At 39.2% G+C, this 139,737-nt stretch overlaps 12 protein-coding genes and 2 long non-coding RNA genes across 34 annotated transcripts; 6 read left to right on the top strand and 8 right to left on the bottom strand.

The window, feature by feature from the left end:
• Positions 1-3,431: 3,431 nt before the first annotated feature.
• LOC116180501 (phospholipid hydroperoxide glutathione peroxidase-like) lies at positions 3,432-4,444 on the bottom strand. Of its 3 annotated transcripts, XM_031500511.1 has the most exons (3): positions 4,308-4,322; positions 4,200-4,206; positions 3,432-4,150 (listed from the first exon to the last, which is right to left on the bottom strand). In XM_031500511.1, the coding sequence occupies exon 3, from the start codon at positions 4,141-4,143 to the stop codon at positions 3,634-3,636; it is 510 nt and encodes a 169-aa protein (XP_031356371.1). In that variant the 5' UTR covers positions 4,144-4,150; positions 4,200-4,206; positions 4,308-4,322; the 3' UTR covers positions 3,432-3,633. The 3 variants fall into 3 exon arrangements, with proteins under 3 accessions (XP_031356371.1, XP_031356370.1, XP_031356369.1); XM_031500510.1 differs by lacking the exon at positions 4,200-4,206 and having other exon boundaries at positions 4,308-4,444; XM_031500509.1 differs by having other exon boundaries at positions 4,200-4,393.
• A 91-nt stretch (positions 4,445-4,535) lies between these two features.
• LOC116180502 (phospholipid hydroperoxide glutathione peroxidase-like) lies at positions 4,536-5,487 on the top strand. Of its 3 annotated transcripts, none has more exons than XM_031500514.1 (2): positions 4,536-4,674; positions 4,836-5,487. In XM_031500514.1, exon 2 carries the CDS (start codon positions 4,843-4,845, stop codon positions 5,350-5,352), a length of 510 nt encoding a protein of 169 aa, XP_031356374.1. In that variant the 5' UTR covers positions 4,536-4,674; positions 4,836-4,842; the 3' UTR covers positions 5,353-5,487. The 3 variants fall into 3 exon arrangements, with proteins under 3 accessions (XP_031356374.1, XP_031356372.1, XP_031356373.1); XM_031500512.1 differs by having other exon boundaries at positions 4,627-4,786; XM_031500513.1 differs by having other exon boundaries at positions 4,656-4,779.
• A 16,129-nt stretch (positions 5,488-21,616) lies between these two features.
• LOC116181185 (sensory neuron membrane protein 2-like) lies at positions 21,617-28,730 on the bottom strand. 2 transcript variants are annotated; one of them, XM_031501467.1, is made up of 7 exons: positions 27,665-28,730; positions 27,444-27,615; positions 26,927-27,391; positions 26,714-26,874; positions 22,189-22,330; positions 21,885-22,142; positions 21,617-21,832 (listed from the first exon to the last, which is right to left on the bottom strand). In XM_031501467.1, exons 3-7 carry the CDS (start codon positions 27,047-27,049, stop codon positions 21,617-21,619), a joined length of 900 nt encoding a protein of 299 aa, XP_031357327.1. In that variant the 5' UTR covers positions 27,050-27,391; positions 27,444-27,615; positions 27,665-28,730. The 2 variants fall into 2 exon arrangements, with proteins under 2 accessions (XP_031357327.1, XP_031357328.1); XM_031501468.1 differs by having other exon boundaries at positions 26,927-27,153; positions 27,209-27,391; positions 27,444-28,730.
• Positions 28,731-33,298: 4,568 nt separating this feature from the next.
• On the bottom strand, positions 33,299-39,284 carry LOC116181296 (multidrug resistance-associated protein 4-like). Of its 5 annotated transcripts, none has more exons than XM_031501610.1 (10): positions 39,253-39,284; positions 37,711-37,794; positions 37,417-37,662; positions 36,946-37,373; positions 36,746-36,902; positions 35,461-36,696; positions 34,965-35,413; positions 34,686-34,913; positions 33,695-34,641; positions 33,299-33,641 (listed from the first exon to the last, which is right to left on the bottom strand). In XM_031501610.1, the coding sequence occupies exons 2-10, from the start codon at positions 37,785-37,787 to the stop codon at positions 33,603-33,605; spliced, it is 3,807 nt and encodes a 1,268-aa protein (XP_031357470.1). In that variant the 5' UTR covers positions 37,788-37,794; positions 39,253-39,284; the 3' UTR covers positions 33,299-33,602. The 5 variants fall into 5 exon arrangements, with proteins under 5 accessions (XP_031357470.1, XP_031357471.1, XP_031357469.1 ...); XM_031501611.1 differs by having other exon boundaries at positions 39,249-39,270; XM_031501609.1 differs by lacking the exon at positions 39,253-39,284 and adding an exon at positions 38,784-38,826.
• Positions 39,285-50,994: 11,710 nt separating this feature from the next.
• Positions 50,995-51,802, top strand: LOC116181299. Its single transcript, XR_004147231.1, has 2 exons — positions 50,995-51,458; positions 51,508-51,802. It is a non-coding gene; the product is annotated as an uncharacterized LOC116181299 (long non-coding RNA).
• A 775-nt stretch (positions 51,803-52,577) lies between these two features.
• LOC116181297 (multidrug resistance-associated protein 4-like) lies at positions 52,578-56,933 on the bottom strand. 4 transcript variants are annotated; one of them, XM_031501617.1, is made up of 9 exons: positions 56,698-56,933; positions 56,404-56,649; positions 55,933-56,360; positions 55,733-55,889; positions 54,449-55,684; positions 53,955-54,403; positions 53,680-53,907; positions 53,085-53,635; positions 52,829-53,025 (listed from the first exon to the last, which is right to left on the bottom strand). In XM_031501617.1, the coding sequence occupies exons 1-9, from the start codon at positions 56,772-56,774 to the stop codon at positions 52,981-52,983; spliced, it is 3,417 nt and encodes a 1,138-aa protein (XP_031357477.1). In that variant the 5' UTR covers positions 56,775-56,933; the 3' UTR covers positions 52,829-52,980. The 4 variants fall into 4 exon arrangements, with proteins under 4 accessions (XP_031357475.1, XP_031357478.1, XP_031357476.1 ...); XM_031501615.1 differs by having other exon boundaries at positions 52,578-53,635; XM_031501618.1 differs by having other exon boundaries at positions 52,578-53,635; positions 56,415-56,623; positions 56,698-56,782.
• Positions 56,934-64,315: 7,382 nt separating this feature from the next.
• Positions 64,316-68,758, bottom strand: LOC116181294 (probable multidrug resistance-associated protein lethal(2)03659). 6 transcript variants are annotated; one of them, XM_031501605.1, is made up of 9 exons: positions 68,405-68,758; positions 68,109-68,328; positions 67,637-68,064; positions 67,442-67,598; positions 66,168-67,394; positions 65,674-66,122; positions 65,403-65,630; positions 64,412-65,358; positions 64,316-64,359 (listed from the first exon to the last, which is right to left on the bottom strand). In XM_031501605.1, the coding sequence occupies exons 2-9, from the start codon at positions 68,129-68,131 to the stop codon at positions 64,327-64,329; spliced, it is 3,492 nt and encodes a 1,163-aa protein (XP_031357465.1). In that variant the 5' UTR covers positions 68,132-68,328; positions 68,405-68,758; the 3' UTR covers positions 64,316-64,326. The 6 variants fall into 6 exon arrangements, with proteins under 6 accessions (XP_031357465.1, XP_031357463.1, XP_031357464.1 ...); XM_031501603.1 differs by having other exon boundaries at positions 68,109-68,354; XM_031501606.1 differs by lacking the exon at positions 64,316-64,359 and having other exon boundaries at positions 64,615-64,754; positions 64,808-65,358; positions 68,109-68,354.
• Positions 68,759-76,551: 7,793 nt separating this feature from the next.
• On the bottom strand, positions 76,552-86,460 carry LOC116181114 (transcription factor 21-like). The gene is made up of 2 exons (XM_031501390.1): positions 86,128-86,460; positions 76,552-77,056 (listed from the first exon to the last, which is right to left on the bottom strand). Exons 1-2 carry the CDS (start codon positions 86,413-86,415, stop codon positions 76,928-76,930), a joined length of 417 nt encoding a protein of 138 aa, XP_031357250.1. The 5' UTR covers positions 86,416-86,460; the 3' UTR covers positions 76,552-76,927.
• A 4,656-nt stretch (positions 86,461-91,116) lies between these two features.
• On the top strand, positions 91,117-92,356 carry LOC116181113. The gene is made up of 4 exons (XM_031501389.1): positions 91,117-91,765; positions 91,808-91,909; positions 91,956-92,095; positions 92,142-92,356. The coding sequence occupies exons 1-4, from the start codon at positions 91,601-91,603 to the stop codon at positions 92,323-92,325; spliced, it is 591 nt and encodes a 196-aa protein (XP_031357249.1). The 5' UTR covers positions 91,117-91,600; the 3' UTR covers positions 92,326-92,356.
• Positions 92,357-97,338: 4,982 nt separating this feature from the next.
• On the top strand, positions 97,339-99,046 carry LOC116181112 (15-hydroxyprostaglandin dehydrogenase [NAD(+)]-like). 2 transcript variants are annotated; one of them, XM_031501387.1, is made up of 5 exons: positions 97,339-97,812; positions 97,860-97,986; positions 98,258-98,364; positions 98,407-98,607; positions 98,794-99,046. In XM_031501387.1, exons 1-5 carry the CDS (start codon positions 97,663-97,665, stop codon positions 98,848-98,850), a joined length of 642 nt encoding a protein of 213 aa, XP_031357247.1. In that variant the 5' UTR covers positions 97,339-97,662; the 3' UTR covers positions 98,851-99,046. The 2 variants fall into 2 exon arrangements, with proteins under 2 accessions (XP_031357247.1, XP_031357246.1); XM_031501386.1 differs by having other exon boundaries at positions 97,347-97,812; positions 98,407-98,750.
• Positions 99,047-100,561: 1,515 nt separating this feature from the next.
• On the top strand, positions 100,562-112,132 carry LOC116181048 (alcohol dehydrogenase 2-like). Its single transcript, XM_031501278.1, has 8 exons — positions 100,562-100,703; positions 101,497-101,689; positions 101,740-101,866; positions 106,464-106,609; positions 106,660-106,786; positions 111,348-111,454; positions 111,507-111,850; positions 111,897-112,132. Exons 2-8 carry the CDS (start codon positions 101,534-101,536, stop codon positions 112,057-112,059), a joined length of 1,170 nt encoding a protein of 389 aa, XP_031357138.1. The 5' UTR covers positions 100,562-100,703; positions 101,497-101,533; the 3' UTR covers positions 112,060-112,132.
• Positions 112,133-117,647: 5,515 nt separating this feature from the next.
• Positions 117,648-118,876, top strand: LOC116180870. Its single transcript, XR_004147174.1, has 4 exons — positions 117,648-117,991; positions 118,038-118,137; positions 118,189-118,372; positions 118,420-118,876. It is a non-coding gene; the product is annotated as an uncharacterized LOC116180870 (long non-coding RNA).
• A 5,322-nt stretch (positions 118,877-124,198) lies between these two features.
• Positions 124,199-125,479, bottom strand: LOC116180815 (15-hydroxyprostaglandin dehydrogenase [NAD(+)]-like). Its single transcript, XM_031500950.1, has 5 exons — positions 125,214-125,479; positions 125,045-125,171; positions 124,893-124,999; positions 124,500-124,843; positions 124,199-124,448 (listed from the first exon to the last, which is right to left on the bottom strand). The coding sequence occupies exons 1-5, from the start codon at positions 125,373-125,375 to the stop codon at positions 124,298-124,300; spliced, it is 891 nt and encodes a 296-aa protein (XP_031356810.1). The 5' UTR covers positions 125,376-125,479; the 3' UTR covers positions 124,199-124,297.
• A 6,513-nt stretch (positions 125,480-131,992) lies between these two features.
• Positions 131,993-138,808, bottom strand: LOC116181342 (15-hydroxyprostaglandin dehydrogenase [NAD(+)]-like). 3 transcript variants are annotated; one of them, XM_031501671.1, is made up of 6 exons: positions 138,761-138,808; positions 132,956-133,140; positions 132,785-132,911; positions 132,632-132,738; positions 132,239-132,582; positions 131,993-132,187 (listed from the first exon to the last, which is right to left on the bottom strand). In XM_031501671.1, the coding sequence occupies exons 2-6, from the start codon at positions 133,115-133,117 to the stop codon at positions 132,055-132,057; spliced, it is 873 nt and encodes a 290-aa protein (XP_031357531.1). In that variant the 5' UTR covers positions 133,118-133,140; positions 138,761-138,808; the 3' UTR covers positions 131,993-132,054. The 3 variants fall into 3 exon arrangements, with proteins under 3 accessions (XP_031357531.1, XP_031357530.1, XP_031357529.1); XM_031501670.1 differs by lacking the exon at positions 138,761-138,808 and adding an exon at positions 138,560-138,641; XM_031501669.1 differs by lacking the exon at positions 138,761-138,808 and having other exon boundaries at positions 132,956-133,188.
• Between the last annotated feature and the right edge of the window lie 929 nt (positions 138,809-139,737).

Genomic DNA, 139,737 nt, shown 5'->3' on the forward strand with positions numbered 1-139,737 from the left:
GTCATCAGCAGAAAACCGTGAGATCAGTTTAGTCAGCAGTTCCTTGAGGTTGACGACGAAGTTAGAGTGGGTTAAGTCTTCTTTATCTGAACCAATGGGAGAATTTCTAGCGGGAGCCATTTTTGTTTTATGGTAATTTGGGTGTGGTTTTTTCATTTCAATTCTGAAGAAGGGGATCGTTTTAGAAGAGACTCTCGGTTAGTACGTCGAGGGGTCAACACGTACTTTGAGTGATCGCGTTTTGGAAAGACTCGCGGTTAGTACGTCAAGCGGTCAACACGTACCTTGAGCGATCGTTTTGGTACACTTGGCGGTTTGAGCCACCGGCTTATTTCGGTTGCTCCCAGTTGCGTGCTTTTTGCACCCGTTCCGAAGTGTTATTTTCTTTGCGCGTTGATTTTTTTGCGAAGAAGACCAGGTTCCAATCAGGTGATATTTTGGCGAACCCTTGAGCTTCATCCCAGTTTACTTTGGATGCAGTGAATCGCGTTAGGATACGTTGTGATTTCTCGAGGATATATAAGTCAAAGTGCTGCCCTAGTCCTCAAGGCGCAGAATTTCGGGATCCGCCCCAGGTGGAATTTCCTACTAGTGCCGTAAGGTCATTTGTCGAAGGAGCGCTACGTTTCGGAGAGATATTTGCCCCAAGAAGAGCTGGTGAAATAATACTTTGACCCATCGCGGTTTACCGTCGGATAGTGATCATAAAAGTTTGTGTTCTGCCGTACCGCTAACTCAAAAAATCCGTCTCCCGCAGGCGATCAAAGCTAATAAACTAATAAAATAAAATTAAGTACACGTGCTGTGTAGAAACTTTGGCAACTAGCCGTCTCCCACTCGCCACGCGAAGGATTTCCTGGACTAAGTTTCCGTTCAAACACTAAACTTTGCTTTCGTTCCGAGGAAGGATAGGCACCGTGGATTTTTGTTTCCGTGTGTTAAATTCAAGCCACCCCCTAGGAAGTCACAGAGACCTAAGTGTCAGGTTTCATCCCATCCACCCTGTACCAGAGGAAAGAGCAGTTCACAAGATCGGCTGTACAAATGTTGTAAAGGTTAGTCTAATTAAATTTGTAACGTTCTGTAAAATTCCACTTTTTGGTAATTAAGCTATAGAAAAAAAATTTTTGAGTTGATTGTTTATTAAAGTCCAATGAACGATTACCAAAGAGTAGGATAAATTTTTGTGTTTATTTAAATAAGTCCCAGCCCATGCTGGATTAAAAACCGATTACCTGTTGTTGCAATTTTCAAACTGTAGAGGATGGCCACCCCTTGAGTAAATTAGTCTCACCTGTTAGGATTTTTNTGAGTTTATAATATGGATATCAGGTGTAAGTTTTTTTACGAGTGCGGATACATTTTGAGACCAATAAACAATAAATTATTATTGAATCTCTCTGCCGTTGTAATGAACCTGAGACCAACCAGTCAATTGTAGCTATTGATCCACACAGTGAATTTAATGGGAGTTGTCAAGTTGTAGTGGCTATTATAGTAAACTGGCCTTAATTATACTACTGGAACACATCGATGTATATTTAGATTTGTAATCAATGATTATATTAAATCTGCATACTTTCCCATCCTTGTCTATTTTGTTTACTTTACCACGAGCATGTATTTTACTCCTTCTATACGTTTTTTTTGTTATTATTCCTATTAGTGGAAAGAAAATTATATCTCTACGCCACTGAAGTGAGACGCTAATGATAACGGAAGTGGTGTGGTACTTTAATCACAGCTAGAGGCCACTTTTGGTTCCCGTGGTCTACGTCTGGCCAAGCATTTGATTCCCTCCATTAATTTTCTAACTCAATGGTTGCAATATCTCTCACCGTTTTCGAATTACCCCTGCAAATTCAATTTTTGACATAAAAACTTAAATATCGGCGAAGCCCTTGGAGCAAAGGGTCAACTATGGGGTATCGTTGTACTCCAAATTTGACGTAGAATCCGAAAATGTAGAAAAAATAGGGGGCTCCTATTTAAAATAACAAAGTTGATGGCTACTTCCGGTATTTCCGGAAGTGGCGCCATCTTGAAAATATTTTAGTTCAATTCATCATGTGCCAAATCCCTTAAAGAACTTATCAGTTTATCTTCATTTTCTAAGGTTTTCCATATCTTTCTAACTGACGCTCGTCAAGAATGACCCTGTATATATGTATAGATTAAAGGATAGGTAATTTACAAATTGAACAGTATAATTAACTGATTTTTGTAATAAAACTGTTCATATGGATACTTGTTTCCAGTGTTTATAATGGTTCCATGCTCCGCTATTGGGTGTTCTAACAGAAGCAAGCAAGGATTATGAAATGTGTTTCCTAGGGACCTCTAAAGAAGAAAGGGTTGCTAAAGTTAGACAGGAAAACTGGACACCTACGAATAGCACATTTCTTTGTGAAGTAAGTAAAATTAAATTCGTATCTTTGCCATGTCGCTTTTTAAACATATTTTGAAATCGACATGTGGGAAAAAACTAGAGTGGGTGGAAAACGAAAGCTGAAAATACAAGTCAGAAAAGTGAGAGTAAATCGCCTGTTTATATGTGAGTAAATCCATTATGTTCTCAACAATGTAAATAATAAAAAAAAAACGGTAATAAGGCATTTGTTTTTTATTTTCGGTATACACCTTGACGTGAAGGTTTTTTGTTCATTTGTCCCAGGTTATTATGTATCTATTCATAACTGAAAAGAAATGGGCATCTTACAATTCCAAATTCTTAATCGGTATAATTACATTTTGTGCGTTTTATGACTTTGGTATACGTACGCAAATCAATAATAATTGAAATTAGGTTGTCTCGTGTAAGCCACGTTTCAAACGTACCTACGCCTGATTTGTGCAGGATTTGTGTAGGTAAAATAATGTTTGATTGATTTTATAGTTTCCATATTTTAATCAAATGGTTACATGCATATTGAAGGTAATAAAATTCTCTACCCAAGAAAGCTTAAGTACAAAAGCGTTAATCGCACCATTAATCTATAAAAAATTAAAATATGCAATTCTCTCATAAGTTCAACCATACATCATATGGAAAAAATGGCGGATATGAGAATATGGCCACCCTATATAGTAACTGTAATACATCATATTGTTACAGTGACTCCTGTACAAGGAAGTGGGACAATAGGTGTCTCATTTTCTATTAGTTGCTGCATCATGTGGTACGCGGCAGCCATTTTGTGGCAAACTTTAAAATTATTTACTTATGTCATATACAGTGACAGTGTTTGGTTCTGACATATTCAGCTGGTGTATATATAGGTAACAGATACATTATATAGTTGAATAATCAAATAGTACCACAATTCGACAAGATGTGGCAGCACTATAAATGGAAAAACGTCATGCAATTTCCAAGGCCAACTTGATTTCTTTGTTACATTCATTTTGTGCACCCTGTATAGAAAATTAAATTCATTGGAAGCAAATTTTTTTCTTATTTTATTCAAAATACAGCTTCTTTTGGATACAAAACTAGAAAAGCTATAGGAACATAATAAATAGTGGTAACATATAAGAACACACCATCTCCTTGAGCCAATCTAAAGGGCCTAAAGAGCACAAAACCAATTCAAAACTAAGCCTACTTTATATAATTGAAAGCGGTCCTAATTTTCACCAATACTTCTCTAGTGTCGACACCAACTCTTTGGGGCTAGTATTCGGGCCAAACCTCGCTACGGGCTGTCCATTTTTATCGATGACAAACTTGGTAAAATTCCACTTGATGAAATCCCCAAACGTACCACCCTGCTGATGCTTCAAATACTTCCACAGCGGATGAGCATCGTCGCCGTTAACGTTGACCTTTTCATACATGTCAAACTTGACGTTGTGCGTACGTACGAAACTGCAAATTGTCGCCGAATCGCCCGGCTCCTGCCCGGCAAACTGGTTGCACGGAAAGCCCAAGATCTTTAAACCTTTGCTGTCGCCGTACTGGTCGAAGAGCTCGCCCAGCTCTTCGTAGTGATTTTTGGTGTAGCCGCACTGAGAGGCGACGTTCACGATTATCGCGACATGCCCCCGATACTTATCCAAGCTGACTTCCTCGCCGTCGATTGTCTTCGCCGTAAAATCGTAAATCGACTTCGCCTCTTTCCAATTGATCTCTGATGACGCCATTACTGTTCTGCAATTAAATGAATCATAAGAGAGAGGAATCCGGCTAACAGAAGTACCTTAAGCCTGCAAATAAGACAGCTGTAAGGCTAATTAAGGCCGGTTTACGAAACATTGTGAAATGAGGACTACTGGAGCATGACGTATTAATCGATAGTTGTACTTACTGTAGAGATAAATTACAAATAATCACTTTTTATCTAGTTTTTTTTATTAGTCAAGTCATCTGTTCATAACCTTATTTAATTGTCATCCCTTCCTCTTCAAAAACAACCATCAGTGGCGTCGCAACATGAGTAAAAAGCTCATTTTTATACTTGTCAAAATAAGGGGTTCAAATTCATTACGTTTTAAATTGAATGATTAGCGAGAAGATCTTCTTGCTTTACTAGGTTGCACACTCTAAGCTTTGGTATCACCAAACCTAGGGAAGTGTACTTATGTTGAGACGCCACTGATTGTTATTTTTGTAATTGGAGTGACAAAGGAACAGCTGATTACTCATAAGTCATAACCTATAAATAAAAATCTTTAGTAAGTAGAAATATCGCAGGTGCAAATCGTTATGCACCTATAATACTTATTTCACAATGTTTTGTAGACCAGCCTTCATTAGCCTTTCACCTGTCTTGTTTGCAGGTCTAAGGTACTTCGATTAGACCAACACCTCTCCCTTACAATTTTTGTAATTCCAGAACCATAATGACATCCTCGGAGACGAATTGGAAGGAGGCGAAGTCGATTTACGACTTTACGGCGAAGACGATCGACGGCGAGGAGGTCAGCTTGGATAAGTATCGCGGGCACGTCGCCATAATCGTCAACGTCGCCTCTCAATGCGGCTACACCAAAAATCACTACGAAGAGCTCGGCGAGCTCTACGAGCAGTACGGCGATAGTAAGGGTCTAAGGATTTTGAGCTTTCCGTGCAACCAGTTCGGTGGACAGGAGCCCGGCGATTCGGCGACGATCTGTAGCTTCGTGCGTAAGCACAACGTCAAGTTCGATATATACGAAAAGATCAACGTGAATGGAAACGACGCCCATCCTCTCTGGAAGTATTTGAAGCACCACCAAGGAGGCACGTTTGGGGACTTCATCAAGTGGAATTTTACCAAGTTTGTGATCGATAAAAATGGACAACCGGTAGCCAGGTTTGGTCCAGATACTAGTCCCAAAGAGTTGGTGGCGACACTCGAGAAGTATTTTTGAAAATGAGGACCAGTTTTTTTGTGCTATAGCAATGAGTTGACGTCCTTTAGGATATCTATTTGTATTTCCAGTAAATTTGTTATACTTTTCTTTGGTTTTGTATGTAAAATGTTTAATAAAAAATTAAGTAAATAACTTTTTTTTGGCGTCCGAGTTGTTCTCCAAATGTTTACAACAGCCCTGTATTTGAACAGCCCAACTTTTCCTATGGACCACTATCCACTAAGGCCTTATGAGCCCTTTTTTGATGGGTTTGTAATGGTTTTTAATTAGGTATCTGATAATTCCTCACTTGAAGGTTAGCCTTTAGCAGGCATAGAACCTGTTAATGATAATACCATTACAATTAATAGGGACTGTAAAGGCTCTTAAACAATCTGGACACTTCCCTTGAAAGCTTAGGAAAAATATTAACTATCAGCTTTTATAAAGGAAACCCTGGACAACCGTTTAAGACTAAGCAACAATTCAGAGCCGTTACATAATAAATAGCATATAAAAGCTCTTACACTAGGAACCGCTCTTAAAAAGACTTGTACAGTTTTTGTTTTCTGCTGCTGCTCTTTAAATCTTTAAAAGCCTAAGGCCCAGTTCAAACTGAACGGACCTGTGGCGGAGACGTGACGCAAACAAACGACATTGAGAAGGCGAGATTGTGACATGAAATATATCGTCACTACACATACGCCACTAGCGACTTGGAAGAGACGTGGCGGCGGCGGGAAGGCGGCCGACCGTGCCACGTCGCGTCAGTGTGCGATACATCGTTTGTTTGCATAGGGCAGCGCGGAGAGGACATAAGTCTGTGCCACGTCTCCGCTACGCCTCCGCTACAGGTCCGTTCAGTGTGAACTGGGCCTAAAGGCAAGGCTTACAAAGAGAAGCAACGGCCTGAGGGACTCTAAAATAAGCTCTCGATAGGCTCTCGAAAACTCACGCCTCTTGCCGAATCGCAAGGGCTCCTCAAAACGAATTCCTTTAACACTGTTCTTCGAGGTTTCTGAAGCCTTTAGAAGGCTTTGGGTTATTAAAAAGCGCTTAGTGACTGTAACCCTCGAATACATGTTGAACGCTCTAAAACCATACAAAAAGGTTTTATATAGAGGCTATGGAACCCTCAGTACCTTAAGGACGGCATACGAATTAAAAAATTGAACCAGTTATGAAATGAGGCAACCATGATTCAGCCATTAAATATCAGAGGTCGCGGCATGTTTTAAAATCGAAAGATAGTGAAGTATTATCATTGAATTTATATAGTTATAAATTCAATGGTATTATCTTTGTACTAAATAAATTGTGCTGCCACATCGTGTTGAGTAGGTGGTACTATCTACTTACACAATTGGTTTGTTTATACTCTAAATTAAATTACTTTTACATGTTCTTCCATGACCTTGTGTACATTCCTTTGCTTATTTTAACGAGATAAAAAACAGCTGGTTGAGTGTTGACATAGATTAAATTACATTTAAAGGTACACGCAAAAACCGATTATGCACTATTACCAGAGGCACAGATCTACACATACACAGATTGCTAACCTTATGCATTTTTTGGGAAACAAATTTAGGTATACTTAAAAGCGCCCTCTATTGCGGAGCAGTATAAACATGTATCGTTTAAAACTGTAATATGACGCTTATGGACTTATGCGTTAGATGTCGCTGAAACAAAATTAAAGCGCTAAAGTTTGCACAATTCGAATTCCTTAATATTTGTTTTATTACAGTGGTATGACATGATAGGAGGTACGTTGAGCCATAATTGTTTAATTTAACACTGGAGCTACTCATTCGTCGTAAGGGAGTTATTAAAAGCGGGTCCCTGTGGTCACAGATACACACGAACCTAGGGCAGGTTCTTAAATAATCGTGAAGGTTTTTTGAAGTTGGCGGAAACTATTTGCGGCTTTAAAGGTCTTGACAGATTGCTAACCGCAAAGGCATACTTAAAAACTATGTATATCTCTGCCATCATTAACGTTACACTCTTTACCACGCCGATAAAAGATAGGGAGGTTATTTTCGAAAAGTTGATAGTTTTCGAGTTGTAAGCACAAAACTGCTAAAAAAATATCTTTTTCAACTTTTTTGTATTTTTTTCAATGTTGCGTCATGAAATTTTGTTAGCAAACCTCAGATTCGGATTCAGCACCCCAAAAAACATATAACATCAAAGAAATCGAAACTACCCCACAACTTTTCTGGTAAAAATATAATTAAACTGGATTATATGCATACTTTACCGCTTTAAATTTTTTGCAGCGACATCTAATGCATAAATCCATAAGCGTCATATTACAGTTTTAAACGGTACATGTTTATACTGCTCCGCAATAGAGGTCGCTTTTAAGTATACCTAAATTTGTTTCCCAAAAAATGCATAAGGTTAGCAATCTGTGTATGTGTAGATCTGTGCCAGAGGTTATAATTCAAAAAATTCAAGGCATGTTTTTTTATTCAAATACCTAGCCCTTCTGCTCTCGCTTTGCAGTCGAAATCGCAAATAAAATTTTTGACGTTCATTTGTTAATCTTCTTATAATTTTTTGACGTGGTGAATTTAAAGGATACATGGGGGAATTTGCTTTATTTACAAAAAACTGTTTGTTTTTTTTATTTTGTCATACCTACAATTTGTAATCATTTATTTTCACTAATACCACAGATTTAAATATAAATAGTATATTTAAATCTGTGCTAATACCTACTTCATACTATGCGATCAAAAAAGAGTTGTTGTCGAGCAACTTTTGGAATTTTTGGTTACCCAGAAAATCGGCGACTCGATTGTCAATCCTTTTTTGATAGCTCGTTATATGAAAAGCTGGAGAAATCCTACTCCGGGGGTTATCGAAGGCGTAGAGTCCATCTCTGCCCTCGAAATTGACAGAGGATGCCCAGGGGCGGCGCTACGAGGGTACAGTGAAGTAAAAAATTAACCGTGAAAAAATCGTTACTCGGGGCAATTCATATTTTTTTTACTGAAAATTCACCCCCGCCCCCCATGATCTCTACCCCTGAGCATACCCGGAGAATTTGGACAGTAGATCTGGTCTCTGCGCCAACGAAGATAATAAATGCATGTTTGCACCCGAGGGGTAAACCGCGATGGGAAATCAGTGTACACGTTTGAGGAAATCTATGGGAAATCATAGGAATTCCGGAGGAACTCCTAGGAAAGCTAAGAATTCCAAGGAATTCCATGTGTATTCAGGAGGAATTCCAAGGAAATGGGAACTCCGAGGAAATCAAGGGAACTCTAAAGAAATCAAAGGAACTCGTGCTGCATTTTATTATTTAATTTGGTCTTAACTAATTTTTTTATTTGTTTATGGTATTTTTCTCATTTAATAATGAGTTTTTCTCATTGCAAATAGGTCTATTAAAATATAAAATAGTGTTTCGTCTAAGGTCGTGTCTTTATCCGTCCGTCCGTCCGTCCGTAACTTTGCGACGCTACTAGTTCTTTATCTTAAGAGCTATTGTTCTACTTTTTTCGCTATTTGGTTCGTTATGGTGTCGAGTCTTGTACCAAGGAAGGAATTTTTTCTGTACCGCTTACAAAAAAAGTTATTGTAAAAAAAACAAAAAACCGTTTTTTAGATGTTCCATAATTTTACCCTTTTGCCGATTATTAACGATCCTAGAGATCGTTTATAATTTTTCATTGCTATCTGTCGCCTGCCGGTTGGTCTCTCCGTCTGTTCCTTTGTCTGTCTGTCCATCTATCTGTCCGTGTGAACGATAACTTTGTTTAGAAATGTTCGATCGCTTTTACATCTCCGTGAGTTATGAACTGAATTGCATGAAATTCAATATGGGCATAGATTTAGCCATATAATACGCAATGCCAAAAGTTGAATCGAATCGATTCAAAATTCACAGTGCCCTTTTCGCATCTCGACCATAAACCGAATTGCAAACTTTTTTACTTATAAAAGTATTTGAATGAAATTTGATACATAGGCACTTGGAATAAAGGAAAATCAAACGCCAATTTCAAAATTTGGTTTTGCGCATGCGCAGTGCCAACTTTTTTATTTATGGAAGAATTTAAATGAAATGTGATACATAGGCACTTGGAATTAAGGAAAATCTAGCGCCAGTTTCAAAATTTTATTTTGCGCATGCGCAGTGCCAACTTTTTTATCTATGGAACTATTTAAGTGAAATTTGATACTTGGGCGCTTGGAACAAAGGAAAATCTAACATTAGTTTTAAAATTTAGGTTTGCGCATGCGCAGTTCCAACTTTCTTATTTAGAAAAGCATTGATATGAAATTCTTCTCATAAACTGAAATTGAAGTAGCACGTCAACAATGGATTGCCCATGTGCAACGCTATCTTTCATATTTGTGGCCGGATTTTTACGATTTTAACAGAAGTTGCATCTTACAAATGGGAAATGAATGCAAGTGGAAATGCGCTTTATGTAAATCGTTTACGATTACTTTTTAACTGACACTTGACACTTTTATATTTTTTTTATGGTTTTACCTCGGGTTTTACTTACCAGGAAATTGTTAAATCAACGGAATAACAATGAAATAATTAAAAAACTTTAAAAAATCAGAGGAACTCACAGGAACTCCAAAAGAAAATCGAGGGAACTCCAAGGAAATCAGAGGTATTCCGTGGAAGTTGGAGGAACTCGGAGGAAATCAGGGAAACTCCGAAGAAATCAAATGAACTCTGAAGAACTCGAAGGAACTCAGAGGAAATCTAATATTTATAGGAAATCAGTGTACAAAATTTGGGTTGCGGTTTACCCCTCGTTTGCACCCCTTTAAGGAAATGCACGTCATAGGATAGACAGGATAAGGGCAGCGTTACACAACGTGTAAAATTTCCAAACGGTTTTAACTACGTCTTCTTTTCTGGAGGGTCGCCCACACACATTCAAATCACAAATGTCATTTTATCTTGGTAAATGAGAAAGGAATGTTGGCATAGGTCGCGTTTATGACTCGTCTTTAGACAAACAACCATTCATTGTACTCAATGACATCATAATCGGCTGCAGCTGTTCCTTTATAATATTTTTTACAGACGCGCCAAGTTAAGTTGTACCTTAGCGACCTCTAGAAATAAATAGCTGCACTACTGCTGCTTGCCGCCATTGTGATTGATGTAACTTTTTAAAAATGAGATCTTTGAGAATGACTCCTGGCCGCAATATTGGGTTTTAAATGACAAAACTTTCAATATTGAAAGAGGAGGAGCAGTTTTACAGGGACTGTACTTTAAAATTCAACAATTGCTTAAAATAAAAAATAAAATGCGTCGTCTTATTTTAGCAATATTGTAGTAATTACTGTCTTTCTAGTAAAACCTTTATACAGTCGCTCTAGAGTAATGTATGTAGAATTTATATTTTCAAAATCCAAGCTAAAAAATGATTGTATAAGCCCAGGAGTCATTCTCAAAGTTTGATATAATTTTACAATGCAATTTGTCAGTGGCGACCTCTATCGGTTCTCATGAATAGTATTCCGTCCTTAAGGCCGTCGCGCACCTACGCCTTTTTCGCTCAACATTGACTTAAATATACAAACACTCTCTTGAGCAAACCGCTGCGTTAGATCAGGAAAATTAAGAACCTCAAAAACAGGTCTTTCGAAACCCACAAAGAATTTCCATGGGTCTCCTGTGTTAGGTTGGCAATAAGCAAGTTTGGGATAAGAGAAACTTGTGACAATTGTAATTGACAGAATTGTATGTACCTACGTTTTATTTGTTAATGTTTGTAATATACAAAATCGTCCTGAATAGCATTTATCATTGCTCTTGGTATCTATCCATATACATCCATTTACCACATAGAGTTTACCAAATTAGATTTAAACCAAGCATATAATCAGCTCATAGTGGATGATCAGCGACAAAATCACTATTAGCGTGGAGTACCTACTCACAAGGGAGTTTATTTAGTTGAACGATTGCGATTTGGGGTGAAAACGGCATGTGCAATTTTTCAATAGGAAATTGATACCATCTTAAAAGAGTTAAAAGGAGTGTGTTGTTTTATTGATGATATTATTATAACAGGTAGTACCTACTCGCCAAGAACATTTGCAAAATTTAGAGGCAGTTGTAATTAATTTAGCCGCTTCTGGTAGCAAAGTAAAGCTAGATAAATGTGAATTTTTTAAAAGCAAAATTAATTACTTATCTAGGTTACGTTATTGGTCGAGGGGGGGTACACAAAGATAATGAGAAAATTAAAGCAATTAAAAATGTAAATAGGTCTGAAAATGTCACTCCATTAAAAGCTTTTATGTACGACTGCTTGATAATACGGTGATTAAAGTCGCAAATAGCGGCCATAATTTGCAATAAGTATTTTAGAAATACTTGACAAATGCTTGACATCTGTTGTCAACGATACAATAGATTTTATCATTTATTGAATTCCATGAAATTTTCTTCTTAAAGGGTTGTTGCAATCGTACATAAAGCTTTGTATATATCACGTCCATAAATAGGCTTTATGTAGACTCGCCGTGTTTATTTGCGCTTCGCTCGCAAGCTCGCTCGGCCAAATAACCGGCTCGTCCGTAAAGACCCAGTTTATGTACTTGATATATAAATAGCTATTATAGGCATGGTCATGGGCGATTCGTAAAAAATTTGGCAAACATTCTAAAACCGTTGTATGAACTATTGCGTAAAGATGAAAAGTTTCTTTGGAACAAAAGTTGCGAGGAGGCAATGGAGAAAGCAAAGGATGCTATTAGTTCAGGTAATGTACTGATACCTACATTTCAATCCAAAGTTACCACTTCAGTTAGGTTGCGATGCGTCTATGTATGGCGCATTGGTGCGGTTTTGTCCACATATTGACAAACAGGGAATGGAAAGGTCAATAGCATTCGCTTGAAGAATTTTATCGAAAGCTGATGAACAAGGATATTCAATGTTAGATAAGGAAGCTTTAGCTATTTATTATAGAATTAAAAAATTCTCTCAATGTTTGCTAGGACATTCATTTACGTTGCTTACAGATCATAAGCCGCTTGTATCATTATTTGGGGAAAATAAAGATATACCTGCATTAGCAGCAAGTCGATTACAGAGGTGGGGTGTATATATTTAGTTATTACAATTATAAAATTAAGTACATAAAGGGAACACAAAATTCTAGCGCTGATGCATTATTTAGAATGCCATTAGTAGTAAATTTTGTAGAAAATCTAAATGTACACCCTCAGTTCAATTTTGTTGAAACTGAAAAATTAGCAAACTTAAGTCAAAGTCAAAAAGAAACTCAAAATGATACAGTACTAAAGCAAGTATATAACTTCATAATGAGGGGGTGGCCTAAATATTTAAATAAAAACGATATTAAAACCGTATTTTGACAAAAGGAATGAATTGACTGTAGAAGAGAACATTATCATGTTAGGATATATAGTGATTCCTGAAATATTACGAAAAAGTATACCTACTTGAGGAATTACATTCCACTCATTTAGGAATTAATAAAACCAAGAGTATATAGCTAGATCATATTTTTGGTGGAGCACAATGAATAAGGACATTGAAAATTTGATATTATCATGTGATGCTTGTTTGGTGTATAGACCAGAACCACCGAAATTAGTAAGACCATGGCCAACAAAAAATGAAGTTTTTGAGCGAATACATTTAGACTTTGTAGGACCATATAAGGATAAATATTTATTAATCATAATTGATTCTTTCAGTAAATGGCCTGAAATATTTCAGTTAAATACAATTAATACAAAAACTACAATTGAAAAATTAAGGGAAACATTCGCTCGTTATGGAATTCCTAATACAATCGTATCAGACAATGGAAGACATGCAATTCACATCATCTGAGATGAAAACCTTTTGCGAGAATAACGGCATTAAACATGTTTTTTTAAGCTATCATCACAAAAACGTTGATTTTGTGGTCGCTTTTGCGGCCATAAAGTTTCACTTTATTGTACGCTTCTGTCAAACTTTACTTTATTGTACACATCTGTCAAACTGTACCTACTTATTTGAAACTGATGTGTGAGAAACAGTAATCTGTTTGATACAAAGTGTCTATCTGGTCTAGCCCCATCAAGGATTGGGCCATCGACGTGCGTTTTTTTCATTTTCGAACTTGTAGGAATGTTTCACACTATTTTGCATAATCACAATGTTCACATTTAAAATTATAGTTTGACGTTTCAATCTTTGCTGCTTGCAGACCTTTTTGAAGTGTAGAACCAAAACATGAGGGAGATGTTATTGCTTACATTATTATACGAAGAATCACCAGCAATTAACTGAGAACACAAGTAGCTACCTATACCTACCATCAAAGTAGGTAATCTGATTTCTAATAATTGTACAGCATGTTAACTATAAGGTCTTGGAAGCCACAGTTACGAAGGACGTATTGCATTTGACATTATTTCGGGCGCCTTCTTGTGCAACGGAGGAAGTTGCGATTGTACTTTTACTCTCAAACGCCTGCTCTTATATCATATATGACTTAGGGCCGCAACGCTTGCAGCTTCCAAAATTTCATTTGGGGTATCTGAACTGTCGCTATCACCCATACGCACAAAACACACGTAAAGATGCTAATTTTAATTACATACGACAGGAAATGCTTTGTTTTTAATTGTCTAAGATAACTATGATTTTCAGAAAAAATATGTTTTTCTCCAACCACCTGAATAAGACGCTATTTTGTGACAGTGTTCGGTACCTAAAATTGACGTTTTGCGGATTAATCGCTTTCACCATGGCAACTGTACAAAAAGTGGATACTTTTGTCCTAGTACCAAAAAGAAATTGACCTTGAAAGTTGGCCAATTAAAAAATTACAATCACGGAGATATGTCACATTGACATCGTTTTACATTGCAGGTTGTAAGATATTTCCGAGGATATTTCTATACATACAAATCAAATATTTTTGCATATTCAATGCAAATAATGATGTTACCTATACGTATGTACATGTATTGAAAATGATTTACGCTCGCTATTTTTATTTAAACCATGTGTAACGTAATTTACATATTCCGTGAACGTAATTTTAATACGTATACAACCCGCCGTCGCGCGTAACGCCATCTACTTCAGACCCATTGCACTATTATCTGTCATTTTGAATTCAAAATTTGAAAAAGTTAATTGCAATTAATTTTAATTAAAAAACTGTGTGGTAAGTTTTTTATTTCAATATCAATACAAAATATAACAATATTAATTGTGTATACAATAAAATGACTGAAACTGATAGCGACATGGATTGCACTCCGCCAGAGATTATAGAAACGGCAGAACATGCTACCTCAAGATTTACTCCCTACAAAGTCGCGAGAGGTGAGAAGTAAGAAGTAAGAACGAATAGGTCATAAGTTAACCTAAAAACTAGAGTGGCATGACACGTGAGGACAAGAAAGCAGAAGTTCTTATACTATAGTAGTGAAACTGTGACTGAATCTAAATTCGAATATAATTTGAAGTAAAGGGGGTTGGAGAAAAAATTTTATGTTTTATTCGTACAAAAAATGCGTTTTCGGGACTCGGAAGGTTGCTGGACTCCGCTAACGCGTCGTCCAGCAACTATCTTCCTCGTCCCGAAAACTGACATTTTTTGTACTAATGAAACAAATAACTATTATGAGCAAATTTTTGAATTCTTTTTTGATGATTGCCTAAAAAATGTTGTGTGCACCTTGGCCAAAAGTGATTTGTTAGGCCTCATCTGAATTGCGGCCTCGGCTACCGCCTCGGCCACAAACAGCAGCTTCGGCCAAAAAAGATCACTTTTACGGCCTTGGTACACAAATAACTATTTTAGGTTATCATCACAAAAACGTTGATTTTGTGGTCGCTTTTGCGGCCATAAAGTTTCACTTTATTGTACGCTTTTGTCAAACTTTACTTTATTGTACACATCTGTCAAACTGTACTTATTTGAAACTGATGTGCAAGAAACAGTAATCTGTTTGATACAAAGCGTCTATCTGGTGTAGCCCCATCAAGGATTGGACCATCCACGTTCGTTTTTAGCGCATTTCCAAAAAAAAAATGCGCTATTGTGGCCGCTTTGTCCGTCCGTCCGTCCTCTCGTTTTGCGACGCTACTAGTTCTTTATCTTAAGAGCTATTGTTCTACTTTTTTTGCTATTTGGTTCGTTATGGTGTCGAGTCTTGCACCAAGGAAGGAATTTTTTCTGCACCGCTTACAAAAAAAGTTATTGTAAAAAAAACAAAAAACCATTTTTTACATGTTCCATAATTTTACACTTTTGCCGTTTATTAACGATCCTAGAGATCGTTTATAATTTTGTATTGCTGTCTGTCGTCTGTCTGTTGGTCTGTTTGTCTGTTCCTTTTTCTGTCTGGCCCTGTATCTGTCCGTGTGAACGATAACTTTGTTTAGAAATGTCCGATCGCTTTTACATCTCCGTTAGTTATTAACTGAATTGCATGAAATTCAAAGTGGGCATATAGCTTTAGCCATATAATATGCAATGCCAAAAGTTGAGTCGAATCGATTCAAAATTCACAGTGCCCTTTTCGCATCTCGACCATTTATAAACCGAATTGCAAACTTTTTTAATTATAAAAGTATTTAAATTAAATTTGATACATAGCCACTTGGAATAAAGGAAAATCAAACGCCAGTTTCAAAATTTGGTTTTGCGCATGCGCAGTGCCAACTTTTTTATTTATGGAAGAATTTAAGCGACATTTGATGCATAGGCACATGGAATAAAGGAAAATCAAACGCCAATTTCAAAATTTGGTTTTACGCATGCGCAGTGCCAACTTTTTTATTTATGGAAGAATTTAAATGAAATGTGATATATAGGCACTTGGAATAAAGGAAAATCTAACGCCAGTTTCAAAATTTGGTTTCGCGCATGCGCAGTGTCAATTTTTTTATTTATGAAAGCATTTAAATGAAATTTGATACATAGGTGCTTGGAATAAAGGAAAATCTAGCGCCAGTTTCAAAATTTTATTTTGCGCATGCGCAGTGCCAACTTTTTTATCTATGGAATCATTTAAGTGAAATTTGATATTTAGGCGCTTGGAACAAAGGAAAATCAAACATTAGTTTCAAAATTTAGATTTGCGCATGCGCAGTTCCAACTTTCTTATTTAGAAAAGCATTGAAATGAAATTCTTCTCATAAACTGAACTTGAAGTAGCACGTCAAAAATGGATTGCCCATGTGCAACGTTATCTTTCATATTTGTGGCCGGATTTTTACGATTTTAACAGAAGTTGCATCTTACAAATGGGAAATGAATGCAAGTGGAAATGCGCTTTATGTAAATCGTTTACGATTACTCTTTAACTTTTTCATTTTCGGACTTGTAGAAATGTTTCACACTATTTTGCATAATCACAATGTTCACATTTAAAATTATAGTTTGACGTTTCAATCTTTGCTGCTTGCAGACCTTTTTGAAGTGTAGAACCAAAACAAGAGGAAGATGTTATTGCTTACATTATTATACGAAGAATCACCAGCAATTAACCGAGAATACAAGTAGCTACCTAGGTATACACTCCATCAAAGTAGGTAATCAGGTTTCTAATAATTGTACAGCATGTGAACTATAAGGTCTTGGAAGCCACAGTAACGATGGACCTATTGCATTTGACATTATTAAAATCTTGTGCAACGGAGGAAGTTGCGATTGTACTTTTACTCTCAAACGCCTGCTCTTAGATCATATATGACTTAGGGTCGCAACGCTTACAGCTTCCAAAATTTCATTTGGGGTATCTGAACTGTCGCTATCACCCATTTTTATACGCACAAAACACACGCAAAGATGCTAATTATAATTACATACGACAGGAAATGCTTTGATTTAATAGTCTAGATAACTATGATTTTCAAAAAAAATATGTTTATGAGCAAATTTTTGAATTCTTTTTTGATGATCGCCTAAAAAATGTTGTGTGCCCCTTGGCCAAAAGTGATTTGTTAGGCTTCATCTGAATTAAAACAGCACCTTCGGCAAAAAAAAGATGACTTTTACGGTCTTGGTACACAAATAACTATTACACCACCTTACCATCAACATAAAGAAAGACCAAATTACTAAAAACGGTTTCCTAATATAACAATTTACAATAAATGTTCGAATAAGTCACCATTAACTGCAAGACAGTAAATATAATAATAATAATCATAAAATCCATATCGAACTGCTGCTAATTGATAACTGAATATCTTTTTGTTTTAGAAAATTCCATGGCATCGCAGATTATTGAAAAAGATGCGGGTTTTATTTTTCCAATTTTCCGTCTTTATATGAAAAAAATTGAAAACTAGTACGGTTGATTGGCGTAAAAAATTTTTTTCTACAAAAAACTAATACATTTTTGCTCTAAAATAATTTGGGGAGCCAATAATCGCAGGTTATGAATTTTACATTGAAATCTCTATGATGCGTTACGCAAGTCACCACCCTGTATATGTGCTTCACCAGCTCCCAAATACCGAGGAAATGCTGTTGATTCCATCCGGCGAACTTTGGAGTTGCTGAAAAGAAGTAAAACGCAAATTTTCGGATTTTTAGAGGGGTCCACCAAACGAAACATTTTGGACTTGTAGCGAGTTGCGGTGAAGCGACTCGCTTAATACTAATATAATAATAAGCGGGGAAGCCGCAGATCGGTAAGATCGATATTGTGTGGGGTACAATTAATTTATTAATAATTAGTAATACATAGAGAATAGGGTGCACCATGTGCGTTAACTAGTAATTAGCAATAACCATTTTATCACAGTCCAAGTTTGACGCGACTATATATATTTTAATTAAATTAAAGGTGAGCGGCGAAAAAAGGAGCGGTAGATATACCTCCACCCGACTGTCCCGGCCCGCAGCAGATCCAGCCGATCGCGACGCGGCCGACGCCCAAAATGGTGACCGGGATATTTCCCGTAATCTTATCGTCCTGTAGTGAGTAGTGACGTACCGTGGGTATCTTTGGTGGCGACTGACCGGTTCCAATCTCACTCGGTAGGTACTTTAATATTTGCACAACCGACCTTAACGATTCGACAGTTTGAAAAGGAAAGAAAGGCAAGACAACAATTGCCATGCGTGCCAACTGCGATATCGTTTCAATACTTATTTGAACTTTGATGAATGCCGATCTCATGTACCTACAGGGTGTACCGTAACAGACTAATTAAATGTGAAAGGGCTATTTGAGGGTGTTTTCGGACAAAACGGGAGAATTAGAAGAAAAAGAAAAGATTCCCGAGAAAGACGAACAAGTAAAAAGGTTTTCGCCCTAAGGCGAGTAACTTCAGCGCATTTTCCATGAATGATCAGTGATTCCCAAAAGTCCATAGCTATGTGCGCTGTGATTTTCTTTACTAGAGGCATAATATATATAGTTAAAATTTCAAAGAAATATCTTGATAAATAAAGAAGTTGGCACTGACTGCGCATGCGCACATCTAATTTTTGGAATATCAGTTACGTTTGCCTTTAACAGAAGCATCTGTGATTAAAATTTCAAAAATATATCTCGGTAAATAACAGTTGATATGCGCGAATTGATCTAATGTTTACAATATGCGATACGTTTGTTTACACTAAAAGCAACTTTGGTTCAAATTTCAAAAAAATATCTCCATAAATAAGAAAGTTGCCATTGCGCAGTCTGCGCATGCGCACATCTGATTTTTACTATATGCGATATGTTTGCCTTCACCAGACTATCTGTGGTTAAAATTTCAACAAAATATATTAATGAATAAGAAAGTTGACATTGCGCAGCCTGCGCATGCGCACATTAATCTGATGTTTACAATATGCGATACGTTTGCTTACACTAAAAGCATCTTTGAGTAAAATTTCAAAGAAATACCTCCATAAATGAGAAAGTTGCCATTGCGCAGTCTGCGCATGCGCAGTGCAATTGTCAAGATTTTCCTTGGGTCAGGTGCTAGAGATATATGCTACCGAATGCAAAAAGAACGAACTTAATATCTTGAAAACTGTAGTAGTTAAGGCCTCGGACAGACGGACGGACAGAGAAAGTGGCTGCAATAGCGCACCCAACTTCGTTGGAAAATGCGCTAAAAAGAGGGTAACGTAGGGAAAGACATCGGGAACGAGTCTGCAATTGGGAGTGAGGAATTTGAAATTGTGATACTCTTACCCAAATTGTTAAGCCTTCAGTATGTTCCTTCAGGGAGGGCTATGTAACTGTCTTTGCCAACAGGATATCCCACGCCTCTCAAATTCACAGAGGAGCGCTGAAGGCTTAACAATTTTGGATGTGACTGTAGAACCGAGGGGTCCAGGGGGTATGGATTAAGGAATACCCCCCAGGTAAATACATCCCAGGAAAGAAATATTGCGTGAATTTCCCATTTTCCTCACAAGTTGTTATTAGAGTTCCAGAAGAGCTTTTCCTTCCTAGAATGAATTGAATATGCTAAGTCAATGTAAATACTTCGTCCTAGATAACACTATTGCGGGTAAAGTTTCTTCATTGTGTTCTATGCATCGACACAAGGAATTAGGAAAGTGGATTCAATCCTTTGTTACTTACCTACTGATCGGCTATTCAAGATGATAAATTCATTTACTCCCACCTATTTTCATAAGTAGTGTTTTGTCGTCATTATCTTATCTAACAAATGCGTTGTAGCACAATACTTTCCCATGATAGCTACTTTATCAGCAAATCACTCAATTGAATTTGTTCAATTGAATTTGTTTAGGCAACTGAATCGCACAGTAGCAATCTACTGAGTAATATTCGATTTGATAGGTAAACACAAAACCATGCTCATATCTTTTGGGCTAACACGTATTTCCCTAATTTGTCGATTTTGACATCTTGGCCGATATCATAATGTATTTTTTTATTATAGGTACCTGAATCACAATCTCCGTTTTAAACACTCAAATGCGTGCGAAAAAGGGCCTTTAAAACACACGTGCTTTAAAGTTGCTAAGTAACGATACTTCAAGTATGACTTTTGAAACTGTCATCTGGATGAAATAAAAACTCCTCTTAGGTCGCTTTCTGTAAATGCAGAACATTTCTTTGGCTTTTGTATCTATCCTTTGGTTGAAGCTTTCACAAACGCGCGTAATTTAGGGTATGCTTCCAAATCTGTTCCACTTTTTAATCGCAGCGTTGCTTTAAAGTTTTGAATGAATGCACCAAAGTATAGAAGATTTAAATACCTTTGACATTTCCTTCATATATGCCAGCATTATGGATGCATTTAAGACTGTATTCGTAAGTAACTTCCTATTCATCCATGGAAACAACTTTTCATATTCTTTATAATAGGCTTTACTGGAGTTGGATTTTACACCTACCAACGTTTGTTTAGATTTTACAACCATCGATTTAATGGGCGGTGTATTATCTTTTTCAACGGAAATCGTTTAATTCACAAAGAAAATGATTTTTGTAAGCAAACGTCAAGTGACATTTCCATGGCAATCGTGAAATTACGAACACCCAGCCCACTTAATTAGACATGTATTCGAGTATAACGTCAATATGACTTCATTGTATTTCCTATTTTTAAATTATACTGCAGGTATAATAAAAAAACTATAAGATACACGTGTATAATTAGTCTTTAAAGCACTTGCAACGTTAAAGGCACTCCGCTTTGCGTCGTGCCCTTAAACTCGTTGCGCGTGCTTTAAAGACTTGATTATACACTTGTATCTTAATATACTATTTTAGGTGCACTTCGCGGGAGTGCAGACGGAGACGCAGCTCATTCACTGCGAGCTTCTCTGTCTTAAAATTAAAGTGACGTTAAATGAAAAAACCTAATTAGTTATAACTTGCCAATTAATTGACCAAAATACATGGAATACCAACGGTTTTAAATTGCCCAGAGATGGCTATCTTTAAGAACATTTTCACTTCGGACTTTTTTAACTTCTCTCACATAATGATTTACGACGATAATTGTCTTAAAGGTTTACAACCCTTAATTTTAGATAAAAAAATAACGGTACCTCATATAAAAAATTTCTTGCCTTAAATGACGGTGTTGACATACAACAGATTAGGGGCAATTCTTTGTACGAATTCGACAGAGAGCCGTGTTGTAAAACCTGCCTTTTACTTTGTGCTTATTTTGTGGTATTTTTTTACTGTGTTACACAAGTTTTTGAGTTATGCAACTTCAGCAAACATCTCATAAATATGCGAAATTGTCACAAATTCAACTAGTTCCCAATGTGTGTCTGGGATGGACAATAAGGAGTTGTTCAACTTACTTGCAAATGTCACTACTGTAAACATTGTACGACGAATTTTCCTCCATGAACGGCGGGAAGGTGGTAAAGTACCCGTTCACCTTATCGCACGCCGAATACGTCCCATTCCAAAACTCTGTAGATGCCATTCCTTTGTAGCTCGATATCAATCCCAACTTCTTTGAATCAGTCACACCAGTGTTCAAAACGAAGGGTCCATCAGCTTTCGTTTTCTGGAATACTTTGCGTTATAGAACTCCAAAACCGACGCATCCTTCAACTTACGTATTTGAAAAGAGAGAATAGCGCGTAGTCTTCATGGTACTCCAGCATCTTTTGGTTCATCAGCGACATGGTTAGACAGAGCAGCTTAGCGATGGCGCTCTTATCTTTCTTGTGGCACATTTTTATGCCCTTGAAGGTGAGGTCGCCGACGCGTACCGTCATGAACAGCTCGGTGGAATCGAGAATTTCCCCGATCACCCCTTCGATCATGGCGGGTGGAAAGGGCAGTGGTGCGCTTTCCACACTTTGCAAGATAGACTAGAAGATGCGACTATAGCTCGCGAAGCGAGTTTTCAACACTTACAATGAGAGGAGCGTTGATCACGGTGACTTCATCGTCTTCGCTGAGCGAACCGGAGGCGTTTTTGTTGAACTTAAACGACCACACCTCCTCGTACTGCAGATCTTCGGAGCCGTACTGTAGTATTCTTCTCTCTTTGTACTCACTGAAAAAGAAAAACGGTCCACATCTTGCCAACAACACGAAACAAAATCAGAAAAATAGTAAATTCTGTATCTAGTAGTATAAGCAATACATTCCCGGACGACAATGTAAATTGTTGGGCGAGGCGTTGAACCAAGTCCAACAAGCGGAAACAGTTCCCCAATCTCCATTTTTAAAGACCATATTCAGCAACTCCCCATGTACACCCCGATCTGCAGATCTTCTCTTCCGAAACGAACCTTCAGCACGTGGATCGTCTTTCTGTAGTTTTCGGCAACAGCAGGGAAGCTCTCCACAAGGCCTCGAGCACAGCTATTCGACATAGTTGTCAGCTTGAGATACTCTATTTTGTCGGACGGATCAAGGGATAAATCTTCATGTACTTTCTTGAACTGGCACTTAACAGTATAGCACCTCCCCGGTTCAAGTATTAGAATTTTTTATTTACAAAAGCTCTTTCTACATAGCAATTCGTCGGTTGTTGTGGTGTAATTTTTGTAATACAGCGAATATTTTTGTTTCGTTGATTGATTTCGCTTACAGAATCCGAAAACCTTCATTTAAGTGCATGTAAGGGTGGAGCACCTCCCCGGTTCAAGTATTACAATTTTTTCTTTACAAAAGTTCTTTCAACATAGCATTTTCTCTGTTGTGGTGTAATTTTTGTAATACAGCAAATATTTTTTTGTTTCGTTAGTTGATTTCGCATACAGAATCCGAAAACCTTAATTTAAGTGCACGTATAAGTGTGGGGCACCTCCCCGGTTCAAGTATTAGAGTTTTTTCTTTACAACCCTTCTTTCTATATAGCATTTCCTCTGTTGTTGTGGTGTAATTTTTGTAATACAGCGAATATTTTTGTTTCGTTTGTTGATTTCGCTTACAGAGTCCGAAAACCTTAATTTATGTGCACGTATAAGGGTGGAGCACCTCCCCGGTTCAAGTATTAGAATTTTTTCTTTACAAAAGTTCTTTCTACATAGTATTTTCTCTGTTGTTGTGGTGTAATTTTTGTAGTACAGCGAATATTTTTGTTTAGTTTGTTGATTTCGCTTACAGAATCCGAAAACCTCCATTTAAGTGCACGTATAAGGGTGGAGCACCTCCCCGGTTCAAGTATTAGAATTTTTTCTTTACAAAAGTTCTTTCTACATAGCATTTTCTCCTTTGTTGTGGTGTAATTCTTGTAATACAGCGAATATTTTTGTTCCGTTGATTGATTTCGATTACAGAGTCCGAAAACCTTAATTTAAGTGCACGTATAAGGATGGAGCACCTCCCCGGTTCAAGTATTAGAATTTTTTCTTTACAAAAGTTCTTTCTACATAGCATTTCCTCTGTTGTTGTGGTGTAGTTTTTGTAGTACAGCGAATATTTTTGTTTCGTTGATTGATTTCGCTTACAGCATCCGAAAACCTTCATTTAAGTGCACGTATAAGGGTGGAGCACCTCCCCGGTTCAAGTATTAGAATTTTTTCTTTACAAAAGTTCTTTCTACATAGCATTTCCTCTGTTGTTGTGGTGTAGTTCTTGTAGTACAGCGAATATTTTTGTTTCGTTGATTGATTTCGCTTACAGCATCCGAAAACCTTCATTTAAGTGCACGTATAAGGGTGGAGCACCTCCCGGTTCAAGTATTAGAATTTTTTCTTTACAAAAGTTCTTTCTACATAGTATTTCTCTGTTGTTGTGGTGTAATTTTTGTAGTACAGCGAATATTTTTGTTTCGTTGATTGATTTCGCTTACAGCATCCGAAAACCTTCATTTAAGTGCACGTATAAGGGTGGAGCACCTCCCCGGTTCAAGTATTAGAATTTTTTGTTTACAAAAGTTCTTTCTACATAGCATTTCCTCTGTTGTTGTGGTGTAGTTTTTGTAGTACAGCGAATATTTTTGTTTCGTTGGTTGATTTCGCTTACACAATCCGAAATCCTTCATTTAAGTGCACGTATAAGGGTGGAGCACCTCTCCGGTTCAAGTATTAGAATTTTTTCTTTAGAAAAGTTCTTTCTACATAGCATTTCCTCTGTTGTTGTGGTGTAGTTTTTGTAGTACAGCGAATATTTTTGTTTCGTTGATTGATTTCGCTTACACAATCCGAAATCCTTCATTTAAGTGCACGTATAAGGGTGGAGCACCTCCCCGGTTCAAGTATTAGAATTTTTTCTTTACAAAAGCTCTTTCTACATAGCATTTCCTCTGTTGTTGTGGTGTAGTTTTTGTAGTACAGCGAATATTTTTGTTTCGTTGATTGATTTCGCTTACAGCATCCGAAAACCTTCATTTAAGTGTACGTATAAGGGTGGAGCACCTCCCCGGTTCAAGTATTAGAATTTTTTCTTTACAAAAGCTCTTTCTACATAGCATTTCCTCTGTTGTTGTGGTGTAGTTTTTGTAGTACAGCGAATATTTTTGTTTCGTTGATTGATTTCGCTTACAGCATCCGAAAACCTTCATTTAAGTGCACGTATAAGGGTGGAGCACCTCTCCGGTTCAAGTATTAGAATTTTTTCTTTACAAAAGTTCTTTCTACATAGCATTTCCTCTGTTGTTGTGGTGTAGTTTTTGTAGTACAGCGAATATTTTTGTTTCGTTGATTGATTTCGCTTACAGCATCCGAAAACCTTCATTTAAGTGTACGTATAAGGGTGGAGCACCTCCCCGGTTCAAGTATTAGAATTTTTCTTTACAAAAGTTCTTTCTACATAGCATTTTCTCCTTTGCTGTGGTGTAATTCTTGTAATACAGCGAATATTTTTGTTCCGTTGATTGATTTCGATTACAGAGTCCGAAAACCTTAATTTAAGTGCACGTATAAGGATGGAGCACCTCCCCGGTTCAAGTATTAGAATTTTTTCTTTACAAAAGTTCTTTCTACATAGTATTTTCTCTGTTGTTGTGGTGTAATTTTTGTAATACAGCGAATATTTTTGTTTAGTTTGTTGATTTCGCTTACAGAATCCGAAAACCTTCATTTAAGTGCACGTATAAGGGTGGAGCACCTCCCCGGTTCAAGTATTAGAATTTTTTGTTTACAAAAGTTCTTTCTACATAGTATTTTCTCTGTTGTTGTGGTGTAATTTTTGTAGTACAGCGAATATTTTTGTTTCGTTGGTTGATTTCGCTTACACAATCCGAAATCCTTCATTTAAGTGCACGTATAAGGGTGGAGCACCTCTCCGGTTCAAGTATTAGAATTTTTTCTTTAGAAAAGTTCTTTCTACATAGCATTTCCTCTGTTGTTGTGGTGTAGTTTTTGTAGTACAGCGAATATTTTTGTTTCGTTGATTGATTTCGCTTACAGCATCCGAAAACCTTCATTTAAGTGCACGTATAAGGGTGGAGCACCTCTCCGGTTCAAGTATTAGAATTTTTTCTTTACAAAAGCTCTTTCTACATAGCATTTCCTCTGTTGTTGTGGTGTAGTTTTTGTAGTACAGCGAATAATATTTTTGTTTAGTTTGTTGATGAATTCGCAAACCTTCATTTAAGTACATCTCGGGTATATCACCTCCCCAGTTCAAGTATTAGAATTTTTTCTTTCCAACACTTCTTTCTACATATCATTTTCTCTGTTGTTGTGGTTTAATTTTTGTAGTACAGCGAATATTTTTGTTTAGTTTGTTGATGAATTCGCAAACCTTCATTTAAGTACATCTCGGGTATATCACCTCCCCAGTTCAAGTATTAGAATTTTTTCTTTCCAACACTTCTTTCTACATATCATTTTCTCTGTTGTTGTGGTTTAATTTTTGTAGTACAGCGAATATTTTTGTTTAGTTTGTTGATGAATTCGCAAACCTTCATTTAAGTACATCTCGGGTATATCACCTCCCCAGTTCAAGTATTAGAATTTTTTCTTTACAACACTTCTTTCTAGATAGCATTTCGAATGTTGTGAGTCGTGTAATTTTTGTAGTACAGCGAATATCTTTGTTTCCTTGATTGATGTCTTACATGTTCTACAAACCACCAGTTATGTACATAGATAAGAAGCAATCTACAGATTTCAAAAACAAAACTCTTGTCGAAAGAACGCACGTTTGGCACTTTGGAGGATGAAAATGTTCCAGTAATTCACCTGATCAAAAAGGAAGAACGAAGATGAAGTAGGCAGACGTTATAAATAAATTAAAGTTGTGCCACCTTCGTTGCACCGCGAAACGCCATCCCAAAGAGTGTGAGATAAGTATTAATCAAGATAGGTCCTCGGAGATCGGGTACTTGATTTATGAGGACATTATGTAATTTTAACGCATTTACAATATTGGCTATTAAACTTTGCCCATTGCGTTTGTGTAAATTACCATGGAGATATGTGACATGGAGACAACCAGTAGATACTTCGTCCATCTGCTGGAAGCAAATATAAATTGCACTTACTCGTAAACGTATGGTCCGATTTGTCGCACCTTCGGTTTCTTCCCCTCATTTAGAACTTCATCTTTATTCGCAATAGTGTACAAATACACGGAGAACTTGAACGGAAACGGAATCTTAACAAATCTCTCCAATTGGACAGTTTCCTTCTTCAGTACCACGTTCTACAGCACAAACACGTTATACAATCTCGAAAACTATCGATTTCAAACTTACCTCGATAATCTGATCGTCGATAACTTTTGGAAACACCACTAACACTAGCACTACTCCAACGACTAGTATCACGAGTCCTAGCACCAAGGGTATGATGAACTTCTTGTTCACCTTCTTCTGCATCGTGTCCACGAAATGAAAAGAGCGAGTATCGACAATTACGGCGAGGAAAGATTTTTGTTAATTCTTGCCATAATCGGTACTTCTCGGGTGGCTTATCTCGAACACTTAAAAATTATCTTAATCATTTTGATGATATGCGTACAGATAGTGATATTAAACTTTATGGTATCGTCAGCGACGAGGTGCAGGTGTAGTAACCCTCTTATGTAAGTACAAGCCCACTTCCAAATGTGGGGAAAATTCCTTTCAACGAGAGATTGATTGCACTATCAGTTTGAAGTTGACCGATTACGCTATGTTTCAGAAAATTTCGTGGGGATACGTAACTTCCCAGGCAGGTGTCTATAGAGAAGACTGAAATTTTCTCTATGCAAGAGCAAAGGAGATTCCTTACCAAGAAAAGTTCATGATTCGATATAGGTGTTATATATTAGTCATATCATTTCTGTCACATATTTTGCCCATTCAGGAAGCACTCCTTCTTCTTCGTTTAAATCGTTTAGGAATTTGCAGTCAAAATTTGTAATCTCAAAATGTCTCAGTTTTGTTCTGGCATTCACTTAGTCCTGTCGACACAGGTTGTTTAAATGGAAAACTCTCTTCCTGGAAGATTACATTTCTCCTGATGATTACCTTTCTTCGTTCCATAACCGATAACCATCCTTCGTGATGACGGCGAAACCAACCAGCATACATACAATACCCTCGACTCAATTTCTTCGCTCATGCTTGGCAACCAGATTTCGTAAGGGATTTTAAATTCCAGATGATGATACTGACTTCAGCCTTTGAGTATAAAATTAGGAAGAAGTCTAACTAAATGGGAACTTATGGTTCCGTGACAATGGGAGGAGAGCTATGGTGTACCTCTCCCACTTTTATAATAACATAATCGGTTTTATAGCGGATATTATGCTACGAATTGCGTTTGCACTGAAGATTTCAATACTGTATTCTTTTGTTGGTACTTATAATAGTCGCGCGCACTTTAAATGAAAACGCTGCCGATACCAATTGGGATACACAAAATTTTATAGAACAAAAATTGGAGATAATTAATACTACAAAAAAGTCCGCGACGGCATATATCTATCTTTAATCGTTTAGCCATATCAACCATTTAAAGTTACGCATCTTGATTGCGTTGGCATTCATAGTATCTTTGATTGCTTATCATATATTAAGGGTCGAATATACATATTATGCGATCCGGAATTTTTTGTAGGAAATTAAATTCTCTACAATTTATCTTTTATAACGTTTTTTGTATATCTTTTTGTTTTCTCGGCGTTTGTAAAAAAATGTACGCACATCTTAATTTTGAACTTTTAATAAACCTTTTAGTTAAAAAAGAATCTGGCGTAGGTACGACTCGAACCCTTGACCTGCATCTTGTAATAATTTCAGGTCCTTTTGGTGGTTCCGGTTGGGATGATTGAAGCGTTGTAAAAATTGAAACTTGACATTCTGCTCAAAGCGCAAAGGAAATATGCGAAAATGGGAAATAAAAAAATGATAAGTTCTTATTTTTATTTTTATTATTAGTGCAATTCACTTATTATCCAGCTCCTTGCGAGTATATAATGTGGTGTCTGTCCGTTAGCACGATATCTCGAAAACGAATGAGACGATTACGACGAAATTTTGCAGGTGGATTCTTTATCAAATTTGTAGATCAGAGTTCGTGAATTGGCACTGTAGACCAAAAAATAAGGAAGACCCTTTTGACATCTCCGTGAGTTATAAACTGAACTGTATGAAATTCAATATGGGCATAGCTTTAGCAATATAATACGCAATGGCAAAAGTTGAGCCTAATCGATTCAAAGTGCTCTTTTGGTATCTCGGCCATTTATGAACCGAATTGCAAAACTTTTTTTAATTTATAAATGTATTTAAATGACATTTGATACATTTATTTATTTATTTATTTATGACCATAACAGGTTACCCCAATAACAATGTTCATGTATTGTTAATAAAAAGTATTCGAAAACATAAAGAATATAAATAATATATGTTAAGAGTATTAAAATAAAAAAAACAAAAGAAATACACAAGAAAAAAAATGCTGTGAACAATTTTTTAAAGTCCTTGGATATTGTCACACCATCTTTCAAACTGTCTTAGGGACATATAAAAATACCTATGGTGTTCTTCCATAAAAGCACACTATTATAGAAGGCATTTTTGAAATTTTATACATATGCACTTGGAATAAAAGCAAATCTAACACCAGGTTCAATTTGGTTTTGCACATACTATAGCCATACCCAAGAGCTCGTTTGCTATACTTTTTACACTGTTATTTTTACCCATACTAATAATACACTATCAGAAGGGCGCGATGCAAAGCCCTATAATTTATCAGAAGTACGGTTTGGGCTGGATGTCATTTCACTCAACAAAGCCAAGTGCACTCTATGTAAAAACATCCGCTGGATCCGAAAATCATAATCCCCTGGCCGGAAACTCCCGAAATATATTGTTATACACAACAAGTTAAAAAGTAATCGTAAACGATTTACATAAAGCGCATTTCCACTTGCATTCATTTCCCATTTTTAAGATGCAACTTCTGTTAAAATCGTAAAAATCCGGCCACAAATATGAAAGATAGCGTTGCACATGGGCAATCCATTTTTGACGTGCTACTTAAATTTCAGTTTATGAGAAGAATTTCATTTCAATGCTTTTCTAAATAAGAAAGTTGGAACTGCGCATGCGCAAACCTAAATTTTGAAACTAATGTTAGATTTTCCTTTGTTCCAAGCTCCTAAATATCAAATTTCACTTAAATGCTTCCATAGATAAAAAAAAGTTGGCACTGCGCATGCGCAAAATAAAATTTTGAAACTGGCGCTAGATTTTCCTTTATTCCAAGTGCCTATGTATCACATTTCATTTAAATTCTTCCATAAACAAAAAAGTTGGCACTGCGCATGCGCAAAACCAAATTTTGAAATTGGCGTTTGATTTTCCTTTATCCCAAGTGCCTATGTATCAAATTTCGTTTAAATGCTTCCATAAATAAAAAAGTTGGCACTGCGCATGCGCAAAACCAAATTTTGAAATTGGCGTTTGATTTTCCTTTATTCCAAGTGCCTATGTATCAAATTTCATTCAAATACTTTTATAAGTAAAAAGTTTGCAATTCGGTTTATAAATGGTCGAGATGCGAAAAGGGCACTGTGAATTTTGAATCGATTCGATTCAACTTTTGGCATTGGGTATTATATGGCTAAAGCTATGCCCATATTGAATTTCATGCAATTCAGTTCATAACTAACGGAGATGTAAAAGCGATCGAACATTTCTAAACAAAGTTATGGTTCACACGGACAGATAGATGGACAGACAGACAAAGGAACAGACGGAGAGACCAACCGGCAGGCGACAGATAGCAATGCAAAATTATAAACGATCTCTAGGATCGTTAATAAACCGCAAAAGTGTAAAATTATGGAACATGTAAAAAACGGTTTTTTGTTTTTTTTACAATAACTTTTTTTGTAAGCGGTACAGAAAAAATTCCTTCCTTGGTACAAGACTCAACACCATAACGAACCAAATAGCGAAAAAAGTAGAACAATACCTCTTAAGATAAAGAATTAGTAGCGTCGCAAAACGAGCGGACGGACGGACGGACAAAGTGGCCACAATAGCGCATTTTTAGCGCATTTCCACAAAAATAAAAAATAAATGCGCTATTGTGGCCACTTTGTCCGTCCGTGCGTCCGTCCGTCCGTTCGTCCTCTCGTTTTGCGACGCTACTAGTTCTTTATCTTAAGAGCTATTGTTCTACTTTTTTCGCTATTTGGTCGTTATGGTTCGTTATGGTGTCGAGTCTTGCACCAAGGAAGGAATTTTTTCTGTACCGCTTACAAAAAAAGTTATTGTAAAAAAAACAAAAAACCGTTTTTTACATGTTCCACAATTTTACACTTTTGCCGTTTATTAACGATCCTAGAGATCGTTTATAATGTTGTATTGCTGTCTGTTCCTTTGTCTGTCTGTCCCTGTATCTGTCCGTGTGAACGATAACTTTGTTTAGAAATGTCCGATCGCCTTTACATCTCCGTTAGTTATTAACTGAATTGCATGAAATGAAATATGGGCATAGCTTTAGCCATATAATACGCAATGCCAAAAGTTGAGTCGAATCGATTCAAAATTCACAGTGCCCTTTTCGCATCTCGACCATTTATAAACCGAATTACAAACTTTTTTAATTATAAAAATATTTAAATGAAAATGAAATTTGATACATAGCCACTTGGAATAAAGGAAAATCAAACGCCAGTTTCAAAATTCGGTTTTGCGCATGCGCAGTGCCAACTTTTTTATTTATGGAAGAATTTAAACGAAATTTGATACATAGGCACTTGGGATAAAGGAAAATCAAACGCCAATTTCAAAATTCGGTTTTGCGCATGCGCAGTGCCAACTTTTTTATTTATGGAAGAATTTAAGCGAAATTTGATACATAGGCACATGGAATAAAGGAAAATCAAACGCCAATTTCAAAATTTGGTTTTACGCATGCGTAGTGCCAACTTTTTATTTATGGAAGAATTTACATGAAATGTGATACATAGGCACTTGGAATAAAGGAAAATCTAACACCAGTTTCAAAATTTGGTTTCGCGCATGCGCAGTGTCAATTTTTTTTTATTTATGGAAGCATTTAAATGAAATTTGATACATAGGTGCTTGGAATAAAGGAAAATCTAACACCAGTTTCAAAATTTGGTTTCGCGCATGCGCAGTGTCAATTTTTTTTATTTATGGAAGCATTTAAATGAAATTTGATACATAGGTGCTTGGAATAAAGGAAAATCTAGCGCCAGTTTCAAAATTTTATTTTGCGCATGCGCAGTGCCAACTTTTTTATCTATGGAAGCATTTAAGTGAAATTTGATATTTAGGCGCTTGGAACAAGGAAAATCTAACATTAGTTTCAAAATTTAGGTTTGCGCATGCGCAGTTCCAACTTTCTTATTTAGAAAAGCATTGAAATGAAATTCTTCTCATAAACTGAACTTGAAGTAGCACGTCAAAAATGGATTGCCCATGTGCAACGCTATCTTTCATATTTGTGGCCGGATTTTTACGATTTTAACAGAAGTTGCATCTTACAAATGGGCAATGAATGCAAGTGGAAATGCGCTTTATGTAAATCGTTTACGATTACTTTTTAACTTGTTTTTTATTTTTGTGGAAATGCGCTAAAAAGACGACATTTTCCCATTCTTTCTTCGTTTTTTACGATTTATAACAATTATACAGGGTCCTATAACACTGCGTCGGTCTTTCCAAGTTCATACCTGGTAAAAAGATAGCAAAAATCTTTTGTGCAAATGTCAACTATAGAAGGTTGTGCATCTACAGAAATTATTTTTGAATGTACAGAGTGTCTCATGTTTACGGTGTCAATACACAGCTGATTTTTTTAATGGAACAGCCTGTTTATTTTTAGCTTATTCGATGTCATTTTTTAACCTCTGCAGGCCAAATTATTAATTTTTTTCCGAATAATTCTCTATAAACCAGTCCCATTTTGATAAATCGTAGCGACCTTGATTTTAAAGTTAAGAAATAGAAATCAATAATTTTAATCTGAATAAAAGGCAACACTTGGTAATGAGAAAGTTGAATTTAATGATACAGAATTTTGTGAATTTACAAAAAAATTGTAAAATTTCTAGTTTTCAAAGTGCTATAACTATTTTTATTCAAATGGAACTACCACTATTTTGTTTCTCTATTCGACGGTCTGTTGTGCGCTCTTTAATTCTTAGATATCCTGTGCCTAAACCCCGTAGTTTTTAAGTTATTCAATATTTTTCACTAAACAGTTACACATTAATGAATTACATTATTATAAACAGGAGTAAACCGTGATAATAAAAAAACCAAAGAATGCCAAATAGTAAACAAGTGCCATAAATTAATTGTTTGCTGCAAGTGTACTCGTTATTTCCTAGTAAAATACGATTTTTTAAAAAGACTAGTTCGAAATTCGCCTTTTTACTTAATCTTATTTTACTACGAAATAGGGAGCACATTAATTGCAGCAAATAATTTACTTGTGACACTTGCTTACTGGAATTCTTTTGGTTTCTATTATCACTATTTACTCGATCCTGTATATAAACATGTAATTCATTATTGTTTTGTGAAAAATATTCAATAATCTAAAAACTAGGGGTTTAGGCACAGGACACCACTTATAAAAATTGAATAGCACACAAAACCCTATCGAATAGAGAAATAAAATAGTGCTAAGAAAACAATGAACCGTACCCTAAAATTTCTCACAATCTTTGAATTTGAGGAGGGGCATGCACATACGCAACTGATATAAAAGGTTTTTGTATTTGGCCACTATCCTCCGTTCCTTACTGTTCAAACTCCGAAAACTGTACGCTGCTATCGGTCCCACAACTACCATTAACTGACAAGCAAGTAATACTATTGTGCGGCAAGGCACTGTAATATTGACTACCGGTTTTATTTTAACTACTATCAAACGTGGGCAAAACTGGAAGCATCACAACCTAGAGCTCTCTGTCATATTGTTTGCGTAATTCTAGAAAGTAGGTATCAAATTAGTACTTCTCAAATCCAGAAATAATGGTTTACCATCTGGGCAACATTCCGCAAATATTCCGCCGATAACTTATCCATTTGGTCAACCATACCACAGAAGGCACCGTCGGAATTTTGTAGCAATACGTGAGGGTGGTCAAATTCCACCACCTTTCCGTCGTCTATAACTAAAATTTTATCAGAGTCCATGACAGTGTCCAACTTGTGGGCGATCGTCAGAACCGTGCAATCCGAAAAGTTCTCCCTAACATTTCTTTGTATTAAAAGATCAGTCTTTGGATCCACGTTCGCTGTGGCTTCGTCGAGAACAAGAATCTTATTTTTCCTCAGCATCGCACGCGCTAAACATACGAGTTGACGTTGACCAATACTAAAATTGGCACCACCTTCAGTAACAATCGAATTTAAACCGGAGGGCAGGTCATTGACGGGATCTTTCAATTCGACGTTCTCCAGTGTTTTCCATAGAATGTCGTCGGAATATTCGCGAAACGGGTCCAGGTTGTTTCTCACCGATCCCGAGAAGATGGTCGGCTGTTGGGGAATAATCGAAATTTTGGAACGCAATTCACTCAGTGGGACAGTCTTGGTATCGATTCCGTCGATTGCAATCGAGCCTGAAAACTCGCTTAATCTAAACAGGGCGTTGATAATTGACGATTTTCCAGCCCCCGTTCGCCCAACGATGCCGATTTTTTCTCTTGGTTTAATTAGAAGGTTGATGTTGTTTAAGATCAGAACCTCACGTGAGTATCGGAGTGAAATGCTGTCGAAAACGATTTCGCCGTGTTCCGGCCAATTTGGAGGAGGTGTAATGGATTCGTCTTCTTTTTCTTGCTCAAGTGCGCCATATTCTAGAACGCGTTCAACCGATGTCATGGCGTTCTCCATTTCAGCGTATTGCCGCACCACGAACTGAAGAATTCCCGTTAGTCCTAAGCTTTGGGTTAGGATTATTCCAAGATTCCCGCCCAAGTTATCTACAAACTTAAAAGAAGGCTTCAGATGCATCTCAAACACTCACCGCCAATGATGAGGATAAGAAATATGGCAGAGATCCCATACATGTTGCAGGATAGATCAGTCCAATAACCAAAGGCTCTGGATGTTGAGATGAACATGTAAGAGGCGGAAGAGTTCAGATCTTGGTGGTAGTTAAACTCATTTAGCACAACCTGCTGGGCGTTAAAGGCGCGTATCGTTGATAATCCCTGGATCGTGGCGTTTACATAGCCCAAAACCGGACTCCTAGCTTAAAATTTTGTTCACTCTCGTCATATACTTAATCTATATTAATACGTACTTGTCGCCTCCAAGCGTTTAAGGTTTCTACTTGTTGCGAGATAGAACTTGCGCAGATAGTACAACATTACAATAGCGATTGAAGCTGGAATTAATGAAAGGTAGTTGACAGTGGCCATAAGAACTAACGCTCCACTGGTCACAAGACCCAACAGAGCAGTTTCGTGCATCATAAGTGGTAGCTCTTCATCGACTGTTTGTAGATCTTTGGAGAATCGGTTCAAGATTCTTCCAGAGTGGTTTAGATGGAAGAATTTTAATGGCGATCCGAGAACACTTGTAAACATGGCGTTGTGCAAGCTGGTCGAAGATTGCATGCACAGATTATGTAAGGTGACCATTGCAGCAACACCAAAAACTATTACCCCCAGGATTAAGGTCGTGTAAATGTAAATGAATATGTCAATTGGCATGCTGATCGACGAAGTTTGGACTTGCTTCAAATTAACCCTGAAATCGCAACATTTCAGGTCAGTTCTACCAGAATTAACACGTACCAATAGGCGATGAAGTAATCAGATCCACTTGCAAGTACTTGGGCTATCACAAATAGAGCAATCATAAAGCACAAGGTGCTCCAATGGCTTCCCGCTGAGAAGTAGGTTTTGTAGACAGAGCTTGTAATGACACCTGTAGTTGCTTGCTCGTTCGTTGTGTTTGAAACATCTACTGGCTTGGACACTAATGACTCGGTGCGCGCGGTTCGTGTTTTCAGAGGATTTATTTCGCATTCTGCGAGCATTTCACCTTCCCCGTTGCAAAGTATCTTGTCAAAGTCGACGTTTTGGGAAACCAAGTCTGAAAATCTACCTTGGGCTGTCACCGTACCATTGTTAAGTACAATAATATGACCGGCGGCCTTCAAGTATTGCACCTGGTGAGTAATTAGGAGAACAGTCTTATCCTTCAGTAGTGACTTGAAGCAGTTGTCGAAGATTGACTTTCCAACGCGGGAGTCTACAGCCGATAGAGGGTCGTCCAAAATGTAAATGTCAGCGTTTCTGTAAACGGCCCTAGCCAGGCCGATTCTCGCTTTTTGTCCACCACTTAGTGACGCACCGTGCTCGCCCACGATTGTCTGATCGTGGTGAGGGAACAGTTTCAGGTCACGGCTTAAAGCACAAGCTTTCACTACGTTGTCATAGCGTTCTTTGTCCATTGTATTGTCGAAAATGATATTCTGTCGTACACTGCTGGTGAAGATCCAAGGTTCTTGAGATGCGTAACTGACACTTCCTGACACTGTTAGTGAACCTGAGCTCAAAGACATCTCGTTTAGGATAGCGTGTGCCAAGTTTGTTTTACCGCAACCGACTGGCCCGACAATCACAACCAAGCGGTTTCGTCCTATAGTGGCACTCATGTCAGAAAGAAGGTTGGCGGAAGCTTTCTGCACAAAAACGTTGCGGAGTATGATTGCGTCTCCACTTCCGTCTGAGGGAGCGGGTGAATCGTTCTGGATTTCATCGCAGCGAAGAAACTCGCTTAATCTTCCCAGTGGAATTACGGACTCCATTATTACATGAATGGCCTTTGGCAGGAAGTATACGACAGTATTTCGCAGGATAGTGTAAAAAGATACCAATTGAAACGCTTTTGCAGCTGTTATATCGTTGCCTAAAAGCACAAAAACCAAAATCGTGACAAAAACCGACGTGCGTTGTACAAAAAGATGGAAACTCGTACACATCCCTTTTACGTACGAAGAAAGGCGCGTAGATCTGATTTCCAATCTTAAAAATTGAAGATGTTACATGCAAACCTATATAGTAGATGCTTTACCTGCGACATGCAGACACCAAATTCGAAAAATAGCCTTCCCACTTGTACATTTTGAGCATTTGTATGCCGTAGATGATCTCCTTCGTCACACGCACCCTTTCGTCCGTTTTTGTGAGTGTTTTCGAACGTAAGCGTTTCAAAATCATTCCCAGAAGTACTGTAACAGCAAGTTTTCAAAAATAAAAATCACGGGTACTCACAATAAAGCCCCACGAATGAAATTATAAAGCCAACACCACATAGCGACGAAATCTCAAACTCTTCATATAGGAACCATCCTGCTACGACAATTTGAAGCACCACTACCCAAGGGTAGTGCATCATTATAGGAATCTCATAGAAGCGATTCGAATCGTTTGTAACTAGCGTGAGAATTTTTCCAGAACTTATCCCTTCGATTTCACTAAGTTTTAGTCTCAGGATCTTCCGATAAACTAAAGAAATGCACGCGATCCTTAGCTTCAAACCTAGATTATGAGCTGCCAGCATGTACGGGTGCATTAAGGAGGAAGCTATCAGCGAGCAACAAGCCACCCCTGCACCATACATATACAATTCATGCTTCCCCACGTTGTCGACGGAAGAGACGACGGTAATAAGTCGACCGATCAGAACGCATTGTAGAGGCCTAAAAAAATCTTTTTTTACATACAACTTTTCAAGTCACTCACTTGACAATCACTTCATTCACCATCAAAATCAATCCATTCACGGTGCCCTCAAACCAAAAGGCCCGTATTAGCGGATTTCGAAGCGTCGGCGTCGCATTCGATTTTTTACATTTCTGAACCTCTTCTCTCCATAGCTGCTCCAATTTTTCACCAAGCAAGCGCGCACGGTAACCGGAAAGTGGCTCGTAAACGTCGGCCTCTGTCAACTCCTGTCGCCATCCTTTGAAGAAGATCGGTAGTGTAAAGCTACATAAGACACTATTATCGGAAGTACTGCAGTCGTGTGACACCTACAGAAATGTTGGAACGCAAAAGACGTTCGCGTTCTTCCTCGGATTCGTTGGTCTGGTGCTTTTCGACTTCCAGTCCATCACACAACTGAAGGAATACAAGTATAAAACTGGCTAATGTGGGAGGGGGTGGGGGTTAAGTTTTAAAGAAGTAAGTTTTCAAAAACATGGTTGCAAGTCTACCATTTTTGAAATGTTATTATATTTCATCTAGATCGACATAAATTAGTTGCAGTTTACAGTCTACAATTTATTATCTTATCAGAGGCTCATAAATTAGGTCGACCTTGCTAACCCCTTGACAATATTATAAATTTAATTATGCCTGTCAAACCGTTTCATAGTTCAGTAATGTTTGTGACGTTAGGAAGCCATTCGGTAGATATACTATTTTACGAATTTTGTTTTGCCTCCCCCCTCCCCCCTCCCCATTCCTTGATTTAATATTTTACGTCCGTGAAGTTGGCACCGCCCATTGTTCATATTAATATTTGTTACGTTCACTTTGGGCCAACGTGACAAAATTACCTTAGATAAGCACACGGTAAGCTCAGGCAAAGTAGAGGTGGATCGGGGTGAAACTGGGGTTCTTCTATACACACACAAATAAGGCAAAAAGGGAAGGAAACAGTAAAAGTAATCCGGATAGGCGCCACTTAGTCTTTGATAAATCTAGAGAGAGAGGAATACTAAAGGGATGAACAAGGCAGACCAAGAGATCCTTATTCTCGTCTTACTAAACTCAAAGGAATACACAATTATGGGGAAAACAAACAGTAGTTGATGTATAAATGCGGGTAGTTTAATAACAAAGATCTCAAAATATCACAAATCTGACACTGTAATATATCGATCTAGTATATCAAACTGGGAATTTAACATAATCTCTAATAAAACAAATGAGAAGCCAACACGTAGCCTGGGAAAATATTTATCCAAAAGGGCTTCCGCAGCAACAACGGAGCTATAATCATTAAGTGACTTTCAAACAAAGTAATAATCACAACTCGTTAGTATCAACAACCAAAATGTAATCAAACGTTAAAAGGGAAAAACGACGAAAATAACTAAATTTATCTTGAACTCCGGTCGCAACCTTCCGAGCTCAGAGGACGCGAAACTGCAAATCTGAAACAGTCAGACACAAAAACAAAAAAAATATAAGAAGGGTAATGATTTGCGTTGCACAATATATCGCATAAGCAATGGTTAACGTAAGACACGAATGGTTATTCTTGTACGTAGAATTGCAATCAATACTAAAAAGAATCAAAAAAATTCAAATGACTTTACAACAAAACAAAATTTGGTTCGACTAAGGGTTGGTTTTCACAATCGGTGTGAGATATCAAAAAGTGACATAAAGTTTTAAGAGAAAAATACTATAAAATGTACAAATAAAATAACTGAATCTATCTTCAATGACAAAGCAATCTTATCAATTCAAAAGAAATCACACGAGCAAGTTCTTCAAAGTAAAATACATAACGTTAATTAAAAATTTACACAGTACTAACTCCACACGTCTCGTTAATTAAGTACTTGCGTTTCGGAAGAATGAATCGTAGGTCAACGAACTTCGTAAAATTGGGTCATCAGTTCAAATATCGGTTTCACATGAAATGGCGGTAATTCTTCAGTCGGTAAGGTAGAAATATGTAGAGCGTTTTTGAATTTTAATGGCGTCGAAACTTCAATGGAATTCTATTGCACCATATGGAAAATCGGGTATTCGCGTTTCCACGTCAAAATATCAATGTACAGTCAGAAAGCAATTGGTAAAACCAAAATAATAAGTAAGAAAACTTAGGGAGTACGAAAGTAGCCTAAAATAGATTAATTAAAATAAAAAGATAATGCGTCATAGCTAACATACCGCAAAACGGCCTTAAACTTGTACGATAAATCCGCAGCAATGCGTCATCAGCGAAATTGGAAGTAAGATGATAAGAGAAAACTTCACTAATCTTAGTACAACACCACTAATTAATCCCAAAAAAAGGTAGTCGAATATGTCAAGTAAGTGTAATGGCGTGTAGCTCAAATACAAGTCAAGATCGAATCGAGTTCTTCAACAAGGACTGCGCGGGAGTGGGAGAAGAATAACCGCGCCAATCAACAGAACACTAGACAAAAGGTTTTTTTAAAAGAAAACTATATCGCAAATAAAGGATCGGGTTATAATGTGAACACCTAGATGGCGTAAGGATTGCTATATAAAGGTAAGAGTTCGCATAATGTTATTCGAGAGGGATTCCATATAGTAATTCAAATATAAGCCAAAGCAAAGATTACACGGTAAAGAAAATAACGTCACAAATTATTTGTATGCACATCTTTGTTTATCGTTTGTTTACGTTTGTTTAACTATTTTCATCGTTTGTTTACATTTCCGTATGTCTTTTTTAAAAATTCAAAATGGGTGAGCTAATTTCACGGTGGCTCGCCCAAAATCATAATTTTGTATGTTTATCGATGCAGGTCGTTTGTTTATCGTTTGTTTACGTTTGTTTAACTATTTTCATCGTTTGTTTACATTTCCGTAATATCTTTTTTAAAAATTCCAAATGAGCGAACTAACAAAATTCCAAATGAGCGAACTAACTTCACGGTGGCTGGCCCAAGATCATACTGCTGCTAAGTTTGCAGGTCAATTTGTTTATCGTCTGTGGGCGCGTAAACTTTACTGTCATCATATTATTTTTCATCGCGATATGCATCTTTTAAAAAAATGTTAAATGGACAAATTAACTTTACGGTGGTGCGGCTAAAATAGTCATTATATTCGCTTATGAACCACTACAATAAAATTGTAGCAGTATTATTAAATGTGGAAAAAATAGCCTTATTATCTGTTTTGTATATTTTTTTATTTTAAAAAATTGGAAATCAAAATACCATTATTCTCATCGTCAAATTGTTCATTCTGATTTTTTAAATTATCGTTGCAAAAAGGGATGGTGTAATCTGTCACGGATCAATATCTATGAAATAAAATTTTTATCACATCGAATTGGTTCCTCTGAAAAACATACATGCAGTGATTAGGTAAACGTAAAAGGCTCTAATAATAATAAAAAAATAAATTAGTCACTGCTCTTCAAACAATTCTCTAATTTTTATATTAAATGTTCGATGGTAGGTCTAGGTACTTTACCGTAGAACTGCCTACCGTTTTAATATTAGTTGAGAAACTGTCTGAGCATATTTGTCTGCTGTATTTAAGCGATTTTACGCTGCGATTACGTCAGGATATATCTTGGCATTTGTCGGACGGGTTGTTGTATTTTAAGAATGGATCGAGTCATCTATGAAACACTATAAGCCAGTTGTACCTGTTCAGTTGATTGACATAAATAAGAAACTTAATTGGGCAGTGTTTGAATTGTAACCAATGAAGTTATCTACCATGGAAATGCTACTATCGTAAACATTGTATAACATAGATAATATCTATTAGATATAAAATACTTTAATGTGTTTAATATGTTTTCCAATATTTACTCATTCTTTGGAGTTGCCCTCGGAAATAATCTGCAGTACCCTCGATACACATGGTTACTTGTACTCAGTGTACGCTATAAAATGGCCTGTTTCTGGACTTATCTTCCGACTCATAATAGTTCACTTTTGGTACGAATGAAACATCGTTCCAGTCAACTGCGTAAAAGATTGGCTAAAATACGAATAGAATAATTACTCACAACTAGCCTTAAATTGGACATTTGGCAGTATGACGCCAATTTTGCAGAATCCCACCCCACTTAGGACAAATGATCCAATTTGTTAGGAAGATGTTAGGAAAACGTCATTGTCAAATTCCAAATTTTATCACTTGTAACGAGTGGTTTGATTTCGCGCCAAATTTCATTAAAAATTTTCGAAATTTCTTGTCATGATAGTGAAGGTCACCCTGTATATTTCATTATTTGTTCCGGTTAGAAATTTTGTGTTTGGGCATTTCGGTTCGCTCAAGACTATGGTCCGATAGATTTAATTTCGCTCAGATTTAATTTCGTCGTGGGAAGAGTGCAAAGCTGATTGACGTCATCATGAGTAATGCGAGTTTTTTGTCGTTCGTTTATCAACTTTTGCGCCGTCTGGACCGAGAATAGGAGCGGATGTAGCACCGAGCCGTCAAGAGATAAGGAGTTTTCACGTCATCAGCAGAAAACCGTGAGATCAGTTTAGTCAGCAGTTCCTTGAGGTTGACGACGAAGTTAGAGTGGGTTAAGTCTTCTTTATCTGAACCAATGGGAGAATTTCTAGCGGGAGCCATTTTTGTTTTATGGTAATTTGGGTGTGGTTTTTTCATTTCAATTCTGAAGAAGGGGATCGTTTTAGAAGAGACTCTCGGTTAGTACGTCGAGGGGTCAACACGTACTTTGAGTGATCGCGTTTTGGAAAGACTCGCGGTTAGTACGTCAAGCGGTCAACACGTACCTTGAGCGATCGTTTTGGTACACTTGGCGGTTTGAGCCACCGGCTTATTTCGGTTGCTCCCAGTTGCGTGCTTTTTGCACCCGTTCCGAAGTGTTATTTTCTTTTCGCGTTGATTTTTTGGCGAAGAAGACCCAGGTTCCAATCAGGTGATATTTTGGCGAACCCTTGAGCTTCACCCCAGTTTACTTTGGATGCAGTGAATCGCGTTAGGATACGTTGTGATTTCTCGAGGATATATAAGTCAAAGTGCTGCCCTAGTCCTCAAGGCGCAGAATTTCGGGATCCGCCCCAGGTGGAATTTCCTACTAGTGCCGTAAGGTCATTTGTCGAAGGAGCGCTACGTTTCGGAGAGATATTTGCCCCAAGAAGAGCTGGTGAAATAATACTTTGACCCATCGCGGTTTACCGTCGGATAGTGATCATAAAAGTTTGTGTTCTGCCGTACCGCTAACTCAAAAAATCCGTCTCCCGCAGGCGATCAAAGCTAATAAACTAATAAAATAAAATTAAGTACACGTGCTGTGTAGAAACTTTGGCAACTAGCCGTCTCCCACTCGCCACGCGAAGGATTTCCTGGACTAAGTTTCCGTTCAAACACTAAACTTTGCTTTCGTTCCGAGGAAGGATAGGCACCGTGGATTTTTGTTTCCGTGTGTTAAATTCAAGCCACCCCCTAGGAAGTCACAGAGACCTAAGTGTCAGGTTTCATCACATCCACCCTGTACCAGAGGAAAGAGCAGTTCACAAGATCGGCTGTACAAATGTTGTAAAGGTTAGTCTAATTAAATTTGTAACGTTCTGTAAAATTCCACTTTTTGGTAATTAAGCTATAGAAAAAAATTTTTTTTGAGTTGATTGTTTATTAAAGTCCAATGAACGATTACCAAAGAGTAGGATAAATTTTTGGGTTTATTTAAATAAGTCCCAGCCCATGCTGGATTAAAAACCGATTACCTGTTGTTGCAATTTTCAAACTGTAGAGGATGGCCACCCCTTGAGTAAATTAGTCTCACCTGTTAGGATTTTTAGCGCATTTCCACAAAAATAAAAAAAAAATGCGCTATTGTGGCCACTTTGTCCGTCCGTCCGTCCGTCCGTCCGTCCGTCCGCTAACTTTGCGACGCTACTAGTTTTTTTATCTTAAGAGCTATTGTTCTACTTTTTTCGCTATTTGGTTCGTTATGGTGTCGAGTCTTGTACCAAGGAAGGAATTTTTTCTGTACCGCTTACAAAAAAAGTTATTGTAAAAAAAACAAAAAACCGTTTTTTACATGTTCCATAATTTTACACTTTTGCCGTTTATTAACGATCCTAGAGATCGTTTATAATTTTGCATTGCTATCTGTCGTCTGCCTGTTGGTCTGTCCGTCTGTTCCTTTGTCTGTCTGTCCATCTATCTGTCCGTGTGAACGATAACTTTGTTTAGAAATGTTCGATCGCTCTTACATCTCCGTTAGTTATGAACTGAATTGCATGAAATTCAATATAGGCATAGATTTAGCCATATAATACGCAATGCCAAAAGTTGATCGAATCGATTCAAAATTCACAGTGCCCTTTTCGCATCTCGACCATTTATAAACCGAATTGCAAACTTTTTTACTTATAAAAGTATTTGAATGAAATTTGATACATAGGCACTTGGAATAAAGGAAAATCAAACGCCAATTTCAAAATTTGGTTTTGCGCATGCGCAGTGCCAACTTTTTTATTTATGGAAGAATTTAAACGAAATTTGATACATAGGCACTTGGGATAAAGGAAAATCAAACGCCAATTTCAAAATTTGGTTTTGCGCATGCGCAGTGCCAACTTTTTTATTTATGGAAGAATTTAAACGAAATTTGATACATAGGCACTTGGGATAAAGGAAAATCAAACGCCAATTTCAAAATTTGGTTTTGCGCATGCGCAGTGCTAACTTTTTTATTTATGGAAGAATTTAAACGAAATTTGATACATAGGCACTTGGGATAAAGGAAAATCAAACGCCAGTTTCAAAATTTGGTTTTGCCCATGCGCAGTGCCAACTTTTTTATTTATGGAAGAATTTAAATGAAATTTGATACATAGGCACTTGGAATAAAGGAAAATCAAACGCCAATTTCAAAATTTGGTTTTGCGCATGCGCAGTGCCAACTTTTTTTATTTATGGAAGAATTTAAGCGAAATTTGATACATAGGCACTTGGGATAAAGGAAAATCAAACGCCAATTTCAAAATTTGGTTTTTGCGCATGCGCAGTGCCAACTTTTTTATTTATGGAAGAATTTAAACGAAATTTGATACATAGGCACTTGGGATAAAGGAAAATCAAACGCCAATTTCAAAATTTGGTTTTGCGCATGCGCAGTGCCAACTTTTTTATTTATGGAAGAATTTAAATGAAATGTGATACATAGGCACTTGGAATAAAGGAAAATCTAGCGCCAGTTTCAAAATTTTATTTTGCGCATGCGCAGTGCCAACTTTTTTATCTATGGAACCATTTAAGTGAAATTTGATACTTAGGCGCTTGGAACAAAGGAAAATCTAACATTAGTTTTAAAATTTAGGTTTGCGCATGCGCAGTTCCAACTTCCTTATTTAGAAAAGCATTGAAATGAAATTCTTCTCATAAACTGAAATTGAAGTAGCACGTCAACAATGGATTGCCCATGTGCAACGCTATCTTTCATATTTGTGGCCGGATTTATACGATTTTAACAGAAGTTGCATCTTACAAATGGGAAATGAATGCAAGTGGAAATGCGCTTTATGTAAATCGTTTACGATTACTTTTTAACTTGTTTTAATTGCAGCTCAATCCCCTCACTTTTTATCTCATCTCCTTCAACCTCCTCTCTTCCTACCTCTTCCAAAGTCTCATCTTTCTCCTGCTTTCCTTGTAGTAATTTTTTTACATTCCTTTAATTATATCCCCCCTCTATCGTCAGAATTTCAGATCTTTTCAGGGAAACCAATCCTATAGGAGGTTATCCGAAATACGCGGCCTTAGAGTTTTAGAGATACCAATATCTTTGTAGCGCATNCCCAAGATCATACTGCTGCTAAGTTTGCAGGTCATTTGTTTATCGTCTGTGGGCGCGTAAACTTTACTGTCATCATATTATTTTTCATCGCGATATGCATCTTTTAAAAAAATGTTAAATGGACAAATTAACTTTACGGTGGTGCGGCTAAAATAATCATTATATTCGCTTATGAACCACTACAATAAAATTGTAGCAGTATTATTAAATGTGGAAAAAATAGCCTTATTATCTGTTTTGTATATTTTTTTATTTTAAACGTAAAAGGCTCTAATAATAATAAAAAAATAAATTAGTCACTGCTCTTCAAACAATTCTCTAATTTTTATATTAAAATGTACGATGGTGGGTACTTTACCGTAGAACTGCCTACTGTTTTAATATTAGTTGAGAAACTGTCTGAGCATATTTGTCCGCTCGTCTGCTGTATTTAAGCGATTTTACGCTGCGATTACGTCAGAATATATCTTGGCATTTGTCGGACGGGTTGTTGTATTTTAAGAATGGATCGAGTCATCTATGAAACACTATAAGCCAGTTGTACCTGTTCAGTTGATTGGCATAAATAAGAAACTTAATTGGGCAGTGTGTTTGAATTGTAACCAATGAAGTTATCTACCATGGAAATGCTACTATTGTAAACATTGTATAACATAGATATAAAATCTACTTTAATGTATTTAATATGTTTTTTAATATTTACTCATTCTTTGGAGTTGCCCTCGGAAACAATCTGCAGTACCCTCGATACACGATACACATGGTTACTTGTTTCAGTACTCAGCATACGCTATAAAATGGCCTGTTTCTGCATTTATCTTCCGACTCATAATAGTTCACTTTTGGTACGAATGAAACATCGTTCTAGTCAACTGCGTAAAAGATTGGCTAATATACGAATAGAATAATTACTCACAACTAGCCTTAAATTGGACATTTGGCAGTATGAGGTCAATTTTGCAGAATCCCACCCCACTTAGGACAAATGATCCAATTTGTTAGGAAGATGTTAGGAAAACGTCATTGTCAAATTCCAAATTTTATCACTTGAAAATAAAGCGCGCTTTACAAGGGACCAGTTCTACCGCAATAGTTCAACTTCAGTTCACTTGACTGACCTAATAAATAAATTTCATTCGTCACAATTCAAACACTGCCCAATTCTCAACCAGAGCTGGGTACTACTCGCGAGCTTGAAAAAGCGTTCCAAGCGGAAAAAGCGCTTGCTCGCGAGCACTTTTCGGAGCGGCCGCTTGGTGCTCGATACTCGAGCGTTTACTTAAAGTGCTCGGTGCCGAGCGCTTTGTTCTACCCGCGAACGGTTTTTCCGCTCATGGGCATTTTTTTCGCTATCGCGAGCTCTTTTCCGCTTCTGAGCGTTTTTTTTTGCTCGCGAGCGCTTTTAACCGCCCTCGAGCGCTGAAGGATTAAGCGCCGCTCCCGAGCGCTTTTTCCGCACTTGAGTTTTTTTCCGCTCACGAGCACTTTTCCCAAGCGCTCGCGATAAACTGCTCGAGCTCTTTTAGGAGTGCTCGGAACTCGCAAGCGGTTTCGCTTTGCAAAACAGCTCAATGCTTGCGAGCATTTTTGAGACAATTAGAACGCTCGTCGCTGGAGTGGTTTTTTAGAACGCTCGACCCAGCTCTGTTCTCAACTAATATTTAAACGGTGTACCATCGTACATTTTAATATGAAAATTAGAGAATTGTTTGAAAAACAGTGACTAATTTATTAGAGCCTTTTACGTTTACCAAATCACTGCATGTATGTTTTTCACGGGAACCAATTCGATGTGATAAAAATTTTATTTCATAGATACTGATCCGTGACAGGTTACACCATCCCTTTTGCAATAATTAAAAAAATCGAAATAAACAATTTGACGATGAGAATAATGGAATTTTGATTCCCAATTTTTAAATTGACAATATACAAGACAGATAATAAGGCTATTTTTTCCACATTTAATAATGCTGCTACAATTGTAGAGTGGTTCATAAGCGAATATAATGATTATTTTAGCCGCACCACCGTAAAGTTGATTTGTCAATTTAACATTTTTTTAAAAGATGCATATAGCGATAAAAAATACTATGATGATAGTAAAGTTTACGCGCCCAAAGACGATAAACAAATGACCTGCAAACTTAGCAGCAGTATGATTTTGGGCCAGCCACCGTGAAGTTAGTTCGCTCATTTGGAATTTTTAAAAAAGACATTACGGAAATGTAAACAAACGTAAACAAACGATAAACAAACGATGTGCGTACAAATAATATTAATATGAACAATGGGCGGTGCCAACTTCACGGACGTTCTTCGAATGTTCTTTTTAGGGGAATTTTTCGAAAGAAAAAAAATTCCCCTTATGTGATGGCTTTGTCCGTCTAACTCAAGAACGAAAAGAGACAGCGATGTCAAACCTTCGCCAGTCGATTTCTACGAGTTCAAGGACCAGCGCTATTGAATATGAGCGGGATCAACAGTCTGGTTGCCGAAAACGAGCGGAGTGATTCCCCTACTGAAAATCGTATGCGATTCTTTGTATCTTGTTTCAGTAGAATACTAATAAGTAGGTAACCCTCGTATTTAATGCAACCGAAATACCCTTGACGATAAACGGCTGGTAATTAAGGAAGGGAGCATAGCGTTATCTATCGAAGAGAAAAGAGAATAACAAAAAATGTGTTATAATATAGAACAAAGTGGAACTGTACTGTTACTTAGGATCTCGCTTATTAAATTTAAATAAACTAGTTATTATGACATTTAAATAATGATGCAAAAAGAAGTAAATTATGCGATGAAGAAGTTTGAAAAGTGACTTTTGGAGTCGAATATTGAATGATGATTAAGGCTTATTTACTGATTCTGTAGGGTGATAAATGAAGCTGGTAAGTTCGTTAAATAAATTGTTTAAATTTGCAAACTAATTCTCCCTTTTTCTTTTATGGTCCATAATCAAATATTAAAAATTAATGACTTACGGTACTAATGGCCTTTTTTCCTAAAACAATTAATTATCTCCTGTAACAGTAAGTGTTTAGATTATAATTATAATTTAGCAACACGTAATTAGATAATTTACATGTAAATAGCTGGGACTATCTACACAAAGTGCACAATTAAGAATGCCTGTCGATCTTTAAATATTTATATTTACTTCCAAACTTGTAAATGGAAGTGGCATTTGTCAGTATACGTCATAATGTTACATCTCGTAGGTAAGTAGTTCCTCTCGACCTTCCCTTCTAGCTTACCCCTAATTAACCATTTTATTGAAACTATCTCATTAAAACTGGCTAAACTAAACTAAAAATCGTTACTTCTTTCCAATTTTTTCTATTATATTTTTTACGCAATATCTTGAAGGGAACCGACCGATATTTTTGTACAGATAAAGAAACAATTACAGTACCTTACCTATAGCGCTCTCTCGAAAAGATGGGTTTTCTACAGTACAAATTTGTACGGCCTCTCTCCCAAAGATGGCACCTTCGATAACAGATAGCAGAACTTCTGGATCTCTAGGAAAACTCACATTGAAGTTTTCAGGATTCCTTCGGAAATTGGCGCTCGTGGTGTAATTTATAGGTCAGTGAATCGTCTGCTGTGAAGTAATGTTCGCTTTCACAACACGATCTATTACTAACTTATTCAAACCGATTTAAATGGTAACATTCGAAAATGGAAAAATCTGAAATTAGTCAAGACTGCCACTTTAACTTTTTAATTTATCGGATACGTGCGCTGGCGATTTTTTAAATATTTTATAGGTGAAATTTAACACACCGAAAAAGTCTTCTTTCCGTTAACTATCACGAATATCCTTTTGGTGTAGGTTCAACGAAACGTACGATTAATTTATTCCTTCTGAATTTTCGCTCCCCTTCCTTTTTTGTTTACACGCATATCTTCCATTGCACAGTTTTATGGCACTGAGCTACTTGGTTAATGAAACGTCTTCTTGGTTTAAGATAGATCGGACCGCAATTCTGTGGTTCAAAACCGAAAGCCCTATCGGTATACCTTCTGGACTAATCCCTACTTCTCTTTTTGAATTTAGAGCCCGCCCAAAACGGCGCTAATTTTGGTGTCCTTCCATTTAACCCATTCATAAGATCTCCTTTGTACTACTATGTGATCAAAAATAACAGGTGCTGTCTTGTTCTAAAATTGTTCATGAACCACCTTCAACCAGCGCCACCAACCCCTTTTTCCATAATGCTCTTATCTGCGCATTGTGTTTTGCATTTGGTACCCTAAAACTAACCTAAAACTTTTAAGTTCCTTTCGCTACACCCCCTTCTCAAATCTCATCTTCGACTTTTCTACATTTAGCTCCGGCCCAGGCCCCCCTGGTTGTATATTCTTCCATGAAATATTTATAGTGCTTTTGGCATTTGCATCGTAATTTTTAGGAAGATTCGGTGTCCTCTAGGAAAAAATATGAAAGAGTCCTTAGGGCTGAACGTTTTGAGCAAGAATGTAGCACAGGGGGTCTTGGGGTAAATGCTCTCCTTTTCATTTGTTTACTAGGTTTCTTATGCCTTTCCGTGACCCTAATCTGTAGCGAAAGGCAAGCCCCGTTTTTCCCTTTCTTCTGTTTTTTTAATTGCTACTCAATCCCCTCACTTTTTATCTCATCTCCTTCAACCTCCTCTCTTCCTACCTCTTCCAAAGTCTCATCTTTCTCCTGCTTTCCTTGTAGTAATTTTTTTACATTCCTTTAATTATATCCCCCCTCTATCGTCAGAATTTCAGATCTTTTCAGGGAAACCAATCCTATAGGAGGTTATCCGAAATACGCGGCCTTAGAGTTTTAGAGATACCAATATCTTTGTAGCGCATTTCCACAAAAATAAAAAAAATGCGCTATTGTGGCCATTTTGTCCGTCCGTCCGTCCGCTCGTTCGTTGAGACGCTACTAGTTCTTTATCTTAAGAGCTATTGTTCTACTTTTTTCGCTATTTGGTTCGTTATGGTGTCGAGGCTTGCACCAAGGAAGGAATTTTTTCTGCGTTTATTGCTAAAAAAGTTATTCTAAAAAAACCAACAAACCGTTTTTACATGTTCCATAATTTTACACTTTTGCCGTTTATTAACGATCTCTAGAGATCGTTTATAATTTTGTATTGCTGTCTGTCGTCGTCGTCCGTCTGTTGGTCTGTCCGTCTGTTCCTTTGTCTGCCTATCCATCTATCTGTCCGTGTGAACGATAATTTTGTTTAGAAATGTCCGATCGCTTTGACATCTCCGTTAGTTATGAACTGAATTGCATGAAATACAATATGAGCATATAGCTTTAGCCATATAATACGCAATGCCAAAAGTTGAGTCGAATCGATTCAAAATTCACAGTGCCCTTTTCGCATCTCGACCATTTATAAACCGAATTGCAAACTTTTTTATTTATAAAATTATTTGAATGAAATTTGATACGTAGGCACTTGGAAAAGGAAAAGTTGCATATTCGTGGACGATGATAGTGATTGTAAGCCGAGGCGTTAGCCGAGGCTTACAACTATCAGAGTCCAGGAATATACTTTTCCTACGTGTTGTACATACTATTTTTTAGTCGATAGCGAATAGTTAAACACCAAAAATACGCATTGAAATTGAAATTCTTCTTATAAACTGAAATTGAAAGAGCACCTCAAAAATGGATTGCACCTATGAAACGCTATCTTTCATATTTGTGGCCAAATTTTTACGATTTTAACAGAAGTTGCATCTTACAAATGGGAAATGAATGTAATTGGAAATGCGCTTTTTGTAAATCGTTTACGATTACTTTTTAACTTGTTGAAACTTATTCATACGAGGGAATTTGGCGAATGTTTCAGTACGGATTCGACCTTTCCCGATGAGACAGGTTTTCATGAAATCCTTCCAAATCTTAGATTTTAGATTAAAATCGAATAAATTTACGGAAACCTTCTCCCGGCACCTCCCATTCAAGGGCGCTTCGGTGTAAACATATTTGTTTTTTTTTTCATTTGTGTTGAAGTCATGTTAAACTTTCCATAGCAGTTTTGATCAATTGCCCTCGAAGACCATTGTGGATTGCATTTTCACACGAAGGTAATTTCGGGAATAATTAATTAAAAGTCACCTAAACAAAACAAGAATAATTGGCGTCTTGCAAACCTTTACCACCATAAATATTTATGATACTTAAACTTAATTAGACAATATTCATTTCGTCAGAGGACGACATATAAGGTAGCAAATGCGTCCATGGGTTGCACTGTGGTGTTACTTCGGTACTGAGCAAGTAAGTATTTCTGCTAACTTCAGCTTACTAGATAAGTCCATCGTTTCAGAAATGAAATACATCTTCGTTAGCCTCCTGGCTTTGGCGCACTTCTACCATGCGGTTGCACAGGAGCAGCCTTGTGATTCCTATTACGGCGGAGGCGAACAATGCGACTGCGGACCACTTGCTGCAGTGTTTTGGGTTGGGTCGACTCAAGTTTGCGAATTCAGATGCAGAGATCGATATGGCAGAATGTTCTCATGCGAAGAAGTGGGAAGGCTTTAGATACAATTCCGCATCGATCGATCGTCAAAAGCGCAACGATAATATTATTTAAATAAAAAATACTATATTCTAGAAAATGATAATCTTCCCTGCATTTCCTTTGCATATTGAAACTATTTCTCACATTTTCAGGACTATTTTTGTCACGTCGACGCTTTGAATTCCAATTCTTTAATAAAGTGTGCTACCAAACCCAAAACCATTCTTCCTAGTTGAGAGAAGAAACTCCGGGGCTCTCTTCAAAATTGGGGCAATTCCGATAACCAATTAAGAAAAGAATGGCGCTGACATTGGATTCTCTGCGCTGACGACGTTAAAGTCAAAGTTGGCTGGGCTTGGGATGAACCAGTATCAAACTACTCCTATCTAATTTCTGCCTTGCATCGGTGCATAGGTGTGTGCTCCCGGGGATGGAGTCGATCTCGATTTGGACGACTTGGAAAATGGTCAGCGAGGCCGAATTATACTGGTATGACCTTGCTCGAGCGTTTATTACAGTCCGTGTGGTTCACACCTGGTTCTCCGCACCTGTAGCAGAAAATGCCTACCACAGTGGGTGGGTGCACTCGCGACATTCCTTCTGAGTGTACCTAGGGAATCGGCAAAAGGAACAAGGGACGAGCTTCTGATCTTATGGTCGTCTGTATTTTATGATGGTACTGGTACTTCCTAACATTATCCACTGGTATTCTTTGGGAATTACCAAAACATTTTACTGAATTGGATGAAGATGATTGGAAATCGGCGTCTTCTCTAGGAAGTTTTAGCATCGGCGCGAACAGAATAAGAGGGATCCATTAAACAAGAACTTCTAATATAGCATGGCTGTCTTTGGAATAAAACGCTAACAGGTTTCTTAAAAAAATTCTTTATTGCAACTAAAAAAGGTCAGTGATAGTTTTTTGGAGAATTTTTTGGGTCATCCTACCACAAGCGAAAGTTGGTAGGTACATATAAGAAACGGAAAAAACATTATTTACCGTTTTCGCAAACATTCCGTCGACCCGTTTGGTTAACCATGGCGTAGAAGACACCGTCACAATCTTGCAACAACACGCGAGGATGGTCAAATTCGACAACCTTCCCCCCGTCTATAACCAAAATCTTATCAGAGTCTATCACAGTGTCCAATCTGTGAGCAATCGTCAGAACCGTGCAATCCGAAAAATTCTTCCTAACAGCCGTCTGAATCAAAAGATCAGTCTTTGGATCCACGTTTGCCGTAGCTTCATCGAGGACGAGAATCTTGTTGTTCCTAAGCATCGCACGCGCCAAACACATCAGTTGACGTTGACCAATGCTAAAATTGAGACCACCTTCTGTAATTACCGAATCTAAACCGAAAGGTAAATTACTGACGGTATCTTTCAGTTCGACATTTTCCAGAGTTGTCCATAGAATGGCGTCAGAATATTCCTGAAACGGATCGAGGTTATTTCTCACCGATCCCGAAAAGATGGTCGGCTGTTGGGGAATAATCGAAATTTTGGAGCGCAAGTCACACAGTGGGACAGTCTTGGTATTGATTCCGTCGATTGTAATCGAGCCGGAAAACTCGCTTAATCTAAACAGGGCGTTGATTAACGACGATTTTCCAGCCCCCGTTCGCCCAACAATGCCGACTTTCTCCCTTGGTTTTATTACGAGGTTGATGTCGTTTAAGATCAGAAGATCATGGGAGTATCGGAGTGAAATGCTGTCGAAAACGATTTTGCCGTGTTCCGGCCAGTTTGGCGGAGGTGTAATGCAGTGATCTTCCGGTTCTTGTTCGAGGGCCTCGTATTCCAGAACGCGCTCTACCGACGTCATGGCGTTCTCCATTTCAGCGTATTGCCGGATCACGAACTGAACAATGCCTATCAATCCTAAGCTTTGACTTATGGTTAGCCCGATATTTCCGCCGAAGTTATCTACAAACTTAAAAGAAGGCTTGAGATGCGTGTCTAACACTTACCGCCAGTGATAAGGAGAAGAAATATGGCACAGGTGTTAAACATGGTGCAGGATAGATCAGTCCAATAACCGAAGGCTCTGGATGTTGAGATGAACATGTAAGAGGCGGAAGAGTTCAGATCTTGGTGGTAGTTAAACTCATTTAGCACAACCTGCTGGGCGTTAAAGGCGCGTATCGTTGATAATCCCTGGATCGTGGCGTTTATATAGCCCAAAATCGGGCTCCTAGCTTAGAATGTTGTTTAGTATCTTCATATCATCTTCATTAATACGTACTTGTCGCCTCTATGCGTTTAAGGTTCCTACTTGTTGCGAGATAGAACTTGCGCAAATAGTACAACATTACAATAGCGATGGCAGCTGGAATTAATGAAACGTAGTTGACAACGGCAATAAGAACAATTGCTCCAATAGTCATGAGACCCATCAAAACAGTTTCGTGCATCATCAGTGGTAGCTCTTCATCGATTGTTTGTAGGTCTTTGGAAAATCGGTTCAAGATTCTTCCAGAGTGGTTTAGGTGGAAGAATTTTAATGGAGATCCGAGAACACTTGTAAACATGGCGTTGTGTAATCCGGTTGAAGATTCCATGCACAGACTATGTAAGGTGACCATTGCAGCAATAACAAATACTATGACTCCGAAGATTATGGTTGTGTAAATGTAAATGAATATGTTAATTGGCATGTTGGCCGACGAGGCTTGGACTTGATTCAAATTCACCCTGAAAGCACAACATTACATCAGCTCTACCTAAATTAACACGCACCAGTAAGCGATGAAGTAATCAGATCCACTTGCAAGTACTTGGACTATCACAAATAGAGCAATCACAAAACACGAGATGCTCCAATGGCTTCCCGCTGAGAAGTAGGTTTTGTAGACTGAACTTGCAACCGCGCCACTGGTTCTTTGCTCGTCCGTTGTGTTTGGGACATCTACCTGCTTGGACACCAATGACCCGGTACTCGTGGTTCGGGCTTTAAGAGGATTTGTTTGGCACTCTGTGATTGTTTCACCTTCTCCGTTGCAAAGTATCTCATTAAAATCGACGTTTTGGGCAACTAAGTCTGAAAAGCTACCCTGGGTTGTCACCACACCATTGTTAAGTACAATAATTTCATCGGCGGCCTTTAAATACTGCACTTGGTGAGTAATTAAGATGATAGTCTTATCCTTCAATAGTGACTTGAAGCAGTTGTCGATGATTGACTTTCCAACGCGGGAGTCTACAGCCGATAGAGGGTCGTCCAAAATGTAAATGTCAGCGTTTCTGTAAACGGCCCTAGCCAGGCCGATTCTCGCTTTTTGTCCACCACTTAATGACGCACCGTGCTCGCCCACGATTGTCTGATCGTGGTGAGGAAACAGTTTCAGGTCACGGCTTAAAGCGCAAGCTTTCACCACGTCCTCGTAGCGTTCTTTGTCCATTTTACTGTCGAAAATGATATTCTGTCGAACACTGCTGGTGAAGATCCAAGGTTCTTGAGATGCGTAACTGACACTTCCTGACACTGTTAGTGATCCTGAGCTTAAAGACAACTCGTTTAGGATGGCGTGTGCCAAGCTTGTTTTTCCGCAACCGACCGGCCCGACAACAATCACTAAGTGGCCGCGTCCTATACTGACATTAATGTCAGAAAGGAGCTTGATGGAAGCTTTCTGCACAAAAACGGAGCGGAGTATAATTGCGTTTCCACTTTCGTCTGGGCGAGCGGGTGAATCCTTCTCGGTTTCATCGCAGCGAAGAAACGCGTTTAACCTTTCCAGTGGAATTACGGACTCCATTATCACATGAATTGCCTTTGGCAGGAAGCATACGATAGGGGCTCGCAGGATAGCGTAAAAAGATACTAATTGAAATGCTTTCGCCGCTGTTATATCGTTTCCTAAGAGCACAAAGGCCAAAATTGTTGCAAAAACCGACGTGCGTTGTACAAAAAGTTGGAAACTCGCACACATTCCTTTTACGTAAGAAGAAATACGCGTGAATCTGATTTCCAATCTTAAAAATTGAAGATGTTATGCCAAATTTGAGTAGTAGGCCCTTTACCTGCGACATTCAGACACCAAATTCGAAAAATAGCCTTCCCACTTGTACATTTTGATCACTTGTATGCCGTAGATGATCTCCTTCGTCACGCGTACCCTTTCATCTGTTTTCTTGAGTATTTTCGAACGTAACCGTTTCGAAATTGTTCCCAAAAGGACTGCAACAGCAAGTTTTCAAAAGTCAATATCAAGGATACTCACAATACAGCCCAACGAATGAAATTATAAAGAAAACACCAATTAGCGACGAAATCCCAAACTCTTCGTATAGGAACCATCCAACTACCGCGATTTGAAGCACCGCCACCCAGGTGTAGTGCATCAGTAAAGGAATCTCGTAGAAGCGATTCGAATCGTTTGTAACTAGCGTGAGAATTTTACCAGAACTCATCCCTTCGAAAGCGCTAAGTTTTAGTCTCAGTATCTTTCGATAAACTAAAGAGATGCACGCGATCCTCAGCTTCAAACCCAGATTATGTGCTGCCAGCATGTACGGGTGAATTAAGCTGGAAGATATCAGCGAACAACAAGCCACACCTACACCATACATATACAATTCTTGTTTCCCCACGTTGTCCACGGAGGAGACGACGGTAATAAGTCGGCCTATCAGAACGCATTGTAGAGGCCTAAAAAAATCTTTTTTTACCTACAACTTCTCAAGTCACTCACTTGACAATCACTTCAAGCACCATCAATATCAATCCATTCACGAAGCCTTCAAACCAAAAGGCCCGTATTAGCGGATTTAGGAGCGTCGGCGTCGCTTTCGGTTTTTTACATTTCTCAACCTCCTCTCTCCATAGCTGCTCCAATTGTTCACCGAGCAATCGAGCACGGTGACCGGATAGTGGCTCGTAAACGTCTGCTTCTGTCAACTCCTTTCGCCATCCTTTGAAGAAGATCGGTAGTGTAAAGCTAGACACGACACTGTAATCGCAAGTACTGCAGCCGTGTGGCACTCACAGAAATGTGGGAACGCAAAATGCGTTCGCTTTCTTCCTCGGATTCGTTAGTCTGGTGCTTTTCGACTTCCAGTCCATCACACAACTGAACAAATGTAAGTATAAAATCTGATGGTGCGCGAGGGGAAGGGGAGCGTCACGAGTATTCCATTTTAAGTGTTCTAAAAGTTCCAAAAAAATTGTTGCAAGTCTACATTTTTTCAAATTGTGCTACATTTCAGCTAGATAAGAATTCGACTTTAATCAGTAACTTACATTTCATAGTTATCTTATCAGAAACTAATAAAATAGGCCGACCTTGATTGCTACAGTTTATAATTAACCTATTGAGTACACTTGTTAATATTATAAATTTAATGGTGCCTATTAAATGGCATCACAGTTATATGACGTTAGGTAGCCATCCGGTATACTAATTTACCCGAATTTTTTGCCTTCCCTTTCTTGGGTGTATTATATTGGTATTTTATTTGTTTTTTTTAAATTTACACTGTTCTTTACCCTCAAATTTCCGTCACGGTTTCTCCACAAACTTTCATGAAATTTTTTTCCAGTACTCTTTAATAATTAGTCTCCTCTGGTACTCTCGCACTTCTCTCAATAAACTCTGTCGCGCTATGTTAGGAGCAATTAAATATTTTTTATTAAAATACTAATTAATAATGGAATCGCAAGTTTATAAGTTACCTTTTTATTGAAAAGAAAATATCAAATACACCGCTGATAATGCACATTCCGCATAGAAGCATAAATGAACACAAAATAAAATTAAAGCAACTAGCAAAAAATGATTATATGTACTCGTAATTGGAAACAAAATGAAACACAATCAAAACAATAGAGCTAAATATTTCTCACGGCCTGTAACTTAGGACCTCGCTTATTTAATTTAAATAAAGTACCTAATTATTTTTACATTGAAAAAATGATGCAAAAAAAGCTATTTAAATTGCGTAAATTTGATGAGCAACCACAAACGGTGCGATTGTGGCTAACATTTACTTTGCCTGCTTCTGGTTGACGCCTATAAATAAAAATAACCCCTGAGGGTTCGGGCCCACTCTCGAGCTCAGAACTAGAAATTCCTGAAGATGATTTAACCCGCTGATATCTAGTTGTAACATAAGAAGAGAAGAAAGATCCCCTATCCCCAAAACCTAGTGTGTCAAAGACTTTAGGGCAATCCAAAAGCACTAACCCAGCAAAATCCCCTTTTTCAATAACTCTGAGTATGTTGTCAGTAATGCACAAAAGAGCTGTGGTGCCTTTTCTAAATCCAGATTGCGTTCCTGGTAGAATGTTAAAATGGTCTAGGTGCCGGACAAGTTGCAGAGACATACACTTCTCTAGAAGCTTTTAGATAACGGGCATAATGTTAATGGGGCGGTGATCCGACATCCCTATATCACCGTTCATTCATAAACACCTCTTTCTCTCTCCATTGCATAAGATATATTCTTGTTCTAAAACTCCTCTCTCCCCCGATTCATCCAAACCTTCCTCATCCCAACTGTCCCCTTTTTAGCGCATTTCCACAAAAAAAAAATGCGCTATTGTGGCCACTTTGTCCGTCCGTCCGTCCGTCCGTCCGTCCGCTCGTTTTGCGACGCTACTAGTTCTTTATCTTAAGAGCTATTGTTCTACTTTTTTCGCTATTTGGTTCGTTATGGTGTCGAGTCTTGTACCAAGGAAGGAATTTTTTCTGTACCGCTTACAAAAAAAGTTATTGTAAAAAAACAAAAAACCGTTTTTTACATGTTCCATAATTTTACACTTTTGCCGTTTATTAACGATCCTAGAGATCGTTTATAATTTTGCATTGCTATCTGTCGTCTGCCTGTTGGTCTGTCCGTCTGTTCCTTTGTCTGTCTGTCCATCTATCTGTCCGTGTGAACGATAACTTTGTTTAGAAATGTTCGATCGCTTTTACATCTCCGTTAGTTATGAACTGAATTGCATGAAATTCAATATGGGCATAGCTTTAGCCATATAATACGCAATGCCAAAAGTTGAATCGAATCGATTCAAAATTCACAGTGCCCTTTTCGCATCTCGACCATTTATAAACCGAATTGCAAACTTTTTACTTATAAAAGTATTTGAATGAAATTTGATACATAGGCACTTCGAATAAAGGAAAATCAAACGCCAATTTCAAAATTTGGTTTTGCGCATGCGCAGTGCCAACTTTTTTATTTATGGAAGAATTTAAACGAAATTTGATACATAGGCACTTGGAATAAAGGAAAATCTAGCGCCAGTTTCAAAATTTTATTTTGCGCATGCGCAGTGCCAACTTTTTTATCTATGGAACCATTTAAGTGAAATTTGATACTTAGGCGCTTGGAACAAAGGAAAATCTAACATTAGTTTTAAAATTTAGGTTTGCGCATGCGCAGTTCCAACTTTCTTATTTAGAAAAGCATTGAAATGAAATTCTTCTCATAAACTCACAGTGCCCTTTTCGCATCTCGACCATTTATAAACCGAATTGCAAACTTTTTTACTTATGGAAGAATTTAAATGAAATTTGATACATAGGCACTTGAAAAAAAGGAAAATCAAACGCCAATTTCAAAATTTGGCTTTGCGCATGCGCAGTGCCAACTTTTTTATTTATGGAAGAATTTAAACGAAATTTGATACATAGGCACTTGGGATAAAGGAAAATCAAACGCCAATTTCAAAATTTGGTTTTGCGCATGCGCAGTGCCAACTTTTTTATTTATGGAAGAATTTAAACGAAATTTGATACATAGGCACTTGGGATAAAGGAAAATCAAACGCCAATTTCAAAATTTGGTTTTGCGCATGCGCAGTGCCAACTTTTTTATTTATGGAAGAATTTAAACGAAATTTGATACATAGGCACGTGGAATAAAGGAAAATCAAACGCCAGTTTCAAAATTTGGTTTTGCGCATGCGCAGTGCCAACTGTTTTAATTATGGAAGAATTTAAATGAAATTTGATACATAGGCACGTGGAATAAAGGAAAATCTAGCGCCAATTTCAAAATTTTATTTTGCGCATGCGCAGTGCCAACTTTTTTATCTATGGAAGCATTTAACTGAAATTTGATACTTAGGCGCTTGGAACAAAGGAAAATCTAACATTAGTTTCAAAATTTAGGTTTGCGCATGCGCAGTTCCAACTTTCTTATTTAGAAAAGCATTGAAATTAAATTCTTCTCATAAACTGAAATTGAAGTAGCACGTCAAAAATGGATTGCCCATGTGCAACGCTATCTTTCATATTTGTGGCCGGATTTTTACGATTTTAACAGAAGTTGCATCTTACAAATGGGAAATGAATGCAAGTGGAAATGCGCTTTATGTAAATCGTTTACGATTGCTTTTTAACTTGTTTGTATTTGGTACCGTAAGTACTTAGCTTCTCTTACTCCCTTTCCCTTTGTCCCTCCTTCCTAGATCTCATCATCTTCAATTTTCCGATATTTAACTACCTTCTCTTTCTTTCCCAATAGCACTCCATTCTCCCCATCATTTCCTTCAACTGTTCTACCCGTTGTCATTGTTACTGTGTCGTCCGCGTAAGCGACGAGAGACCATATCCATCCCACTACGATCCCTCCTCTTGGACCCTGTCTTACTATCTTTTTCCATAACTCTTATGTAGAAGTTAAATAAGGTTCGGCTAAGTGGATATCGCTGTCTCAGTCCTCCAGAATAGTCCCGACTCCTTCTGCCTTCCTATCATTTCCCCCATTCTGGTTCAGGTTCAGGTAGTCTTCCTCCAGTCCATAACTTGTTTAATAGTTTCCTCATTTTTTTCTTGATACTATCTGTTGTAAAAAATCCAAGCCTCATTTCCTATTTCATTCCTCCTGTCGTATTTCCTTTCTTAATTTTTTTTAAATTTTGTGCTCAATTTCTTATCTTGATATCTCGTCTCTTTCTACCTCATCCCTTTTTCTCCTGGTTTTCTTCTTTTTCTTTATTTAATTTTTTTGTTTTTCGTATCCTTTTTCCATCTTTTTTTCTTTACATTTTTAAAAAAATTTTTCTCAACACTACTCTTTTCTATTATCTCTCCTTTCCCCTTCATTTACCTGTATTCACGTTATTTCTTTTTTTTTATTCTCCACTCCTCCTCTGCATTCTATTCTATTTCTTCTTCTTGATCACCTAGTCTCCTTTTATACGACTGCAGTGTTTCTTCGTTTCGTGTTTGCATCTTTCTCTTTCTTGAATTTCTTATTTTGCCTTTTAGACTCACTTCCATCGGCTGGTGATCCGACCACATGTGAAATATATGCCCGTCGCCATCTCTCTCTATATTTCCTTTAAAATTCTCCATCCTCTCTTTTCTGATAACTCCAGTAACAGTAACACCATTCACTTTTTGTTCCACTCTCTATCTCTTGATTTTTAGCGCATTTCCATGAAAATAAAAAAAATGCGCTATTGTGGCCACTTTGTCCGTCCGTCCGTCCGTCCGTTCGTTCGTTGAGACGCTACTAGTTCTTTGTCTTAAGAGCTATTGTTCTACTTTTTAGCGCATTTCCACAAAAAAATGCGTTATTGTGGCCACTTTGTCTGTCCGTCCGTCCGCCCGCTCGTTTTGAGACGCTACACTTAAGAGCTATTGTTCTACTTTTTTCGCTATTTGGTTCGTTATGGTGTTGAGGCTTGCACCAAGGAAGGAATTTTTTCGGTACCGCTTACAAAAAAAGTTATTGTAAAAAAAAACAAAAAACCGTTTTTTACATGTTCCATGATTTTGCACTTTTGCCGTTTATTATCGATCCTAGAGATCGTTTATAATTTTGTATAGCTGTCTGTTGTCTGTTCGTTTGTCCGTCTGTTCCTTTGTCTGTCTGTCCTTCTTTCTGTTCGTGTGAACGATAACTTTGTTTAGAAATGTCGGATCGCTTTTACATCTCCGTTAGTTATTAACTGAATTGCATGAAATTCAATATGGGCATAGCTTTATCCATATAATGCGCAATGCCAAAAGTTGAGGCGAATCGATTCAAAATTCATAGTGCCCTTTTCGCATCTCGACCATTTATAAACCGATTTGCAAACTTTTTTATTTATAAAAGTATTTGAATGATATTTGATACATAGGCACTTGGAATAAAATGAAAATCAAACGCCAATTTCAAAATTTGGTTTTGCGCAGGCGCAGTGCGAACTTTTTTATTTATGGAAGAATTTAAACGAAATTTGATACATAGGCACTTGGAATAAAGGAAAATCTAACGCCAGTTTCAATATTTGGTTTTGCGCATGGGCAGTGTCAACTTTTTTATTTATGGAAGCATTTAAGTGAAATTTGATACTTAGGCGCTTGGAACAAAGGAAAATTTAACATTAGTTTCAAAATTTAGGTTTGCGCATGCGCAGTTCCAACTTTCTTATTTATAAAAGCATTGAAATGACATTTTTTTATAAACTGAAATTGAAGTAGCACGTCAAAAATGGATTGATCATTTGCAAAGCTATCTTTCATATTTGTGGCCGGATTTTTACGCTTTTAACAGAAGTTGCATCTTACAAATGGGAAATGAATGCAAGTAGAAATGCGCTTTTTGTAAATCGTTTACGATTACTTTTTAACTTGTTTATATTGCGTTTCTCCCAATTCTTTTCCTCTATCTTTGATTCTATGATCCCCAGGATATCAAATTCTTTTACAAACTCCCACCAGAACATCGTTTTCATTTTCTTCTTCTCCAGTTTTTTTTTCGTTTTTCTGCTTTGTTTCTGTACCCTCCTTCCCCCTCCGCTTCCCTATCTTTTCTTTTACTGTTAGTTCCTTCCTCCACACTCCGCCTTCTCTTCTCCCATTCTTTTCGCCTTTGATCTCACTAATCCATTTTCTTTGTCACTCCATCTGTATTCTTCATCTACTGCACCTAATCTTCTCTATTTCCATCTTACTTACTTGCCGATCATTCCAAATCTCCACAAGATGACACGTCACGAACCCTCGACTTGGACCAATCAACCCCCCCACAACCTGTCATGGAGCAAATGGCCAGCGAATACGAAGACAGTGATATGGAGCAAATGGATAAAAATGGTAAAATAGTCGACGACCAAAACTTCCCACCCCTTCCAAACGCTGACTCGGAAGGCTTCAAACTTCCACCTACAGGCAAGGCCACCAAACGAGGTATGTCAGTATCTTCAGGGTCAACAGTTACCCAAGCACCCAGTATTACAGCGAACACCCAAATCCCCCTCAGAACAAACCCCAAACCGTTAAAAAAAAAACTCAAAACAGGTGATGATAACCCTAATGACGACAGTCTTGACACCCAACTTCTCCCTCTCAGAGATGCTCTTTCTGATCCCAACAATGACTTCCCATTAAACCTCCCACAACTCAAGAGCTTCCTTGAAGGAACTAAAGGCAACCAAAATATACAAAACATCACCCCCGAGTACGTACAGGACCACAACAGGCTGATCTCGATGCTAGAAGAAACTTACAAATTACTGACCGATAAAAATATAAAAAGAAGATTTACAACCTTGATTAAAAAACTTAAAAAACGCGCAAGTGAAGAAAGTGTATCGGATTTAACATCAGATACTGATTTTGAACCCTAAAGTACCTCAATCATAAAGCCCAAATATTTCATGCCTAACAATAATATAATACAATGGAATATAAATGGGTACTTTGCCCCCATAGAACACCTCCAAACCATAAAAAACAAACTTGACCCAGACATTATATGTTTACAAGAAACTAACTTTAAGAATGACTACAAGGCCACTATGAAACATTTCCTTGGATACGCAAAAAACAGAACAAATACAGAACATGCTAGTGAAGGAGTGGCGACTTACATCAGAAACATATATAAATCAGAAGAGATAACTCTAAACGTAAATTTTGGATTTGAAGCTATTACTGTAACATAACATTTTCAAAATCTTATGGTAGATCAGTTGCCTATAAACCAGGTACCAACTTACCCATTTTCTAAATTTTTCAAAAGTCAAAATTGACATGTGTAAAACCATGTGTACGTATAAAATCGACGGTAAAAATATTTCCTGTAACGAGTAAAATTAAAGGTTTTGCAAAAAAATATTTGAGTCTGCGATAAATAGTTCTCCGTACAACCACGGGAAACGCTGTAAACAGTGACAATTTAGCGCCATTTATGTTTCTGTTCTGTGAAGGTCTTATTCTGTGCAGCAAACCTCCGGACGAAACACAGGATCTCTGCAAATCTGAAGCAAATGCGAAACAGTGATAAAATGGTTCCAGAAGTAATTAATTTTATCAATGATTTAAAGCTACGCGACAAACTATAATACCTTATATACCCTGTAACTGTAATCATGATACGTAAGTTATAAGCTGTACCAACTGTGTAGTCGCTAATGCCCACAAGGTGCATGCGACTGTAAATAAATAAATAAAAAAAAAATCAGGTGGAGTAAAAAATGTAATGGTGGTGGTCTCGTGAGCCTGGTCACCATTATCTAGGTAGCTGTATTCGTAGGGTGTTACCAAAACCATCTTCGGAATTTGATGAAGATGATTCGAAGTCAGTGCGTGAAAAGAATTAGTAAATGGGGTTTGGAGTAACATGCTAACTAAGTTCTTAAAAAATTCTTTATTACAATTAAAAAACGTCACAATTTACAGCTTTTTGGAGAATCTTTCTGCATAATTCTAAAACAAGTGAAATTAGGTATAAGAAATGAAGCAAATATTAATTATTTACCGTTTCAGCAATATTCCGCAAACATTCCGCGGATAACTTATCCATTTGGTCAACCATGGCGCGGAAGACACCGTCACAATCTTGTAACAACACGTAAGGATGGGCAAATTCGACAACCTTTCCCCCGTCTATAACCAAAATCTTATCAGAGTCTATCACAGTGTCCAATTTGTGAGCAATCGTCAGAACCGTGCAGTCCGAAAAATTCTTCCTAACAGCCTTCTGAATCAAAAGATCGGTCTTTGGATCCACGTTTGCCGTAGCTTCATCGAGGACGAGAATTTTGTTGTTCCTAAGCATCGCACGCGCCAAACATACGAGTTGACGTTGACCAATGCTAAAACTGAGACCACCTTCGGTAATCACCGAATTTAAACCGAAAGGTAAATTACTGACGGCATCTTTCATCTCGACATTTTCCAGAGTTTTCCATAGAATGTCGTCGGAATATTCCTGAAACGGATCAAGGTTGTTTCTCACCGATCCCGAAAAGATGGTCGGTTGTTGGGGAATAATCGAAATTTTGGAGCGCAAGTCGCACAGTGGAACAGTCTTGGTATCGATTCCGTCGATTGTAATCGAGCCGGAAAACTCGCTTAATCTAAACAGGGCGTTGATTAACGACGATTTTCCAGCCCCCGTTCGCCCAACAATGCCGACTTTCTCCCTTGGTTTTATTACGAGGTTGATCTCGTTTAAGATCAGAAGATCATTGGAGTATCGAAGTGAAATGCTGTCGAAGATGATTTCACCGTGTTTCGGCCAGTTTGGCAAAGGTATAATGCAGTGATCTTCCGGTTCCTGCTCGAGGGCGCCGTATTCTAGAACGCGTTCAACCGATGTCATGGCGTTCTCCATTTCAGCGTATTGCCGCACCACGAACTGAAGAATGCCCAATAAACCCAAGCTTTCACAAATGGTCAATCCGATATTTCCACCGAAGTTGTCTGCAAGACTAAAGTCAAGTATGGGCCAAGTGTTAAATACCTACCATCATTGATGAGAAGCAGAAATATGACACAAGTGTTAAATATGTTGCAGAATAGATCAGTCCAATAACCAAAGGCTCTGGATGTCGAGACGAACATGTAAGAGGCGGAGGTGTTCAGATCTTGGTGGGCGTCAAACTCATTTAGCACAACTTGTTGAGCGTCAAAAGATCGTATCGTTGATAGCCCCTGGATTGTGGCATTTATGTAGCCCAAAACCGGACTCCTAGCTTAGAATTCTTAGTGATCATTACCATTCGCGTTAATACCTACTTGTCGCCTCTACGCGTTTCAGGCTCCTACTTGTTGCGAGATAAAACTTACGCAAATAGTACAGTACAACAATGGCGATGACTGCGGGAAGTAAGGACAAATAATTGATGACTGCCATGAGAACAACCGCTCCTAAAGTGCTCAAACCCAAGAGAACAGTCTCATTGATAATCAATGGCAGCTCCTCATCGATTGTTTGTAGATCTTTGGAGAATCGGTTCAAGATTCTTCCAGAGTGGTTTAGATGGAATAATTTTAATGGCGATCCGAGAACACTTGTAAACATGGCGTTGTGCAAGCTGGTTGAAGATTGCATGCACAGATTATGTAAGGTGACCATTGCAGCAACACCAAAAACTATTACCCCCAGGATTAAGGTCGTGTAAATGTAAATGAATATGGGCATCGGCATGCTGATCGACAAGTTTTGCGCTTGATGCAAATTCACCCTGAAATTACAACATTACATCAGCTCTACCTGAATTAATACGCACCAGAAAGCGATGAAGTAATCGGATCCACTTGCAAGTACTTGGGCTATCACAAATAGAGCAATCACAAAGCACGAGGTGCTCCAATGGCTTCCCGCTGAGAAGTAAGTTTTGTAGACAGAGCTTGCAACGACACCACTGGTTGTTTGCTCGTCCGTTGTGTTTGGGACATCTACTGGCTTGGACACTAATGACTCGATGCTCGCGGTTCCGGCTTTTAGAGGATTTGGTTCGCACTCTGTCATCATTTCCCCTTCACCGTTGCAAAGTATCTGATCAAAGTCGACGTTTTGGGAAACCAAGTGTGAAAATCTGCCTTGGGCTGTTACCGTACCATTGTTAAGTACAATAATTTCATCAACGCTCTTCAAATATTGCACTTGGTGAGTAATTAGGAGCACAGTCTTATCCTTCAGCAGTGACTTGAAGCAGTTGTCGAAGATTGATTTTCCAACGCGGGAGTCAACAGCCGATAGAGGGTCGTCAAAAATGTAAATGTCAGCGTTCCTGTAAACGGCCCTAGCCAGGCCGATTCTCGCTTTTTGTCCACCACTTAGTGACGCACCGTGCTCGCCCACGATTGTCTGATCGTGGTGAGGAAATAGTTGCAGGTCGCGACTTAAAGCGCAAGCTTTCACCACGTCCTCGTAGCGTTCTTTGTCCATTTGACTGTCGAAAATGATATTCTGTCGCACACTGCTGGTGAAGATCCAAGGTTCTTGAGATGCGTAACTGACACTTCCTGACACTGTTAGTGAGCCTGAGCTTAAAGACATCTCGTTGAGGATCGCGTGCACCAAGTTCGTTTTCCCGCAACCGACCGGTCCGACGACGGCTACCAACCGGCTGCGCCCGATATTGATATTGATGTCCGAAAGAAGGCTAGTGAAGCCTCTCTGTACGAAAACACGGCGAAGGACGATTGCGTCGTCCAGATGGACTTGCGGATATTTACGCATTTCATCGCATCGAAGAAACGCGCTTAGCCTTTCCAGTGGAATTACGGACTCCATTAGTACATGTATTCCCTTTGGCAATTGAAATACCACCGTCCCTCGCAGGACAGCGTAAAACGACACCAATTGAAAGGCGTTCGCCGCCGTTACGTCGTTGCCTAAAAGCACAAAGGCCAAAATCGTGATAAAAACCGAGACACGTTGCACAAAAAGCTGAAAACTTGCAAACATCCCTTTTATGTACGAGGAAAGACGCGTAGATCTCAGTTCCAACCTAAAAACGAAAATCGTCTGCAAAATCCTCAACAGTAAGCGCTTTACCTGCGATACACAGAGACCAAATTTGAAAAGTGACTTTCCCAGTTGTACATTTTGAGCACCTGAACTCCGTAGATGATCTCTTTCGTCACGCGCATTCTTTCGTCTGTCCTCGCAAGGGTTTTGGAACGTACATTTTTGGCAGCTCTTCCTAAAAGCACTACAAAAAGTTTGCTAACGCGACACTTAAATACTCACAATAAACGCCCACGAATGAAATTACAAAGCAAATACCAAACAGAGACGAAACTCCAAACTCTTGATATAAAAACCACCCGATTACGACAATTTGAAGCACTCCAATCCAAGTGTAATGTATTGTGATGGGAATCTCGTAAAAACGATTGGAATCGTTTGTGATTAGCGTGAGAATTTGGCCCGAGTTGATCCTTTCAAAGGCGCTCATCTTCAGTTTGAGTATCTTCCGGTAAACTAAGGAACTGCAGGCGACTCTCAGTTTCAAACCAAGGTTATGTACCGCCAGCATGTAAGGGTGAATTAACGACGATATCGTCAACGAACACAGAGCCACCCCTGCGCCGTACAAATAAATTTCTTGCCTCTCAACGTGGCCCGGGGAGGACGCGGCTGTTATCAGTCGACCGATAAGAACGCACTGGAGAGGCCTGGAAAGGATCCTAGGTCAATGGCCATTTCAGAAATCGCTCACCTTATAATCACTTCAAGCGCCATCAATATAATTCCAGTTAGCAGGCTTTCAAACCAGATGAGCTTTACTAGCGGATTTCGCAGTGAGGGTTTCGTTTTCGACTCTTTACATTTCTCAATTTCTTCTCGCCACAAACTTTCCAATTTGTCGCCAAGCAGACGTGCACGATACCCCGAAAGCGGTTCGTAGACGTCCGCTTCAGTTAGTTCCTTTCGCCATCCTTTGAGGAAGATCGGCAAAGTAAAGCTAGGCGTGACGCTAAGAGATGGAAGGATCGTTGTGGAAGCGATACTTACAGAAATGTGGGAATGTAAAACACTCTCGCATTCTTCCTGGGGTTCGGTTGTCTGGTGCTTTTTGTTTTGTAATCCATCACACAACTAAACAACATTGTATCGTGGAGTTTACCTAACGTGCTGATAAAACTTATCTCTACAGGTAATTCAAACTATCAATGTAGATCTTTAGCATAACAAGTTTGTGATCTTTGAAATGTGAGGGCATTATCTATATTTTTGGGCCATTCCTATGAAGTAGGTAATAAGTACTAGGTACTTATCTAATCGCTAATGATTCTATTTGTCTTACTAAAGTGTTTATGGTTTCAATTAGAGTATTTTTACTGAAGGCTATTGAGTTTCGATTTCACAGTTCATAAGCAGACTCTTATTGGGGTCTATCAACTTGGCCATTGTAAAGGATTTCTCAGTATATTTTGACCCTCGCTCGAGAAACTGGCGCCAATTAGTACAGTGCAATTAGATCCAAACCTCAACATCCAAAGTAAAAGTTTCCCTCCAACTGCAAATTGTTCTATACAGTCCACAGATTCTTTGGTAAAAAGTTACACCATTTTAAGCGTCTGGTTTGGGGAGGGAAGTTGGAAAATTAGTAGTTGTGATAAGTTTTTCTTAAATATTTAGAAAACTATACGATTTAGTGCGAAAAGTGCCGTATACAAAAATAATCTACAGTAAATTGCGAACAAAAATGGCCTCGTATATAATCTTGCTAAATTGAACCGTTCCAGAGTTACGGAGGATGTAACAGTAGAAATTTTTCATCTTTTTTTTTAGATTCTTTTGGAAAAAATATGAGATTATCACTAAGGAAACTATTTTTTTTTGTTAAAACCGGTTCAAACAAATTGCACTTTAGTGACCGGTGGTATGTTACTGATAAGTCCTTGAAGGAACGATAACCTTACCACCTTCTCAAGGGGGGCCATTTTTTCAAGAGACTTCCACTATGAGGGACAGTAATCCCTGGGGAGTTGCAGGATGTGTTGTTATTGCTCTCAGGTGTTCGACAATCTTCCATCCCCACTTCAGCGGGTTCTTCTTCTCATGCGGCCACTGTTACACCTGATGGTAACTACTTCTAAATGAATGTTATACCCAGGTAGCTGCTGAAGTGGAGAGAAGCGCAGCCAACTTGAACAGTGAATGTATAGGATGCTTTGAAATGGCTTGCAAGTAACACTGGTAACGAAAACAAGCCAGATCTTCAGTGTTCTTTACTTCAAACATAATTTCATTTTTCCAGAAAATCGAAAAAATACGAAAAATGTCTACTTTTACACCCTCCATAACTCTGGAATCGTTCACTTGAGCAAGATTATACAGAAGACTATTTTTGTTCACATTTAATGTAGATTATTTTTTGATATCGTACTTTTCTCGCCAAACCCCATAGTTTTCTAAATATTTAAGAAAAACTGAACTACTAATCCGCCAAACCCCATAGTTTTCTAAATATTAAAGAAAAACTCCAAAAACTACTAATTTACCAACTTTCCTCCCCCCTCCCATTCAAACCCGACGCTTAAAATGGCGTAACTTTTTACCAAACAATATGTGGACTGTATAGAACAATTTGCAGTTAATGGGAAACTTTTACTTTGGATGTTGAGGTTAAGCCGTTTTTTCGACTAATTGCACCGTACTAAATTGCCAGGGCGCAGTTCACGCGTAACGTCAACGTGTTGAAGCACAAGCTGAATCAGACCTCTATCTTATGGAGAGAAACTCAATCTGGACTCTGGAGCATGAGAGTCAGAATTTCTGTCTTCACTTTCCATACACTTAAAGGAATTTCTGCATTTGTTATGACTATGCTTTGTTTTCAAATTATTGGCAAAGAAAGAGCTCTATTGCAAGAATCGAGGAAAGAGAAGAGGCATATTTATCATTACGATAGGGGTCCGTTAACTTTGCCCCTCACTGAGAGATTTGATAGTCGTATTATTTTAAAATGTATGCGCTCGTTATGCGCTAATATGCGCCACCGATAAAAACTCTTGCGCCACTATTGAGTTTTAGAAATCCGATAAAACATTGGGGGTGGGGGGGCAAGTGAACGTAGCCCCCCCCTCCCCAGTACGTATTTTGTCATAATCATAGGAGTGACTGTATAAAGTAATGTGCTCACATGCGCACACCGATGATAATTTTTGCACCATTATCTAATTTTTAAAAATGCGAAAATGTATTTGAGAGCGGTTAAGTATATATCACCCCCCCCCCCCCCTTCCACTACCTGCCACCACTATGTATTTTGTCGGTATCTATACCATCTGGTTATACGCTTAATTGCACCAATTGAATTAATTAGCGCAGTCACTGTTAGTCATGACAAATTTTCAAAAAGTGTTGTAGGGGCTAACTTCACGTTTTCAAAAGTTACGTTTTCAACATGTTTTTTTGCCCTACCTTGTACCTTTCACCATGCGCTCAAATGCGCCGTAAGCAGACATGTTTGCGCCTTTTAGGACCCCTTTGCAATATGACGATGGTCAATTTAGGGAAAAATTGCGCAATTAAAGAGCTATTATGATGCTTTCAAGATAACCAGATTCTCTTTACTTCCGCACCCGCGCAAAACGTCCTAATTGTGCGAAAATACCTCTCGGACACATTTTTCATTTTGCAGGAACTTTGTTTGTAAAGTTGTTGATGATTTCCCTGAAATGAAATATTGTATTGAAAATCTCTCAACGGTGTCTTGTAGAGCTCAAAAAGTGGCTACGAGAAAGTGTTTTTTTATTTTTTATACCTGTTCAAATAACATCAAAAAATTTAAAACGAAATCGGTGCAAATTTCGGTTTTTCTGGTATATCTTCGAAAGTAATCGGCTTTTTCTGGTTTACTTTAAAGTGTGATAATAACTCTTTCATTGCACAACTTTCCGCTAATTTGACCGTCGTCGTATCTTTTATGGGTTCCGAGATTCCCATGATAGACATCTGTATCTTGGACACTGTCACAGATGTATATCTGTGACACTGTATACTATATAGTGTTTCTGAAACACTATAACGGCGGAAAGATTTTTGTTTACGGCGCATTTTAGCGCATGATGGAAGCTACGATGTAGTAGAAAAAGCATGTTAAAAAACTTAACTTTTAAAACGTTAAGTTAGCCCCCCCCCCACTTTTTAAAAAGTTTTTATGGCTTAACCGTAATGGCGCTAGCTTTAATTCAAGTGGCGCAATTGAGCGCATAACTAGATGTATCAAGTGGCACAAATAACGGTAGCAAAATGCGTTATGGGGAGTTCCGTTCACTTGGCTCCTCCCAAAATATTTAAGGATAAGCAAAAAACAAGAATGGTGCAAAGATATATTTTTACGGCGCATTTTAGCGCATACTTGGGAGTACAATTTCGTATGAAAGGATGTTAAAAGAAAGTAATTATTAAAAACGTTGTTGGCCCCCACTTTTTGAAAATTTATCACCGCTTAACCGTAATGGCGCTAGCTTTAACTAAAGTAGCGCAATTGAGCGCATAACCAAATGTATCAGGTGATACATAGTCACAAGCGACAAAATACGTACGGGGGGGGGGCTACGTTCACCCCCCCCCCCCCCAATGTTTTTTCGGATTTCTAAAAAACTATAATGGCTCAAGAGTTATTATCGGTGGCGCATATGAGCGCATAACGAGCACATTCATTTTAAAATAATACAACTATCAAATCTCTCAGTGGGGGGGGGGGGGCCAAGTTAACGGACCCTTTAAAATGAATCCGTTATTGAACTATCGAACAACAGAACTTTTAAAACTAGTGCCGAGCGAGCAGAAGGTGAGTTGATCAATTTATTGACGATTCTCGAGATCGTTTATAGCTTTGTATTTATGTCTGTCTGTCAGTGTGCGCTTTGTTTAGGAACGTCCGATCACTTTGAAAATTGGTACACAAAGAAAAATCGCTATTGTTTTTCAGCTACCCAATTGTAAAAGATGCGTGAAGATATCGAAGATCGTTTAGTTGAAATTCAACCCCTATTCATCTGGAAAATAATTTCGAACCTTTAAATTTTGACAACCGGTAAATTAAGATATTGAGGGATCAATTACGACTCGATATAAATAAATTTCTTGTAACCGCTGGTCGATTTGGGCTTAGAAAATGTTGGTACCGCTTCATAATGAAAGAGAACAGAACTAATACGAGAGAAAAAACATAGAAACGAGTACGCAACAGATAATAGTCGAGACACCACAATGTTGCCAGGTCTAAAAACCGCCATAACGAAGCACGAAGGACGGCGTTTCTGATATACCATTTATTTCGACGAAATTATTGTAGTGGGAGCGTTGTCAATTTATTGGAACTTCGTCGTATAGTGAAAGTTACTGACGGTTGACTTTAATTTCACTTTAATACAGTGCGAATATGTTTACTTTCTTAATACGTAAGTAAACATTTGCGTAATTATCGAATTAGCCTGCTCGGATTTGAATAAATTGTTACAACGAAAGCGTTGTGGTCCAAGGCGCATAACGTTAATTGTGTCTATATTTGGAGTGGTTAAACGATTAAAAACAAGCATTTTAATCAAAACTGTGTACCTTTCTTTTGTACACGGTGTCCATTTTTCGAGTGCCACTATGGGGATCTCACTTATCTTAAAAGATAGAAGGTTGGTTAAATGGGGGCAAAGTTGCCAATTTTCGTGCTGAATAAGAATCTGAAAAGAAATTTTAAATATCTTCAATAGTTTTAAAGATATCGCAAAAAACGACAATTTCTGATTTTCGTTTTTAATTTTTTTATGATAAACTAATCGTAGTAGACATTTCTAATTAACACATTAGACGGACACTTTTTAATTGAGATTTCAAATATGGCATCCTGTTCTTAATATCTTTCAATATAACCGAGAAACACGTGGCAACTTTAGTTTTTCTTATGGGCGCCATTTTGAGTTTTCATATTTTGGGATTACGTCTTTTTTTCTCTTTACAACGATATATCACACACATGGTGGTTCAGTATCATATTTTTCCTAAAAATACAATTTTTTGAGAATAGTGCTTCTCTGACAATGCTGCAACCAGACAGATGGATCAAACTGTCAAACTGTTGTTTACAACAAAAGAACGTTTTGTTTTTCCAAAGCACTCTTCTCAAAAAATTAAAAATTGTATTTTTAGAAAAAATGTGATACTGAACCACCATGTGTGAGATATCGTTGTAAAGAGAAAAAAAGACGTAATCCCAAAATGTCAAAATTCAATATGGCGCCCATAAGAAAAACTAAAGTTGCCACGTGTTTCTCCGTCATCTTGAAAGTAATTAAAAACAAGATGCCATATTTGAAATCTCCATTATAAAGTGTCCGAATAATGTGTCAATTAGAAATGTCTACTACAATTAGTTTATCCAAAAAAAAATTAAAAACGAAAATCAGACATTTTCGTTTTTTTGCGATATCTTTTAAACTATTGAAGATATTTCAAATTTCTTTTCAGATTTTTATTCAGCACGGAAATTTGCAACTTTGCCCCAATTTAACCAACTTTCTATGTCTAAAGATAAGGGTGATCCCCATAGTGGCACTCGAAAAATGGACACCGTGTATACGGAGCGTTAAAAGGTTTTCCATTAAATGGCAACCGGTAAAAAGTTTGAAGACAATTAATTCATGCTTTTGGTAGCTGTTAATTCATAAGTTATAAGTTACAAGACGTTCCATCATCCAATTTTCTGAATTACGGCTTTCAGAAAAAAAATTGCCAATGGGAGAGAACTCATCGATAAATGCAGCTTATCTTGATTTTTTTATCTTGTGCCAGGAGTCGATCGTTTTGGGGACTTTGTATAAAAGATTTATGCTGAAAGTCAATTTAGAATTCCATATGGAATAGCACCCAGGGAACCGAAGATCTTATTATATATGTGAAAAGTGAAGTGTGACCACTGAATCTTTCGGTTTTTCTGGAGAGCATTCTGCCCCCCCCCCCCCTCCACCTCGCGGTTATACCTTCTCCCACCGAAATATTTAGTGTTTCTTTATTATAATGTTTAGGTAGATTCGGTGTCCATTACGAAAAACTATATATAATAGTCCTTAGGGCTTAAAGTTTTGAGTAAGAATGTAAAAACGAGTGATCTGGGGGGTATTCACCAGCGAACAGAAGGTATTATTACATGTCCAAGGAAATGAACATTGCATTGCCCCCCCCTGTACAGCGACCCGAAGATCTTATTATATGTATCAGGAAATGAACATTGAATTTTCCTGTTTTCTGGGAGGTATTCCACATCGCCCAGATCACCCATCCTCCTACGAAATATTTGGTTCGTTGGTGTCCATTACCAAATACCAACCAAAACCAAAAGTTTTGTGTAAGAATGTAAAAACGAGGAGTCAGAAGGGTATGCTATACCCTTCAGCGTTCCGAAGATATTATTATATGTGTAATGAAATGAGCATTGAATTTTTTCTTTCTTCTGAGAGTGTAGGGGGGGGGGGAGGTACTCCATACAGCCCAGACCCTCCGGTTGTACACCTTCCCACGATATATATGGTGCTTTTGGCATTTGTATAATAATTTTTAGGAAATTCGGTGTCCTTTACCAAAAACTATAACAAAATTCCTTAGGGATAAATGTTTTGAGAAAAGGTGTGCAACCTAGGGATGATCAGAAGATCTTATTATATGACGTCCCGGTTGTACAATCTCCCTTGAAATATTTTAATGCTTTCGGTGTCCTTTGCCAAAAACTATAACAGAGTCCTTAGGGCTAAACGTTTTGAAGAAGAATGTACAACCGGAGAGCGACCCGAAGATATTATTATATGTGCAAGGAAAATAATATTGAATTTTTATTTTTTTCTGGAGGTATTCCATACTGCCTAGACCCCCCCCCCCCCCTATTGTACATTCTCCCACGAAATATTTGGTGATTTGGCACTTGTATCATAATTTGTAGGAAGATTCGGTGACCTTTACGAAAAACCATAACTGAGTTCTAAGGGCTAAACGTGGAGGAAAAATGTACAACCGGGGGAACTGGAAGGTAGGCCCCCCAACGATACGAAGATCTTATATGTGTAAGGAAATGAACATTGAATTCTTCTTTTTCTCTGGAGGGTAATTCATACAGATAAGGATCATTAAAGGTTTATTCGTTACTGAGCTAGCCGTAGTATTAATATTTCAATTCAAGAAATTGTTACAATAAAATTTTAGCAGTGCCGTAGAGATCATTTTGTACGAGTGCGGTTTCCAATCCCTGTAAATGTAACTAAGCCGTTACATGCTAAATTAGGAAATTGCTATGTCTATGAATCTAGCAGAGCAAGGTCAGCAGAACACAATCAAATATATTGCATAATTAGGTGCTAATTAAGTTCCCTATTCCCGAATTAAATGCTCCTTAAATTATTATGTTCTGCAAGGTGCATATGAACTCATCAGAGCACTACCTCAAAAAACCAAGAAAACGAAAAGTGAACTAACTATAATTAGGTGCTAATTAAGTGCTCTATTCCCGAATTAAATGCTCCTTTTTTTTTAAAATTATTACATGTTCTGCTGGGTTCATATGAACTCAGCAGAACACTACCTTTAAAACGCAAGTAAATGAAAAGTGAACTAACTATAATTAGGTACTAATTAGGTGCTAATTAAGTGCTCTATCCGCGAATTAAATGCTCCTTTTTCTTAAATTATTACATGTTCTACCAGGTTCATATAAACTGACCGTTATGAGGAAATTACTGCCTCCCAAATTCAAAAAGATGTTGTGTACTGTCACTTTTCGTCCCTCATTGCATTTTAATCCCTTAGACCCTTAAACCGACCTAATTAGCATCTAATTATAGTTAGTTCACTTTTCATTTTCTTGGGTTTTAAAGGTAGTGTTCTGCTGAGTTCATATGAACCTGGCAAAACATGTAATAATTTATAAAAAAAGAGCATTTAATCCGGGAATAGGGCACTTAATTAGCATCTAATTAGTACCTAATTATGCAATATGTTTGATTGTGTTCCGCTGACCTTGCTCTGCTAGGTTCATGGACATGAAATTGTTATTATAAGATTTTTGCTTAAATGATAATCAAATAGATTAGGCTACCTACCTCGTTTTCTTTATCTAGAGATCAATCCAAGAACAACAAGTAGAGGATTTTCTTTAATTTTCCTAATTAGATTACATACAAAACGCAAATACAAATATCAAAACAAAACATAAATGGTCATACAAAATATACCTAATATTACATTGTTTAGGACAGGGCTGTGCGAAGTCCTTTATAAAAACGCCTCATCTCAAAGGGCCTTAAGCTCTTACACAAGACTTTATGAGAAGATTGAATTCATAATCGTTTCGGTTCAATTTTTTAAGGGCTTGACAGATTTCATTGGTCCAATCGCTTGCACAGCTCTGTATAGGTACATCAAATCATTACAAATAAGTTGCAAATCCCTTAAGAAATGCCTAGGGAAAACGCATACATTCTTTTAACGACGTCGATAAATAAACTACGAGACTTAGCAGGGTATTAAAAATGAGGCTACAAATTAGTAGAAATATGATACCTCCTTATCCCTGTTGACATTCGGTTGGGGAAGGTCCAACCACGACGTTGCATCCCTATCGTTTCCAACATCCGCAGAGTGATCGTTCCGTTGAAAACTGAATGGCCATGTCTAGAAGAAGATTTTGCGAATAAATAATGGGCGACAATTAATCTGGTTCGTTGTTGTAATTTTAGAATTTGCTTATTTAAAAGGAAACCTGCGGCTGCGCCCAAGTGCCACTTTGCTTAAATAAACATCTTACTGTCATGTCAATGGAATAATTAAACACCGCCGACGCCGCCGCCGCCTTCAACGAACAAATGTTTACAGCTGTTCGAACGGTATTAAAAAAGATCTTTGAAGATTTATAGGACGGTCACGCTTTTAAAAGAGAGACAAGCAAATTTTTTTTGCGGTGAATAGATCACTGATTTTAAATCGTGACTTACCTCAATTTTTCCAATGTTAAATTTAACCCACAATTCAAGAGATCTTAAGTTTTTCAGTTCGCTTTACAGAAGATTTTCAAAAGGGCATTTCCATATTACAGTTTTTCCAGGTGACCTAGGCATAATTGAAAATTTTAACTCTAAAGACTTGACAATTTTGATTGAATTTACAGCTCGAAATTTAACCGCACCAATTCCAAACTCGAGATTTCAATTTGTAATTATAACTTTTTTGAGAGATTCGATTTCGTAGTCTATAGACCTGAGACGGTGTATTTCAAGCCGTGTGCGGACAATTCGCGGCCGGACAATTCGCACCGGAATAATTCGCACCCGGACATTTCGCTCCCAGGATATTTCGCACCCTGGACATTTAGCTCCCGGATAATTCGCACCCGGACCATTCGCACTCGAAAAATTCGCTTCCGGATAATTCGCACCCGGACATTCCGCTCCTGGATAATTCGCACCCGGACAATTGGCATTCGGAAAAATTCGCACTCGAAAGATTCGCTCTCGAATAATTCACATCCGGATAATGCTGTAAACCTTTGGTTTATTAAAATTAAATATTTTTAAGAGGCTACTAGACGATTGCCTTTACAGAATGTATGTAGTAGTGCACATCTTGGTAAACAACTACTTCATGGAAAAATGTTTCAAATAATAGTTATTTGGTCTTTCATTTTCAACACATCGCGATTCTTAAGTATTTCCATTTCTTAAATATAATCACGCTGGTTTTTTTTGAAGTTGTATGAAGAGTCTGATATAGTTAAATCCTGTAATTTAAGAACACATAATTTTTCTCTATTGCGCTTTCGTTTTGAGAAAATAAGAATAGGTAACTGAAACGTCTTTTGTGGAGTAATTAAATACCAAATAGTTATACCTAGTTATAGTATATCTACAATATTATGTGTAATATTCGCTACTTTTGAGACGCTCTTAATATTAAAACAAAATCAACATATAATACCGTACATGCACAAACAAAGTGATAAGTCTAAAGTTAAAAATATTTACATTATAAGATCAAGATGAAAATAGAAAAAGGAAGTAATTTTAAGGCTCCCTTACATAAAGATTTCTTAATGAAGACACATAAAAAATTGTTCTTTATTTCTTTAGTTGAAAAGGGTGACAAAGGAAATGAATTAAATTTATTTTAAACAAAACGAGTATGTATAAATGACAATAGAACAATATGCATTTCATAGATGGCACTAAATTTGGATAAGTAATTAAGATAATATTATAATTAAAGGTAAATTTGAAAAGACCCCAATCACACAAATTGCACTTCATAAAGAAACAATAAGAGAAATATCGTAATGACATCCTTTCTATTATTTCTGGAAGATGAATATTACAAGGTAAAAGTAATTAAGTCCGAAAAATCAGGTTTAAGTACGTATGACCACAACTAATTAAAACTTTAACGCATGTATAGTATTGAACGTTTGACAGAGTGTATTTTAAAATTTATCTGAGCACGGGTTTTGATTTTGTGTATACTTTTTTTTTAATTTTAAAAAATGTTATTTCTGGTGGTAGTGTTGTGGTGGTGTTCAGAAAAGGTAAGTTTCCAGTTTTCTTAGAACCAGTTTTACGTTTCGTTGACCACATATGGCTATATGTTGATTATTGGTGACTGAGTAAAATTACACTAACTGCTTATTTTTTTGCGTTATCTTTGCTACAACTATGGTAGTGAATGAGCTTAGTTTTTTATTGATTTTCTTACTCTTTTATTTATTTTATAGTTTGAACTTGAAGAGATACATGGAAAAATGCTGGCAATTTTTTAAGAGATGGTTAATAATCAAAACAGTAAAGCTTTTAAAAATCTTGAATTATTAAGTACCTATATACTTCCTTTTTAATTTTTGCATGGCATACCTAGTACTAAAGCAAAACCCTTAGCATTGGTAATTGCGCAACAAGGAAGATTGGACATCGTTGGAAAGGCTTTCCTTCTCTGAATTTGGTGAGACTATAATTTTTTAGATTCGATATTTTCGAAATATTTTAAAAGTAAGTTGAGGGCGCGCTGTTGTTTATGTCATTGGAAGGAGGTCGGGCCGATCACTTAATAGAAGCTAATGCGATCGTGCGTCAAAATTATGCAGTTGCAAGTGGTATAAAAAAGAGAAAACTTGTAGGTACCTGCAACGTCGAATGCGCTGGAAATGAAACAACTAAACCAAAAAAATTACATATCCGAATTCAGAGATGGGCGACCTCGAGGGCGACCTTATCAACGATGCATCATTTAAGATTTTAAGGGTTGCACTGTCAGCGATGCGAGACAAAGATATTCGTGAGCAAGTTTTATTTTAGACACTGTTTCCTTCCATGATCAATTTGACGTGCCAAAGCGTTTTTTGAAAATTATTTTAATTTACAGAAATAGCTATGTATGGTTTCTAATGCACCACCGTATATTATTTAGCTTCGGAGAAATAACACCAAAATCTCCCCATAAAAATTGTTATAATAATAAATGGGTAGATTTTGGTGTTATTTCTCCGAAGCTTCTTAAGCACCCCATTGAGAGTCATGGATCTTCACAATTTCAGTATATTATTTAAATAATAGCCATATAATTTATAGCAAGATCAATTTTTTTCACGATATTTATCAACATTTTTTGCTTTTTTCGTTACTTTACAGTTCTTATCTCTTTAATTTTACGGAAACTCTCAAGAATCTATTTGTTTTACGTTCAAATATGATTATAATTTACTTGAGATTCTTTTAAGACAATACATACGTATTTCGTTATGTGTCCTTTAAATGGACGACATCGAAGGTTAGAGAACCAGGAAACTTAACTTGCAGCTATTAACAAATAGTAATTGTTAAAATTTTATTTAGACTTTTATATTCCTATTGCAATATTATTTGTACGTGCTAAAAGGTTTCGAAATGAAAAAAACCTTGATTGTGAATTGGTACAATAAAACTGGGTAAGAAATGTCAGGTGACAGTTTTGCTGATAGACCGATACCAGCGTTTAGCAGCATCCGTCTACTTGTGAACATGAGTGCATGGACAATTTACATCACAGATGAGTGTCTTCCCAGTAAGAAAGGAACATTTTTACCTTTTTTTGTTTTTTTTTAAATAAATTTTCATTCATGGTACCTTTAGCAAGTGTTCTCATGTTTAATACGGACATTACAATAAAATAAGTACTAAATTCCAGATTTTGAGTGATATGGATGCTATTAAAGTGACTTAAAATCTCTACTGCTTTGATATGGTCCATTCCATTTAAAAAGGTACATAGGATTGTACGTATGAATTTTTTCCTCATAAATACTATTAAAAAAATTATTCCTCTACAAATTGTTTGGTTATTGTTTAACCAACATAAATATTTAAGTGACACATTAAAATGTCAAAATCAAGGAAAATATCATCAAAAATGGACTTGTTCCTGAGGCTAAAAGTTGACATTTGATTTATTACAAAAAGTTGATAATGAATACGAGATTTAGGCGGTGCAAATTATACGGGGCGCGTAACAATGGAGTTCGGTACAACGAAAAGGGGAAAGAGATACATAATCTATGAAGGATACATGTACCTCTTTGCTAAGAACCTTAAACTCCAAAACTGCTCATCATGGCTGTGTCGAGCGAGAAGAGCAAAGAAGGATCCATCGGCTCTTATAGTTTAACATGCAATGCCAGGAACTTGGTCAACGATGACAAGGTAAGATTAGTTAAACCGAGCACTGATTTTGGAAGTGCAGATGGTTTCCAGTTTTAAAGCCCTTAATTGCGTATTTTATTAGTTAGGATATCGTCTTTTGACCTTTTGACTTTTTTATACGTAAGTTTCATCGTTGCTTATACCGTTGTCTAATGTTAGTTTTTAGGTTTGGCCCTCCCTTGTAAAAAATTTAGTTTATCAACCTCTTCAAATTTCAATTTTACTTTGGAACCAACCACGGATATGGTCGTTGGCCTTTCCAGTTTTACTGCCCTTTTGGGTTTTTAATTGTTTTCCATCGAAAATGTACGATGCGGTGGGAAATGTGAAAACTCTCTTGACGATAAGTATGCGGGTGCAAAAGTGTCCAGACATCAAAATCTCAGGGGAGCGAAATTCTGGTGTGAATTATTCCGGTGCGAATTATCCGGGTGCGAATTGTCCGGGAGCGAAACGTCCGGGTGCGAAATATCTTTGGTGCGAATTTTCCTTGGTGCGAAATGTCCGGGAGCGGTGGGCTTTATAACGATTTACCTGGTGTCTTAAAAAATATGGCTTGATAGCCATAGATGTTGATACATCTTTAAAAAAAACACTATATAAGCAAGCACGCTTATTATACTAGTTATAATTGGAAATTCTTTTTTTTATATTCACATAATTAACTTCACGTATAATTTAATTTAATTTATACAATGCAAAGGGTTAAGTGGAAGAGCAGGTCTAATGGATTTCCCGTTAGCATCTGAACTTCGCCCTTTTAAATTGCGCACTTGTACATATTATTATTAAGATATTCTTGTTACCTTATATGATTAGGGTGATTTAATAAACGACATGATTATTATTATTATGGGTCCGGGTGCGAAATATCTTTGGTGCGAATTTTCCTTGGTGCGAAATGTCAGGGTGCGAATTGTCCGGGTGCGAAATGTCTGAGAGCGAATTATTCGGGTGCGAATTATCCTGCAACCATTTCAGAGCGGCTCTCTAAACGAACATTAAAAGGCCACCCTTCAAAGCTCCTAAATTGTGCTGAAAACGCTCAAAAACTAACAGCCTCTGGGAAAATCTTAGAAACCCCAGCACTTATAAAAGCGTTTAAGAACTTTTAGGGATCCATAAAAAAAGGCGTATTAAGGATTGTTAAAGGCTCTTAAGCACTTTCACAGGTTTTTAAAGGGCGGAGGCTCTTAAGCCTTTAGAAATTGTTGAAAACTAGTACGTGTATTTAAAGACACTTTAAAGACCAATAAAGCGACTTAAAGGTTATTGCATGCGCTTACAGTTCCATAAAGCCTTTCAAAGGTTTTCAAAATGCAGGATTTTTCGTGCCTGGGGTGGCTCTTACACACTTTAAAACACTCCGTGACACTTTTAGTCTTTAGAAACCTTCAATAATTGTCAATAAGAGTGAATACACAAACTAATGAAACCCCGTTTCGGACATGTCAATTGATTGGATTAATCCACATTGATCAATAAATAAACAAGTTTTGCTTAAGACATGCAGTTTCTTAGGGAAACGGTTTTCCCTAACAACGCAAATACCTATTATTAGTGTGAATACAAGTCATTGGAATATCGTGTCAGATAGCCCAGGTTTTGGAACTATCACTTGCACCTAGGCAGTAGTAACAGTCATGTGGTAAGTCAATGTGTACCGAAATTGCACTTGGACCTCTAGAAATGAAAATAGGTCTGTAATAGAGTTTTGGAACCCAAAAACATTTTACCAGCAGTGTCCAGCGAGCAGAAGGCGAGTTCGGCACAAACCTAGGTCGAGTAAAGGTCCGATGGAATGAGTGTATTTGTGCCGAAATCATTCTTGGATCGCTAGGCATTAAAATTGTTCGTTATTGAACTTTCAAACAAAAGATAGTTTTAAAACCAGTGCCGAGCAAACCAAAAGCGAGTTCGGCTTAAATTGACATACCCCATTAGAGCTTTTCTATGGCCAGATTTGATTTGCGCTGAACTCGCCCTCGACTAGCTCGGCACTGGTTTTGAAACCATCACTTGCTTACAGTTAATAGTTGGTCTCATGCCGAGCAATCCGAAGATTTGGTCACAAACCTAGGCCTAGTACCGAAATCATCCTAGGATCGTCAGGCTTGAAAATGTATCCGTTATTGAACTATCGAACAACAGAACTTTTAAAACTAGTGCCGAGCGAGCAGAAGGTCAGTTCGGCATAAACCCAGGCCTTGGAAAAAGGCCTAATGGAATGAGTCCATTTCTGTCGAAATTATGCTTGGATTACTAGGCATTAAAATAGTGATTCATTATGGTACTTTCAAACAAAAAGCAGTACCGAGCGAGTCGAAGGCGGGCTCGGTACACACCTAGGCAGAGGAAAGGTCTGATGCGGTAAGCCAATTTGTGCCGAAGTTGCCCATGGATCTTTAGGTATTAAAATATATTTGTTATTGAATTATCGAACCAAAGAACGTTTTAAAACCAGTACTGAACGAGTCAAAGGCGAATTCAGCATAAATTTTCATAGCCCGTTAGATCTTTTTTTTTTTTATTGTCTTTATTTTTATAGTGGGCGGAGTGTTAGCAATTTGCTACTCTTCCCACTCAACCCACTATACAATCACAAACAGCCATGCCTTACCTGGGATTCGAACCCAGGACCCTTGTAGCCAAAGTTAGAGCTTCTAACGTAAGCTCATCTGAGCTACGCAGGTCGGCAAATCTTTGCTATGACCAGACTTGTGCCGAACTTCGCCCGGCACTGATTCCCATCATTTGCTTAAAAAGTTAGGTAGTGGTAGGTCTATTTTCATTGCGAGCAATCCGAAGACGAGTTGGGCACGTATCTCGGCACGGTAAATATTTGATGCTTTAAATCAATTGCTGCTGAAATGGCCCTTAAATCGCCAGGCATTAAAATAGGTCAGTTATTGAACTTTCAAACAAAAGAGACTTTAAAATCAGTGGCGAGCGAACCAAGGGCGACTTCGGTACAAACCTAGGGTGATCAAAGGTGTGATGGAATAAGTGTATTTGTGCCTATAATCATTCTTGGATCGATAGGCATTAAAATTGATTCGTTGTTGAACTTTCAAACAAAAGATAGTTTTAAAACCTTTGCCGAGTCAGCCGAGGGCGAGTTCGGCACCGACCTAGGCAGAGTAAAGGTCTGATGCGGTAAGTCAATTTGTGCCGAAATTGCATATGGATCGCTAGGCATTAAAATTGGTCAGTTATAGAACTTTCAAGCAACAGAAACTTGTAAAATTGTAAAGCCAGTTCCGAGCGAGCTGCGGACACCGGGCAGGTTTGGCACAAACCTAGGCCAAGTAATGGCCTGATGGAATGAGAGTGTTTGTGTGTCCGAAATCATCCTTGGGCTGCTAGGCTTTAAAGTAGATTCGTTATTGAACTTTCAAACGAAGATGCGGTGGGCACAAACCTAGGCAGAGTAAAGGTCCGATGGAGCGAGTCTATTTGGGCGGAAATCAGCCTTGGATCGCTATCCAGTAAAAGAGACTCTTTATTGAAATGTCAAACAAAAGAAACTTTGAAATGTAGTGTCAAGCGACCCGAAAAGTCTATTTGAGATCGTCCTTGGATCGCTAGGCATTAAAATAGATTCGGTACTGAACTTTCCAACAAAACGTAGTTTTAAATCCGGTACCTACCGAGCGGACCGAAAGCGAGTTCGGCACAAACCTACGGCAACTACTGTGCTGATACGGTAAGTCAATTTGTGCCGAAAGTTCACTTCGATGGCTAAGCATTAAAGTAGTTCGGTTATTGCACTTTCGTACCAAATAACGTTTTACAATCAATGCCGGGCGAGCCAAAGGCGAGTTCGGCACAAATTGACAACCCCCATTAGAGCTTTGCTATGATCCGATTTGTGCAGAACTCGCCCTCGAACTCGGTCTGGTTTTAGAACTATCATTTGCTAAAAAGATTAATACTTAGTAGGCCTATTTTCACGCCGAGCAATCCGAAGACGAGTTAGGCACAAATGTAGGCGTAGTAAAGGTTTGATGCCGTAAGTCTATTACTGCCTAAATATTCATTGAATCGCTAGGAGGAATTGTTTCGGAGATGTGTTGTATTTTCTGAAAATGTGCCGAAAATTTGAAAATGTTTAAGACATTTTGGAAACACTTTCTAAATTATGCAAAGAAATGTTGAAAAATTACAAGAAAATTTGACATTGTTTCAGGAATTCTTAAAGATTATTGAAAATACTTCAAAAACGTGTAATTTTAAGATACAGAAGAAATGATATTCTGGAAATGTTTAGAAAAATTAAGAAATATTGCAGAAGTGTTGGAAATGGGCAAGAAATGTGTATGAAATTTTGGATATGCTTTCCAATTTCGCAAAATTTGTAAGCTTCATACGCTGTTTCAATGACACATTAACTTTTCTGTGGGAAGTGAAAACCGTTTCCCGATGGAAATGCGCGTGTCAAGAGAAAAAATTTAAATGCAGATTCATGTATGTCGAAACTTCTGATGCGTTGCACATTTTTAGTTTGTGGAACCCGTTTCTCCGTCGGTCTATCTGTTTGTAACGTAACTACAAATTTTTCTTTGTCTTGAGTCATAATAACAAATGAAATGTCCAAATGAATAGTTGCAAATTGATTTTGGTGGGTAAACGTGTAAACGGTGGGTGCCCCATATGTGAATTTTTCGCATTTTACTTCCACTAATGCAATTATTTGTGAAATAACATCAATCAAATATTGGAAATAGAAGCGTTGGAAACTATGGATTTTTCCAAGGTTTCGAGCGAGGTTTCGCGTTTTTATTTGTCAGAGTTCATAGTAAAGTCATGAGATCCCAAATTATTACGTTAAAAGCCGTCTTAATATTGGGCAAGTTTCACGAAAATTGACTTATGAACTAACTATTAAAGCCAAAAATTTGATACTGTTGAAAAGCTCAAAAAAGCTCGAAACATTGAAAGTTTTTTGAGTTCATACAAATTGTTTAGGGACGGAGACATAACAAAAGTGGGACGATTTTGGTTATCATGAAAAGGAATTCGACTCACCAACGTTAAGGGATGCTTATGAATTTGATCTGAAGGTAACGGTTGATCCATAAGGACCGCTCTAAGGTGCGCTATGTAGCTGGTCGCCAATCTCAACGTATCCAATTTGGACAACTTCGTATCGGCAGGTACCCAAGGTAGGGTAGTTTTTAATCTGCAGAAGGCCCTACTCAACACTCTCATTCGCGCCCTTTCTCTCGCGTTCGCCGCGTTTCTTTGGGGATGTTTTAGATCATCAAAGTCGTCGTCCGAATCGCACGAATCTATCTGTCGACGTTTTCGAGGCATTTTAAACAATTAATCGTGCGCGAAACAAAGCGGAACACATTTCGAACCCCACAAAACTAAAACTAAATTAAATCGTCCGTAACTGTCGCAAAGTTAAGGCGGTCTTTAGTCATTTAGACGCTCCACCCTATAGACAAAACGAACCGCCTTGACATGTGTTTATTTTTTCCCAATTTTTTTTGGGTATTTTGAGGATTGGAACATACTTTTCTATTGTCCCACTTCGTTATTGCACATTTTACATTATTCGGTCACTTTAATTGGCCTTTGAAGGGTTTCTGAGTCATTTCAAAACCTTTAATACGTTGGTCTTTAAGAGCGTTTTGGAGTCTTTAAAGGTCTTTACCTGTCTTTGAAGAGAGCAGCAAAGCTAAAGAACTTACAGAGTTTCACTAACCTCCGTATAAACAGCAAAAAACCGATAAAAACACTTTACCTTGGCCATAAGATTGCTTTCCTCAACACAACACAACAAAATACGATCTCATCCACTTACAACGGGATTCAAGGGGTGCAGTCCACCATTAAAGCATTTAAGAAGTCATAGTAAAGGATGTGCAACAGAAAAGCACATTCAAATTTATCCATATAATTGCTTACCCCAACGCGAAACAAAAGTCTAGGGTATGCAGTGGGGGTCCCAGGATTTGGTAAAGGGAGAGGCCCAAACCCGAACTTTGTCCCAACACGGAAAAAAATAAAAGAAATCTCGCATAATGGAAATGAGATCGAACAAAATTGATGAAACAAATGGACAATGGCCCCCCCCCCCCCTTGGACCGCCTTTGAGGGTATGCATGAGGCGGAATCCATCCATCTGCGAGGGAGCACGAGGGGGTACAGTTTCGGGACACCCTTTAGGAAATAAAAAATCACTCCAAAGGCGGAGGAATTCTTCGGAAGATCGCTTCTGCACATCAAAAGTTATAGGTAAAAAACCGTATTGCAATGAAAAAATTATCAAAGTCCTCGTGTGAGATCGAAGGGACTTCAGCGCATTTTTGTGTGGCAGATCAGTATTTTAATAGCCAGTGTTGACTCCACCATCAATAAAAGATCTTGTCGAAGGCTACCACATTCCCTTTGACGGTACCCACTTCCGATGTCCCGTTCATCCGCAATTCGCGTTTGAAGATTTGACTCCGCCATCACTAAGATCGTGTCGGGGGCTACCACATTCCTTTTGTTGGTACCCACTTCCGACGTTTCGTTCACCCGCAATTCGCGTTTGAAGATTTGACTCCACCATCAGTAAGATCGTGTCGGGGGCTACCATATTCTCTTTGTCGGTATCCACTTCCGATGTCCCGTTCCCTTTCAATGCGCGTTTGAAGATTTGACTCCACCATCAGGCAGATCGTGTCGGGGACCCACTTCCGAATCCCCATTTTCTCGCAATTCGCGTTTAAAGATTTGACTCCACCATCAGGAAGATTTACGAAACGTTAAACCGCGTGACAACGGAAGGTAAAAGGCGCCCGAAGTTGACTACCTATCGAAGACGCGCGCGCGCCCTGCAAAAGATCGTTAATTTCGCCCGTAGGACAAAAAACAAAATTCGGCCACGCAGGAGTTGTGCGCGTTTACATCTTTCCGACGGAACAAATTTGAAAAGAATCGCACCAAAACTGTAGTAGAAGATAGGAAAAAACTGAAAAACCTTCACGTTAGTAAATTACGTTCGAGGATGACGCCCAGATGTAGCCAACTCCACATCATGTAGCCCTGGTTTACAAATTACACGGACTTGTAGATACATGTACACCCGTTGCCTTTCTACAAGAGTTATACGCGCCCACATTTGCTGCCATCCAGCCAGCCAGCCAGCCAAAGTGAGATTAAAAGCTACTTTTTACAAATAAATTTGCAAAAATGCGCTAAAAAAAGGAAATTAATATAGGAAACTAATGGCAGAAGATTTGGAATACACTACCAAAGAAAAAAGGATTAGTGAGAACGAAGGAAAAGAACGGAAAAGGACAGGGCGGAGCTTAGAGGAAGAAATTAACAGTAAAAGAGAAAATCGTGAAAGAGAGAGAGGGGAGAGGGGGTGTACATACAAACATAGACAACAAAAGAAAGGATAACAAAATAAAAATAGGTAAGATGATATTTTGAAATGTATCGGGGGTAGCTTTTTTAAAGACGCTCAATTGTAAGAGTTTGTAAGAGATGGTAGAATCATGGATAGAAGAAAATAAAGAACAGGATACCGAGTGAGCATGTATGGAAGAACCAATTTGCGAAAGTATATGAGCAGAAGGAGATATGTATATTAACAGGGGTAAAAAAGGAATGAAGGAGGAAACGAAAGCGGAGGAAGGAATACCGGTCGGACGAGTAGAAGTGGTGGGGAAGAAAATGAGAATGATAACAATATACAACAGGGTAAGAATGAAGGAAATAATAGGAAGTGTGCTAGATGAACGGGGCGAGAAGAGGCTAACATGGGGGGAGGGGGTTAATGCAACAGGAATTAAAGGAAAATGTATAGAAGGAACACAAGGTACAAAATCAAGATCATGTAAGAAAAGAGATGGAGAAACAGAAAGGGTGAAGAGGCTATGGAAGAGGTAGGGGGAGAAGATGAGATAGCAAGAGAGGAGGTCGAGCAGCAATTAAAAATACCAAAGAAAGAGAAAGCGGCAGGGAGAGATGAGATAAGTAACGAGGCCACAGATAGGGTCGAGGAAAGAATGAGAAATGTAATAAACAATGCAGGAGGGTGGTAACCCGAAGAAAGGAAGGATGAGGTAGGTAAAGGTGCCGATTTTCAAAAGAGGGAACAAAGATTATGTGGCAAATTATAGGTGACTACGGTTTATAGAATCTAGCAATGATACTGAGCGAAAGACTGGAAAGAGAAATGGAAGCGAAGAGGATGTTGAAGATAGAGGGGAACACAGATTGGTGGAAAAGATTTGGAAAAAAGGACGTTTTTTTTTAAATTTATTTATTTAGCATTTATTAATTATTCGCTATTAGCTATTATTTAATAAATTTTTGTGTTTTCTGTAATAATTATACTTTCCTTAAAATACCACTTCTACTTAGAAATAACAGTAATCTATTGACAGCATCAGTTGTATCTTCAAAAATACTTTTAAGATTATTAGGAAGATTTAACTCTCTTCTCAGCCTTTCGGTGTGGAGGCACTCAATCAATATATGATACATCGACACATTCACTCCGCATCGAACGCACTCATTTACTCCTACCTTCCCTAGAAGATGGAGATCTTATGGTATGACAGAGTGGAAAGGGAAAAGTACAGAAGAAGATGGAAGATGGTAAAATTGACAGGAGGTTAAAGAACAGGATCAAGAAACTACATGAAGAGACGACAGTGTACGGCATAAAAAAAACAAAAATTGGAAACTGTTGGTTCCAACAAGATGGTGCACCCGCGCACAACGCCCTAAATCCTTCCAGAATACTTCTCGCACTAATTTTCTACAAAATGGAAAACTTGTCCGATATGTTTTCTTGCACGATTAGGGCGTTGTGCGCCGGTGCACCATCCTGTTGAAACCATACATCGTTGTATTCGTAATAACCATTGAATTACCATTGAATAAAAACACTATTACCATTGAATAAAAACACTATTTTTTATTCAATGGTAATAACTCACAAAATGTGGTAGTTGGTGCACAAATCAGCACACAACGAGCGTATTAAGGACTTTTCGATTCTGGTTTGCATGTTTCAACTGAGACGCAATTAAGTAAAACTGAAAAAGAAAATTAAGAGACGCAGGGCAATTAGCATTCTGTTACAAAAATATTGTCCATACCTTCTGGTTAGTTTACAAATAACCTAAATATACGTAAATATCGGTTTCAGTTTGTTATTGTTACTTCCACAAACAAATACAAGATCCGTGCGAAACATCTTTTTCATTGGACGCCTCTCGTCTATTATAACAAAAGGGCTAGTAAAGTAGAACTTGCCTCGTAAAAATAAACAATTTTACCTAACAATTACAAATTAAAGTATTTTTGAGTTTTTTGCAGTTTAAAATAACAAAAGTTTAAGCCCCCGCTAACGGAAGTTTAAATATGGCAGATTGGAGATGTTGCACCTGGATATAACATTTCGTTTTATTAATGGAGCCGTTTAAATTTGTCCCGACAATTTTGCTCTTCTGAAATTAGGTAGATGGAAATTGAGTTAACTAGCGAATGGCAATTCTAACACTATTCAAAAAGTAATCGAGTCAATTCAATGCAATTATAGCATTGAATTTTTAAGTAGGTTGTTCCATCCGTATGAGGGTTTGAGATCTCGGCACTCAGATCTCGTAAAAAACCGCGTTTTCTTTTAATTTAGCAAGTGTCCACACGTAGGATTGGCAAACGAAAAAGAATGTCGAAATGGTTTTGCGCTTTTGCACCAGAAAATTCGTAATTGTTTATACCTTGTTGTTTTTTTTTTTAAATTATTTGTTGATTGATACCTGCTCGATCACTGCACTTCAATACTCATTCCATATATCCCGTATATCTTTAGCATCACTATTTTTCACTGATGCGATGGTGTCTCTAATGGGAATACTGTGTCTTCTTGTTTGTTAATATATTCCCAATTTGTAGGACCTGACTTGAATACATAAATTCAATCAGAATTTAGTATTTGGAAAGATAAGGAAATATCTACGTGAAATCATTTGTTAAAGTTATCCCATTTAAATCCCGCTGTTGCGATAAGAAATTTGTTATCGCTGCCTAAGCTAATTAGTTTCAAGATAATAAGGCTTCGCCAATAAGAAAACAAGCTGTGTAATTTCGAAGACGCAAACTCAAGTAAAACGGAAGCGGAAACTGAGAGATGGAAGCATGTCTTAAATAGCAGAGGAAGACACTTATTGCTATTTGGTGGTGGACGTTAATCGTTGTTTGGTTTTTTGGTAGACGTTGAAACGTAGCCGCTTCTTGTTTTCGCGATTGGCAGTTGTTTTTATTTGAGCTAACCTAGAAAGTAAAATTACGGAAGGGAGGTCCATACGTACTAACCCACGAGAGAAGAATTTAGTAAATAAACCCACGAATCCGAAGTTCTCTTCAACAATTGTATCCAGGTGCCAAATTCCTGACAGAACTTCCTAGCTCCAACCAGATATTAAAAAAAAACGTAGATACATTACGTCAATCATGTCAAAATAAAAAATGCAAAATTTCTCAGATGTGTACATTTTTAAAAGACTGTCTGCTTCCATTGCAACTTGACGTGCACCCCATCAGCGCTTTTCCCAGCGTCATATTCCTAATATGCGTCTTCCTATACCTTCATATTTCCTTCCACAGTAGAACGACCCATGGAACACCTTTGAAGTGGTTTGTGCTAAGAGTAAGTCTAATCCGTGTAACTCTAATGAAATAGGTTTCTTAGGAGATTTCGCTTCAACTATGGTTCACTTACCTACACCACATCTGGATGGTGTGGTTGCATTGTGTAAAATCTTGCCTCCTGTACTGTGAGCTGCACCTTAAGGTGTCATTTATACACCTTCAGTAGAGTACGACCGTTATCATTTCAGGATACTACCGATTGGTTAACTCCTAGAGACGCGCATGCGTCCATTTTAAGTATTCACACCGTCATCAGCTGCGTACCTCTATGTTTCCTAATCCATCTATACCTCAGACGACGGTTGCTCCCACAAGTATTCTTCTTCGGGTAAGTTATGTATTGGACGTGCTCATATTTCCGACCTGTTATGCAGAGAGATAGATGGTGGCAGAACAGAAATAGGAATTTGCGCGTATTATCTAACGCGTCCATATCTTGGCTCTGAAGATGAGGGTTTGGTCAAGCTCAGGAAAAGTAGGAGCGTCGGTGTTCTTAAATTTCACCCGAAACCAGCGTTGCGGCGCCGATGCAGTTCACTGTGTATTGATAAAATGTAACATCCTTACAAGTTTAAATACATAACGACCATCGGGACTCTATGATACCTTTGAATTCTTGGATGTTGATCAGTTTTGTAATATTTGGTCCTGCTGCTCCTTCAGTCTTTTTTAACGTGTGTAGTTTCTCTAGTTCACCGTTCTAGCGTATCTAGTGTCCCCACACACTTTTTGTGTATGTAGTTCTTGTTAGCCTTCCTCTCCTACCATTCTCTCTATCTCTTGTAGTCTTAGACCTTTCATTATCTTTAATCTATATGTCTAGGTTTAGCCTTTCTAATCCACTATCTGTCTACTTCTCAGATTTCCTAGACTTCTCCAGTATTCCCAGGAATACCTTGACCAATCTCCTCGATCTCCTAAATTCTATACCTCCACCTTCCATCGCCGTTTGCGCATTCGTAAGCCGATCAAAACGCATATTCATTGTTTTACGCCCCTAGTTAAAATTCTTATGAATATTTTACGCTCAAGAATTGTAACGGGAGCCCGCTAAAGCGCTTAAACATTTTCAATTTGATTAGTAATTAAGGAACGTAGGTGTAGGAGTGTTTTTATGAGATTTTGTTGGTTGGCTTTTAGGGTGCCTCCAATTTATGGTTTGGAATTGAATTGCGTTAGGGTAGCTAAAGCTTTAATAATGAATTTCCGTCTGCATTAAACTTACGCAATTTTTTTAATAATTCATACTACCCGTGCATAACTTTTATATTGCGGGGGTACATTGCTATTTCTTTGACATATCATCATCATCCCTTAAACTGCCCTTGAATAATAAATTTCCGTATGCTTTAAGTTTTCAAGCTATTCAAACTATTACTTACAACATACTTAGAATGCGGAAGTTGTAACTTTCGTAATACAGTGAACATTTTTATTTCTTTGTTAGATTACGTTTAAATAATGTATAAACAACCGTTAAACTGCCCTTGAATAATCAATTTCCGTATGCTTTAAGCTTGCTCAATTTTTCAAGTAATTCAAACTATCTCTTACAGCGTACTTAGAATGCGGGGGTTGTAACTTTCATAATACAGTGAACCTTTTTATTTCGTTAATAGATTATGTTTAAATAATGTATAAATAACCCTTAAACTGCCCTTGAATAATAAATTTCCGTATGCTTTAAGCTTGCTCAATTTTTCAAGTTATTCAAACCATCACTTACAGCATACTTAGAATGCGGGGGTTGTAACTTTCGTTATATAATGAAAATTTTTATTTCTTTAATAGATTATGTTTAAATAATGTATAAACAACCCTTTAACTGCCCTTGAATAATAAATTTCCGTATGCTTTAAGCTTGCTCAATTTTTCAAGTTATTCAAACCATCACTTACAGCATACTTAGAATGCGGGGGTTGTAACTTTCGTTATATAATGAAAATTTTTATTTCTTTGATATATTATGCTTAAATAATATATAGACAACCCTTAAACTGCCCTTGAATAATAAATTTCCGTATGCCTTAAGCTTGCTCAATTTTTTAAGTAATTCAAACTATCACTTACCGCGTACTTAGAATGCGGGGGTTGTAACTTTCATAATACAGTGAACATTTTTATTACGTTAATAGATTATGTTTAAATAATGTATAAACAACCCTTTAACTGCCCTTGAATAATAAATTTCCGTATGCTTTAAGCTTGCTCAATTTTTCAAGTTATTCAAACTATCACTTACAGCATACTTAGAATGCGGGGGTTGTAACTTTCGTTATATAATGAAAATTTTTATTTCTTTAATAGATTATGTTTAAATAATGTATAAACAAGCCTTTAACTGCCCTTGAATAATAAATTTCTGTATGTTTTAAGCTTGCTCAATTTTTCCAGTAATTCAAACTATCACTTACAGCGTACTTAGAATGCGGGGCTTGTAACTTTCGTAATACAGTGAACATTTTTATTTCGTTAATAAATTATTTTTAAATAATGTATAAATAACCCTTAAACTGCCCTTGAATAACAAATTTCCGTATGCTTTAAGCTTGCTCAATTTTTCAAGTAATTCAAACTATCACTTACAGCATACTTAGAATGCGGGCGTTGTAACTTTCGTAATACAGTGAACATTTTTATTTTTTTAATAGATTATGTTCAAATAATGTCAGAACCCTCAATTGTAATTTGAATTTCCCCTCTATCAAATATATGTAGATCCAGGTATGCGCATAAGGTGATATGATACCGTCACGTTGTTTACTTCAATGTAAACAATTTAATAGTGCACATTGTTCCTATAATAAAAATAATTAAAATGTAAATTTCTATCATTGACAGGTCAGAAATTATAATTAGATTAGTTATACTAATGTTTTACAATAACTCACTTCAATGTAAACAATTCAATAGTGCACATTGTTCCTATAATAAAAATAATTGAAATGTAAATTTCTATCATTGACAAATAATGTATAAACAACCCTTAAACTGCCCTTGAATAATCAATTTTCGCATGCTTTAAGCTTGCTCAATTTTTCAAGTAATTCAAGCTATCACTTACAGCGCACTTAGAATGCAGGGGTTGTAACTTTCGTAATACAGTGAACATTTTTATTTCGTTAATAGATTATGTTTAAATAATGTATAAACAACCCTTAAACTGCCCTTGAATGATACATTTCCGTATGCTTTAGGCTTGCTCAATTTGTCAAGTAATTCAAACTATCACTTACAGCACACTTAACGCCACGATGCTGTGGAACACGGAATACTCATCAAGAAAAGAAGTTCCGATGGTCCCTTTTGAAAGCATCACGAGAATTCTTCTCAGCGCTTTAAGTAAAAACATATCACCGGAGGAATACCTCCCAGTATACGAGGTTTTCATTCGTACGAATATACGAGTCATTTCGTGATAGTGACCAAGGTACAAAGAGAGACAACTAAAGTAAACACTTAAATGGATTGCGCATTGTATGTGCCCGTTTTCACATGATGGCATTTTGTTTGGGCCAGTTTCAAAATTACGATCGAATCAAGTTGGGGGGGGGGGGGCACATCCCGTTGATTTCCGTTAGTCCAAATACAAAATTCCATAGTGTCCCCCTATTTTTTTGAAATTGTACGTTTCTTTTAGTGATCGGTTACGCTTGGTTTGCAACTCGAATACATTCGTTTGCGCCCGTACCGTTTTTTAGTTATTCCAAATACTACACATACTGAACGGTGGGGGCGCAAACGAAGGTATTCGGGGCGCAAACCTAGCGCCAACGAACAATAGAAAAAGAGCATCTTATTTGAAAAGTGGGAGGACAGTATGGAATTTTCTATGTGGACTAATTGGAAAACGCCACAGGCGCAAACGAAACTACTCAAGGTACAAAAGCACAAACGATCACTAAAAACAGTACAAATTTTAAAAATGGGGATGGGCAGTATGGGATTTTGTATTTCGGCGGGGGCACAAACAAAGGTATGCGGGGGCGGCGCAAACGATCTCTAGAAAAAGCGTCAAATATGAAAAATGGTGGGGGGGGGGGAAGTATAGAGTTTTTGCGAGGCTCAAACGATCACTAGAAAATATGTCAAATGTAATAAATGGGAGGGGGCGGAGCAGTATGGTATGTTCTATTTGGAATAACTGAAAAACAGCGGGGCGCAAATGAAGGTACCTACTCATGGAGCATTCTATCCGCAATCAGTCTCTCTGTAATTATTTGTATAATTGGGAGGCAGATATGAATTTGCCCATTCAAAAAGGAAAGTGTTTGCTTAGGACAAGTGGGGGCCAAATTCCTATAGAAATCTCAAAGATCTAAGAGCATTCAAAAAGCTTATACAATTTTTAAGATTCCCTATCTCATCTCTTTAAGGGTTTGTGGGTTTTCTAACAATTTTAAGAACCTCTGAACTTTAAGAATCGTTCAGGATTTTAAGAGCTTTCAAATATGTTCAATAATCCTTAACGGAATTTCCAAAGGTTTCAGTGAGAATGTCCATGAATCCAGCAGAGCAAGGTCAGCAGAACACAATCAGACATATGGCATAATTAGGTGCTAATTAAGTGCCCTATTCCCGAATTAAATGCTCTTTTTTTTAAATTATTACATGTTTTGCCAGGTTCATATGAACTCAGCAGAACACTACCTCAAAAAACCAAGAAAATGAAAAGTGAACTAGCTATAATTAGGTGCTAATTAAGTGCCCTATCCCCGAATTAAATGCTCCTTTTTTTAAATTATTACATGTTCCTCCAGGTTCATATGAACTCAGCAGAGCACTACCTTTAAAACCCAAAAAAATGAAAAGTGAACTAACTATAATTAGGTGCTAATTAGGTGCTAATTAAGTGCCCTATTCCCGAATTAAATGCTCCTTTTTAAAAAAAATTATTACATGTTCTGCCAGGTGCATATGAACCATCAGAGCACTACCTCAAAAAACCAAGAAAATTAAAAGTGAACTAATTATAATTAGGTGCTAATTAGGTGCTAATTAAGTGCCCTATCCCCGAATTAAATGCTCCTTTTTTTAAAAATTATTACATGTTCTGCCAGGTTCATAATTTAAAAATAAGGGGCATTTAATTCGGGAATAGGACACTTAATTAGCACCTAATTAGCACCTAATTATAGTTAGTTCACTTTTCATTTTCTTGGGTTTTTAAGATAGTGCTCTGCTGAGTTCATATGAACCTGGCAGAACGTGTCATAATTTAAAAAAAGGAGCATTTAATTCGGGAACAGGGCACTTAATTAGCACCTAATTAGAGTTAGTTCACTTTTCATTTTCTTGGGTTTTTAAGGTACTGCTCTTCTGAGTTCATATGAACCTGGCAGAAAATGTAATAATGAAAAAAAAAGGATCATTTAATTCGGGAATAGGGCACTTAATTAGCACCTAATTAGCACCTAATTATGCAATATGTTTGATTGTGTTCTGCTGACCTTGGTCTGCTAGGTTAACGGACATCTATGTGGTGCAAGTTTGAACCTTTTAAGCTTCTAAACCGGAATAGAGAACAGATTAGGAAGATCATCGGGTTTCCCACGGGGCACTGGATGGTCAACTGCCACCTGCACAAGATTGGACTTGTAGGGAAGTGATCTGCAATTGTGACGCCTTGATTAGAGACCCTTAATCGCGAAGGAAAGGGAGACCGTGGGGTTTTGATGTGTCCAAGTGCTGCCCTAGTCGGCATCATCCTGTGAATAAACAGATGCCCTAACCATTAAAGTAAGATGTCTAGATATTTTAGACGTTTCTCAAAACCTTCGTCAATCAAGATAATATAGCGTAATAGAATAATTTTCTCACATGCAGCCTTGTTTTAAGGTCAACCATCGTGATAAATCAGACAAATAACACATTATAAGCGTGACGTTCATAGCAATGTTACAATTGCAGTTTTTCTTTCTCCTCACGACAGCCGCTGGCGCCGAAACGATATTCAATATCGAGGGAAAGATAGCGTTGGTAACGGGTGGCGCTCAGGGAATCGGGTACGCGACCATTGATGCTCTTCTGCAGGCGGGAGTTAGGGTAAGCGAGATGTTTGCCGTCAATTGTAACATGAAAATGCACTACAGGGAGTGACATTAGTCGACGAGAACGTCGCGAAAGGAAGAAGTACAGCAAAATCGTTCAACGCGAAGTACGGCTACGGTAGGGTGATATTTTTAGCGGCGGATGTTTCAAACGGAAACATATTCGAAGGTAAAATTCGCCTGAAATTTGGCTGCTGGAAGGGGCCCTGGAATCTAATAGTTCAATAATCCACGAATTTTAACCGAGGGCATTCTATAATATCGCTATTGCTGGTGGAACTGGGATTTACTTATACAAACCAGAGATTAAGCAACAATCCACAGTTTGGGTTCCATTTTCAGGAACCTTGCCAGCAGTTTTCCTACAATGTACAGTTGCTTTATATCTGTAGGGGTATGGTCACCAACCATATACTAAAAAGCATATTGTTCCCTTGCAGATGTCTTTAAGGTTTCCCTGGACCATTGGAGAGGCCTAGACATCGTTGTCAATAACGCCGGAGTTTTCAATGAAAACAACCGAAATGATACAATCAACACTAATATTGTAAGTGAACTGAAGATGAAAAGGTGGTAATATCCGTTGCAGGTTGGCGTTGTGCATGGCACCATGCTGGGATTCAAATACATGAGCACAGCTAAAGGAGGGAGAGGTGGTGTAATAATAAATGTTTCATCGATTGCTGCATTAACCACCGTCTACTATTGCCCCGTCTATTCTGGATCGAAAAGCTTTGTCTTGGAACTCGGTCGTGCCTTAGGAAACCCGATCTATTATGACTACAACATGGTACGCGTTGTTACCGTATGTCTTGGTCTAACGAGCACTTCGCTTACCGCCACGGACCATTTCGTAAGCTCGATCTCAAACGAACTTACTCCACGTCTTAAGGAAGCGGCGCTCGAAACATTTGTAACCTCCCCATCCCAATCGTAGGTATCAATGGAACGACATTTATTTGAATACTGTTCTTAGGTCGAAGAACGTGGGGGATGGGATACGAGACGTACTCGAGGATGGAAGCAGTGGTAGCGTTTGGGTTATCGAAGACGATAAGCCACCATATGAAATTTATTTCCCTGACAGGAAAGCCATGCGCAAGAATTAACCCCTTCTTCAGATCCCCTATTGCGAGGTTTCATTCGCCGCCATTTGGTACAGAATCTGGAATGTTAATATAAATAAGTTACCTTTGGAAGTAAAATTGGCAGTGGTGTCCTTTCTTGAATCCTGAATTTGTCTCCCTAAATAGAATTTCCCGTGAAGGCTGGAGTCTGCAAAAGGCCAGCACTTTCAGTATTATACATAGGTGTCAGTTACTTGAATTGCTCACAGGTAAAATATAAAATTAGTTTTTGTAACAAACGTAATTTGGTCGGAGAACGCGGTTACAACGTCATGGAAGGCCTGATACTGCTGAACCATTTTAATGTAGATCACCATCCGGATTTGTGTTTAACTGAGTATTTCGCTGTACTCGTAAGTACGTATTGGTTATTTTTGGTTTACGGTCACTGCAATTAATTGTTTGAGATTTTGTGGCATACTTAAACTGTAACTGTCAGTGCATTTACTGGGGCCAGCCGTCGGTGGGATATTCCGCGCTTTCTTTGCTTTTTAGCTTCCTCGTCTGGATCATTCTCTTCTAAGACCAACACGTGCAGAATGCCAATTGACCCTGTAGTTGTGAATAGTTTGCATTTGGAAGCGAGCTTAGGCACTTAGGAAATCTGTGAGAACGACCATTTTGCCATCCACTTGATTGATTTTTGCATTCTTTGGCCTCTGCCAGTGAAAATTTCGGTTAGGTTATAAGTGGAATAAAAATGTGTATGTGTTTAAATTGTCAGAGATTAGGTCATCATCGAGTTCACTGCCCTAAACCACGGTAGTTGCTTTGTTATAAATGTGGCGCTACGAGCTTTATTGTAGGCGGCTGTGGTTTATGCTCGGGAAACGGTCCGAGGAACTCTCGGGAGGTTTCTTCAGTACAGACCTTTACAATTTTAAAAATGTCATCTAAACCGAAACTTGATTTTTTTATTAAAATATGTTGGAAATGAATTGCGACCGTATGTCCAAATTAGAATTTTAGATTCTGACACTTCACCCTCTTTTATAAATTCAGAAACTTTACTTTTTGTACCGTAGCAAATACCTTCGCAGACCGTTTTCACTTGAAGCTATCCCTTGATTTTATTGAAGAGAATCGATCGTTCCCCATCCCATTCGGGACATCTGTATCCTTGGGCCACCTCTGTTGCCAAATTTCGATATTGCCTCTAAATTATACGTTGATCTCATTTTCAGGTAGGTCGTAGAAAATAGTACCTAGTCATTATCACTTGCGTGTTTTTATGAATTTATAATAACACTAGCGCTATTATAAAATCCGTAATGCGTGGCGGCCACAACGGTTAGACGAACGACGACGACGGTGAATATGGATATGAATATACATGTAAAAGTGCATTTAAATTGTACAAAGACTGAGTTCTCACTTGGTAAACATAATGGTAAATGGGCTTTGTTAGGACGTGTAGTAAAATTATGTTGATATTGATAGTGTTGTACGGGGATTGATAAGTTATTTTACTTTATTGAATTTATGCAGTGCAGTTCAATGCCTCAAATAAAGCGGTTCATTTATTTAAATTAAATATAATAAATATAAATTATAAATCAAATAGCAAGTTACAACAGGCTTAAAGGTAGAAATTATGCTATTCTATTTATGCGTTCACATGGTAATTAAAATACTAATACGTATTGTTAGTACATACGCAACTTATATCAATGCCATAATTTTCTTATTTATCCAGACTAGCAGTTTACATAAATACAGGGGCTGCAGCAACTGTGTTAGCAGTTAATATATAAAAAAGGTATGTATTAAGCCTTGTTTATGTAATTTTTACATTATTAATAAATTTATTAAATGGGAAAGGTCAAAGCTCCGACTGTTGTTGATCTTTGATTTTTTAGAGAAGCATAAGATTTGGTGCTTCTAGAACTTTCTCTGAAAGGCAATAAACAACCCTGTAATAATTTGAATTATTAAACATAGTCCTCTGCTTTTTTAATTGGGATTAGATTTAAAAGGGTACATTTAATTGTAGGAGGGGCAGAGATTACTTGCATGTTATAATACTACTCGTATAGTAGAATATTGTCCTTAGTAACTTAGTTTGCGCACACGTCATCGGTGTATTATGACGTCATCACTATGTTAGCATCATGCAATCAATGGAAGAGAATACGAATGTAGGACACCCATTACATCAACTACTTCTATTGATCAATTACAAAAAAAAAAAGATTTGGCAGTTAATTGTAACGGGACGTCGTGTCTTTTACATAAAGAAAAAGTTACAAAAGAAATCATTTTCTTTGTTTCTTTGTGTTAATAACGCCCCGAAGTACTTAGCAGTAGAAATCGAGAAGCGACTGCAACCTAGATTTACTCCAAACTCGTGGTCCCAAACCGAATGACCAATTGCTCTCTCGGGAACGCGTCCCTACCCTTGCGATTTTACTAGGACCATCCCCAAAATGGTGCTAATAGGTTGAAGAGGCCTTTCATTGGTCAATTTGGATCCGGTTAAATTTGCAGAGTTTAATTATCAAGGCGGCTAATCGCAATTGATTCAGCGATAAATAATATAATAAACCCTTCAGCCTGGCAACCAAATCCTGTTGAAGCGCGCGAGACGCAATGGATCAAACAGTTATTTGGATTACTGCACTTTCCATCGCCTTGGTGATGGGAGAACATCAGCCCAACTTTAAAGGACAAATTGCTTTGATTACCGGTGCTGCCGACGGTCTTGGCTTCGAGTGCGCCCACCAACTTTTGAGGGATGGACTAAAGGTAATCGATGTCTAAAGTTCAATTTAACTCTCAGACAATGTAACATTAAGGGCGTTACCATCGTCGACACAAATCGGATAAAGGGAAGAGAGGCCGCAATGAAACTGAACGACGCATTTGGACCCGGTAGGGCGATTTTCATTCCGACGAATGTTTCGAATGAGGTCGAATTTGAAGGTAAATTTAGCTGCTTCTTTTTAAGGGTTGTGTGTTGCTATATGGGTAACTGACGCCCAGTTGCACAAAAAAAATAGTCCAGGATTATTGTCTAATCCGGTATTAAGACATTTGATTGGCTTTATATTGTAGTAGGCAGCCAATCAAATCTCAAAATTCTTGTTTAAACTCAGATTTGGCCAATAATGTAGGATTTTGATTATAATTCGCTTTCCTGCAACCGGCCATGACAACAATTAAAACAAAATTCCTGCAAGAAAGCCAAGCGTACAAAGCTTGTTTGTACATAATACTCTCAACGCAGGCGGTACAGTTACAGTTTCCCAATAATCAAGGTTTGCGACAGTATTAAAACTGATATAAAGACACTCGCTGACAACTTCAGGCAACTTTACTTTACACATACAAAACTGATTTGAATAAGATGACAAATTTTCTGTGGCTTTTCGGACGGTAGAAACTTTTAACTTTTAATAACAAAAAATCCTGAACGAAAGGGCTCGTTGTACTACAACGTTTGCTTTTTCAACTCGAGAAAACTTTTTCTAGAATCGGACAACACGCGTTAAACCTCTTAACACCACTTTGGTTAATTTGCTCCAGCACAAATTTATGTTAAAAATGACGAAATGCATCTTTAATTTAACAAAAAGGGCCAACTGCCAACTTTTATCCTCAAAGCTCTCTTTTCCTCTTAATTTTATCACTTTCGCCAAACTGCCTGCTAGAAAATCCGAAAGAGAACTAACGAAACTCGTTTCGTGGCGCCTTGGACGTTCCTTGGACCAAGATCGCTGGACAGAGTTGTTGAAAATCCCTCCTTACAGGGTCGATAACGTGTCAAGCGCATGCGTCAAGGTTATCATCAAGGACGGGAGCAATGGAAGTGTGTGGATTGTGGAGAACGACCTTCCGGCTTATGAGATTATTATGCCCGATAGGGATTCTACGCGTAATATGGATTAGTCTAATATAATTGAGTAGTGCACTTAACACTTTTCTGTCACATTGCATCAACAATTTGTCGAAGAAGTTATGTACTGCCCAATGTCAGGCTCTGACTTGCCCAAATAAAACTTGCTTGCGGTTCCTGCCATGCGCGGAACCACCGCAAAACGTGGCTGGCTACCTCCATTAAACCTACTCGCGTCCACTGTTTCTATAAAGCGGTACATATGCAATTTTACAACGTTCATACTAAAGGTTATTTTTACGAATGGTCTCATGGTGATGATGATTGTAGGGAAAGGGTCAATAAATTGTCCTTTATTGGGAGGTATTCCATATCTTCTACATACCCCCCCCCCCTCCAATCCCAGTGAGGCATTCTCCACCAACACCGTCTGCCTCAGCATTCTGAATACAATTTTCCGTAAAAGACACCACAGAACGAGACAGTGTTTGGGGGGTATGGAATACTCCCACTCTACGAAGAGTTTACTGATACGAATGATGTTATGGTGATAATGATGATTGTGGGAAATTCATTAAATGTTTCCTTACTGGGGGATATCTCAGACCCCCCGGTGCGGAATTTTCCACCAAAACCGTCTGCCCCACCACTCTGTATGCAATTTTCAGTAACACACCACAGAAGGTGGTGCCAGGTGATCTGGAGGGGGTGTGGAGTACCGCTCAGTAGAGAAACATTAAGTGACTTTCCCTACAGTTACCATTGTCACCAGGAGGTCATTCGTATAAATAACCTCTTTGTATGCTTAAATGACCTTTTCGTATAGTGGGGTATTCCATGGTCCCCAGACCCCCCCGGTGTTACATTCTCTCCCAAAACCATCTATCTCGCCATTCTGAGTCTAATTTTCGGTAAAACCCCACAGAACGCAGCATGTCAAAAAATGTTTCTGTACTGGGGGTAAATAATAAATAAAAATGATAAGTTCGTAATGTAAATGAACTTTCACGCACGTTTTATCAAGTATAATTTCTTTCGAACTACTCATTCGATCCACAACTAACTACCCGTTTCGGTTTTTTCTAGTGATTTTCGAAGGTGAACTTCGCCGCGCAAATTAAAATCGCGAAACACACTAAAAACTGAGTGTTCAGGACTCCTTAACTCTTAATGCCCGAAAAGCAATATGATTTTGGACCGCGTACGTGACGATCTCGTGGTCCCGAACCGAATGCCCTACTGATCTCTCCGGAACGCTTCCCTACTCTTACTAACAGCGCCCACAAAATGGTGCTATTAGGTGTCAATTTTGTTCCATTACCCAGAGGCTCTCTGCCATTACCCAATTGACTTCTTTTATGATCCCATAATGAGTAAAGCTTATTTAGCTGTTTCGGCTGTTTTCATTATGATCCAACCGTCCGTAACTTTTGAAATAAAATTATCATGACAGTAGGGAGTCAATTTTAAATAGTACTAAAAAAGGTTTGCAACCCCTGTAATCTAATGCACTGTTACAAGATCGAACCCGAAAGATCATGTTCTCCTAGCCTCTCAAATTCTCATGCTTCCATGTTTCTTTGGTTTCTTCGTTTCATATTATTCATCTGCTAGCTCTGTATTTTGTCTTTCCTCTTCTCCTTTTACTTTTGCTTCTTATGCTGCACATAACTTTGGGGTCAAAAAGACAGTTTCAGCATGCAAGGTTCGCATAGAAATAACTGTGACCTTTGCTAACTTGTCTGATGTTGTTTTGATGGAGATGGAAAGTTTTTGCTTTGAAGAATCCAGTCCGGTGTTTTGATCGGAACTGATTAATGACGTCATGATTAAATATAAATTGCATAATTTCACCGCAGTCATAATTACACCTTTTTTAGCGCATTTCCACAAAAATAAAAAAAAAATGCGCTATTGTGGCCACTTTGTCCGTCCGTCCGTCCGCTCGTTTTGCGACGCTACTAGTTCTTTATCTTAAGAGCTATTGTGCTACTTTTTTCGCTATTTGGTTCGTTATGGTGTCGAGTCTTGTACCAAGGAAGGATTTTTTTCTGTACCGCTTACAAAAAAAGTTATTGTAAAAAAAACAAAAAACCGTTTTTTACATGTTCCATAATTTTACACTTTTGCCGTTTATTAACGATCCTAGAGATCGTTTATAATTTTGCATTGCTATCTGTCGCCTGCCGGTTGGTCTCTCCGTCTGTTCCTTTGTCTGTCTGTCCATCTATCTGTCCGTGTGAACGATAACTTTGTTTAGAAATGTTCGATCGCTTTTACATCTCCGTTAGTTATGAACTGAATTGCATGAAATTCAATATGGGCATAGATTTAGCCATATAATACGCAATGCCAAAAGTTGAATCGAATCGATTCAAAATTCACAGTGCCCTTTTCGCATCTCGACCATTTATAAACCGAATTGCAAACTTTTTTACTTATAAAAGTATTTGAATGAAATTTGATACATAGGCACTTGGAATAAAGGAAAATCAAACGCCAATTTCAAAATTTGGTTTTGCGCATGCGCAGTGCCAACTTTTTTATTTATGGAAGAATTTAAACGAAATTTGATACATAGGCACTTGGGATAAAGGAAAATCAAACGCCAATTTCAAAATTTGGTTTTGCGCATGCGCAGTGCCAACTTTTTTATTTATGGAAGAATTTAAACGAAATTTGATACATAGGCACTTGGGATAAAGGAAAATCAAACGCCAATTTCAAAATTTGGTTTTGCGCATGCGCAGTGCCAACTTTTTTATTTATGGAAGAATTTAAACGAAATTTGATACATAAGCACTTCGAATAAAGGAAAATCAAACGCCAATTTCAAAATTTGGTTTTGCGCATGCGCAGTGCCAACTTTTTTATTTATGGAAGAATTTAAACGAAATTTGATACAGAAGCACTTCGAATAAAGGAAAATCAAACGCCAATTTCAAAATTTGGTTTTGCGCATGCGCAGTGCCAACTTTTTTATTTATGGAAGAATTTAAACGAAATTTGATACATAAGCACTTCGAATAAAGGAAAATCAAACGCCAATTTCAAAATTTGGTTTTGCGCATGCGCAGTGCCAACTTTTTTATTTATGGAAGAATTTAAACGAAATTTGATACATAGGCACTTGGAATAAAGGAAAATCTAGCGCCAATTTCAAAATTTTATTTTGCGCATGCGCCGTGCCAACTTTTTTATCTATGGAACTATTTAAGTGAAATTTGATACTTAGGCGCTTGGAACAAAGGAAAATCTAACATTAGTTTAAAATTTAGGTTTGCGCATGCGCAGTTCCAACTTTCTTATTTAGAAAAGCATTGAAATGAAATTCTTCTCATAAACTGAAATTGAAGTAGCACGACAAAAATGGATTGCCCATGTGCAACGCTATCTTTCATATTTGTGGGCGGATTTTTACGATTTGAACAGAAGTTGCATCTTACAAATGGGAAATGAATGCAAGTGGAAATGCGCTTTATGTAAATCGTTTACGATTACTTTTTAACTTGTTTTCTATTGTCGCGAACCGCAGTGTGTTCAGGCGTATAACGTCCGGTTAGATTTGCAACGATTATTTATCAAGGTTGCTATTACACTACACTTGCAAATTACCGATAATAAATATAATAAGTCTGACAATTAGATCAAGTAAGAGCGCGTGAGACACAATGTATCGAACAGTGTTTTGGATTACTGCTGCACTTTCTATCGCCATGGTATTGGGAGAAAAGCAGCCCAAATTTGAAGGAAAAATTGCTTTGATCACCGGTGCGGCCGATGGTCTTGGTTTCGGGTGCGCCAACCAACTCCTAAAGGATGGACTAAAGGTAATCGCTCTCCAAGGTTCAATTCCACTATCTGACAGTGTAACATTAAGGGCGTTACCATCATCGACATAAATCGGATGAAGGGAAAGGAGGCCGCAATTAAACTGAACGACGCGTTTGGACCTGGTAGGGCGATTTTCATTCCCGCTGATATTTCGAATGACACCGAATTTGAAGGTAAATTTAACCTAAATTTTAAGGGTTGTATTTTGTTATGTGGGTTTATTATTGTGCCAGACGGTGGTATCCAGGATTTTGGTATGGTGAACCATCCTTACTTGCTCCTCCAAGTAAGCGCTCCTTCGTCTTTATGTATGCCTTGCGTTGACAAATAACGTGGTGTGGTGTTTCTTCTTCTTCTTCGCCACAACTCCTGGATAACGGGCTGTCGGTCAGTACCTCATCGTGTTGCGTAATAAGTTCCTCCAGGTTTGGGAATGAATACCAGTTTTTAGGGCAAAACTTCCCCTTAGTAACGAGGTTAGCAGGTCGAGGTCTTGTTGTAGTACAGCAGGAAAGATTACATCCATCCCTGTTCCTCCTGAGAAGTGGTTCCAGAGTAATTGGTCGCCCGCCTCAATTTGAGCGAGGGTTTTTGATCCCAGAAAGTGTGATTAAAGCAAAAGCTTCACGTTCTCCTTTGCGGTCTTTGTAGTTATACTTATAACCCCCTCCAATTTTTTTAACAAACCGATTCTACCCTCTGTTCCTTTCTTAAAGCTCTTTGAAGTTTGTTACCTTTTGTAATTTATTCTTTCTCGCAGTACCTCCCCTACGAGTCACGTTTTGCTATTCTTATGGCCTTATTGTATTCGGTGAGTGTGGTTCGGTTTGAACCCGCACTTTATTTGAGGTTCTCCCTTATTTTGTGGGACAGTTTGTCTCATTTGATAGCCACGCGAAGGTTTGATTCCATGACCTCCAGTTCCCCCGGTTATTGGCTCTTGAGGGACCGTTCTCGAGATTGACTTATAGATTCTCTCTATAGAGGTACCATTGTTTTTTTTTGGGATTTCTATATACAGTTGCAGTTAAATTGTTAAAACGAACAGATCTATGGTCGGATCGCTATCCCAGTAATGGCTCTTCTGACGCATACCATTTGTCTACTGAGCTGCAAGCAGTCTTACATTTGCTATTTCTAGATTATTGTTGACAATGTGATCTAGGAGACAATCACCTCTTCTGGTGATGTCATTGCGGGGCCCATACAGTGTGGTGCGCATTGGAATTACATCAGAAAAGAAGTTGCCATTCTTTCTGCTGACAATGCTTCACCAGTTTGCTAACTTCTATGGTGGTTATGGTTGCTAGGCAGATCCGAGCACAAGCCTCCTCTCGCTCCCATTCCTTTCCACTGTCAGCACTACTGCTACCAGCTCTCTACAACAGAATCCCCATAGGTAGTGGTAGTGGTACTGACTTAATGGGATTTCAGACGAAAATGTACGATGTGCGATTGAATTTGACTGGATCAGTAATAAGCCGCACTTCTTTCAGACCCAGGTCTCGTATTAGCCCTTTGTAGGTCCAAGGTTCTTGTACTACGGCTACATATCAATATGATATTTTGTCATGTATGCACAGAGGGTGAAAGATACCCCCTTACTGGATCAGGTTAATTTATGCTAGTTTTTCCATAAGGAAAATAATAAAAAACCGTGATACTTACTGAAGTGCGGTGGTTGGCACAGTTGGAGTTTGGGTTTGAACGTCACCCTGATGAAGTTTTCATTAGGCCGATGGTTGCAAGTAGCTCCCAGGAATTTTGGCTAATTATTATTATTATCATTATTTGGTCCACAAGGACAATAATAGTTTTTCCCTTGGAATGCCCGCCATCCTGTCCACCACACGCCAATTGCTGGTTATTAGATCACCATTTTGGATTTCGAACAATTTCATGATTTTATTTGTTTCTGCTTGGGCCCGGAGTATCCAGGCGTGTACCCTTAATGGTGTTGGGAGGTTCTTCGCCTTGACGCATAGCAGTTTCGCCCCCTCCCACGGAGCTACTTTCGCTAGCTCCGACCTCAACTGGTCCACCGAAACCTGGTGAACGCGCTCCCCCATCGGCGGCACCACCCAGTGAATTTGGGCGAATTGGACAAAGCGGCGACTCTGTCAAGGATTCAGGCTTTGATTTGCTTGTCGCCTCTTCTAACAGCGTCCCTCCAGATATTCATGGAAAAAAGTCATTTTGAAGCCTGTAGCTGAATCCCTAAAGGTTCTGGTACCCTTTACGGTCTCAGTTTTTCCCTTTTTCGAGCTGCTTTCCTGCTCTGCCATCAGACCGGTGCCGATTTTACGCTCCAGTCTTCAATGCAGACTTTCCCTCCCCCATCTCTCCCTCCACATTCGTCTTGGAGAGGAGATTGAACGTCACCCTGGTGAAGGTCTCATTGGGCCGATGTTTTCAAGTGGCCCCTAAGAAGTTTGGTTTACAAGGACAATCAAAGTTTGTCCCATGGAGTGCTCGCCATCCTGTCCACCACACGCCAATTGCTTGTTGTTACATCAACATTTTGGATTTCGATTCTTTTCAGGACCTTCTCCATTTCTACTTGAGCCCCGGTGATTCAGGCATGGGAGGTTCTTCGCTTTTACAAATCGACATTTCTTCCCCTCCCGCGCTACTCCCGCCCCTGCCACGAAACCTGGTCCTACGCATATGATCAACAACGCTCCCCCTCTATGGCGACACTCCGTGAATTTCTGCGTAATGGAGAAAGCGTCGACTCTGTCAAGGATCTAGGCTTTGGTTCGCCCCATCTCCTCTTCCAACAGCGTCCCTCCAGGTCATCATGGACAAAGGTCATTTTGAAGCTGTTGTTCTGGTATCCTTTACGGTCTCGGGGTTTGGCTTTTTCGAGCTACTTCTCTGCCCAGCCATCAGACTGGTGTCGCTTTTACGCTCCAGTCTTCAGTGCAGACTTGGCAGGTCGGCAGATGCAAGGTCAGGTTGCCTTAAGTCTTCTGGTTCCGAATGGTCTCATTTTTTTAGCTTTCGCCCGCGCTGTTCCGGAGAGTTTTTTAAGCATTCCAGTACCAGATGCTTTTGGAGTAGTTCGTTGTGTTTTCTCCTTGGCCAAATGAGTCCCACGAGTAGGAGGGAGAGAAATGCCTACACGCGCTGAGCCTTCTGCAACCGTGTAAGGCGACCGCTGCTCCGAGGTTGGGGCCGGTAGTTGTTGATCCCCTATTCAGTCACGCATTCCCTCGGTCCGGACCTATGACTCTTAGGATTTAGGTTATTTGCTGAAGTTGTCTCTTCTTGGCCCCCCTGAGCCCTCCATAGTCGTGTATTGTACATCGACATGGTTGACGCACATCGACTACATGACTTTGGCACCGTTTAACACCGCGCACAGTGCACACCCTTGGCCACGACACGTCGGCCGGGAGATACCGCTGGTCCGCGATGCTGTCTTTGGTTGCTGCTTGCTCACTAGTTTTCATTGCATATTATTAAAGAGTACACTTTTTAGCGCACTTCCACAAAAATAAAAAAAAATGCGCTATTGTGACCACTTTGTCCGTCCGTCCGTCCGCCCGTCCGTCCGCTCGTTCGTTGAGACGCTACTAGTTCTTTATCTTAAGAGCTATTGTTCTACTTTTTTCGCTATTTGGTTCGTTATGGTGTCGAGGCTTGCACCAAGGAAGGAATTTTTTTCTGCGTTTATTGCTAAAAAAGTTATTTTAAAAAAACCAAAAAACCGTTTTTTACATGTTCCATAATTTTACACTTTTGCCGTTTATTAACGATCCTAGAGATCGTTTATAATTTTGTATTAGGTACTGTTTGTCGTCTGTCTATTGGTCTGTTCGTCTGTTCCTCTGTCTGTCTGTCCCTCTATCTGTCCGTGTGAACGATAACTTTGTTTAGAAATGTCCGATCGCTTTGAAATCTCCGTTAGTTCGATAGATAGATAGAATCGATTCAAAATTCACAGTACCCTTTTCGCATTTCGACCATTTACAAACCGAATTGCAAACTTTTTTATTTATAAAAGTACTTGAATGAAATTTGATACATAGGCACTTGGAATAAATGAAAATCAAACGCCAGTTTGAAAATTTTATTTTGCGCATGCGCAGTGCTAACTTTTTTATTTATGGAAGCATTTAAATGAAATTTGATACATAGGCGCTTGGAAAATCTAACGTTAGTTTCAAAATTTAGATTTGCGCATGCGCAGTTCCAACTTTCTTATTTAGAAAAGCATTGAAATGAAATTCTTCTTATAAACTGAAATTGAAGCAGCACGTCAAAGATGGATTGCACATGTGCAACGCTATCTTTCATATTTGGGGCCGGATTTTTACGATTTTAACAGAAGTTGCATCTTACAAATGGGAAATGAATGCAAGTGGAAATGCGTTTTTTGTAAATCGTTCACGATTACTTTTTAACTTGTTGATTTCTTGATATCACTTTCTTCAGGCGACTTTTTCCCTTGAACGGCTCTGCCTGCTAGAAAATCCGAAAGAGAACCAACGAAACTCGTTTAATTAACCTTCTGTACCAGGAATCTTACACCACCTGTTCCATCTCTAGTTCTAACACCTCTCCTGATGATTGAATTTTGAAGATCCATTGGGGCGACCCCATTTTATAATAACCTTTTACTCCAACACACATGTTACCTCGACGGTTTGACATGGGAAGAAGTTCGTGACTACAATCGTTTCATTTACAGTTTCAATGCGGCTGAGATATGTGTAATTCTTGTTTTAGTCGCATTCCAAGTTTCAATGAAGCACTGGAAACGTCTAGACATTGTCGTTAATAACGCCGGAATTGTGAACGAAAACAACTGGAGGTTAGCCGTGAATGTAAATGCAGTAAGTTACCAAGGTTTAAACCGTACCCAGCAATTTATAATCCACACCTAAGATAGGCACACTCAAGGGGACCCTTCTCGGATTTAAATACATGAGCAGCGCCAAAGGTGGACGAGGAGGAGTAATATTGAACATGTCATCGCTTGCCGCCATTGTCGCGCCCGATTTCTTCCCAGTGTACACGGCGACTAAAAGTTTTATAATAGGCCTTGGACGTTCCCTGGGTCAAGATCTTTACTACGAGCATAACCGCGTGCGGGTGGTCACGCTGTGCCCCGGTTTCACGAAAACGGACCTGATCGCACCGGAACGATTTGTAAACTCGCTGTCAGACGCATTGAGCCCGTACGTCAAGCAATCGGCTCTGGAAGGCCTGAAGAATTTTCCGACGCAAGCGTAAATTGTTCGCCGGAGAGAGCTGTTGAAAATCGCATCTTTGTAGTGTCGATAACGTGTCGCGCGCATGCGCAAAGGTTATCAAGGACGGGAGCAATGGAAGTGTGTGGATTGTGGAGAACGACCTTCCGGCTTACGAGATTATTATGCCCGATAGAGATTCTATGCGTAAAACGGATTCGTACGATGTAGCAGACTACATTTACTAATCGTTCATTTAATACTTTTCTTTCTTGTTAACAAAGCAATAAATATACCTTAGTCACTAGGTATAAAACGTTCCACACGACCATGTTGGGAATGTGATAATCTTCGTGATTGGGCAACTCATCTATCCTTCTAGTTGTCCCTATTCAGATCCATGTGGTTTATTCTTACCTTTTATTGTATGAAAATGATCGAGCGATGAACTTTGTATTTATATCGACTGCATTCAAACTAGCTCTTCGCTTCAGCAATACGAGTTACGAGTATAATTTGGAAATCTTTAAATGTTCGTTTTTATTTAATATTTGCAAGTTCTGCAATAACTGTTTACAGAGAGTTATTAATTATTAATCAGGAAGCGAAATTTAACGTAATCCTTTTGTTTCTTTTGTTGGTAAGTAGTGGTTGAGTAGGTGTGTGCTTGTATGCAATCAAAAACTAATGTTGCTAATTGTTTCGATTTGTAGAATATATGTTATGCGTCTAGGGGTACAGGGAGGAAAAAAGATAATCTAATAGGTTATCTGACCCCGAATGTATTGATTATGGTGTAGGAACCAATCATCAATAATGAAAAAAACTATCATTATTTTTAGACCACGGCTAAACCGAACCTAGTTAATTTTCGAATTATAGTTGCTTCGAAATATAAATATCACACAACAAACATTACTAATATACGTAACCTCTAGCCTGTAATACCCTTAAAATCTCACTCCAAGAACAGTGGTGGACATCGATATCAATACAAAGGTTATTAAAGGCAATACTGCATATACTGGCGATAACAACATAACGTTTGTATTCCTTTTAGATATCCAAAAAGTGTAAGGAGTAGTCCTGAAAGGATTTACTCACCATACGCGCCCATTTGTAATTGTATAATTTTATGCGATAGTTCTTCAAAAGCGACTTGAAGCTGCGCTGATTGAGGAACGGATCAATCCCTCGGAGTATGTATTCTTGGAAAATCTATTTTAGAAAAAAGAAGAGAATTATAGAAGAATGGATGTATAAATTACCAGAAGTGTTGTGTTGTTGAAGTCTAAGCAACTCAAGGTACAATGAAGAAAAGCGTTAGAGCAGTAGAAGAAGAAACTTGAAACTTGAAACTTTGACATATGCCTGGCGTCGCCGCCTCTCCCAGGATTTAGTCAACTGTCGTGAGGATGCGTCCCTGGTAGACACTATCAGGGACGTTTCTCCACTACTTTGTTGCCATCGCGCTGGGCCGCGACATATGCCAAACAATGTGGTGGATTTTGTGGATTGGGGGGGTTGTGGGGGGGCGGCTAACTGGGTGTTATCCGACCCGAACGGGTACGGCCACAGCTTCGCCACTGGTATTCTGCCTTAGAGGGAACTCTGCTTTCTAGTGACAGCTTCTTCTCCGGGCGTTCATTGGCTTCCGATGTTCCTATCCTTTGGTCTCGTTCCCTTCCCTGTTTTCCCTCGTGTTAGGCTCTTTTTATTGTTGTCCTCTCCCCGCATTACTTTCTGTCCCCTTTTCCTCCTCCCCTTGGCTACTTGTCCCTGTGGCTGATTCTTCCTCCACCTCCAGTATTCTTCTGCTTTCTTTCTTCCTTTGATGTTTGTCTCTGCTATTCTCTTCCCACCTTCCCATGGTAATCCCCGAGACCTCTACCGTTTGGTTTATGGTGGTGTTCCATGTTTGGCAGGGTCGGCCTACCTTCCATTCCGAGGCACATAGAATCTTGGCAGCCCGAATGATATGGTCTTTGTTCCTCCTGTTGGTATGTCCCCAGTATCTCATCTGCCTCATCTTCAGTCTCCTGGCAAACGTCTTTTCCTCTAATAGTTCCCAGAATCGATGTCGAAAGAAAAGGGGCAAACATCGACCTGCAATGTTAAAGCCCCAGAAGTCACAGTTTCTGCACTCAATAGTTCAATTTGTGTGTGTAGACGGTTTAGTGGATGGAAAATCAGAAGAATGCCAGAGCCGGTCCAATTCCATTTAATAAATGTCAGGTAAGCAGTTTTCTTGACCTGTGCGCCTATTACCGACGATTCGTGGTCGGTTTTGCCACAATTTCTGAAGCTCAGACTCGCCTTACTGAAGATGCCAACGTTTTTGATTGGACAAAAGAATGTTCCGCTGCTTTTCAGGAGTTGAATAGGTTGTCCTATGTTGGATACAGAGTTGGACTGGGTCACTGGGTCAACTGGGTCACCTGGGTCACTAAATTAAACTGGGTCACTGGGTCGCTGGGTCACGTCATACTCTTTTCAGTTAGACCCAGTGACCCAGTTTGACCCAGTTTGACCCAGTGACCCAGTTTGACCCAGTGACCCAGTTTGACCCAGTGACCCAGTTTGACCCAGTTGTCCAGTTTGACCCAGTTTGACCCAGTGACCCAGTTTGACCCAGTTTGACCCAGCGACCCAATTTCACCCGGGGACCCAATTCGACCCAGTCACCTAGTTTGATCGAATAACGCAGTTAAGTCAGTGCCCTCGGTTCAAGTGTACAGATTATGAAATAAATGAAATGCTGGTTTGTTGAAAATAATACTCGATTGCTTGACAACTGCCATTTCTGTGATGTTTGCTTTAATACTGCCGTAAAAAACTTTCCATGTCCCGAAATGTATTAGAATAATGTTATTTATTTGCTTCAGGGCTTACCAGATTGCTTACAGGTGTTCATTCACATTTAATTTTTTTCTACTCGTTAGCTTAATCCAAATAAATCTTTTCTCTAAATACTTTCATTGATTACTTGACTACAAACTATAAATAAATGCATTTGATTTTTTTAGGTATTAGTTCTCTTGAATGAAATTGGGCTACGTGCTTGTTGCCGAATATTATTGAGGAAGTTTTTTTAAAAATTAAAGGTTACTTGAAATTGTTTTGGATGATACCTAACAATAATTTAATTACTGGGTCACCGGGTCACGACGGGTCACTGAGTAAAGCTGGGTCAAGATGGGTCACTGGGTCAAGCTGGGTCACCGGGTCAAGATGGGTCACTGGGTCAAGCTGGGTCACCGGGTCAAGCTGGGTCACCGGGTCAAACTGGGTCACCGGGTCAAGCTGGGTCACCGGGTCAAGCTGGGTCACTGGGTCAAACTGGGTCAAGCTGGGTCACCGGGTCAAGCTGGGTCACCGGGTCAACTGGGTCACCGGGTCACTGGGTCACCGGGTCACTGGGTCAGTAAACTAACTGGGTCACCGGGTCACTGGGTCACTCTATGCTTGACCCAGTCCAACTCTGGTTGGATACTTCATTACAGTATTTTCTAAGCCGGAACGCAATTATTGTGTTACCCGACGAGAGCTATTGGCGGCTGTAAAATCGATCGAGCACTTCTACAACGAAGGAAACCTTATGTTAAGGAGGGATCATACAATTACCAAATTTCAAAAATCCAGAAGGCTAAATTGCAAGATGGATCGAAAGAATAAATTTCAAGGTTGCACCTTAACCGGGAGGGGCAAGCGTTACAATAACCCCTCCCGGTTTACTTAGGTCATAGGCAGATCCCTGGTGTGGTGCTAGGTCTCTTACTTGGGCGCTAGGTAGTGCTAGGTATATGCTTTCCGGTGCTAAAATTTCAAGGTCGTACCTTCACCGGGAGGGGCAAGCGTTACAAGAGCCCCTCCCGGTTTACTTAGATCATAGACACATCCCTGGTGTGGTGCTAGGTCTCTTACTAGGGTGTTAGGTAGTGCTAGGTAAATGCTTTCCGGTGCTAAAATTTCAAGGTCGTACCTTCACCGGGGGGGGGGGGGGAGTGTAACGGACACCATCGGACTGCTGATGCATTGTCACCTTGCCCTCTGGTTTGTATTCTTTGTAGTAGGGCAGAACTAAAGATGGCACCTGTGTGTAGATCGACGCTGGTGGCAGATAGCCGTAGTGGCATGTGAACAAGAAACTGTTCCGGATTTGAAACCCATTATTGGGTGGAAGAAAAATGGACGGCCACTCGATTGGCAAGAGGCAGTGCGAAGATTTACCGGGCACATGGGATTCGTTGGTGACAGAACGATATTCTAAAACGTATTCTGGAGAGAGCGATAGGCAAATATAGAGGCCACAGTTGGTGATTCCGAGGAGGAGAGTTCCAGAAGTTGCACGAGGGAATGGTCACTTGGTAAGAAAGACGACTCTGGAAAAATTACCCCAAAGGTGTTGTGGGGAGTTGAAGAGTGGTGCAGCAAATGCACAACTTGTGCAGTCAGCAAGGGTCCGCAGAGCCGACCAGCAGTTCCTATGAGACAGTATAACGTGGGAAGCCCATTTGAGAGAGTAATATCTGTTAAAGAATCGGATTACCAGGAATACCCTACAGGATTGGAGGACGAATATGGTTCAGGCGGAGATACGAAACGTTGCAGTACCTAAGTTAAGCTTGGATTTGATGGTCTCGAAAGTTCGTAACATGCTAGAGATAATCTTGCGCGAGGCCGGTGTGGAAATCGTGGTGTGCGAGACCAGTAGAGTGTTCCTCCTCCAAAAATGGATCGTGTTATAGAGCTGCAACTTGTCCTTTCCTTCATGATCCTCGGCCCGATATCTTGGAGTTCAAGACGAAACAGGTTCTAAGAAGGGGACAATGTAGCGGCCAAGTGAGTCGACAGTGTGGACAAGAGAATTCACTAAGTCAGCTTTTGTAGGGATACTATGAAAATCGCGTAAATTTTACAAGATGACGGGTTTATGCGGGGATTCTGAAAGCTCAGGATACTTTGGTACTTTCCCACCTGTGTCGTTTGATCCTTTCTATTTCACGATGTTTCGGGCAATTCATAACGTAATTAAATGCATCTTGCGCTTTTTTGACCTTTTAAACCCACCGTTGTAGAGTGTTTAAATCTGTGGTAATATGTCATTGCCTTTAGTGAGTACCCTCTTCCTTAGGTTATACGTATAACACATTCCTTCCGTTGTTCTTTGTTTGTCTTTAATTTATTGTCAGTCATCGACACTGGATCTAGACAAGGTTGTAGCGACCCACATATAGCATAATCCTAAAATCCTCCTCGTTATATTGAGCAACATTTATTTTGTTTCTGTTAATTATACCTAGTGATGTTAAATTACACGTTTTTTTAAAGTGCGTAATATTACGTATAAAATTACCAATTGTTTATGTTCTTTATGTATTTTATGTAATTTATGTAATTTATGTAACTTACCATTTTTTTTTAAAAACCGTAATTTTACAGTAAAATTACCTGTCATTTATGTTTTTTATGTTTTTTTTAAATATTCCATAAACCTTTTTCAATTTTGTGAGTGTTTGAAAACAAAAACACTTGTTAAATTATATATTTCGGTGTATTAAATAAAATACCCAAGCAGTGGGTATTTCGCCATCACGCGTCGTTTGGAAGAAGAAGGTCCAGATCGCGAATTACATGCTGTATCATCTTCATTAAACCTAAACTAGATTCAACGGTGAATCGTTTACGTTGGTAGTACCGTTGATGGTCTGTGGTAGTACCGATCAAAATGTATCAAATAGGTAACTTACAAAAATTACGGTTTTTTTAAATAAAAAACGTAAGTTACGTAAATTTCATAAAAGACATAAATTACGTAAAAAACCGACCTCTTGTAAGTTACGCGTAATATAACCGTTTTTTTATGTAACTTATAAATCGTTATTTTACAATCCACATCACTAATTATACCGCATCATTAAATCCGCTGAGAAAATGTATGCAGGTTTGTATGCTAATTAACTAACGCGTTTTTTAACACCGAAGATATCAAGGCTGACACCTCAAGATTTTGTTCCATTCAAAATGATCACTTCGATGGTACTCTTAGCAATTGGTAGTGCGCGATGGATGACATCGGCCCACTCGTTTAGGGTTGCGAATAAAATTGCCTTGGTGACGGGTGGCACCAGAGGCATCGGGTTTGATGTCGCGGGTGAACTTTTGAAAAACGGCGCCAAGGTAAGCTGGAAATGAGACTTTGGCCTTAATGGACATTTGCCTTCAGGGGGTTAGTTTGGTGGCGGTTAACGCCAACAGAGGTCGTGATCAATAATGCTGGCATTTCCAATGAAACGAACTGGAAGGGTGTAATCGACACGAACGTGGTAGGTAAGCACCGAGTTCGGCAATACAGCAATCTAAAAACTGTTTCCTAGTACGGTACTCTGCAGGGAACTCTTCTGGGTTTTCAATACACCATCACGCGGTTCGCGTTGTTAGAGTCTGTCCGGGACCGACCAAGACGCAACTACTCAGTGATGTCGAGACGCTTACCAATACTCTGGCTCCTAACACGTCGGCGTTAACAACCGAATTTCTAAGTCGGTTAGCGTTCCAGTCGTAAGTATCTGCTAGTATCGAAAATCGCGCTAGTTATTCCTCCGTAGGACAAGGCACGTTGCAAAAACTATTTGTGCCGTTATCAAGAATGGAAGTAACGGTAGCATCTGGGTAATCGATGGTGATGGTAATCCGTCCTTTGAGGTGGAGTTTCCTGGAGCGAAGGCTATGAAAAAACCCAACTGAATGTACCTGGAGGCTGTCATGACCGTGTAATAGAATAACACCATCTTCTAAGTTACAAGAGGCACACAGGAATTATTTTTACTCTTCGATTTTGTTTATCTCTAATCCAAACTGTGTTTTTGTAAAACAACTATCTAGCAGTTTACCTCGAACCTTAAAGGTTTGAAGTTCAGATTGAAGTGAGGTGGGGGAAGATGTATAACCAAATTTGCAGCGTATTGTTTTAAAATTGCAGCGCATTGTTCCATTTTTGCTTGCGATTTGTTTCCAATACTGGCGTTTGTTTATGAATAAAGCTTTGGCTTAAGTTGACGAGAATCTGGACGTTTTGGTGGGCTCTCCAGAATCATACGCGAGGCTGTGGTATTGAACCATGCACCCCCAGGTGCAGAGTCTAGAACTACCTTGTTCGTTGCGCTGTTGGTTAATGATGGGCCCTTTTTCGGTTGTGGTGTCGGTGAAATGGAAACATGCGCATCTGGGATCTACCCTTCTGGTGTGGCAGAAGTTGCCGGGGCGTCGGTTGTTCTCGAGTACTTTTCCATACTTCTCGGATTTAGGTAATAAGATGTTTGGAGGTGATTATCTTTGTCCTTGAGACCGTTTTGCGAATGCGGAGATACGGTGGGTCGTTATACCTCCACCTGAATAGTTCTGGGGGCCTGCTGGATTGGAAAAATCTGCATCTGCTGACTTGCTCGCACACCTGGATGTCTAATGCTAGCTGGCTTTACAGTTTCAATTTTTGTTTAATAGGAAGATGGAAATATATACAACGAGAGACAATTGGATCAAACCGGGTCTCAAAGGGTTCTATCGTATCACCCCAAAAGCAGTCCAGTTTTCAATTTTTCTTGGAGGAAGCCTTTTTCAAGGGAGGGTCGTACCATCTGTAACATAAGGTGTAAAGAAAACAACGCTTGCAGCAATAGTACGGGACGCAACGCCAACGCCAAATAGGTGCTCGTGGTTCGTAACACAGCACCCAAATACGGGGGGATGCCCCAGGGAGAGGTGCTTACCAAGTGATCAGTCGGAGATTGTGGGATAGTACCAGAATAAGTAAGCGCTCTTGTTTCCGACACAACGGCCTACAGGGTGATTCCTATAATACCTGCCACCGTTTGGGAGCGTGTAGGTGGTGCGTAGGGGAGTATTTTGATATAGGACACTTGGGGTCGGAAATCTAAAATAAGGGTGCCAGAGCCAAATTTACCTTCTGGAATTTCGCGCCTGTAGGTAGGCAACCCAACCGGCCGGCGGTGCACACGGAGCGATCTCAGGCGGCGATGTGTGGCTGACACTTGATCAGAATTTTGTTTAAACCCACGAAATCCCGTCTGCAACGGCGCGTATCAAGTGAATAAACACTATGGCACGTTTTACTAACACGGAATACGCGGACATGCACTTCATGTACGGATTGGCAAATGGTAACGCACGAGCTGCACGACGAGCGTACGCTGAGCGGTATCCAAACCGTCAGTTACCCTGCAGACAGGTCTTTCAAGAAGTTCACTTCCGACTGTGCGAGACAGGGCAATTGCAGGTAAGCTGACGGAGGCTTAACTTTACACACAGATTCGTGATGCACATCGATACTTGGGTCATTTAAGCACCATTTCGAAAAGTTTGTTTGTTTACACCGACCTCCTCCTATTTCGCAGCCCACTAGCGCCCGTGATCGCGATCGCCCGTTGGTAAATGCCTTAGAGGAGGATGTGTTGGAACGTTTCGAGGCAAACCCGCGTACTAGCACTCGACTTGTAGCAGATCAGGTGGGTTGTAGTCAACACACAGTGTGGAACATCGCCAACAACAACAACTTACACCCCTATAAGTTTAAGAAAGTGCAAGAGTTACGGCCGGGTGACCATGAAAGGAGGCTGGAATTCTGCAACTTAGTCGTCCAGGAAAGAAGCTAATCCGAACTTTCTGAGGAGCGTGCTAGTTACTGACGAGAAAGGATTCTCAAGAGAGGGGACCTTCAATCCTCGTAACAGCCACTACTGGGCGGAGCACAATCCTCATGTAACGTTTACGCGAGGATACCAGGACAAGTTTTCTTTAAACGTTTGGGCTGGCATCCTGGGGGACAACCTACTGGGGCCTTACATCCTCCCTCCGCGTCTAAATGCCCATAATTACCTGATTTTCCTGCGCGAGGTGCTACCAGAACTTTTAATGGATGTTCCAGTGAACTTGTACTGGGACCACTGGTTCCAGCACGATGGGTGCCCTGCTCACTACGGGCGGCAGGTGAGGGAACACTTGGACCAAACCTATCCGGACACGGCCGTGGAGGTGCGGTGGAGTGGCCGCCCGCTCGCCCGACATCACCCCATTAGATTTTTACTTGTGGGACGATACTCCCGTCGAATCCGAAGAGGACTTAATTGCGCGCGTCGTCATGGCCGGAGAGGCTGTTGGCCAGGACATAGGAGTCTTCACGCGAGTTCGAGGGGAGTGGTTGGCTAGATGTAGGAAGTGCATTGAGAACAACGGTGGCCACGTTGAACACTTGTAAACGTTATTGCTTTTGACTGTCGTTTTCCCTCCTTCCCTCCCATGTCGCTTCCTCGCGCTAACTCGCTCTGCATCGCTCCGCGCGAAACGTCGGTCGGTTGGGTTGCCTACATACAGGCGTGAAATTCCAGAAGATAAATTTGGTTCCGGCGCCCTTATTTTGGATTTCCGACCCCAAGTGTCCTATATGAAAAGACTTCCCCTAGGCACCCCCTATACGCTCCCAAACGGTGGCAGGTACTATAGGAATCACCCTGTATATGAATAAGCATATGCTTATACTTAAAAAATTCAAAGTGAATACTCGTAAGTGCCCCTTCATACTAGACTGGTCAACAGCGCTGCACTGCGTCTCGTCCCGCTGCTCAGCAGCGCTGCTAAGTCGCCAAGTGTGAAGGGGCTCTTACGAGTATTTACTTTGAATTTTGTAAGTATAAGCATATGCTCCCTTTTATTGATATGGGCCAACGTCTCGTAGCACCTCAAATATGGAGCCGTAGATCAACCTGCGAAGGACGGGGTATCTTATCGCGCTAAGGCCTGGCAATCTTACGTACACCTAAGTTCTTTGGCTCCACCTCTCTCTATATTCCGATTCAACCTGTTCGGTTGAGTCGGAACAACTGCTAACCTTATCTCCCGAGCGGCGCTTAATCCAATCGTGGACAGAAAAAAGCGCTCGAGCGCCGAGCACTTTAAGTAAACGCTCGAGTATCGAGCAGCAAGCGGCTGCTACGAAAAGTGCTCACGAGCGGACCGCTCGCAAACGCTTTTTCCGCTTGGAGCGCTTTTTCGAGCGGAACGCTCGCGTGCAGTACCCAGCTCTGCTGAAGGTACTATGTGCCCAGCCAAGAAGAGTACACTTTAATAAAAATCCCAAACCTCTAGGGCGGTTCAAAACCGAAGAGATGTGTGACTGAATGGAAGACCAGTCAACATCGGTACCAAGCCCAGGACGTACGTCCATAAGGCGCATATGGGCGTGGAAAACCCGGATTGTCCTAGCTGGGGGCGGCTGAGCGCTAGTCGCCTCCTAATACTGTAACCGGAACATTGTGCATCAGAGACCCTGGCAGAGCCCGGTCGGGGAAAGTTGCACAAGGGGCGGCCGCGGGTCTTGCCTTAACCGCTCAGATCGTGAGGATGGTAAATTCTATAAATGGTCTCCCAATCTCTAAGTGGTTCTATTGTTCCAGTGCCGTGGGGATGCGTAGTCAGGGAGACGTCTGGTCGATAGCCTAAAACAGTCTGTTGAGGGTTCAGAGTCCCCCCGCCAGAATATTAACGTCACCCAGGGCGGTATGGGCCCTCTGCCGCTCGGTCGATTGTTAGCCAATACTCGTAGAAACAAAATGGATGATTCTTCTTTGGAAAACAAATGTTTAGGGATGACGGAAAGGATAGGGGCGAGGGGAGTAGTGCGAGTGATCCGCTATTGCTTTTGATAGGGGAAGAGGATGAGAACGAGGTGTTTGGATATGATCAGTGAGCCGTACGCCATTCCAGAAAGATCGTGTGGTTGAGGAAACCCAGACGGTGCCGCCCACATCTTCGTGGGATGGCCGTTTCGAAGGATGGGCCGCGGATTCGACAGAAACTGATAACCCCCTGTTGAGATTTTGGAGCGCGGCCAAACAACGAAAGAATAGCAAGGGTATCAGCTCCACTCGCCCTGAAGACATTGGAGGCGGTCAAGATCAGATTCCACAAAGCGCTTACGTTCATAGACTCCAACGAAGGAAGAAACCGTGAAAAGTGTTACTGAGGGAAATTGATATGCAACTAAAGAAAGAAAGTGTGCTGGATCAACAGAAGGAAAGAGGCGAGGAGGTGTTGGTAAATCCGCTGAATGGTGACCTAGAAGGTCTAGAGAATAAATGCGTGGAGGAGGAGAAGGAGGAGAAGTATATGCAAATGGAGAGAAGAGCGAATGAAGGCTAGCGCGTAAAAAAGGAATGAACACGGGGAGTTGTTGCAAGCCTTAAGAAGAGTGTGAGAACATTTCAGGTGCAGCAAATGGGAAGCTAAGTATAAGAAACTAGAGGAGAGAGTTAGTGAAATGGAGAGCTGCAGAGGTGACTTGGAGGAGGAAGAGGAACGGATGCTAAAGTTGTTGGGGAGGCTGATGGGTGTAACATGATCAATGGACGCATTAGATACCATAAAGGTCCGCTCAGTTGGGGAAATGGCTGGGATATGGCAGTGTACGTCGGGGAGGATACACAATGGAAGAGGAAAGGGCTAAATAAGTTAAGGCGATCTTCCCCGAATTGTCCACACTAAATGGGGGAGTATGCCCACATGAGTAAGAGAACGGGCATACACAAAAAGTCATAGAGATCAGAGTTCATTGGGAAGCTGGCCATTTAGAATGGTGTAGATTCGCGACTGATGGTGCAAGGGATGTACGGGTCATGAAGGAGTTTGCAGAGGTCGCAAGAGCGAGTGACCGCAAGAAGAGCCTGATCACAGTCTGCGATAGGAAGGACATAGATATTCTACGGGAGGCGGCGATCTATGTAATAGGGGACGGAGCTGACAGAACGAAAATTTGGGGTTGGGGGAACTCGACACGGTAGCGACCAAACATATTACTAACGGTCGTTATCCCAAAGAATGGAAGCCGCATAAACTGGTGTTGATGCCGAAAGGGAACCAGTTCTATCCGCTACTGCTACTGCGCCGTGTGGGGAAATACATGAACTGGCGATTACGGTGGGGGTTCCACAGGGGTCGTTTTAGTGATCGCCGGCATTGCACCGGCGAGGATAGCCAGAGCACGGAGTAGGGAACGGAAGCTGGAGGAATGGGAAGTACACTGGGGTGGTAGAAATTCTTGGGCGCACACCCTAATTACGAGAGTGCAGGGGTTGATCCCAAACATGGGGAGGTAAACTACCTGCTTACATAGTTCCTCACGGGACACGGTGAGCTGGTTAGTTACCTCCTCAAGATAGGGCAAAGAGGGGATGACCTCTGCCTAGACTGTCGAATGGGAGATGACAAGGAGCGTCCTTCCCTCCTTCTCTTCCCTATGGGTCATGTGTAGTTTCTTTCCTTCTGCGTTCCCTAAAGTGCTACACTATAGGTGTAATATTATATGCAAACATCTCCTTAGCGTAAAACTGTAATTGTTGGTGGCATTTCTAAGGTACGCCTTCCATACGATAACTATACAGGTTACATTGCAAAACAGTATGGTAATATAACATTCTAGAGGAAATGAGATGCCTTTTGTTTCTTCATAGCTTTTCGTTCCGGAATTTCAACCTCATAGGGTGGCTGCTCATCTTCGGCAACCCACACGCTACCACTGGCCGCTTGCTTCAGCATCACAATTACGGCTCTGCCGAGATTATCAGGCCTGCGACAAACTCAATGGTACTACCACAAATGTCTTGCTGTGATGACTTACGTTTGTAGAAAAGATTTCTCGACTGATCCATAGGCAACTTCCTTCAGATCTGGGTTGAACTCATTGGAAATGCCGTTCTTGAAAGGCACCTCGGATAGCAAGTCTGTCTTGGTGAGTCCTGGGCAAAGTGTTAAAATACGAACTTTGTTGTGGTCGTAATAAGTCTGGTGGCCAAAAGCTCGCCCCAATCCCAAGACGTAGGCTTTGGTAGCGCTGTACACTGGTGACGCGAATAAATGGTCGATGCCGTAAATTGAAGATAGATTAATCACCACCCCTCCACGTCCCCCTTTTGCAACACTCATGTGTCTCATCCCCAGGAGCGTTCCATGCATTACTCCAATCTGTCAATTTTATTGTAGTACCAACTGAAAATCGCGCTCTCGTACTTACAGCGTTAACATTCGTCAGTGGAACCGGGTTGTTTTCATTAACAACCCCAGCGTTGTTAATAACAATATCCAAACCTCCCCAGTGGACGATTGAGGCTTTGAACGCCTCTACAAAGCACGATCCAATTTACTGTGCCAAAATAGCGAACTTACCCTCAAATTGCTTTTCATTGCTTACGTCCGCTATCAAAGAGATCACCCTTCCCTGGCCGAACTTCTCGCTAAGTGCCGCCACGGCTTCCTTGCCCTTATCCGCATTAACGCCGACCATCGTAACTCCCTAAAACTAGCAAGTGATCGCGTCCAAAACTTTCGCGCTTACCTTAACCCCATTTTTCAAAAGCTCGCTGGTGATGCTCAAGCCGATCCCTCGGGTCCCTCCGGTTACCAGCGCAATTTTTCCATTGCACTCGTAACGTTGCTTCGAATGTGAACTCGCGCAAGCGAGAATCGTTAGGGCGACAATAATGACGGTCTGAACCATCTTCGTGGTGAGATGACGAAGAACTGAAAGTGAAAACTGGAATTGGCGAACTAGGTGACCTTAACGTAGGTCATGACTTCTGAAGAATGTTGTCACAAGACAAATAACAAGTCGAAAATAAATTGCACCATTAACATGCGTTTTTTCAGTAATCGCAAATTAGATATCCAAATCACTAATTACTTTAAGAGTAATGGACCAAACAAGGCCAACCTTTGTATTTAACAGTATAAAAAAATGAATGTGTTGGCCTCGTGATTACTGGGAGGTTATTTGTCAAAGAAAGTTTCATACACAAGAGTTACTGATGGTCTTACTTTATTGTGTGAATCTCTTAAATTAAATAAAAATTCCATTGTGAACGCTCCTTCTTAGAGACACCTTGGTTTCTTTGGCATAAAAACAATGTAAAGTGCAGAACACTTTGCAAAACTCGACAAAAGACTTGATTATTTTCGACTCGACTAGGTGTAAATTCCTCTAGAAGGCTCTTCCAGACTCTTGGAAACTCTGAAACGGGGGGGGGGGGCAGGCAGTATTTAGGCACACCAACTCCCACTGTGTTCTCTCAATAAATGATAGGACCCTGTTTATCCTAAACTGCTTCACCCTCTTCGGTTCCAGATAACTGTCGCCAAGGAACTGACATCTGTCTCTGATCAAAGCGTGTCCCAGTGACAGACCACATGCTCGGCAGTTTAATCTGTCTCGCCATACTCGGTAGTTTCATTTGCCTCGCCGCACAACCTGCACGCGGGCTCTCCTACAAACCTAATCTATCTAGAGTTTGCCTGCAATCAAGCGCCATAGCCGCTGACAGAGTCTTCAATGCCGCCTGACTGTCACTCCATAGGTTCCCCTGTGCACAGGTCATGATGGCCAACTGACACAGGGTGCTATGCTGACAGACTGACTGATGTCAACTCTCGGTCCATCACCATATACACTCATGTCCGTTCTCCTTTCCGTTAGGGATCCATCTGTAACCCACACGACTTTTTGATCCTAGACAGACCGGATCATCCCTTTTTTCAAGGTGGCGGTCGTATCTGAGGACTTCCTCTCAGATCCGCCCGTTTCCAAGACTGATTCGATCCTTCTACTTGTCCCAAACGTCTCGCCGCATGGAAGGCTCCCAGCCTTTACCTCCACATCTAAGTGTAAGGGCTCTACACCTGAAGTTCCTCCATGGTCAAGGTTGGCGTGACTCCAGTGGCTCCGAAACAGGCGATTCTCCGTACTTTTCCTAGGTGCTTCCAGTAGGTTGCCCTGTGAATGGCAGCTCACCATACAAGTGCACCGTACAATACTATTCCATGTCCGGGAAAGTGACTTTAGAACTCTCTGGTCTTAGTAAGACAGCCCGGGTCCCATCCCTTCTTGCGTGAAGGTGATCGGATCTGAGGGCTTCCTCCCAGATGCGCCCATGTCCAAGGCTGCTTCGATCCTTCCACTCGTCCCAATCGTTTAGCCGTGTGGAAGCCTCTTCCTCCACAGCTGTAGTAGTGTAAAGGGTCTAGTCTCAGAAGTTCCTCCATGGCCAAAGTTGGCGTGGTTTACATGGCTCCAGTGATTCTCAAACAGGGAAGCATCTGAACCTTCTCTAGCTGCTTCCTATTGGTTGCCCTGCGCATGGCAGGTTACCATTTAAGTGCACCGTATAGTATTATTGGCCTTATCACATCGATATCTGAAAACTCTCCCAGGGTTGTCCTCCGATAGACATTCCCCACTCCACGTGCACACGAGACTGTGAAGAGCCATCTCCGTAGGCACTAGACATACAAACCCTGAAAGCACGATTGAATGGATGTAGTAGCTAAGGACCAGTAGCCCATTCCTGATGTATGCATCCACCAGTTTCTCCACCGTTTTTTTTTAGAAAAAACGATGATAGACTGATGTTATATGTAGCACGGCCCGGCTTAGGTAGATAACTCTTACCTTTCTCTAGCTTTCGTGGATATACCCTAAAGTCAGGGAGGCTCTACAGAGGCGCAGCAGAGCCGCTAATATCCCGTCCGGTTCTGCACTCTTAAATGGGCTGAACGTGTTGACTGCCCATCTCAGAGTAACCACCCGGGTAGCACCTTTTGATGAGTCCGAAGTGACGTAGTCCGCACAGCGTGGAAAGTGTGTTTACAGGAGACATGTGAGAACACCCTCGGTAGACGTATATCTGCTGTATAGAAGCTCAGTGTCACCACGTTTTGATCCGGATCTATCAAAAGGATCTTACGAAGTTTTTGAACTTTAGGAAGACCCTCCATGTTACCAGAGAAAGTCCATGATCCTCGCTGGGACCTCCGAATATGGCCCTACTTGTGCTGAGCGATCTTGACATCTTCCCAGTGTGCAGGCAGCTTAGTTCGCATGGCCCTATTCCGCGGTGACGACCTCCGTTGCTACCAAACATTTTCCTCTTTATTCTCACTAATCCCTTTTCTTTGGTACTCGATCCCTATTCTTCATCTTCTACCATTAGTTTTCTCCATCTTACTTTCCAGCCCTTTTCTCTTTCCCTTTCCGCAACCTCTCTCATTTCTCTTTGTACTGTACCTTTCTTTCTTCATATGTCAACTCGTTATCTATGTATATCCTGCTCCCTTTTAACCCTCCCATTCCCCTCATACCATCCCTCTTCCTTTCCCATATTATTTCTGTGATTACTACCTTATTTTCCCTTACTTCAAATGTTCTCGCTTCTTTTGCATTCACGTCTTTGTTCTTTATGGATGTTGTTCTTTATTTTTTTCTCTCATTTTTTATCCTTTCTGAAAGTTCTTCCAAAGAGTATATAACGTATACGCTTTGGTTCTTCTTTTTCCTTATCCCATTGCTCCTCTCTTCATTTCCTTCCTTAATCCTTCTATTTCTTCCATCAGGTTGTCTTTCATGTTATCTATTTGCCCCATTGTCCCATTAGCCAATCTTTCTCAACCCCTGAGGGTGCCGGTAGTAATCCCGACGCCGCTTCAAGAGCGGTAAAGAGGGACTGAACGCCCTCCGTCGTAACGGAATTGGCTCCCGCTTACCCGATTATCGACACCAAATGCGAGGAGGGCCCTATAACACAGCGATCACCTTGGTTACCCTAGAGACGTACAAGAGACGCCCCATCCCTGGGCCTAATAAAGGGGACAGTCCTTTCCAACGAGTCCCAGGTCCACCTCCGGGTGCGACACCGTAACAATGGCCACCCTGAGTGAATCCTTCCGCAGCGACTTGCCCATAGGTTCGTGGTGCAACCGCAAACTTGAAGTGCACGAGAACCTCTGGACTTCTTCCCAGGCTGTGCTGTGCCAGACGCTGGAGTGCTTCTCTCCGGTCTGAGAGGCTTCATCCTTGACGTCGGGTTGTTCCCAGACACAGCCTTAGGGCCAGCTTAAACCGAGGTTTTGCTCTTAAGCCCACGCTTCCTGGTCATCGCCCTCTGTGCACCAGTCCTATTCTTCTTGCGGATAGGAGCCCGCCACGGTACTTGAATAAGGTCCTACGTTTGTGCCGCCCCCTTTTTGAAGGCTTGTTGGTCCCTCTTGACGAGGAACCCAAAAAGGTTTGTCTAGCCTCTAGATTATGGTCCATACAGTTCCCATGCACGAGTAATGCGGAAATGCAGTTTCACCTGGACAGAGTCGCCTGCCTAGGACTTGTTTACTAGCCCCTTCGCCCTCGGAGGTCGCCCGTTATTCGAGGGGCACCCTAGTGCCACGCAATGTTCGGCTAAGCACATTGGTCCCTACCAGTCTGGGTTTTAGCCCCAACGAGCCATTTATAATCGTCATTACCCACACCGAAGCACGAGTCACTTAATTAGTTGATTACCTTAAGCAGGGTTGACAATGAAGCATTCAGCTTCTTTCGATGACTGTGAGCTTACAGTCACGGGATAGGAATACGGGTACCCCTCCCCGCGGTTCATAACTAGCTCCTTTGATTTTTCTATTCCTTCATTCTTCTTGCGTTCCGTAAAGTGCTGCACTAAGTGCGTAAGTGGAGAGTCTTTTCTCGATGAAGGTGTTTAGGAGTGCGTATTGTTGTAAATTTGATAATAAAGAGAGTAGGTATACAGGATGAGCAAACCGGAAAATCAGGATTAGTCTGATATATTGTTAGAATGCAAAACAAATTGAGTACTTGGGTTTTTAGGAACAGTCTAAGTTGTGCATTTCGAGTGGGGGGGGGGGGGGGGGGGAGTAAACCATCTCTGATTAGTTATTAAAAAAAGATGGGTCACTTTGAATGGGGCGTTAATTAATTCACATGATTGGTAGGGATTAAGTTATAGGGGGCATTCGGTTTTGGGGTACGGGAGCGTTTGTGGTGGGAAGCGCATTACCCCTAAGACTCATGGTAGCCGAAGGAAGATCAGGGCGCGAAAGACAAGAAACGCTAGGAAGATGGCGGGCCGAATGGGAAGAGATCCCTGGACAAAGATACTAGCAGGATATACAAACAAATCATCGCAAGGAAGCGTGGGAACGTGAGACACAATTTAAAACAGTTTCTAACAAGTCACAGAGACAATGGCGCTTTTCTATATAAAATTAACAAGTATAAATTGTGCACAACTCTTGTGCGGATAAAGTGCATTTTTTTAAACCGAAATAGCTTTTGTTTTGACATCACCAATGGATATATTTCTTGCAGACGTCTCAATCACCCTTTGTGAGTACCCTAATCTGACAATTCCGTTCCTGAGGTATAAGGGAATATACTCGATCACCATAAGAGGTCAAGGAGGAGGGATATGGTTGGTAGAATTTAATTCCTTCCGTTGAGACCTTTCATTGGAGTACCATGAAGGATAAAACTAGTTGCACTCTTCCCTCCCCCTCCACCTCGTACTTTGATAAGAGGACAGAAGGAAGGGCAGTAGTTGGTAGAAAAGAGTTCCTTTCGTTAAGACCTTTAATTAGAATACAATGAGAAATAACATTAATTTTTAACAATTAATTTTAAAAATTAATTTTTTTAATTCTTAAAAAATGCGCTAAAAATAACACAACACAACGATAGATGTAAAAACTGCGAAGATAGAGAAGGTCATGGTGTGTCAGAATGTCATAAATGGGATGATAAAAGAACTAGGATAGCGCTAAATGTAGAAGAAATACTAGTAAACAACACATGCTAGAAAGCGCCGAAAAATGGAACACTATAAAGAGGTATATAGATGAAGAAATAGCAACTAGAGAGTTACAGGCCAGGCAAGATAGCACATGCTAGGTAATGCATAGGAAGAATGCAGTTTTATCCACGTCAAAGGAAATGATTGCTGTGCAAGAGAAAGAAGTAAGTTGCTTAAACGTTTCCTTTGATTCCTTTGACACAAAGTTTAATTTGTTTACGTAGAACGTGTCTAGTTATTTTGCTGTGAATGAAACAAGTTAAAAAGTAATCGTAAACGATTTCCACTTGTATTCATGTCCCATTTGTAAGATGCAACTTCTGTTAAAATCGTAAAAATCCGGCCACAAATATGAAAGATAGCGTTGCACATGGGCAATCCATTGTTGACGTGCTACTCCAATTTCAGTTTATAAGAAGAATTTCATTTCAATGCTTTTCTAAATAAGAAATTTGGAACTGCGCATGCGCAAATCTAAATTTGGAAACTTACGTTAGATTTTCATTTGTTCCAAGCGCCTATGTATCAAATTTCATTTAAATGCTTCCATAAATTAAAAAAGTTGGCAGTGCGCATATACAAAACCAAATTTTGAAACTGGTGTTAGATTTTAATTTATTCCAAGTGCCTATGTATCAAATTTAATTCAAATACTTCTATAAATAAAAAAGTTTGCAATTCGGTTTATAAATGGTCGAGATGCGAAAAGGGCACTGTGAATTTTGAATGGATTCGACTCAACTTTTGGCATTGCGTATTATATGGCTAAAGCTATGCGCATATTGAATTTCATGCAATTCAGTTCATAACTAACGGAGATCTAAAAGCGATCGGACATTTCTAAACAAAGTTATCGTTCACACGGACAGATAGAGGGACAGGTAGACAAAGGAACAGACGGACAGACCAACAGACAGACGACAGACAGCAATACAAAATTATAAACGATCTCTAGGATCGTTAATAAACGGCAAAAGTGTAAAATTATGGAACATGTAAAAAACGGTTTTTTGTTTTTTTTTACAATAACTTCTTTAGCAATAAACGCAGAAAAAATTCCTTCCTTGGTGCAAGCCTTGTGGAAATGCACTAAAAAGGGATTGGCCTTTGTCCTGCAATCTAGAAACTCTGAACTTTAACTTCACATAAGTGGCTAAAGGTCAATTCTGCGGCGCTCATTGTTTGATTTTCCAAAACATTGTCTCTGTAAGGAGTGCCGTATCGAGTATATTTTGGTTGAACATTATTATCCAACGAAGGACATTTTTTATGAGGTATAGTGAATTTTATTAATGTAAAATGAAGGGCTGCATATCTAAAAAAAAATTTCGTGAGCCACATATGGCAATTGTCACGAACACATTTGATGTGTTTTCAGAAAGATACGAATCTATGGGTAATTTGGTCTGGATCTGCAACAAAAATTTGTTGATTTATTTAAAGTTCAAGAAGGTTAATAAGATTATTATTTCTAAGGTAAGCCTTATATAGAATAATTACACATTACAAAATAGTATAATAACATGCCAACCAGAGGGAGCGAGATCCCTATTGTTTCTTCATAGCTGTTCGTACCGGAATATCAATCTCATATGGTAACTGCTCATCTTCGGCAACCCACACGCTACCACTGGCACCACACTGTAGCATCACAGTTACGGCTCTGCCGAGATTATGAGGCCTGCGACAAACTCGGAACTACTACCACGAATTTATTTCGGCAATCACTTACGATTGTAGATAAGATGAGTCGACTAATGCATAGGCAATCTCTATCAGATCAGGAATGAACTCGTTGGAAATACCCATCTTGAAAGGTACCTTAGATAGCAACTCTGTATCGGTGAGTCCAGGGCAAAGTGTTAAAACGCGAACTTTGGTTTGGTCGTAATATGATTCGTGGCCAAAAGCTCGCCCTAAGCCCAAGACGTAGGCTTTGGTAGCGCTGTACACTGGTGACGCGAATAAATGGTCGATGCCGTAAATTGAAGATATATTAATCACCACCCCTCCACGTCCCCCTTTTGCAACACTCATGTGCCTCATCCCCAGGAGCGTTCCATGCATTACTCCAATCTGTCAATTTTACTCTAGCACCAACTGCAAATCGCGATCTCGTACTTACAGCGTTGATATTCGTCAGTCGAACCGGGTTGTTTTCATTAACAACTCCAGCGTTGTTGATAACAATATCCAAACCGCCCCAGTGGGCGATTGACTTTTTGAACGCTTCTGAAAAGCGCGATTCAATTCACCGTGCGAAAAACGTGAAACCTACCCTCCAATTGCTTTTCGTCGCTTACGTCCGCTATCAGCACAATCACCCTCCCCTGTCCAAACTGCGCGCCGAGCGAATCCACGGCTTCCTTACTCCTAGTCGGGTTAATGTGAACCATCGTAACTCCCTACAACTGGTACTGGTGATCGTGTACGAAATTTGCGCGCTTACCTTAACTCCGTTTTCTAAAAGCGCTGAGGTGATTCCCAAACCGATCCCTCGATTTCCTCCGGTTACCAGCGCAAATTTGCCGATGAAATCGTAAGAGTGGTTGGAAGTTGAACTCGCGCAAGCGAGGATTGTTAGAGCGACAACGATGACGGTCTGAAGCATCTTTGTGGTGAGATGTCGAAGAACTGAAAGTGGAAATTGGATATGGCAGACTGTTCCATGACAAAACATAACAAAAGTGGGCCCAATGGCTGTACTAGTTGGCAATGTAATGACCAGAAGAGAGTTTCCGATCCGAAAGACAGGCGAATCGGTCAAATGAACCGAAAAGTTTGCCCCAAAAATGAGGACGAATATTCTGGGGGAGTATTTTCTTTCTCTCTCTTTCTCTATACGTCAATTAGAAGAGCTCATACCTTCAAAAGTATCATCGTAATACGATGTAAGTGATGAATTAGTTAAAATCCTCTAAGCAAGGAATCGCATCAGTTGAATGAGAAAGTCAATAAGTATTAGGAGTTGCCAGAGACGGCGCTAGAGGAGAGTCAACTGGATTGGACCCGCGTGAAGTTAGCCCCCTAACATTAAAATAATGAAACGTCACATAGTTCCTTCGTTTGCACTTTGATTGTACCTTGGATTGCACATTTAGGCACACTTCGATTTTTCGTTTTGCGCATTTTCCTAAAAAAAGGTTCTGAAAAAATAAAAATTTGGGGGATATTTTTACGATTTTAGTCCTTCAACATTAAAATAATGGAGCGCATTTGACTTCGTTTGCCTATGTAAGCACAAATGTTTCCTTTACATAATTTTAGGCCCTAACCTAGGCCCTAACCTTTATTTTATTCATTTTTGCAAATTTATTTGTAAAAATGTAGCTTTTAATCTCACTTTGGCCGGCTGGCAGGCTGGCTGGCTGTTTGGCTGGCTGGCTGGGAGCAAATGCGCGTCATTAGAAGAACGCTTGCGGAAAGGCGAGGAGTGTACATGTACCTACCGGGGTCGTGTAATTAACAACTTCAGAGACGGTGCTACATGATGTGGTGTCGGCGACATCTGGGCGCCATCCCCGAGCGTGGTGTGCTAATCTAGATATTTTTCAGTTTTTTCCTATCTTCTTCTACAGTTTTGGTCCGATTGTTTTCAAATTGGTGTCGTCGGAGAGACCTTATAAACGCGTACAACTCCTGCGTGGCTTGTTTTTTCCCAGGGACGAAATTAACCACCTTTTTCCGGGCGCGCGTCTGCGAGGGGTAATCGGCTTCGGGCAGGTGCGAATTTTGTCACGCGGTTTAAAGTCTCTTAAATATCGAATCGCGGTCTCTCTTTCTCGTGCCGCCAATAGAAGCCCGAGCTATGACAAGTGACTCAAAAATTGAGTACTATTTTGTGAAAAATAAAACCTTATTCGTCGCCCGCCTGCGTCCGTGTAATATATCCAAACAAGCTGTATAGGCTTTTCTTTTTGTTTCGTTGTGTTTTGGAATAAATGTTGGGCAATCAATTAATTATTGTGCTTATTCGAATCCGTTGTGCCACCCGGATAGAGTTTTTCATGTCAATTTCCTTTCGGGCCCAAGAATTAAGTCAGGTGATAATGAAAATTTGTGTAGTTGACTCTTCGGAAATCGATCGAGGCCACCAAGTCTCTCAAATTGAGAAATTTTGTGTCAATATTAGGATTTTTCTTTTAGCAGATGCCGGATGTGTTCAAGGAGAGATGATATAATTCTAAGTATTGTAGCGTACTTAACCCCCAGGTTCTACGCTAACTTCACACTACAAGAATACGGAAATAAAGTCAATCCGGCAACGTTTAAAAAATTGCCACCCGAATGACTATTCCCTCCAAAACTAAACAAGATCCCGCTTAAATTTGGAAAGTGGCACGTGATAAAACATCTAGGCATGGCCCCCTTACGTTAGTTGTAAACAACGCTATGACCTGAAGCACAGCAGGGAAGGAACGTAAAATAAAACACATTGTGAAAAGTTTGTATAATAATGATCGTAATTATTATGATTGTAAAAGCTCGGAAATTTAAGTCTAAAATAAATTACATTGCAGAAATAAACTTTGAAAATGGTAGTTCACCGAATAAAAATAGAAATAGGCTGGGAAAAAAAGAACTTACCAATAAAAAACCAGCCGTCAAATTAATATTAAATTGTGTTGTAAAATTAATTGTTTGTAATAATCTGAATGCGTAACATAAAATTATAACATAACAAAAGTAGCAGGTAAACTTTAAGAGGTAACATATAGGTTAAAAACAAGTTTTGGGAATTATGGGTCAGGTAATCAGGTACCAAGATTCTAAGAAAGGGTGAAATACACAGAATGTGACTCATCTTTGGTGCAATAAAGTCCTTCTGTTAAAAGCAAGATGGAAAATTACATGGCCCTGTAGGTAAATTTAACTAAAAAGAAGATATGTGGAAATTATCAAATCACCACTAATTTATCGCACACAGATTCTAAACTGAAGAGCTTTGAATAGCGTAATCCCGCTCCTGCAAGATGGGTAACCCGCCCCTGGTTTCGAGCCTACAGTTGAATGTCGAAGACAATCACGGAATTAGGTGTCGTAACTCAATTTTGACTACAGTTCTTTACCACCCCCGTAACTGCTTCATTCACGGAGAAAATTGTTAGTAACAAACAACAAGTCAGTACATACACCAACGAATCGGTAATTTCCTCATATTAAAATAAAATGATCAAAACTTATATGAATGTTACTTCAGGGACAAGACCAAGTAATCAACATCAATAAACATAAATTAAACCTTTCAGTATCAATTTTGATTTGTTTTGACCTAGTTGGACGGGTGTTTGGTGAGTGGTGTAGTGCTAGTGACCGCATACCATTGCACACAGCAGTGCATAACAAAATTTGAACAAAATCCGTCGAGCCGCTACTTAGGGAAACGGCCAACGCCAAATGTACATAGGTACGTACTTACGTACACACAAACGGAAAATTTTATTCTTTAAAATTTGCCTAAAATGATCTAAAATGTCAATATTTGATGAAATTTTATCCACAAAACGGCGATCACAATTATATCCACCTAGCTCAAGCGAGTCATGCGAAAAATTTGGGTTGTCCATTGACGGGATGAGTACCAGACTTAAATTAGCAGGACAAATTAGCACAAAACGTGAATAAAATGAAATGTTTAAAATATATATGTTGACACTACAGTGAGAAGCTAGCGGCAAATCCCAAAAAATTTGAAATTCTACCGTGACTCGCACAAAATTGTAAATTAACAGAACAAATTAGCACAAAATGAGACCAAATTAATGCAATAAACAATTTTGAAAATATCAATGCAGCGCGAAGTGGTGAAGTGAGTGTCATCAGAAAAAAATGAATTACTCATTTACGTGATGAGCACAAAATTTTAAATAAGCAGCACAAATTAGCACAAAATGAGCACAAAATTATAAAAAATGAAAATTTTGAAAATATGGATGTTGACACTCCAGCGTGAAGTTGGAGAGTCATCAGAAAAAGTTGAATTGCTCATTAAGCTGAATAGCACAAAATTTTAAATTACCAGCACAAATGAGCACAAAAATATGAGATGCTTGGAACTTAATTTCTTTCAAGTCGACACTCCAACTTCACGGACTCGTAGGGGTATGGGCCTGAACAGTAGGATCGGACATAGTTCGTGAAAAACTGACTAAGAATTGTTTTTTACGGAGTTATCAACGGTTCGCGATTTTTTTAAATATTTTTTTAAGAGATATTATCAACGTTTCCATTTGGTGTACAACTTATTTTCTCAAAAAGCAACCATTTAAAATTGTTACCGCAAGAAGTACCGCAGCGCCTTGTCATATGACCCGAGGCGGCAGACAATCGATTTTGGCACGCTCGGATAGGCCAAAGTAGCACTCCGTCGGTTAAAATTTTGATCACTCTCGTTCAGTGGATTTCGATCTAGCTCCTTTACTGTGGGGGCATATAAACAAGAGGAACAAAGATCATATACTGCAAGTGGCCAAGAATCTACGTACATCGGAATGGAAAGTAGGCGGACTCAAATTCACATGTAACAGCACTATAGACGAAAAGGTGGTGGCCTCGGGGATTCCCATAGAAAGATGGGAAGAGTGGAGCAGAAACAAACACAAAATGAAGAAAGATAGCAAGCGAGTACTGGAAATTGAGGAAGAACCAGACATAAACACACGCAGCCAAGAGGAGGAGAAGGATACAGAAAGAGGGGCAGTGAGAGGACAACAACAAGAAAGGGAGAAACAAGAAGGAAGGAAATGAGACCAAACGATGGAGACATCGGACACTAACAGAACGCCCGATGGAGAGGCCATCACCAGGAAGCAGAGTTCGCTACAATGCAGATATTCCAGTGGCGTGTGCCCGTACCTTTTCGAGTCGGACAACACCCAGTTAGCCGCCCCATCACAACCTCCGCAATCCACAAAATCCACCACATTGTTTGGCATGTGTCGCGGTCCAGCGCAATGGCAACAACAGTGATGTAGGTGCACCGCTGCTAGTTCCTACCAGAGACACATCCCCCCCCGACAGTTGACTAAATTCCGGAACAGGCGACTACGCCAGGCGTATGCCAAAGTATCAAGAGTGTCAATTGGTAAAAAGAAAATTATTTGATGATTGATCTTTTGTCAGTTGACCTTCGGGGAACTTCTTTGACTGAAGAGAACCAAAAGGCACAGAAGCTGCAGACTCTGTTAAAAGCATCCATTCACGGTAACTGTGAAACTTATTGGATCCGCTACAATGACCACAATTACTGCAGAGACAAAAGGTACACACTAGGGAATGCAATCCCGCAGCAGAATCTCAATCCCGGTATTTGAGGGATCGTTAGATGTTCCAGCGGGATCCCGGTATTTGCGGGATCCCGCAAAGATCCCGCAAACCGCAAAATTTTAAATATGGCAAATAAGCAATTTTGTGCGGTTAATTTCTGTATTAAAATAAATCGGTAATTATTACAATATTCAACAAAAAAGTACGTTCAGACTAACTTAAAACCCAAATAAACCTCACCTGTAAAGCACAAAAAATAAACTTCTAAAGTGCCCCAAAAATCCTAGTAGGCAAAATGTTTAACGAAAAAAGTTTAACAATTATTTTAAAAATAACTTCTCCGTTATGCGTTTCATTAACAAAGTAAACAGAGTCGTCCCCTTGGTCGACAAATTCCTCAGTCCCGCAAATCCCGCGGGATCCCACTCCATTTATGTACGGGATTAATCCCGCAAAAATGCTGTGGGATCCCGGTATTTCGGGATCCCGCGATCCCGGTATTGCATTCCCTAGTACATACCGAACATAGTTTTTTTTGTTTTAATTGGAAACCTTTATCTGCACCGGCAGACAATTTCGAATGAAAAACCCATATCAAACCTAATTTTTATTAAAGTGCACTTAAAAAGGTTAAAATACCTTTGATTTGGAATTTTTTGATTTTCTTTAGCTTTAAAGAAAAAATATAAGAGACATTGTAATCAAACTTTTTAAAAAAAAAACTCAAATCGGACAAACAACAAGCATTTTAGGGTACGAAAATATGTAGTAAAACTCACTTACTCACCCTGTTTCATCAAATTCGAGGAGATCAGTGCTAAAAATTAACATGGGAATGTTTTTATATAATAACACTGTTTATTCCTCGGAAATAACAAGATTAAAAGGATGGCAAATAATATTTACCTACTCAAAGAGATAATCTCACCGTGCTACAGAAACTTTATTTTACTGTGCTTTGGCATCACTAGTCTAAATATTTAAGTACCTGTAAATCATCCGTAATTAAAATTTTTCGCAAAGACGAGGAACAAAGTTACACAACTTTCTGTATCAACTCGTGTAGTAAGAGTTGCTATGCTATTGTAGGTTTGCACGAAGATTAAAACACAAATATTGAATGTGATGTCTGTGTAATGAGAGCGTTTATTTTGACTTGCGAAACTTGGCATTTTTTTGTAAATACTTTTGTGGACGATGTTATAAGAGGCCTTATATAACTTTTCGTCCCTCTCGTTTCCCTTTTTTCCCCACCGTCTCACTTCAGCTATTTCCTATTCCCCTTTTTCCGCCTTCTACCACTCTTCCTGTCATCTTCTCTCTCATTACTCTGAACCCCCTTTTTCATTTACCACTTTCTCCACCTCGACTCATCTTTTCTCTCCTATGGTGCTCCAAAATCTTAGATTTGTCGACCTGCGTAGCTGAGATGAGATTACGTTAGTGGCTCTAACTTTGGCTACAAGGGTCCTGGGTTCGAATCCCAGGTAAGGTATGGCTGTTTGTGATTGTATAGTGGGTTGAGTGGGAAGAGTAGCAAAATTGCTAACACTCCGCCCACTATAAAATAAAATATAGATTTAGACATACAATTTAAATTTTCACCGCGCAAGTCTCCTGTTCACATCTTTTTCATTCGACTTACCCCTATGCCACATTCTTTTCCGACTTTCCTTCCTCCTAACTAAAATGTATGTTTTTTCTAAAACCACCCCTCTTCCAAAAATTCACTCCTGCTTTCCACCTTTGTATGTTCCCATAGCAGCGTTTGTTTGGTTTTCGTATGGGTGGCAGTCCCTGGCTACAGACGATTCGAACCCACCACCTGTGAGGTTAGAATCCGAGCCTTAAACCGTTCCTCCTAACTGAGCATGTGCTCTACTCGTATATCTTCCTCTTTCTCTCCACAAATTCTGCACATCCTTTCTTTCTCCACGTCTCCTTCCCTCCTTCCTTGTTTCCGCA

Source organism: Photinus pyralis, unplaced genomic scaffold, assembly GCF_008802855.1.
Source record: "Photinus pyralis isolate 1611_PpyrPB1 unplaced genomic scaffold, Ppyr1.3 Ppyr1.4_LG9, whole genome shotgun sequence".
Taxonomy (NCBI): Eukaryota; Metazoa; Arthropoda; class Insecta; order Coleoptera; family Lampyridae; genus Photinus; species Photinus pyralis.

Excerpts from the sequence above, each read along its gene's own strand:
- LOC116180501 (XM_031500509.1), bottom strand. The coding sequence starts at position 4,255 with ATGTTTCGTAAACCGGCCTTAATTAGCCTTACAGCTGTCTTATTTGCA. Across the intron at positions 4,151-4,199 it reads GTCTTATTTGCAGGCTTAAG|AACAGTAATGGCGTCATCAG; the intron begins GTACTTCTGTTA and ends ATTTAATTGCAG.
- LOC116180502 (XM_031500512.1), top strand. The coding sequence starts at position 4,731 with ATGTTTTGTAGACCAGCCTTCATTAGCCTTTCACCTGTCTTGTTTGCA. Across the intron at positions 4,787-4,835 it reads GTCTTGTTTGCAGGTCTAAG|AACCATAATGACATCCTCGG; the intron begins GTACTTCGATTA and ends TTGTAATTCCAG.
- LOC116181185 (XM_031501467.1), bottom strand. The coding sequence starts at position 27,049 with ATGCAGAAGAAGGTGAACAAGAAGTTCATCATACCCTTGGTGCTAGGA. Across the intron at positions 26,875-26,926 it reads TCGACGATCAGATTATCGAG|AACGTGGTACTGAAGAAGGA; the intron begins GTAAGTTTGAAA and ends TTTGTGCTGTAG. Across the intron at positions 21,833-21,884 it reads TATTCTCTCTTTTCAAATAC|AAAACGAAAGCTGATGGACC; the intron begins GTAAGTTGAAGG and ends AAAGTATTCCAG.
- LOC116181296 (XM_031501610.1), bottom strand. The coding sequence starts at position 37,787 with ATGGACTGGAAGTCGAAAAGCACCAGACCAACGAATCCGAGGAAGAAC. Across the intron at positions 37,663-37,710 it reads TTTTGCGTTCCAACATTTCT|CTTTACACTACCGATCTTCT; the intron begins GTAGGTGTCACA and ends TGTCTTATGTAG. Across the intron at positions 34,914-34,964 it reads TAAACGCTTGGAGGCGACAA|CTAGGAGTCCGGTTTTGGGC; the intron begins GTACGTATTAAT and ends CAAAATTTTAAG.
- LOC116181297 (XM_031501615.1), bottom strand. The coding sequence starts at position 56,774 with ATGGACTGGAAGTCGAAAAGCACCAGACTAACGAATCCGAGGAAGAAA. Across the intron at positions 56,650-56,697 it reads TTTTGCGTTCCCACATTTCT|CTTTACACTACCGATCTTCT; the intron begins GTGAGTGCCACA and ends TGTCGTGTCTAG. Across the intron at positions 55,685-55,732 it reads TTGGTGTCTGAATGTCGCAG|ATTGGAAATCAGATTCACGC; the intron begins GTAAAGGGCCTA and ends TCAATTTTTAAG.
- LOC116181294 (XM_031501603.1), bottom strand. The coding sequence starts at position 68,499 with ATGTTGTTTAGTTGTGTGATGGATTACAAAACAAAAAGCACCAGACAA. Across the intron at positions 68,355-68,404 it reads TTTTACATTCCCACATTTCT|CTTTACTTTGCCGATCTTCC; the intron begins GTAAGTATCGCT and ends CGTCACGCCTAG. Across the intron at positions 64,360-64,411 it reads TGCGGAATATTGCTGAAACG|AATTATGCAGAAAGATTCTC; the intron begins GTAAATAATTAA and ends CACTTGTTTTAG.
- LOC116181114 (XM_031501390.1), bottom strand. The coding sequence starts at position 86,415 with ATGCCTCGAAAACGTCGACAGATAGATTCGTGCGATTCGGACGACGAC. Across the intron at positions 77,057-86,127 it reads ATAAGCATCCCTTAACGTTG|ACATGGCCATTCAGTTTTCA; the intron begins GTGAGTCGAATT and ends ATCTTCTTCTAG.
- LOC116181113 (XM_031501389.1), top strand. The coding sequence starts at position 91,601 with ATGTGTACATTTTTAAAAGACTGTCTGCTTCCATTGCAACTTGACGTG. Across the intron at positions 91,766-91,807 it reads TGAAGTGGTTTGTGCTAAGA|GAGATTTCGCTTCAACTATG; the intron begins GTAAGTCTAATC and ends TAGGTTTCTTAG. Across the intron at positions 91,910-91,955 it reads ACTGTGAGCTGCACCTTAAG|GATACTACCGATTGGTTAAC; the intron begins GTGTCATTTATA and ends TTATCATTTCAG.
- LOC116181112 (XM_031501386.1), top strand. The coding sequence starts at position 97,663 with ATGTTACAATTGCAGTTTTTCTTTCTCCTCACGACAGCCGCTGGCGCC. Across the intron at positions 97,813-97,859 it reads TTCTGCAGGCGGGAGTTAGG|GGAGTGACATTAGTCGACGA; the intron begins GTAAGCGAGATG and ends AATGCACTACAG. Across the intron at positions 98,365-98,406 it reads ATACAATCAACACTAATATT|GTTGGCGTTGTGCATGGCAC; the intron begins GTAAGTGAACTG and ends TATCCGTTGCAG.
- LOC116181048 (XM_031501278.1), top strand. The coding sequence starts at position 101,534 with ATGGATCAAACAGTTATTTGGATTACTGCACTTTCCATCGCCTTGGTG. Across the intron at positions 101,690-101,739 it reads TTTTGAGGGATGGACTAAAG|GGCGTTACCATCGTCGACAC; the intron begins GTAATCGATGTC and ends TGTAACATTAAG. Across the intron at positions 111,851-111,896 it reads AAGAATTTTCCGACGCAAGC|TGTCGATAACGTGTCGCGCG; the intron begins GTAAATTGTTCG and ends GCATCTTTGTAG.
- LOC116180815 (XM_031500950.1), bottom strand. The coding sequence starts at position 125,375 with ATGGTTCAGACCGTCATTATTGTCGCCCTAACGATTCTCGCTTGCGCG. Across the intron at positions 125,000-125,044 it reads CAATGAAAAGCAATTTGAGG|AGGCGTTCAAAGCCTCAATC; the intron begins GTAAGTTCGCTA and ends CGTGCTTTGTAG. Across the intron at positions 124,449-124,499 it reads GAGAAATCTTTTCTACAAAC|GCCTGATAATCTCGGCAGAG; the intron begins GTAAGTCATCAC and ends AGTTTGTCGCAG.
- LOC116181342 (XM_031501669.1), bottom strand. The coding sequence starts at position 133,186 with ATGTTTTGTCATGGAACAGTCTGCCATATCCAATTTCCACTTTCAGTT. Across the intron at positions 132,912-132,955 it reads TTTTAGAAAACGGAGTTAAG|GGAGTTACGATGGTTCACAT; the intron begins GTAAGCGCGCAA and ends TACCAGTTGTAG. Across the intron at positions 132,739-132,784 it reads CGACGAAAAGCAATTGGAGG|AAGCGTTCAAAAAGTCAATC; the intron begins GTAGGTTTCACG and ends CGCGCTTTTCAG.